This window comes from Ranitomeya variabilis, chromosome 2, assembly GCF_051348905.1.
Source record: "Ranitomeya variabilis isolate aRanVar5 chromosome 2, aRanVar5.hap1, whole genome shotgun sequence".
In the NCBI taxonomy this organism is placed as follows: Eukaryota; Metazoa; Chordata; class Amphibia; order Anura; family Dendrobatidae; genus Ranitomeya; species Ranitomeya variabilis.
Genome location: NC_135233.1, coordinates 246,009,440 through 246,131,335, shown reverse-complemented (window position 1 = coordinate 246,131,335; position 121,896 = coordinate 246,009,440). Strand labels below are relative to the sequence as shown.

The window sequence follows — 121,896 nt, the reverse complement described above, 5'->3', positions numbered from 1 at the left end:
TAGACCAGCTCCCACCGATACGGTGAGACCCCTGTATTTTCTACCCTCACTTATAGGTTATTATGTCATTGTTCCATCGGATGAAATAAACCCTTCTCTTCTAGTTAATGTGTAACTGCGACTCCCACGAGCAGGATTTCACACAGTGATAAAGCGGGCGCCGTGGCCGGACCTCACGTAACAAGACATTCTTTGAATAGAGACGCAGTTTATGGTTTAGTTTACACAGGTGACCAAACATGATTGTATGACACAGCAGAATCGGAGACCAATTTATGTAAAGGAGTAAAAACAAATGCTGAGCCGTGTGCCAAGGGGCAAAGCTCAGAAACTAAAGGAGCCCCAGGTGCTGGGTACCAACAAGCCCCTCTGACTTGGTGAAGACGTTTAGTCCCAGAGCAAACTGAACTTTTATCCCAGGTAAAGGAAAGTCTCTTTACTTTGCATATGACTGCTGAGCCTCGGAGAAAGGGGGTGTCAAGATGATATTAAAATATGCCCTCCAAGAGGTTGGACGAGAGGCCTACTACTTCTGCTTCCATCACTATGACGTTCAACACTCAAGGTAGGTAACATGGCCCAACATGAAGCAGTACCCAGGTAGAGGTGGATGTGAGTGGTCATTTAACTAAGTTGGGGGCTCCTAGTTTGATTTTGCTATGTGGCTCTACATCCCAGAGGAGAAGAATTTAGGTATTTAAGTATGAATACTAGAGATCCTCAGAATAAAAGTGTGACTCCCCTGGCTACTGAAAGAGTTGGCCAATCTCCTGGGCAATACCAAAGCTTCCTCAAAACCAATGCTTTTGGACGATTCCTTGAGTGAATACTCCATCGTGGCGTCCAATATGGGCTTTCGAAGGACGAGAATGTTGGATATAGGGACTGGGCATGGAGTGGCCTCTACAAAGAGGTTGACTTTGAACCTATAGGTATTTTTCCAGGAACCTAAACACCCTTAAATCATTCCATAATAGGACAAAGTACAGCGGGGCCATGCCAAGGAAATTATATTTCTAATGGGTTCCTTATGAGATGACTTTATACGATAGGTCCTAAAATTCAAGTGGGTAAGAACAGTGATACTTCCCAAGTCAATGCCACAGATTAGTTAGAAAATAGGTGCAAAAGCCCTGCCTGGTCGGCATTGCCCATCTCGTTTCTATGCGGAGGTTTGGTTATAGGACGGGTGTTTTTCTGCAGCAGGATTATGTAGGCAGCAGGATAATATTTTTGTGCACTCACCGGTTCCTCTCATTTCCTTGTCTCCACATCAGTTGCCAGTACAAAGAGGCTCAGCATGAAACTAAATCTTAATTAACCTAATAGCATACTGGCCATTAGCAACACTTGATACGTACCTGGCAAAGTGTTGTGTTGCGTCTGGTTTGTGACATGAAAGTAATATAGATGTGTGGGATAAGCGTATTACGGGCGCCAAGTTGGCTTCTCTTACCAAAGTTCCATTTTATTCTGTCAGCAGCTTCCAGCGTTTCCATGAATCATTTTGACTATTCATCTGTACCCGCCGCTGGCATATACAGTACACAGCACACTGTTGGTATACAATGTTGCCACTTTTTTTTTTAATTGCAAGCTACTGTTTCCTGTAAGAGGAATACGCAGGATGTGAATCACTGGTAGATTACTTGTATCAGTGACTCAGGGAAGTGGGTGAACTTTTAATATTGCGTATGTGTGTCTAAGGTAGCTCATAGTATGGCTCCTGCAGAGGGCACAACTACTGGGTATGGGTGCTGAAATGTTGCTGTTTGGCAGCAATGCCTATATAAAGAGGCTGCCAAAACCAAGGGCATGAGCTCCACGCATCCACCAAGCAGGAATGGGTAGGGCAAAATAAAGACGAGAACCATAACCGATTGGCATTTGCTGTTGATAACACGTAGCATGGAAATGTGGATATTCTCCAGATTGGCCTTAGAGATGCAATGAGGAGGCGTGCTTGATTGATGTCACTAACCTGTCTATGCCTCCTTCCCCTATGTGTACCGCCATTGCTGTAGTCCACACTGGTTTACTCAAGTTGCCCATCGAGCTCCTGTAACTTAATCACCATAGGCCTTTTTTAAGCCAACTCAGACAGTTGTGTGTGCCTGAGTATTCAGTCAGCTTTATGTTTAGTTACCATTTGACATTGCCTCACCATTCAGTCCTCTTGGCTGGCAATTATCTCTTCAGAAAGCTCATGTTTTGTTTCTCTACCATCTGCATTTACGCCCTGGCTCAGACCTGCTGATTAGTCCTTCATCTGCAGTAAGCATAAAGGACTCTTCACTGGACCTGTTCACACTTCAAAGGCTGCTGCAACATTGTGTGTTGTCAATGCAAGCAAGTATTCAGTGTACCTTTTCATCTCTGCTGCCTTTGTCCCTGTCCAGAAGCATCTTCCCACTGATAGAAAACAACTCTGCCTTTAATCATTTGTTTTAAGCTTTGGACAGACTATACATCTATAGCCACTGTCTGTCTACACTCCTGACTCCATGTCTTTATGGTGTTTCTTGCCCTGCTTGTCTGCCTGCCATCCTGCGTAACCTGCTGTCCTGGTCCTTGCTGAACCATGTGCAATCATTAAAGTCCTGCTCACATTCTCATCGCCTTCAGTCTATGCTGGTCACCCTGACCATCAGAGAATCCATCCCGCTCAATGGCAAGCTGAAGAACCAACACTCAATTGAAAAGGTTCCAGGAAGATTTTGTTGGTGACGCCAACTTTAAGGTATGGAAGTGCTCTTATAATTTAGCAAGTGAGTCCATTAGAAGAAGTCTCAGGGAAAGTGTTGATTGCCCATGCAACCAAGAGCAAATGGTTAGCCAACCACACGTGGAAGAAATGGGTATTTTTATCTAGAGGTTGGCATTTCATAACGACACCAGAGATGGCACTTCACTTGGAAGCTAAGATGCAGAGATCCGTGTTACTATAAGATGTTTAGAGGTTCTTGCTTTTGTTTCTTGGCATCTTGATCGTGGTCAATATTGATCGCATTATCTACCAGTGAGACATGTCCTGTTCCATTTCCACAGAGCAAAATGATGAACGATCAAATACCCAGTGCTGGATCTTCAGTGTCCCTTCAATGATTTAAATGCTTCCTGTTGTACTCTTTAAAAGGGGTTTTACGCTTTTGAATAAAATGTTTTTATGAAAGGTCTTTTGAAGATCATATAATTATGGGATATGTTAATCCTAGAAACTCCAGTAATCAGAGCTGGCACCAGACATTGTTTCTGTGCAGTGTCACCATTGGCAAAATAAAGCATTACACAGTGGCCGCTAAAATAATGAATTGACTGTCTGTGTAATACATGGGCATGTCAAGTCCTCCAGTGCAAGAATCATAGAATGTTAGAGTTGGAAGGGACTTCCAGGGTCATTATGTCCAACCCCCTACACAAAGCAGGATTCACTAAACCATCTCTGACAGATGTCTGTCCAGCCTCTGTTTGAAGACTTCCATTGAAGGAGAACTCACCACCTCTCGTGGCAGCCTGTTCCACTCATTGAGCACCCTCACTATCAAAAAGTTGTTTCTAATATCTAATCTGTATCTTCTCCCTTTCAGTTTCATTACATTGTTTCTCGTGTTTCCATGTGCAAATGAGAATAATAATGATCCCTCTACTGTGACGTCCCTTCAGATATTTGTAGACAGCTATTAAGTCTCCTCTCAGCCTTGTTTTTAGCAACTAAACATTGCCAGATCCTTTAACCGTTCCTCGTAGGACACACTTTGCAGTCCGCTCACCATCCTGGTAGCTCTTCCCTGAACTTTTTCCAGTTTTTCAATGTCTTTTTTAAAATGTGTCCAAAACTGAATACTGTATTCCAGATGATTCCTGACCAAGGAGGATTAGAGGGGGATAATTACTTCACATGATTTAGACTCTATGCTTCTCTTAATACATCCTAGAACTGTGTTTTCCCTCTTTGCTGCTGCATTACATTGTTGACTCATGTGCAGTCTGTGATCTATTAGTATACCCAAGTCTTTTTCACATGTGCTGTTGCTTAGTTCTATTCCTGCCATTCTAGAGATGTAATTTTTTCCCCAGATGTACTATCTAGCATTTCTCCCTGTTAAATACCATGGTTCAAGCTTATCTAGAGCCTTCTGAATCTTTCTTTGTCTTCTCTAGTGTTAGCTATCTGTCCTAGCTTAGTGTACCGTCACACATTGAAATTTCCATCGCTACGACGTTACGATTTGTGACGTTCTAGCGATATCGTTACGATATCGCTGTGTCTGACACGCTACTGCGATCAGACACCCTGCTGAGAATCGTACGTCGTAGCAGATCGTTTGGAACTTTCTTTCGTCGCTTGATCACCCGCTGACATCGCTGGATCGTTGTGTGTGACAGCGATCCAGCGATGTCTTTGCTTGTAACCAGGGTAAACATCGGGTAACTAAGCGCAGGGCCGCGCTTAGTAACCCGATGTTTACCCTGGTTACAAGCGTAAACGTAAAAAAACAAACCGTACATACTCACCCGTCGGTGTCCTTCAGGTCCCTTGCCGTCTGCTTCCTGCTCTGAGTGCCGGCCGGAAAGTGAGAGCAGATCACAGCGGTGCTGCGCTCTGCTCTCACTGTACGGCTGCACTCAGAGCAGGAAGCAGACGGCAAGGGACCTGAAGGACACCGACGGGTGAGTATGTACTGTTTGTTTTTTTACGTTTACGCTGGTAACCAGGGTAAACATCGGGTTACTAAGGCTACGTTCACACTAGCGTTGTGCGCCGTTGCGTTGGCGACGCAACGCACAACGCACGCAAAAACGCTGCGTTTTGAGACGCATGCGTCGGTTTTTGCCGAAAATCGGACGCAAGAAAAATGCAACTTGTTGCGTTTTCTTGGTCCGACGCTTGCGGCAAAAAAGACGCATGTGTTGCACAACGCAACAAAAAAAACGCATGCGTCCCCCATGTTAAGTATAGGGGGCGCATGACGCATGCGTCGCCGCTGCGTCGCCGACGCAAACCCGACGCACATTAGCTTAACGCTAATGTGAACGTAGCCTAAGCGCGGCCCTGCGCTTAGTTACCCGATGTTTACCCTGGTTACCCGGGGACTTCGGCATCACTCCAGCGCCGTGATTGCAACGTGTGACCGCAGTCTACGACGCTGGAGCGATGATTATACGACGCTGCGACGTCACGAATCGTGCCGTCGCAGCGATGAAAATTTCAATGTGTGACGGTACCCTTAATACTAAGTGGCTATAAAGATACCCTTTGCAGCCACTAAACATCTCCAATGTGAGTAGGTGGCCATCTGCTGCCTGTTTCTGTCCCTGGGTAGTGCCAACCAAAATCAGGTCTGTTCCTCTTTTATTTTTTATTATTTTCCTTTTCCACTTACTGGCTCTACCTTCCATGGATCATATGATTCTAGAATGTCCAGTGATCAGAGCCTGGCAGAAAGTGTTCAGTTTCCTTGCAGTGCCACTAGTGGCAAAACAAATAATTGCTCAGAATCTACTAAAAATCAATGGGCAGTCTATATAACTCATGGACATGTGTCCTCCAGAGCGAGAGATACTCTTTTTGTAGCCACTAAACCCCTCTAATGAGAGAAAGTGGCACTTTGGCAACTCTGAGCCATGTGTGTTGCCAACCCTAATCAGACCTGTTGCTGTAGATTTTTTTCCCTTTTTAGTCTGTTCCCAGCTCATCCAGCTACTGACAATTTGATTTTATAACTTCAGCGATCAGTGGATCTTGGCAGCAAGTGTTCATTTTCCCTGCAGTGCCTCTTCTGGCGAAACCAAGAATTACAAAGTGTCCACTAAAAATCAATGGGTGTTTTATGCAATGCATGGACATGTTAGGTCCTCCAGTGAAGAGATACTCTTTGTAGTCGCTGAGAACAGAGGGGCCTCTGCTGTCTACCCTCAGAGACCACCATACCTAATCTGACCTGTTTCTACAGATTTTTTCCCCTCCAGTTCCCGACTCTTTCTGCCACGGACAGTTCTCTCCTATTAATGTATCACTAATGATAAATACATCTGGTGCCAGCGGCGTGCCATCACCCGTTCTCCTAATGTCATTACATTTATGCAGTGCTTTAAATATGGACATTGTATAATTTATCTGCTCTGCTCCTGAATTTGTCTTTTCTTAGCAAAACGCTCTATTTCTGGGCCTGGCAGGGTGAGCCGAAGCGATAATTCAGAAGGGAAGCATGTAGTTTCCACATTTCTCCCCTCCTTTTCTCTCTTAATCTGTTGCTTTCTTTGACTTTCCATAAAACGCGTGGAGTTTCTTCCTTCGCATTACTAAAACCATTCCGGGCCTCATTTACTCCAGACTCAATAAAAGCCAGGACTGAATGCAAAATGCCAACGTATACAACTATGGCGAATATTCCCGGGGTCTGATTTATCCTAAATGGTTTGTTATAATAATCAGACTTTGCCGCCGTAGCGACGCGTTTCTTGCCGACTCAGTATTTTCTTGCAAACGACGCTAAAGCTTTTCACTATTTCAACATGATTACTTATAAACGGCATTTCCAAAATTAGTGCTTTGTTGTACGTGTAGGGGTTGGGGTGGGGGGATTACGAGCCGTGGAGTGGAGTGGGAAGATAAATGGCTTATTTAGGGAGGTAGAGCTATTGCGCTATAATGCGGCGGGTGAAAACAACCTCTTTTAATAGCTGTATTATGTTTCATTATAATGTAAAGCTATTAGGATTTTTACACATTTATTTCCCTGCATAGATTTGTTAGCCGAGCCCCGGACGAGCGCTCGGCTTCTATAGGAGCCCTGGTGGCTTTTATACGAGGTCTTTTTTTTTCATTTTTGCCATCGGGAAAACGGATGGAGCGCAGACCCGATGGGTTTTTAAGCAAGGGAAGGTAAATCATGTAACGTTTGCAGCTTTCAGAGCCGCGCGGCCTGTCAACATCAATTGTGGACTTCCTGGCATTTGCATTCTGCAGTCTTTTGTTTGCCTTCTTGCACATAGAAGTAATTGAATCAGCAGAAAACTCCAAATGTCCTCCGTGTTCCTTTTCACTGGCTGTCTGAACAGGAGTTGTTATCTCTTGCAGACCTGCACATTACTGAGGCTTGTTACTCAGATCGGAGGGAGCTTTTAACTGTTTGGCTGCGTCTGACGGGCACACACTGCTTTTCACACTGCCCAAAGTTGCCAGTCTGTCCTACTGTTTCAGACCAGTCTGGAGCGCCATTCTTAGAATTTTTACACTGTGATGTTTTTCTGTTGTTCCTCCTGGCAATACATCCATTTCCCTTATTGCAGGGGTGCATGTCTGAAACTGTCCAAAGAGTGTTCCCTCCCGAGGAATTTGTTAATTTAGTAAAGTTGAGCCAAAAAATATTTGCGCCACCCCAGGCCCAACCTTCTGTGACAGCCAGACTAGTCTTCACATCTGCAGCCCAGCATCCTTGGCAGCTATGATCAGGACGTCCGATGATGGCAGCACAAATGTTTTTGCTAAACTTTAAAGGGAACCTGTCACCCCAAAATCGAAGGTGAGCTAAGCCCACCGGCATCAGGGGCTTATCTACAGCATTCTGGAATGCTGTAGATAAGCCCCCCGATGTATCCTGAAAGATGAGAAAAAGAGGTTAGATTATACTCACCCAGGGGCGGTCCCGGTCCGGTTGTAGTCTGATGGATGTCGCGGTCCGGTCCCGGGCTTCCCATCTTCTTAAGATGACATCCTCTTCTTGTCTTCACGCTGCGGCGCAGGCGTACTTTGTCTGTCCTGTTGAGGGCAGAGCAAAGTACTGCAGTGCGCAGGCGCCGGGAAAGATCAGAGAGGCCCAGCGCCTGTGCACTGCAGTGCTTTGCTCTGCCCTCAACAGGACAGACAAAGTACGCCTGCGCCGCAGCGTGAAGACCAGAAGAGGACGTCATTGTAAGAAGATGGGAGGCCCCGGACCGGACCGCGACGTCCATCGGACCACAACCGGACCGGGACCGGCCTTGGGTGAGTATAATCTAACCTCTTTTTCTCATCTTTGAGGATACATCAGGGGCTTATCTACAGCATTACAGAATGCTGTAGATAAGCCCCTGATGCTGGTGGCCTTAGCTTACCTTCGATTTTGGGGGTGACAGGTTCCCTTTAATAGCCATCAAACAGGCAGGGATTGCCTGACCAACACAGGCTATGCCCACATGTTTTGTGGCTATGAAGCATATGTGAAACGTGCGGGGGTGGGGACCTGAAGATGTCACTCGAGCGGCCTCGATACTCTATGCATACCCGAGCACCCTCAGCAAACTCAGAATTTTCGGGGGACTCCCTAAACAGCCTCTGAGAAAGCAGGACTCCTGACTTGTCATGATGCCAAGATGAAGCCTCCATGGGCAGGGGATGAAGCATTAAAGCATGAAGTTATGCAAAAAAAAAAAAAAAAAACACACATCCTATCTCCCAGAAGGCAACTTCAAAAAAGTGATCAATGGGCCCAGAAAACTTGGGAGATGGTGCCCACCCCTGATTGTCCTGTCCTTAGACGAACAAAATGGCATCTGGGTCTGTGATTGATAGGACAATTGCAGCTAAAATCCTTCGAGCGCTATACACAGCCACCTGGCACAACACTGTGGAGGTCATTGGCATAACAGCCCTCCACGTGGGCGGTGAAGGGGTGCAAAATAATACCAGCATACAGGGGCAAAATAAAACTGCCCTAAAATGTCCAAATAAATATCCAGCTAGTGAATACAGCCAGATGCCCCAGATACAAGGGGGGGATATCGTCTAAGTCAGCGGGGCTACAACACAACAGCGCCCCTAGTGGTGACACCGCCATTTAGCTGGAAATCAATCCCTTTAATGCAATTTGGTTTAGGTGTATAGAGAGTCACCTGACTTCTGTTGTGTACTAAATAAACAAGAAAAAGGTCCTTGGTATTTATACGCAATGTATAACATTGTATACCGCGGTCTGCCCTCTGGTCAGGACTAGCTGCGCCTTGTATGGGACTAAAGGTACCGTCACACTAGGCGATATCGCCAGCGATCCGTGACGTTGCAGCGTCCTGCATAGCGATATCGCTATGTTTGGCACGCAGCAGCGATCTGGATCCTGCTGGGATATCGCTGGTTGCAGGGAGAGTGGACGAACTTTCTTTCGTCGCAACTCTCCCGCTGACACCGCTGGATCGCCGTGTGTGACGCCGATCCAGCGATGTCTTCACTGGTATCCATGGTAAACATCGGGTTACTAAGCGCAGGGCCGCGCTTAGTAACCCGATATTTACCATGGATACCATGGTAAAAGTAAAAAAAAAAAACACTACATACTCACCGTCTGTTGTCCGTCATGTCCCCTGGAGCTTGCCGTACTGACTGTCTCAGCGCCGTCCGGCCGTAAAGCAGAGCCCAGCGGTGAACCTGCAGTAACAGCGGTTCACCGCTGGGCACCGCTGTTACGGCCGGCCGGCGCTGAGACACAGTCAGTGCGGCAAGCGCCGAGGGACATGAAGGACGACAGAAGGTGCGTATGTAGTGTTTTTTTTTTTTTTTACATGGGGACTTCGGCATCGCTGAAGACAGTTTCAGCGATGCCGAAGTCGCTTGGTCGCTGGAGAGAGCTGTCTGTGTGACAGCTCCCCAGCGACCACACAGCAACTTACCAGCGATCACGTCGCTGGTCGCGATCGCTGGTAAGTTGCTTAGTGTAACGGCACCTTAAGGGTACTGTCTCACAGTGGCACTTTGGTCGCTACAACGGCACGATCCTTGACGTTCCAGTGATATAGTTACGATATCGCTGTGTCTGACACGCTACTGCGATCAGGGACCCCGCTGAGAATCGTACGTCGTAGCAGATCGTTTGAAACTTTATTTCGTCAAGTGTCCCGCTGTGGCGGCATGATCGCAGCGTGTAACAAAGGTGTGCACGATATTCCCAATGTCCCGTATGACTTCTACATCGCAACTACGTCATGAAATTATCGCTCCAGCGCCGTGCATTGCAAAGTGTGACCGCTGTCTACGACGCTGGAGCGATAATCAAGCGACGCTGCAACCTCACGGATCGTGCCGTCGGAGCGATCAAAGTGCCACTGTGTGACAGTACCCTAAGTCAGGTAGTAACAGTGTTTTTACATTCACTCCACATACTATAAACATGTGAAATCCTCCATTGTTATGGGAGCCATAAATTGCTTACAAATCTTTATGAGATCCATAAAAGGTTTAATTACTGGGAAAGCCTGGCATCCCCTGCTGGTTGTAAGTGGAATTACAGCAGCAATATCTATATGTCTCGTCTCCCTCTTAAAAGAAAAAAGGGGATTTATCTTGTTTTTCACACTGAGAGCATTATCGTCTCCCTGTGTAAGACCGGGTTCACATTTGCGTATCTGTGCGCAACCTTAGATCCGCATAGATCCACATGCGTCATGTGTACATATCTTTAACATGGTGTACGCAGGGACATGCGTTTGCATGCGGATGCGTACACATGTGTCTTTCGTGGTGTCCGGCAAACGCAACATGTTGCATTTTTTGAGGCGTCAAGTATGCGCAGCCATGCCCATGCGGATGATTGCGGATTGAGTGCGTCAAAAAAACGCATTACTGTCTATGGGAATTCATTGGTACCCAAGGATATGCGTGCGCATGCGTTCGATGCACTTGCGTACTTCGGACTGTGCATGTCCAGGACCTGCTTTGAGACACTACATCCTGGAAATTTCGAATGCATGCACATAACGCAAACGCAGGCAAAAATGCATTCAAACGCATGCACACGCAGCTTTTTTTTGCTGTCATGCGTAAGCTGATGCAGATAAAAAACGCTGCGTAAACATGCGTTTGCTCATGCAGATAATACGCTGCGAACATATATGCAAATGTGAACTTGTACAAAATGGGTGGGATGTTGTCATGAGACAATCCTTTTTTTTTTTTACGTATGTCTCACATACAGTGGGTACAGAGAGTATTCAGACCCCTTTAAATTTTTCACTTTTTGTTTCATTGCAGCCATCTGGTAAATTCAAAAAAGTTCATTTTTTTCTCATTAATGTACACTCTGCACCCCATCTTGACTGAAAAAAAACAACACAAATATAGAAAGTTTTGCAAATTTAATTAAAAAAACCAACAACCCTGAATTATCACATGGTCATAAATATTCAGACCCCTTGCTCAGACACCCATATTTAAGGCACATTCTGTCCATTTCCTTGTGATCCTCCTTGTGATGGTTCTACTCCTTCATTGGAGTCCAGCTGTGTTTAATTAAACTGATAGGACCTGATTTGGAAAGGCACACACCTGTCTATATAAGACCTCACAGCTCACAGTGCATGTCAGACCAAATGAGAATCATGAGGTCAAAGGAACTGGCCAAGGAGCTCAGAGACCGAATTGTGGCAAGGCACAGATCTGGCCAAGGTTACAAAAGAATTTCTGCAGTACTCGAGGTTCCTAAGAGCAGAGTGGCCTCCATAATCCTTAAATGGAACAAGTTTGGGACCACCAGACGTCTTCCTAGACCAGGTCGTCCAGCCAAACTGAGCAATCGTGGGAGAAGAGCCTTAGTGAGAGAGGTAAAGTTTACTAAAAAGGTTCAGATTGACCCTTACCTTGAAGATTGTGTGCCAGGTTTGCAATTCCCAGCCAGGTCCCTTCTTCTGCAGAGTCCAGGTAGCTTCAAAATTCAGAACTGCAGTGTTTGTGTAGTATACAATAGGTAGAAATTATATTTTATATTGGACAGGTAATGTTTGATTATGAGCCTTAAAGGGAACTTGTCACCCCCCCAGGCGTTTTTAACTAAAAGAGCCAACTTGTGCAGCACTAATACTGCATTCTGCCAAGGTGGCTCTTTTAGTTCGGATCCCTGCCACTGCTGAAATAATCGCTTTTATAATTTGTCCCACCTGGGGGCATGTCTTTTCCCCCGGACAGAAACGCCTCCCAGCCGTCACTTAGGGCCTCAGACGCAACAGCGACCACTTTGAGGAAGTCAACACGCAGCAGTCGCCCGTGTGTTCCCCGGCGCCTGTGCTTTAAGTTTTTTTTCGGGCATGCGTAGTTTGCGCTGCCCTTTGAACTTACAGCGCAGGCGCCGGGGCCGCAGCAGAAGACACGGGCAACTGCTGCGTGTTGACTTCCTCAAAGTCGTCGCTGTTGCGGCTGCGGCTCCGATCGCAGAAGGTCGTCTGCCAAGCAAGGGATGCACCGCGGTGGTCACTGACAAGGCAGTAAATCCGGGAGCCCCCGTGTGAGACGTTAAAGAAGGCAGAGGAAACAGAGCCCGGCGCGCAGAGGCCCTGAGTGATGGCTGGGAGGTGTTTCTGTCCAGGGGAAAAGACCTGCCCCCAGGTCTATTTCAAGGTATCAGGGACAAATTATAAAAGTGATTATTTCAGCAGTGGCAGGGGCCTTGGCAGAATGCAGCATTAGTGCTGCACAAGGTGGCTCTTTTAGTTAAAAACGCTTGGGGGGGTGACAGGTTCCGTTTAAAGGAATCTGATCAGAGAAAGCTTTGGCCCGCAGCCCCCAATACCCCTCTTAGCTGCTCAACACTGTTCCTCCAAAACCAGCTTCTCCACCATGACAGACGATCAGCTTCTCCACTATGACAGACGATCAGCTCTCCATCCTCCTGTCGAGATCACATCTCACCAATTGCACGCTTGACCTGCTCCCGTCCCACCTCATCCCTAACCTCGCCACAGTCTTCATCCCAACCCTAACACACCTCTTCAACCTCTCACTCACAACTGGTGTCTTCCCCTCCTCCTTCAAGCATGCCTTGATCACACCCATCCTCAAAAAGCCCTCCCTCAACCCATCCTTTGTGTCTAGCTATCACCCAATATCTCTTCTCCCTTATGCCTGGATCCAGGATTCTGACACTGTCTCCCCTGCTGCCATTTCCCATGGTGGCCTACAATTCTCCCATTCCCCAAGACCCACAAACAGACCTGGTGGTGGAATCGGCATACTCCTTTCCGTACAATGCACCTTCAAGGTCATCCCCCCAGCTCCATCACTTTCATTCCCTTATTTTGAGGTCCACACCATCAGGCTCTTCCGTGCCCTCTCCATCAGAGTAGCGGTCATATACCGGCCCCCAGGCTCACCCACCCACTTCCTGGACCATTTCTCTGCTTGGCTGCCGCATTTCATGTCCTCAGAACTCCCAACCCTTATCCTGGGAGACTTCAACATCCCCATAAACAGCCCCACTTCTACATCTGCATCCCAGCTTCTATCACTAACCAGTTCACTCAGGCTCTCACAGCTCTCAACCTCTGAGACACACAAGGACGGTAACACCCTTGACCTGGTCTTTGTCTGGCTGTGTTCAATCTCCTACCTAAATAACTCACCGCTTCTCCTCTCTGACTACAACATTCTCTCCTTCACGCTCACAAATCCTCGCCCACCCCAGCACACTCCTACCTACCATTCAGTCAGAAATCTACAAGCCATTAACCCTCATACACTTTCAGACTCCTTACACTCATCACTATCCCCAATCTCCTCTTTTTCCTGTGCTGATCTGGTGGTACATCACTACAATGACACACCCTGGACCAAGTAGCTCCCCTCACCCTCAGAACCTCCAAACACAGAGTAAAACAGCCCTGGCTCACTCTCCACATTTGATCCCATCACAGAAGAAGAAGTCTCCAGGCTACTCTCTTCTTCTCGTCCGACTACATGCACTACCGACCCCATTCCCTCTCATCTCCTCCAGTCTCTCCAGTCATCACTACTCACCTAACTACAATCTTTAATCTCTCACTCTCCTCAGGCATTTTCCCGTCCTCCTTCAAACACTATCATTACTCCGTTACTAAAGAAACCCGCCCTTGACCCATCCTGCACAAATAACTACAGCCCGGTCTCCAACCTCCCCTTCATCTCTAAACTCTTGGAGTGCCTAGTCTACTCCCGCCTTACCCGTTACCTCTCCATTCACTCCCTCCTAGACCCTTCACAGTCCGGCTTCCGTCCCCTACACTCGACAGAAACTGCACTCATCAAAGTGACCAACGACCTTCTGACAGCAAAATGTAACTGTGACCACACTCTGCTCATTCTTCTCGATCTTTCTGCAGCTTTCGACACTGTTTACCACCCTCTCCTACTCTCTAGGCTCCAGTCACTAGGCATTAAGGACACTGCTCTCTCCTGGTTCTCCTATTTTTTTGACCGCTCCTTCAGTGTTCTGTTCTCTGGCTCCACTTCGTCTCCTCTTCCTCTCACTGTTGGGGTACCTCAGGGCTCACTCCTTGGCCCCCTTCTCTTCTCTCTACACGGCCCCAATTGGACAGACCATTTGCAGATTTGGCTTTCAGTACCATCATTATGCCGACGACACACAACTATACATGTCATCCCCTGACCTTACTCCCGCTGTACTACAGAACACCAGTGACTGTCTGTCAGCAGTCTCCGACATCATGTCCGCTCTCTATCTGAAACTCAACCTCTCCAAAACTGAACTTCTTCTGCTCCCACCATCTACTAACCTCCCTAAACCTGATGTTTCCCTCTCCTTAGGTGGCACCATAATAACATCTTGGCAGCAGGCGCGCTGTCTGGGTGTTACGTTTGACTCCGATCTCTCCTTCACATCCCATATACAATCTCTTGCCCGCTCTTGCCGCTTACACCTAAAGAACATCTCTAGAATCCGCCCTTTTCTCACTATGGAAACAACAAAAACCCTCACTGTTGCCCTGATCCACTCCCGGCTGGACTACTGCAACGCTCTATTAATTGGCCTCCCCCTTACTCGACTTTCCCCTCTCCAGTCTATCCTTAATGCAGCAGCCAGGGTTGTCTATCTAGCTAATTGTAACTCGGATGCATCCGCTCTTCGCCAGTCGTTACACTGGCTGCCCATTCATTATAGGATACAATTCAAAGTACTTGTTCTCACCCACAAAGCTCTTCACAGTGCAGCACCCCCTTACATCTCCTCCCTCATTTCTGTCTATCGGCCTAACCGACCTATGTGCTCTGCAAATGACTTTCGACTAACCTCTGCAGTAATCCGTACCTCCCACTCCCGACTCCAAGACTTCTCCCGTGCTGCGCCAATCCTCTGGAATGCTCTACCCCAAGATATTAGGACCACTCACAATTTGCCTAGTTTTAGGCGCTCCCTTAAAACACATTTGTTCAGAGTGGCCTATCACGTTCCCTAATCAAAGTCATTTTATGTTTGTGTGTAGCCCATTCACTACGTCCATCTATCCCCCACTCCCTGAAATGGCTGGACCATCATTGTAAATACATCATTGTAAATACACACCTGTACTTTGTATCTCCCCCACCTCATTGTAGATTGTAAGCTCTCATGAGCAGGGTCGTCTTATTGTGCTTTAATTATTGTATTGTTAAACGTTGTTACTTATGACTGTTGTGTTTGAAACTGTTAAGCTGTAAAGCGCTGCGGAATATGTTGGCGCTATATAAATAAAGATTATTATTATTTATTATTATTATGCCTCAAAACTACTGAAACAGCATGTCCATCTTTAACTGTCCTCCCACCTCCCCTCCTGCTCCATCTTTGATCGATAACAATCTAGCTTCTGACTCCATCACTCAACTGAAACTGTCCTAACTAAAGTCACCAATGACCTACTAACCGCCAAGAGCAAGCGACACTACTCTCCTCCTTCTCCTGGACCTGTCCTTTGGCTTTGACACTGTGGACCACTCCCTCCTGCTACAGATTCTCTCATCTCTTGGCATTACAGACTTGGCCCTATTCTGGATCTTGACATATCTAACAGACCGTACATTCAGTGTCTCCCTCTCCCACACCACCTCCTCACCTCGCCCCTTGTCTATCGGCGTTCCACAAGGTTCAGTTCTAGGACCCCTACTCTTCTCCATCTACACCTTCAGCCTGGGACAGCTCATAGAGTCCCACGGTTTGCAGTATCATCTCTACGCCGATGACACGCAGATCTACCTATCCGGACCTGACCTCACCTCCTTACTCGCCAAAATCCCACGCGGTCTGTCTGCTATCTCAGCTTTCTTTTCTGCTCGCGTTCTAAAACTGAACATGGAAAAAACAGAATTCATCATCTTTCCCCCATCTCACTCTACCCCTCCACCAGACCTGTCCATCAATGTCAATGGCTGCTCACTTTCCCCAGTCCCACACGCCCGGTGCCTCGGGGTGATCCTCAACTCTGCCCTCTCCTTCAAGTCACATATCCAAGCCCTTGCTTCCTCCTGCCATCTCAAACTCAAAAGTATTTCCCGGATCTGCCCATTCCGTGGCTACGAAACCACAAAAACACTAGTGCACGACCTTATCATCTCCTGCCTTGACTACTGCAACCTCTTACGCTCTGGCCTCCCCTCTAGCACTCTGGCACCACTCCAATCCATCCTACACTCTGCTGCCCGACTAATCTACCTGTCTCCCTGGTGTTCCCCAGCCTCTCCCCTTTGCCAAGCCCTTCACTGGCTTCCTATCGTCCAGAGACTCTAGTTCAAATCCCTTATTATGACATACAAAGCCTTCCACAAGATCTCCTTCTCTACTCCCCTCTTATCTCTTCTTCCCACAACCGCATCCAAGACTTCTCCCGTGCTTCCCCCATACTCTGGAACCCTCTACGCCAGCACATCAGACTCTTGCCCACCATGCAAACCTTCAAAAAGAACCTGAAGACTCACCTCTTCCGACAAGCCTACAGCCGGCAGTGATCCTCAACCTACTGAACCGCCGCACAACCAGCTCTACCCTCTCCTAGTGCGTCCTCACCCATCCCCTGTAGACTGTGAGCCCTCATGGGCAGTGTCTTCTCCTTCTGTACCTGTTGGTGCATTGTTATTGCTCATGTTTATTGTATTTGTCTATATTTGCCCACTTTTCACATGTAAAGCGCCATGGAATAAATGGCGCTATAAAAAAGTATAATAATAATAATAACCCCAAGATCACTGTCGCTGAGATCCAGATATGCAGTAGGGAGATGGGAGAAAGTTCCACAAAGACAACTATCACTGCAGCCCTCCACCAGTCGGGCCTTTATGGCAGAGTGGCCCAATGGAAGCCTCTCCTCAGTACAAGACATATGAAAGCCCGCATACAGTTTTCTAAAAAAACACATGAAGGACTCCCAGACTATGAGAGATAAGATTCTCTGGTCTGATAAGATGAAGATAGACCTTTTTGGTGATAATTCTAAGCGGTATATGTGGAGAAAACCAGGCACTGCTTATCACCTGGCCAATACAATCCCAACAGTGAAACATGGTGGTGGCGCATCATGCTATGGGGGTGTTTTTCAGCTGCAGGGACAGGATGACTGGTTGTCACTGAAGAAAACATGAATGTGGCCAAGTACAGAGATGTCCTGGATGAAAACCTCTTCCAGAGTGCTCTGGATCTCAGTCTTGGCCGAAGGTTCAACATTCAACAAGACAATGACCCTAAGCACACAGCTAAAAAAAGCAAAGGAGTGGCCTTAGAACACCTCTGTGACCATTCTTGACTGGCCTAGCCAGAGCCCTGACCTGAACCCAATTGAGCATCTCTGGAGAGACTTGAAAATGGCTGTCCACCAACGTTCACCATCCAACCTGACAGAACTGGAGAAGATCTGCAAGGAAAAATGGAAGAGGATCCCCAAATCCAGGTGTGAAAAACTTGTTGCATCATTCCCAAGAAGACTCATGGCTGTACTAGCTCAAAAGGTGCTTATACTCAATACTGAGCAAAGGGTCTGAATACGTATGACCATGTGATATTTCAGTTTTCTTTTTTAATAAATTTGCAAAAATTACTACATTTGTCATTATCAGTCATTTTACAGGAGGAGGTGGTAAGCTGTGACATCACCTATTGTGAATGGTGGATCCTGTGTAATCTACTGTATATAGAGGATTTATCAGTCATTCTACAGGAGGAGGTGAGCTGTGACATCACCTATTGTAAATGGTGAATGCGGTGTTATCTATATATAGATGTTATCTGACATTGTCCTGTATTCTTGTCTGTGAAAATGATATAGCTGCAGAGATGTGATCTCTATAGAGCAGGAATTGTCAGCCCATTATAAGGCTCAGAGGGAAAACTGCAAGTTTTCAGGATTTCTTTTTATTATAGAAATACGTAAATGTAAAAAAAAACACAAAAAAATAAAAATAAAACCTCACTGTAAATAATAGGTTCTTTTCGGATTAAGCATTTTCAAAGGATTTGTAATATATTCTACTGCTCTGTACTTTCTAAACTGCATAAAACCCCTTTGTGTATATTTGCACAAACCCCTCATCTCTGTAGTCCCATTAACACTACAGTCCTGTTTGGGTGGTCGGCTTCTGCTTTCTGCACAAAGCTAACAATTTTTGGCCAGTTCCTCCACATGGGGAGAGCTATCAAAGGTAGTTCCGACAATGAGGAAAAAATCCTATCTATCTATCTATCTATCTATCTATTTACAGTATAAATAGATTTTCCTCAATATATATAGTCTCCACGGTCCCTGAGATGAAGGGACCTCTCCTCCCCCAGAAGACAGGAACAGATAGATTATTAGGTTGCATCAAAAAGAGGTTTCATTTCCACCCAGCCATCCCAGGAGATTTGGGTAATTGAGTAAAATCTTGAGCCCGGAGATTGGGAGATGGAAACGTGACATTTTGAAGATGTTTGTGTGAGAACAAAGGCTTCTCAAATCCGAATAAGAAAGTAGATTTCACATGAGCTCCTCATTATAGCCATGAGAAGATTTACAATGGGAAAGGGCCTGTGATGAATCGGAGACAACCGAAGTCCGCCAACTCTCCAGATATTCTGATCTGATGAAGAAGGGTCAAAATGTTAAAGCAACAGGTTAGCACCCGCTCAGGGTTGATCTCATCCTGCTTTATTGATGCTTTAACTTTTCCAAGTGATCTCATGCACTACTTAGGCTCTGTTTGGTGCAATTCTATCTTCTGTCCCAAATGGCAATGACCCCTGAGAAGCATGGCCATGTGTACAACTTGCACAGCCCAGGTGCTATGCCTGAATGCGCCCCATTAAAACCCTCACAACTCATTGTCATGAGCCGCATAAAAAAATATATACCAGGAGTGACTTAACAGTATACAAAAATATATACCATCTGTGAATTAGTTGCAAAAAGAAATATATACTACCAGTGAAAATGAACTATATACAGAAATATATAAGTAGTGAATAAATCCCATAAAATATATATACCAATAGCGAATAAACTGCATAAAAATATATACCAGCATTGAATAAACCACAAAAAGAAATATTTGCCAGCCATGAGTAAACCGCAAAAAGAAATTTATACCAGCAGTGAATAAACTGCAAAAATAAATATATGACAGCAGTGAATAAACTGTAAAAATAAATATATGACAACAGTGACAATAAACTATATACAGACATATATACAAGCAAAGAATAAACCGAAAAAATAAATATAAACCAGCAGTGCAAATAAACTATATACAGAAATGTATATCAGAAGTTAATAAACCACATAAAATATATATATCAGCAGTGAATAAACTGTATGCAGAAATATATGCCAGCAGTGAATAAACTGCAGAAAGGAATACAGTATATACCAGCAGTGAATAAGCTGCAAAAAGAAATATATACCACCAGTGAATTAACTTGACAAATTCTCACCTGAAGAGCTTAAACCTTATTTGTGTACGATAAGTTTAATCAGGTACTAGGTTGCCTTATTTTTCTGAGCAAAGAATGACTGGGAGTTACTTGCCTTTGTGGGCACAATATGACCCTGTCTTTAACTTTGGCTCCATGTGACATATTTAGGGCACTGTTTGTGCCATCCTTAGCAAACATACACCCAATGTGGTCATAATACGGCACTATGGGGGCATAGTATGGCACTGTATGTCACTATGTGGGCATCTCTAAAGATCATACTTGCCAACTCCAAGTGAGGAGTTCTCCCAGATACTTGAAAAGAGTTATAAAATCGTCTGGGCACCACAATCACCTGGAAATGAGGGTGTCTAGAAGGTTTATGTTGGGGTGCTCTGGTGTCAGATGGGTTAGCAGTTTCGAATCATATATTCAAGGGGGAGGCTGAATGGGACATGACCTGTTAAAGGGGCATTGTTAGTGGGTATATTTTTCCAAGGGTGGGTGAGGAGGCTCCTAGAAAGTTAGCAGTGAAAGTTGACACGTCGGATGAACGTATGGCGCTGAGTGGGTGTTGTATGACATCTGGCACTGGCAAAAGGCGCTCTAAAGTCCTAACGGGCCCATGCAGGGATTGTTTCTGTGTTGTCTCACTGTATACCTGATACTGAAGAGATTTTGGCTTCCTATGTGTCCTTATTCCCCTGAGACTATGGTATTAGGACTTTGTGCTAATTTCTGTGCTCCCGTCCATCTTTTTCTATGTACATCCGGTGTTATAGTAAATCACAGTCTGTATTAGCTGTCAGTGTAAATGACGCCGGCGTGGAGGTTTGGCTCGAGATGGGGGACTGGTGATTTACACCCGCGGGGAGCAGATATTACATTTTTGCAAGCAAAAATAATCCATGTTTCTACTGCTAAAACCTAAATTAGAACCTTGTCGCTTTCCTCGTATGGAGTAAACCTGACGGATTACACAAATGTAAATCCCATTGCCCACATATTAGAAGTGATTGTGCTGTTTTAGTGGCAGTATTAAGTCATGTTCAGCGCGGAGACGTCTTATATTGCCGTCAGAATGTTCTTCTGGTTACAAGTGAGTAAAATCTTGTTTTCCAGGATATTTATGTGCAGCACAGAAGCTGAAAGAAGCTAGAAACTGCTGACCTAAAGCCGAAGCAGTGCATATCAGGGGGAATATCACATCCAGGATTAAATGAGCCCCTAATTAGGGTGAGGGTTTTCCCACAAAGTTCTTATATTTCTTATGTTTGGTTATTCTTTTCAACTATTTCTTGGTTTTGTGGCCCAATTCCATATCTCTGGGGAGGGGAATTCTCCAAAGAAACGTGCAACTCCACAGCAAAGGGGAAAGTCCCAGCTAGTCCTAGGCCCCATCCTTTCAAGGCCCCATAGCATTCTGTCCTATCATGTGTATGCCCATGCTTCCAACACTCATAAATGGTAATTGATATAATGGTACCATGTATACTGGGCTTACCATACCATATAAGCTTATTGAAAATTGCATTGTATTATTAGAGCACCATACAGTAGCATTATTTTAACACTTTATGGTGTTTTATTTCAGCACTGTATGGTGGTATTGTGTGAGCACTGTACGGTGGTATTATCTCGGCACTGTACGGTGGTAGTGTGTGAGCACTGTACGGTGATATTGTCTCGGCACTGTATGGTGGTATTGTGTGAGCACTGCATTGTGGTATTGTGTGAGCACTGTACTGTGATATTGTGTCAGCACTGTATGGTGGTATTGTGTCAGCACTGTACGGTGGTATTGTCTCGGCACTGTATGGTGGTATTGTGTGAGCACTGCATTGTGGTATTGTGTGAGCACTGTACTGTGATATTGTGTCAGCACTGTATGGTGGTATTGTGTCAGCACTGTACGGTGGTATTGTCTCGGCACTGTATGGTGGTATTGTGTGAGCACTGCATTGTGGTATTGTGTGAGCACTGTACTGTGATATTGTGTCAGCACTGTACGGTGGTATTGTCTCGGCACTGTATGGTGGTATTGTGTGAGCACTGCATTGTGGTATTGTGTGAGCACTGTATGGTGGTATTGTGTCAGCACTGTACGGTAGTATTGTGCTTGCACTGTACTATGGAATCGTAGATAGTGCGGTACGGGGCGGTAATTGCGGACGAAGCGCTCATCTCCTTTTATGTCCCGAAGCGCTGCATAAAAGTGAGTCCTGGGCGGGTGTGTGGACTTGTGCTGTGAGAGTCTGTGCAGCATGTGCAGGCTGCCTGTAGCCGGAGATGTGAGCCAGCCTGGACCATAGTTTCCACAGTTCAATAAAGGAGACTGTCGTTCAAAAATAAAGTCTTTATTGGACGATAATTTGGCAAAGGCTGTATACAAGGGATAGTGAGTGCAACGAGTGGAAGCGGAGGCACAGATGTTGAAGTGCACATTCGTTTATTGTTATTTTTGTGGAACCACGGACCAGGGGGCGTGACTGTGCGAGCCCTAGACACCTGTAGTAAGACCCCTCGAACAGGATCAGATTGGGATATCCAGGAGACGTAGGTGCTACCTCCAGTTAGACCCTAGACACGTGGAAGCTGTCCCAGCGGACAGGTGACCAGGCAGGGATAACAAGTAGCGTTGTACTTGACAGGCGGGAGGCGGCTGCATGGGACAGAGCTGGCACAAGCAGTACTGGCATTGTCCTGGGTAACGAAGTGGTGGACGACAGAGCAGGATGGCACTTGTGCAGGCAGCACTGGAATCGTCCCGGGTACAGAGTAGAGAGGCGCTGGTAGTCTAAAAGACAAACGGTATTATCTGAGTACTGGCAGAGCACAGCAGAACACTGACAAAACAGAACACTGAACCGGAAACTAGCAACAGGAAACACTTGTTGCTCCGGCGCCTCCTCTACGGCAGAGGGACCAGAAATAGTACACACCACAACACCATTGGTCTGGAGCATTTGAAAAATGCGCGCTGTCTCTTTAAGAGACCTGGAGCACGCGCGACCTCAGCGTCACACCAGGATATCTGCTGACCACATGCCAGGAAGCAGGAGAGGGACCAGGGACTGAGGCAGAACAGCGGAGAACAGCCTGGGAGCGGGGACCCCGATGGGGACCCCGCGGAGGTACAGGTACAGGTGTTACAGTGGGCACAAAGTCTTATGGTAATTTTGTCTATGGCAGGGGTGGGGAATCCCTTTTCTGCCAAGGGCCTTTTTGATATTTATAGCATCCTTTGGAAGCCATGTAAATTGCACTCTAACTCTGCCCACAAATTATGTCATGACGTTGGCACTGGTGTCAGGACGTAAACTTTCATTGCATGCGCCTTAGTGCTCAGTAGTGAACACTGCATGCGTGTGCTCATAGAACAAGAAGAAATTAATGAGCCAGTGCTTGTCAAAATACAACTGCCGGGCCCAAGTACTGCCATCCCTGGAAATCTGGCCAGGGGCCGGATAGAAGGTCATTGAGGTCAGTAAATGGCCCGCTGGGTTGAGGTCCCCACCCCTGGTCTACAGCATAAAGCATTTTCTCGGACACGGTTTCATTCCTCTGTAGTCTACTACAGGGCCAGTGAAGTACACTGCTGCATCCTACGTCGTCACATCCCAGCCTGAACGCCACAGTCCTGATCACCAAGTCTTTCTACTCGCTCAGCGGTTCCGCATCCTATTTCTTCCAATACTGGCCCTCTGGATCTACCATTCGGGATCCCCACTAGTCCCACAAACTCAGTCCTTTTTGGACCCATTACCTTCAGCGTTGTAAGCTTAGGAGTTTGCGACTGTGTCCTTTACACAGACCCTTCTCCAGAAGGCTACTATGACTAGTCAGTCACTTTTTCTCAGGATATCACTATCCCTGGCCTTCAGTCTCCTCTTCTTATGGATCACCCCTTTGGTAGCACTCCAAACTCATACTCCCTAATTACAGGAAACAGGCAACTGACCTAACACTAAGCCTCTCCCACTATGGGCTAGCCCAACACTAACTATTTCTTACCCCAACATCATTACCTAATCTACAGTCAACTATCTATCCCTATACGATTTATCTTATCCAAAAAAAAAAAAAACCTTTGTAGAAAAAATCCAGCTCACCGTAGTAGAATCCAATGGCTGTGCACGGAAAGAAGTTCGAGCAGCAAATGAGCAGTATCAAAGAAGGAAAGGTATCCAGCAACAGATCCACCGGTGAAAAATTATTTAAAAACAAAAATCTTTAATGTTAAACATGGTTAAAATTATGGTATAAAACCATTGACTTAGAAAAAAAGGCAAGTAACCTGGGAAAGTCATTTCCTTACTCCATCCTTATTTATGCTCCCCCATCCATGTATATGCACCCCATCCTATTATATGCTCCCCAAATCCATGTATATGACCCCCATCCATGTATGTGTTTTCCCTTTATGGTGATATGGGGAACGATATAGAAGAATGTTTTAACACTTAATGGTGATATTTGAGCACTCTTTAGTGATAATATTTGTACACTAAACGGTAATATTATTTTATCACTAAGGTGGTATTATTCGAGCATACTATTGGTATTATTTAGGCACCATATATGATGTTATTATCTGAGCATAACCTGAACAAAACATTTCTCAAGCTTGCTACTATTTAGGACACGGAGATAGATCACCCTATTACTGTTCTTCATTATTGGTAAAAACGGGCTCAAGAGTCGTGCCGAGGAAGAAACCCTGACCCCCTACAATCCTGCGATTAATATTGGGGTACTTAAACACCAAGAAGGTGGTTTGGTTAGATTTTTGGAGTGCTATCAATCCATTTTAGTAATAACTTGTATTTCTTAGCGGTTTCATTTAATTTGGTTTCCCAAAAGTAAAGCTGATCTCACTCTCACTCTCGTATAATCTTGTTTGACATCTCCTTCCCTGGCACATTCCCTGGTATCACTTTCCACCCAGCGGGTTAATAAGGATTCATCATTTACTTGGCTCTTCTCTTATTTTTCCTCCCTCTGCTCCTCAATCTCCTATGGTGTTTGCTTCCATTCTTTTAATCCATTAGGGCAGCCTGGCTGTAGACATGAACAGGAAGTATGGAGAAATCCCCAATCACCCCGGGAATTGGCCGCAATTCTTCAATGTTCATGTTTGAGCCAGAATAAATTCCATATAAGTCGCTTTCACGTTATGACAGATTTCCACACGTCCTGCAGATCATATCAATGTTCAGGTCATCAGGGGAGGTCCACCCCCTAGAACAATTTACAGTGTACTATACCCCTTGTCCACCTAATAATACAGGGTCTCTGGCTGGGAGATTTTCAGATGTTAGAAGATCCTATGAACCCTTAGTTTTAACAATTATGGGGGTACATCTCACGGACCTCTACCAGTGAAAACTTCTGATGTGACTTTTCCACCTTTACTATACCCTGCACTTTCTAGCTATCACCGATGAGGCATGGTTTACTAGCAGCGGTAGTTGGATTTGCCAAATGGTGCACCTGTAGATGGTGGCTCTGGTCATGACAAATCATTCATGCTGTTAGCAACGTAAACCAAATATGGTGTGGACCATAATAGGGTCATTAATGGCATGATGGTTCCAGGTGATCATTGAGTAGTGCAGTTGAATAAAAAGCTTCTCAGGAACCCTTTCCAACAGCCACATCATAGTCCATGGCCATCAGACCAGAGTCCTGCTATCCTATCAGCTGTCATCCTTGGACCTTCGTCTGATTAATAGACCCGGTGCGACATTGTGCGTGCATTCTGGACCAATGATGTTGTGCCGGGTTTACTAATCAGAAGAGAAGACAGGGGTTGCCAGCCAATAGAAAGAGGTTCATAAGGCTCTGGTTTGATTACTGTGGACTACTGACATTGGAACTGAAGCCAAGGTCTTGCAAATCTTTAGTTGTGACGAGCTTCCTCCAAGAAACAAATAGGATGACTCCACCATGGACATTGCCTGTCTATACAGAGTCTACTTCATGCATCAGCGAAGACAAGTTATATAGGACTATATACATAACTTCTACCCATCTGTATGGTGAGGCCTGCATTGTCTTCCGCTGATAATCCCATTGTCCTACATGGTTGGGGGGGCCCTCATGGTTCCACATTAGATTGTTTATAGCAATCCCACCGGTATAAGCACACGGTCCCATGTAAGAGGACCTAGAGCGCAGGTCATTAACTCTCGGACTCCTCCGAGGATCTTCCTTGTGCATAAGAGATACTGACTTCCCATGATATCCTCAAAATGACATCACCAACAATCTGATGCCCCCGTTAGGAGGAGCTTATGAGAGGATTGCATACTTATTCACTACGGATCTCAATGTATTTGATGTCTTCAGTTAACTCTTGAACTCCCCCTAGTGGTGGCTAATGGCAATCAGTATTTTATCATAAGCTCTGGATTTTTAGCTACGTATCAGAAAAAAAGAGCTCCAATTCCTTTAAAGATGTAAAAAAAAAATAATAATTGGCACAGAATGTCAGACATATTTGACTTCAAAATGAAACTGGCCGACATTCACAATTAAATGCAGTAGACTCTCTCCCTTGTAGTATAGGAGCTTGTTTGGTACATTGGCATCCAGTAGGTCCCATGCTGCGGTGAATGCTGCCACCCATAGAAATAACCATCTTTCCAGAACCCTCCCGGGGCCACATAGCAACATACAACCAGACATTTTGATGTGTGCCATTTCCCTGCACGCAGAGCCCAGCTCAGTACAAGATTTATAGGACTGCGGCGTAAATCAGACGTAGGCTCCATTGATTATTCCTGAGGCAAATACACTTCATGAATCTTTTTATTTATTTCCACATATTGCGAGAACCTATTTGCTGCAGGAGCCAGAAGTGAAGAACAATGTAATATATTATTAAGCATATTTATGCATTTCTGCAACTTCAGATACGTGTGCACCTGATACAAAGATACAGCCAAGCTCCTGGGCCCCTGTGACAATGCTACTGGGGTCCCCCACCTCGCCTGTAATAGATACTCATAGGATGGGGGTACCATGTGCAGATATATGGGATCAGGAGATGCATAACTAGGCAAAATTGCCATTTAGGTCTCTAAAAAAAAGGGGGGGGGGGTGCCCTCTCCTATGGAGGAATGGATTTCTATTAAATTTTCCCCAAAACAGCAACAAAGCTTTTTTCTTAGCAATATCACAAAAGATGATTTGGCGAATTGTGGGTTGTCTGGTTGAGCAAACCCATTAGGGAATTCGGAGATAATGACAGGGGGTCCTCCAAGCCGGACCCTCATCTATCAGCCAGTACATAAAGGACATCTCTCCCCTCCTGGATCCGATATGTCTGTGCATTATACAGTCGGTTGTTTGAATTAAAGGGTTATTTTCCATCTTCCATCTTGTTGAATAGAGCTCCTAAAAACAAGCATTTTTGCAATTTGCTGCTTCTTAAAATTTGCAGTAATTTTTGAGATGTTAACACTTTTCTTTTGTTTACAGCTCGTTGCCTCGGAGAACGACCACCACTACTGTCTGGCTTCTAAGCATTGCGCTGAAGCTGGCCAGGGTTAGGAGGTAACAGAGCGCTTCAGCGATCCTTGCTAGCTTAAAACAGTGATTACAAGATCAATAGAAAAGAGCTTGTAAGCATTGCGTATGTTCTAGTGTCTAGCAGCAGTGGTCGGTTTCCAAAGCAACGAGCTGTAAACAAAAGAAAAGTGATAATATCTCAAGAACGGCTGCAAATTTTAATAAGCAATAAATTGCAAAATTGTTTGTATTTACAAGCACTATCCAACAATACCCGTTTATAAGTGTGGGAAGAACCCTTAAAATGGAAATTGTGTAATGCCTTAGGTCACCTGTCAGGGCACTATAGGGAAATTGAAAACTTGCGGCTGAATTCACCTTACATATTACAGCTGATTGCTGCAGATCTTAGTAATGAGACACGAAATATCCGCATATACTTTGATGATACTTTGAAAAAAGTAGTCAAGCCTACCGTTAAAAAAAAAATTCCTAAGTAAAAAATATCTACAGCTTGCTCACACACAGCATTTTTTTGTGTCGCTTTTTACAGAAGCAGCAAAATAAGTTAGATTTCTAAAATCTTATTCACTTTTTTCCCTTGCATTTTTTAAATTACAATATGTGAATTATTTTAGCGTTTTTGTGATATTTTTGTTAAACATTCAATTGAATTTATGAAAAAGGCATTAAAGAACACAGTGATTATCCTGTCTATATTCAATGGGGTTTTTAGTTTGTTTCTATTTTGTGCAGAAAAAAATAGCTGCAGAAAAGTTCTGTGTGAACATACCCTTAAGATTATGCTCCGGTGAATGAAAAAAAAATTAAAAAAAAATATATAAATAAATACAATTTAAATACTATTTTCCCTTCCACGAGAATTAGAATATGTTTTAGACAACATCCTGACAAGTGTGTTTAGTTCTGTAATTAACCAGTGTGTTTTGAAAGCCACCAATAAGACAGAATTAACTCACGGCTTCATACATAATTCATTCCTGATCCAAGACTACTAAAAGCAGAAAATACAATTTATTTTTTTCCTGTGTTTTTTCTCAACATCCCGCATCTAACTTTTTCCACTGGAGAAGATAGAAGCAAATGTCACAATAATAAAGACAGATGAGCATTTCCCAGCATTTAGTATGTGGGGAGTACAGTACTGCTGTCACAAAAGAAATTGTGCAAATTGTATGCAGGTAGGAAAGCATTGAAAGAAACTTCTCACCGGCGCATAGTTGGAAATCTCCAAAGAAAAAGTGGATAAAAGGCAATGCGTAAAGCAAAAAAATATAAAAATGAGGTCTAACCTGTTGGATCACGTTACATTTAATTTATATTAAAAAAAAAAAAAAATTGTAGAAACTTTTTTTAACCTCTTAATTTTTTATTACAAAATATATACCATATATATTTTACTTTTCTAAAACATTTTCAACCTTTTTCTTATTTCAGATATCATTTTTTTTTCACTTTTAGCAAACCTTTTCTACCTTTTTATTTATTTTTTTCATTACAGATATCATTACTTTATTTTTTTCACTTTTAGATAACCTTTTCTAGCCTTTTATTTTTTATTACAAAATATGTTTTTATTTAGTTTTTACTTTTTATAAAACATTTTCAACCCTTTTTATTACAAATATTATTTTCACATTTTGTTTTCACTTTTAGAAAACATTTTCAACCTTTTTTATATAAAAAATATATTTATTTTACCTTTTACAACACATTTTCAACTTTTTTTATTTTTTTATTACAAAAAAAATTTATTTTTCATATTGTGGGGGTTTTATAAGATATTTTCAACACTTATTTTATATTGCACAGATATTCATTTTTATGTTTTTTACTTTTATAAAACTGCTTCAACCTTTTTATATGTTATAAAACTATTATTATTTTTATATTTATTTTTTACCTTTTACAAAACTTTTTTATTACAAAAATATATATTTTTTTTATTTAGAAAAACAATCACATTCAAATCGGTGAGTTTTTTCAAATGATGCAAAAAATACAGTTTTGTATATAAATAATATTTTTCAATTGCTGCAAAAAATGAAAAACTGATTTAATAATAAAAAACAAACAAACAATAAACGTCAGTTCTTACGCAACCAATTCCTTTTGCGTACTTTGTGTTGTTTTATGCCGATATTTACACTATATTTTGCATTCTAGTCTGAGGGCTTTGTTTTTTTTTCTATAATGATTTGAATATTTCGTCTTCAGAATTCCAGTCTTGAATTATAAATTTCTATTTCTATTGATCTTAGTTTTGTAAGTTTGCCATTTTATTTTTGTGTTCTAAGTAAAAACAATTTGCTATTAAAATGCTGTGTAATCGCTGATCACCCCGAATCCGAGAAAATAAAACAAGAAAAAATTCTATGGAAGGGATAAAAATTAAATTTCATTTTGGTTAGTTGTCATGAAGAAGAAAAAGTCTGGGGAAAAGAACGAACCACCTAAGTGGAGATATTACAGAGCAACACGTTTTCCGGAGAACTTGATAAGCCATCAGAAGGTAAGGTTTTTATATTTTTGATAGGTATAAAAGAATTTTATGGAGTTATATGACACTTAAAGTATAAATTCAAGGAGAACCTAAAAAATCCCCAAAAAAGATGATGCTCTCAAAAGGTTGTTTCATTATATAAGACCCTGTTCATATGCTGTATTAAGACTCCAGATCCCGCTTAAGTACCAGTAATCTGCTCCAACAGACCTGGTGTATCCATGTATAAGGCGGCCAGGGTGGTAGTCGTGACGAGGTGCTGTAGTGTTCCCACACCCTGGCGCCCCACAAATAAATCATAGTGTCTCTTCTGCTGTATGTGTAATGTGCGCAACAGAACACTCACATTAATCACCGGGGTCCCTTCTGCTCCTATCATCCTATCTTCAGCTCCATGGGCATCACAAACATCACCGGAGACAATGTCCATTCTTAGCAAGTTAACTTTACTTAACAGTAAGGTTTTCAGTACAGATGGGGCACAGTGTATATAGAGTGACATTTCTGAGGCTTTCCCTGCCTTCCCGGTAACCTCTGTTCTTCCTGGCAATCCCTGCCTCACTTCTAGCAATCCCTGCATCGCTTCTGGCAATCCCTGCCTCGCTTTTGGCAATCCCTGCCCAGCTGGACAATCTCTGTCCCGACCATGCCTTTAGGTCCACCAGCTTACTCCCATTCCCCTTGTCAGGCTTCAAAGGAAGAGATGAAAGATTCGCCGTCTCAGCTTCACCTTGTCCCGGCCGTAGGCCCCGATTCCTCTCAGTAATGGTTACCATTTAACCAGGTGTCCGGCTGCACGTCCGGCAGCTTGGGGCCCCTTCCTGTCGAAGCAACCTTATCCCCATGGCTATCAGACTGTCCTTAATCACTGCTGCATCACCTTGCCCAGGGCATGGCTGTCTGCTCTGCTTTCTAACCAAGAAGTCACGTCCCTATATTCCACTGCTCTGTACTGCACTACTCTGTGACTCCTCCCAGTCTGGAAAACCCTTATACTAGCTACAGTGGGTACGGAAAGTATTCAGATACCATTTAAATTTTTCACGCTTTGTTTCATTGCAGCCATTTGGTAAATTAAAAAAAGGTTTTTTTTCTCATTAATGTACACTCTGCACCCCATCTTGACTGAAAAAAACCCCAGAAAGGTAGAGATTTTTGCAAGTTTGTTAAAAAAGAAAAACTGAAATATCGCATGGTCATAAGTATTCAGACCCTTTGCTCAGACACTCATATTTAACTCACATGCTGTCCATTTCCTTGTGATCCTCCTTGAGATGGTTCTACTCCTTCATTGGAGTCCAGCTGTGTTTAATTAAACTGATAGGACCTGATTTGGAAAGGCACACACCTGTCTATATAAGACCTCACAGCTCACAGTGCATTTCAGACCAAATGAGAATCATGAGGTCAAAGGAACTGGCCAAGGAGCTCAGAGACAGAATTGTGGCAAGGCACAGATCTGGCCAAGGTTATACCAGAACTTCTGCAGTACTCAAGGTTCTTAAGAGCGGAGTGGCCTCCATAATCCTTAAATGGAAGAAGTTTTGGACCAACAGAAGTCTTCCTAGACCTGGCCGTCCAGCCAAACTGAGCAGTCATGGGAGAAGAGCCATGGTGACAGAGGTAAAGAAGAACCCCAAGATCACTGTGGCTGAGCTCCAGAGATGCAGTAGGGAGATGGGAGAAAGTTCCACAAAGTCAATTTTTACTGCAGCCCTCCACCAGTCGGGCCTTTATGGCAGAGTGACCCAATGGAAGCCTTTCCTCAGTGCAAGACATATGATAGCCTGCATAGAGTTCGCTAAAAAAACACATGAAGGACTCCCAGACTATGAGAAATAAGATTCTCTGGTCTGATGAGACGAAGACCTTTTTGGTCATAATTCTAAGCGGCATGTGTGGAGAAAACCAGGCCAATAAAATCCCAACAGTGAAACATGGTGGTGGCGGCAGCATCATGCCATGGGGTTCTTTTTCAGCTGCAGGGACAGGACGACTGGTTGCGATTGAATGAAACATGAATGCGGCCAAGTACAGAGATATCCTGGATGAAAACCTCTTCCAGAGTGCTCTGGACCTCAGACTTGGCCGAAGGTTCACTTTCCAACAAGACAATGACCCTAAGCACACAGCTAAAATAACAAAGGAGTGGCTTCAGAACAACTATGACCATTCTTGACTGGCCCAGCCAGAGCCCTGACCTGAACCCAATTGAGCATATCTGGAGAGACCTGAAAATGCTGTCTACCTGACGGAATTGTAGAGGATCTGCAAGGAAGAATGGCAGAGGATCCTCAAATCCAGGTGTGAAAAACTTGTTGCATCATTCTCAAGAAGACTCATGGCTGTACTAGCTCAAAAGGTGCTTCAATTCAATACTGAGCAAAGGGTCTGAATACTTATCACCATGTGATATTTCAGTTTTTAATTCTTAATAAATTTGGAAAAATTACTACATTTCTGTTTTTTTTTCAGTCAAGATGGGGTGCAGAGTGTACATTAATGAGAAGAAAATGAGCTTTTTTGAATTTAGCAAATGGATGCAATGAAACAGAGTGAAAAATTTAAAGGGGTCTGAATACTTTACGTACCCACTGTATATCTACTCTAAGACTCTTCTTCCCTATCACTAGTGTGCCCCACTAATATAGTACCCCTATTGTCCTATGCTAACCCTAATCTTACACACAACACATATCAAATTCATTCACATTGCAGTATGTAGATACATTAACACTTATAAACTCTCTGGAACCGCATGCTTAAATGTGAACAATGTCCAAAGAGAGGGAAGCATATGACGGCCTCCGTCACCTCCTTGCACATGCATTCCACAGATGGCTATTCATTCGAATGTAAGCTCAGTTAATACATGACCACTTTGGAAGGTCTGGCAGGCTCCCTGATCAAAATGGAGGCCTGCTGAAATCCAGGAGGAGTTGGCAAATTTCTTGGGGTCATTGAACCTCCCAAAAGTCAATGATTTATGAAAGTTTCTTGTGCATTGCACCTTGATGGTCTGTCTGATAATTGAGATCCAGTATCCAACATACATTTATGAAAAATTGTGCACATACAACAGATATGGCCTGAAAAGGGGACATGGCTCTAGGGAAACACAAACAACATCCTTCTAGAAGGCATCCTTGAGTTGGCAAGCATGGCCAGTGATAACAATACACCATGTTCCAAATTATTATGCAAAGATATTTTTCTCGGATTTTCCTAAATGGTCGGTGCAAATGACAGTCTAATAAAAGTCATCACCCATTAGAGTATACATCGAATTTTATTGAAGAAACCTCCCAATGATAACAGTACAATCTCCAAAATGAATAAAAACTCAAATGCACAGTTCCAAATTATTAGGCACAGTAGAATTTCTAAACATTTGATATGTTTTAAATAACTGAAAATGCTCATTTGTGGAATTTGCAGCATTAGGAGGTCACATTGACTGAACAAAAAAGCTATTTAACTCCAAAACATCCTAACAGGCCAAGTTACATGTTAACATAGGAACCTTCTTTGATATCACCTTCACAATTCTTGCATCCATTGAACTTGTGAGTTTTTTTAGCGTTTCTGCTTGTATTTCTTTGCATGAAGTCAGAATAGCCTCCCAGAGCTGCTGTTTTGATATGAACTGCCTCCCACCCTCATAGATCTTTTGCTTGATGATACTCCATGGGTTCTCTATAGGGATGAGGTCAGGGGAAGATGGTGGCTACACCATGAGTTTATCTCCTTTTATGCCCATAGCAACCAATGACTCAGAGGTATTCTTTGCAGCATGAGATGGTGCATTGTCATGCATGAAGATAATTTTGCTCCTGAAGGCTTGTTTCTGCTTTTTATACCATGGAAGAAAGTTGTCAGAAACGCTATATACTTTGCAGAGGTCATTTTCACACCTTCCGGAACCTTAACGGGCCCTACCAGCTGTTTTCCCATGATTCCGGCACAAAACATGACTCCTCCACCTACTTGATGACTTTGCGGCCATGTTGGGACATGGTGGCCATCCACCAACCATCCACTACTCCATCCATCTGGACCAACCAGGGTTGCTCGACACTCATCAGTAAACAAGACTGTTTGAAAATTAGTCTTCAAGTATGTCTGGGCCCACTGCAACCGTTTCTTCTTGTGAACACTGTTTAGGGGAGGCTGAATAGTAGGTTTATGCACCACAGCAAGCCTTTGAAGGATCCTACACCTTGAGGTTTGGGGGACTCCAGAGGCGCCAGCAGCTTCAAATATCTGTTTGCTGGTTTGTAATGGCTTTTTAGCAGCTTCTCTCTTAATCCGATGAACTTGCCTGGCAGAAACTTTCCTCATTATGCCTTTATCAGCACGAACACGTTTGTGCTCGGAATCAGCCACAAATCTCTTAACAGTACGATGATCATGCTTAAGTTTTCTGGAAATATCTAATGTTTTCATCCCTTTACCAAGGCATTGCACTATTGGATGCTTTTCGGCAGCAGAGAGATCCTTTTTCTTTCCTATGTTACTTGAAAACTGTGGCCTGCTTAATAATGTGGAACATGATTTTTAAGTAGTTTTCCTTTAATTAGAATCACCTGGAAAACTAATTCTCACATGTTTTTAAGATTGATTTCAGTGAACCATTGAGCCCTGAGACACAATACCATCTTGGGTTTATTTGAAAAACAAAACAATTAAATCTTTATGACGCTTAAATCTAATTTGCTTAATAATTTGGAACACGGTGTAAGTTCCCAAACATCTAATCTCTAGGGTTCTGATTCCATGTCCATCATTTCACATCATATAAATTAAAAGAGAATAGGTCTCAAAGGTCCTATGGGGTTCGACTATTCAACACTTTTACACTTCTCCTTGACAGTTCTTAAAGTGGATCTGTCTACATCTTATCTGAGAGCAGCAATGGATAGAGAAGAGGACACTGAATATAGGAATATATAGTTTGCTAATATTTTATTTAATATTTTCATGTAAAGAGCTACTTAACGGCTGCCAGAATTCAAACAGGAAGCCTGTGAGTCCTTCTTGTCCCTCCCCTTGTGTAAATAGAACAGCTGTTAATCACTGTCTGTGGGCGGGGAAAGTAGGACTCTCAGGCTTTCTCTTTGAGACCTGACAGTAATTTTTACAGGAAAATTCTCACTTAAATAATAGAAAAGTACATATCCCCAAGCTCAGCATCTCCTCCTCTGTCCTATGCTGTTCACAGATTGGAGACCTGACAGATCTGCTTTAACCCTTAACTTCGTGCTACAGCCTTAATGTTGTCACTATTTCTGAATTCTTGAGTTTCCAGACTTAAATATTTGCCTATTAAAACTGTTTTGGATTTGAAATGCAAGAGAATTTTGGGACCGTGGAGTAATAATTTGCCTTTTTTCCTCAGTTAGTGGCATCTAGAGTGACTGCAGTGGAAGAGCCAATAAAGATAGCAGGAAAGGTAAAAGTTCTTTCTAGTCTATGTACTTTGTATCTACCATGCTCCATTAATTCTGTAATTAGGCATTAGGCCTTGCGTTCCAATAATGTAATTAGCAAAGTCATTTACTAAATGAATAGAAAGCAGTGACAAAGGACGATTGGAGCTCTCGGAATAGGAATCAGAGGCAACAGGGTGAACCATTCATTTGCATAGTACTATTAGCGTCGGACTGGCTTCTAGAGTAGTCCTCTCCTCACCATAAGTTTCAGCAACCACATCCCAGACTTGTGGTAGAAGGTTTTTTTGTGGAGGAGAAAGCTGTAAAAAGCCAATGGACTGACCTGGAGAGGAATGGAGAATAGCTGACTGTCTAAGCAACTCAAGACACTTACGCACCAAATTCTGCAAGAAAATCCAGAAAACCTAAACCACAACCTTGAAAAACTAACTGTTTACTTATATAGAGAGGGAACTACAAATTTATTATTGTGCCATCAAAAAAATACTCTATAGAAGAACAATAAAAAAGCCATATAAAGTTCAGTAGAAGTACATATGTGGTGCTCTAAGGGTGTCAATAATTGCATATTGTTTGAAAAATAAGTACCTAGAGGTCTCCTTTTTTGCTAATGTTCGAGAACCCCAAAGTTTTTATTTGTGCTTTTTTCTAGGTGTGTCAAGTGTCTCTTTCATCTATTGTTCTAGGTTTCTTAAGCATCTCCTTCTGCAATTAGTTTAGGTGTCCCAAGTGTCTCTTCATGTTATAATAGTTGTAGGATTTTCAAGTCTCTCCTTTTGCTGTTATTCTAGGTCTCCATGTGTCTCGTCTTGCTATTGTTCTCAGTTTCCAAGTGTCTCTTCTTGCTATTGTTCTCGGTTTCCAAGTGTCTCTTCTTGCTATTGTTCTCGGTTTCCAAGTGTCTCTTCTTGCTATTGTTCTCGGTTTCCAAGTGTCTCTTCTTGCTATTGTTCTGGGTTTACAAGTGTCTCCTTTTGCTATTGTTCTAAATTCCAATGTCTGTTTCAGCTATTGTTCTAGGTGTCTCTTCTTGCTATTGTTTTAGTGTCCCTTTATACCTCTATAACTCTCAAGTGTCTCTTTATACCAATGTTTTATAGCTCTCAAGTGTCATTGTTCTGAACTCTCGGCATATCTGATTTTATGATCATTTTAGATCTCTCAATTGTCGATGAACCATTGTTCTAGACTCCAAAATGTTAGGACCTACTAATGACACAGACCCTCTTGGCATTAGTTGACCAATTGCACTAACATCCTTTGCTGTTTTCCAATTGTTGTCATTGTTAGACTCCCAAGCGTTATCATCCCTCTCTGGTATAGATTTCTTCACGTTCAGTACACCATGGCTCTGTGCCCCTAGGTTGTCATATATTTTGAGGAACATGTTTATGTTGACTTGTCCTGATCCTTGTCTCTCAGTGTACCATAGATAATGGTGTATGTATATGGAGGATCCTATCGAAATTTCTAGTAGATGGTAATACAATAAACCTTGCAGATAGTTGTATGTTGGCTTTATCTCAAATAAGGTATAAGAGGATATTATTATTATTATTAGTATTATTTATTTATATAGCACCATTAATTCCATGGTGCTGTACATGAGAAAGGGGTTACATACAGAGTTATAGATATCATTTACAGTAAACAGGTTTACAGTGACACACTGGTACAGAGGGGAGAGAGGACCCTGTCCTTGCGGACTTACATTCTATGGGATAGTGGGGAAGAGACAGAAGGTAGGGGTGGATATCTCTTGTGTCCAGCTTAAATATTAGGATGTGATTTAATCCAGCTTTTCTCCAACCATAATTCTTAATTCCCGAGAAGAATGAGAAGAGCTCTCAACAATCTTTCTCTGTTGAGCCATAGTAATGGCCAAAAAGTGATAACCCTGGGTGAATGAAAGGTTAAAACAGAAAATCACACATTAAGGCAAGATTCTCATGTCTGACGTTCTTGGCCTGATTGTGATGCCCACACCAGCCATGGTGCTCTTGACCCAAACTCGACAGCTTATATATGCCTGTTGAGTTTGGGTCATGAGACCTATGGCTGATCTATACATAAGGATTTATACTCGGATAGTGTATGTTGGACATGTGAAACTGACCATCCCCACCATTTAATAGTGAAAACTATACTCTGTTCTATAAGAGAAACTGAAAGGTTGTCACATCCCCTCCCCCGCTTATTATATGTGACGCCAAATAACTACTACATTTTTATTAGAGTTAAAGGTTTGGTAAGAACCCTTGGGAACAGTATTAGTAGGTGCTCCATCCACTTGAAATTCTGTCTGACTGCAGCCACCACAAGGGGGAGCTCAACACATTACTGAATACAGCTTTGTTATATTCAAAGTCTGCTCCCCCTAGTGATGGTTGATCATCAAAATCTGTATGAAAGAGGATGTGACTCTCTGTAACAGAACAACCAAGCTTGGAACCCTATAAATAAATATTATTAAATGAAAGAGCCATACAAAGAAAATCATATTTACAGTTAGTTACCCTTTAAATAATTCCCAGCTGGTGTTAATGGAAGTCGTCCATGTTTGTGTAAGTGAATGCCTGGGCTTGGCCGAGCAGAACTTGAGGGCCCCCGTCCGTCCCTCCTCTTCTTAAGACATAGGAGAGATCTATCAATAGGACTTTAATTGTAACTGGAATATAAATGCGAAATAACCTCCAGTAAAAGGTAAGAAATCGTCCGTTGTGAAGTTTATTTATTTATTTCGTTGGGGAGAGCTGGCACTAAAATCTTCTTTTTTGCAGATTTATGAGTAGATGTAACATGCAGAAAGGCATTAACATAACGGCACATCAGCATTTTCCCCTCGCTGAAATGCTACTACATGCAAATTAAAATGGAGCATTAGAAGAGGCTGAAGAAATTTTATGATCATTAAAGTTTGTGACAGGCGCACACTAAATCCTGCTACATCTGCGGCTCAGAAGAAGGTGTACCTGTAACTCTTAGATACAGGGGGTCTGCAGTGCATTGTGGGTCTGTAACACGATGGCTAACCAGGAGTTTTCTATTTAAAGAGGGCATGTCACTAAGTTAAGTTACCTGTTTTTACTTTTATTTTATTCCCCTGAGTATACCATATTTTTTTTATATCTGCCATATGTTTCCAGAGATATGGGCTATTTTATTGAGTGCTAATTTTTATGGTCTTTACAAGGGGGGGTTGGCTCACAGGGTAATAAGCTCAGCTTAAAGACACGCCCCCGAGGATCCTATGAGCCACACCCACTTGCTAAAGACCATAAACTTCCAACTTTTTAAATGCCAGTGTCACAAGACACAGCATCTAAAGAGTTATTTTGCTGCCATTGAAGCTAGCTCCGATCGCAGCAGATAGACGCGGGTGCCGGCTATAGATTGGTTGTCACCCAGCTAGTTACTCTTCCTGGTACTTGCACCCATGATTGAAACCCCATTTTCTGTTCTGTAGGGTCTCGTCTCGATTCCTCTATAGAGAGCAGTCATTTTGAACCACAAGTACAACCTGAATGTGACTTTGCTTCACTGGGATACCTATTATTCTGTGACAGGAAAATGACTGTCTGAGCACAAGAGCGGGACGCCAGGGCCGATTATCATATCTGACAGTATGGCAGCTCATCCCATGCCTCGCGGCAGCCGGATCTCAGCCGTGAATACTATACACGTCAGGCTTTCTTCCATGATACCACCTGGCTATGTATCAAGGAATATCAGATGAGTGGGGGAGGGGGTCTGTGCACCTAGGCCTGACGACTCTGCACTAAGGGGTCGCCATTGTCTGTGCCGAGTTTACCTTCGCCTGGTTCTCTATATCATTAGTATTCCCATCTTGGACATATAATATACATAAGATAGATCTATTGCAGCTCGGTTCCTTTAGAATGAATAGACTAAGCTGCAATACCAGACACAGCCCTTAGGTAAGAGTGGCGCAATTTTAACATTGCCATTTTGGTGACAGCTCCCCAATTCTTTGATTTCTTCATCTTTCTTTGTCAACTTGTTCTGTGTCATTATCAGCAGGCGGTGACAACCAATGTCAATGTCCCAAAAGGGTTGTAGCATAAATCTGGTTTTCATTAAAGGGGCTGAAGTAAATGGAGCTGTAATACCACACACAACCTGTTGACAGGCGTAGCGCCAGACTTTGAAGTAAGCAGACACTTTTTTTTACTCTTGGTGCATTCTTTTGCCCTCAGTTTGACTGGGGGTTTTGCCTGTTATAGAACATATCTGGGAAATCTCTATTAAATCCCCAAAACTGCACCGTGGCCTATAAAGACTGCATCCAGATACAGGGACGATGTATGAAGCCTGGTGTTAGGGGGGAAATGGAGCTGTTGCCAATGGCAACCAATAAGACTCCAGCTCTGATTTTCCTGAGGGGCCCTTTGGCTAATGAAAGAAGTGACCTGTTTGGTTGCTATGGACAACTACGCCATTTTTTTTCTATTGCACAAGGTGACCAGGTTCTCACACAACTTAAAGGGGTCAGGTAATAACTTATACTGTATATTCGGGTGTGCGTACATAGAGTGGGGTCAGAAGTGGCAGTGGTTGCCGGCTGTGTAATACAGCCACCTCCTGCCTTTGACAGCAACCAGAATTGGCTACAGTCACTGCCGTTTAACCATTTAGATACCGCAGTCCGAGATCAGAAATGGTTACTATGTGAGTGAGTGCCCCTTCGCCTCTTACAAGATCGCAGTTTAATGAAGGGCTGCCATCGCAGCCTACCGAAGGCTTCCGCTGCCGCCATCTTTGTACACCCATGAAGAAAATGGGAAAAAAATTCCAAGCGCAGGAAATTGTAAAAAAAAGTGCAATTCCATAATGTTTTCTTTTTAATTTTATTTACCATGTTCATTAAATGCTAAAACGGACCTGCCGTTATGATTCCTCATGTAATTACAAGTTCATAGATACCAAACATGTCTAGGTTTTTAGTTGTTTTTTTTTTTTTATTTAAGTGATGAAAAAAAAGGTAGTTGAAAGGTTAAAAAAAATATAAATTTGGTCTTGCCGTAATTATTCTGTCTTGTAAAATCGTGTTACTAGGTCTTTTTTACTGCACAATGAATGTCGTTAAAATGAGACCCCAAAAACAGTGGCGGATTTGCATTATTTTTTTTCACCATATCTTCTCACTTGGAATGTTTTTTTTTTTTCATTTTCAGCACAACGCGTCCTGCAAAATACAAGTCATCCTACAGTTATGTAGATAAAAACAAGGTTATGGAGCTTGGAAGAAGAAAAATGAAAGTGACAAAAATGAGGGATGGCTGTGTCAGTAAGAAGTTAAAATAAACTCCACTAAACTGCAATGTGTAAACAGGACAATAGACCCGACATGCCTGCTCCTGTATACTCCTATATACGCCCTGTGAACAGCCATTAGCAAATTACACCAGAGCCAGGAGCAGGAAATGTTCCCTCCTGTCTGCAAGGTTTGTAGTTAGGAGTGAATTCCTGCAGGGGGCGCCAGAGTTCCCATCTACATGTGGCTCATGTGCTATCATGGAGAGGTCTCCCACCCCAATCTGGAGAGGTGAGTAGTCATTTTCCTTTTTAGTCTCTGCTAAGATTACTACTACCTAGTACTTAAAGGGGAACTGAAGGACCGGACCGGCTCCAGCGTTATGTGGGCCCTTGGGTGACAAAGTGCCAGTGGCCCCTCTTTACTTGTAATTTTTCCTCCTCATTGCCTTCATATATTAGTTTATTTACGCTCTGCAGAGTTGTATTTGTTTGCATTTCGGAGTCCATACGACTTTCTGATCTCTTTTTATTACATCTTTGGGACTTCGAAGTTCTGAAAACACAGCGATTCTGCCATTTTTTATTTTTTTTTGGCGCTCACCGTATGAGATAAATAGTCTGGTGTTTTATTAGTTTGATCAATTATGCACAAGTGGTGGTAACAAGTATGTTTTTTATATATATATTTTATTTACCATACGTTCTGGGAAAGTGTTTAAGTTTCTATATACGTTATTGTTATAGAGATTGCTTGATTGTCTGTCCAGTGCACTGCAATACGGAGGATGTTCAATGCTGAAACCTTGATGGAGTGGCCACACCGGGCATTTTTTTCGCGGTGTGCCGGATGGTGACCCATCCCTGCTGATGGGGATAGTTATTAGGGGGCAGAGATAGCAGTTGCACCACAGCCCTGGAGCCGGAGGAGCCCATAAGTCCCTCTACTACCCAGCATTATACAGGGTGGTCCAAAAGTAGGTGGACAGTATGTGTAATAGGGTTATGAAGGGGGAGATTTATCAAACATGGTGCAAAGTGAAACTGACTCAGTTGCCCTTCGCGACCAATCAGATTCCACTTTTCATTCTTCACAGACTCTTTGGAAAATGAAAGGTGGAATCTGATTGGTTGCTAAGGGCGACTGAGTCAGTTTCACAGATCCAGTTTTCACAGATAAATCTCCCCCAAATCTGTTTTCTTTTCAGATAACCCACAATGGCAAATAATTTAAATACAGATCAAGGAATATGGATTTTAAAAGAGTATTGGAAATCTCAAAATGCTGAAACACAGGGGCGTAACTACCGCGGTCGCAGCGGTCGCCATTGCGACCGGGCCCCGCAGGTCAGGGGCCCCGGGTTGGCAGGTCAGGGGCCCCGGGTTGGCAGGTCAGTCGCAGGGCCGGACTGGCCATCGGGCACTTCTGGCAAATGCCAGAAGAGCCGGTGCCAGTAGTGGGCCGCTGCACTGTTCCCCCCGCCCCCCCCAGTGCCGCCGCCGCCGCAGCCGCATTTAACTATACCGGCGTCTATGACACCGGTATAGTTCAATGCAATGATGGAGGAGAGAGCGTCTGCTGACGCCCCCTCTCCCATCATTCCCCGCTCTGCCTCTGACAGTACACTGCGGGTGCGCGATGACGTCATATCATCGCGCACCTGCTGTGTCCTGGGCAGACTTCAGCCGCCAGGAGCAGCGCGGGCAAAAGGAAAGGTGAGGAGAGTTTTTTTTTTTTTTTCTTTTTAACTGGACTGTGGGGCCATTATCGGGGGGGAGATGAGATGTGCGGGCTCTGCTGTATATATCCCTGTGCGGGCTCCGCTGTATATACCCCTGTGCCAGCTGTGCTGTATATACCCCTGTGCAGGCTCTGCTGTATATATCCCTGTGCGGGCTGTGCTGTATATATCCCTGTGCGGGCTGTGCTGTATATATCCCTGTGCGGGCTGTGCTGTATATATCCCTGTGCGGGCTGTGCTGTATATATCCCTGTGCGGGCTGTGCTGTATATATCCCTGTGCGGGCTGTGCTGGATATACCACTGTGCGGGCTGTGCTGGATATACCACTGTGCGGGCTGTGCTGGATATACCACTGTGCGGGCTATGCTGGATATACCACTGTGCGGGCTGTGCTGGATATACCACTGTGCGGGCTGTGCTGGATATACCACTGTGCGGGCTGTGCTGGATATACCACTGTGCGGGCTGTGCTGGATATACCACTGTGCGGGCTGTCCTGGATATACCACTGTGCGGGCTGTGCTTGATATACCACTGTGAGGGCTCTGCTTGATATACCACTGTGAGGGCTCTGCTGTATATACCACTGTGAGGGCTCTGCTGGATATACCACTGTGCGGGCTGTGCTGGATATACCACTGTGCGGGCTGTGCTGGATATACCACTGTGCGGGCTGTGCTGGATATACCACTGTGCGGGCTGTCCTGGATATACCACTGTGCGGGCTGTGCTTGATATACCACTGTGAGGGCTCTGCTTGATATACCACTGTGCGGGCTCTGCTGTATATACCACTGTGAGGGCTCTGCTGGATATACCACTGTGCGGGCTGTGCTGGATATACCACTGTGCGGGCTGTGCTGGATATACCACTGTGCGGGCTGTGCTGTATATACCACTGTGCTGGATATACCACTGTGCGGGCTGTGGGGTGGGGGGCCCCATTTGGAAGTTCGCACCGGGGCCCATAACTTTGTAGTTACGCCACTGCTGAAACAGTTAGAGCAAATTGGTTGAAACATTTGGTACTCAAGCCCCAAAGAAACCATTTATCGCATTCGTGACAAATTCGATGCCACTGGCTCAATCCTTAATGCTCCAAAAACTGGTCGACCCAAAACAGCCTGGACAGAAAATAATAAACAACTTGTTGCTGAAACATTTGTTCAGAGTCCAAAAAAGTCCACCAGAAGAGTCTCTTAAGAATTGGGAATTTCACAAGCTTCCATCATGCGAATCCTGAAATCTATTGGGTGGAAAGCTTATAGTCCACGTCTAATTTATGGTTTATTGGAGGACGATCCAGACAGGCGGCTGCAATTTAGTGAGATTATGCTTAACGAAATTGAAGAAAATCCAGTAATTTTAGAGAACATTATGTGGAGTGATTATCTGGCCATATTAACAGGCATAATTGTATTTACTGGTATAATGAGAACATGCATTTAACATTAGAGCAACAACTAAATGAGCCTGGTGGCAATGTTTTGGGTGGTATTTCAAGTTTTGGTGTTTTTGGCCCTTTTTTTTTTATGGAACAGTCCCAGGAGATAAGTATCTAAAAATTCTAATTAATCAAGTTGTTCCCCAGTTACAGCAACAGCCTAATTCAAATGACCTTTATTTCCAACAAGATGGGGCCCCTCCACATTATTCAAGAGTAGTCCGCGAGTATCTTGATGAAACATTTCGAAGATTATCTTTATTGGCCGGCACATTCACTAGACTTGACCCCAATGGATTTTTTCTTTTGGGGAATACTCAAAGACAAAGTTTATAGTCGAAAACCAAAAAGTGTCAGTGATTTCAAACATTACATAAGAGATGCGTTTCAAGAAATTAATACCCAAAGAGAATTGGGCAAAAATGTTTGTCGAAGCATAAGAGGCAGACTTCAAAGCTGTGTAAATTGTGCACCTGCGTTGATAAAATTTAAGGGCTTTCGTATTATTGTTCAGAATAAAACTTAATTGTCAACGTTATGCTTGTGTTAGTAAATATAATTTTATATATAAATCAAAATAAATGTTTTGGTCCAAATAACTAAAGCAATTGTTAGCTTACGAGCAGGGCCCTCATTCCTCCTGGTATCTATTTTGAACTGTGATTTCTGTTATGCTGTAATGTCTATTGTCTGTACAAGTCCCCGCTATAATTTGTAAAGCGCTGCGGAATATGTTGGCGCTATATAAATAAAATTATTATTATTATTTTCTGTCCACCTACTTTTGGACCACCCTGTATTTTGGTGTGTGATAGATGGGAGGACAAGACCCTCAAATAGGTCTGCAGTTTGGCACAGTGATGTCTTTTGATGTGTTGCTAAAAGGGGTTGTCCAGGACTTTCACATGACCTATTCGTAGGATAGGTCATCAATGTGTTGTCAGTGGGGGTACGACACCCGGGGCCCCGTTGATCAATTGTTCACGGTGCTGGCCGGAAGTGTTCAGTTACAGAGTGCAGAGCACAACTCCATCAACTGTATAGTGGCCACAAGCGGGTACCGCACATGCGCCTCCGGGTGCTGCACCTGCGTCTTCGGGTACTGCACCTGCGTCTTCAGGTACTGCACCTGCGTCTTCAGGTACTGCACCTGCGTCTTTGGGTACTGCACCTGCGTCTTTGGGTACTGCACCTGCGTCTTTGGGTACTGCACCTGCGTCTTTGGGTACTGCACATGCGCCTCTGGGTGCCCTATAGGGGGTGGATGTGCAATACCCGTCCGCAGCCACCGGGACCAGGAAAAGCGGATTGGCAGAGGTGCCGGGTGTTGCAGCCCCACTGGTCAGATATTGATGACCTATCAATGGCAGACAACTTCTTTAAGTTCTCCCTTAAAGAGGTGTTCCAGTTTCAGAAAAAAAACTCGTCCCCAGCTGCATTTCTTTTTTTTTTTTAATTGACCTTCTAAGTGATAACCATGCAGATATGAAGATAATAATGAAGTTGTTACTGACTTAAAAATGATTATATGCTGTGTGTCACCACTCGCAGGTTGGTACCACGTACTATCACACTGGGCACTAGGGCTCAGGAAGAGAGTAGAAACTCTCCTGGTCAGCACCAAGCACTGCAATTATATCTGTGAACCAGGAAGCCCAGGATGAACAAAATCGGATTCAGCCTGCAGCGCTAAATGAAATTATGCATCTAATAAAAAAACTATTTTACACGTTTCTTCCTCCTTTAATAGCAAGTCATGTCTATCATCAAGCAGCTCTGTAAAGTATGTGCCCCCCCAAGGAATAGCACCTCACTGTGTGTTCCCATCTCCGTAAAGTGATAATCCCATTATCTGACTGCAGACATGGCGTCTGCACAATAAACACCTCCCCGAATGTAAATGTAACCGGTGATGAAGAAATAACCCAGCGCCACCACGCACAAATGTCAGCCCGGGACAGACATTATCTGTGGGCATTGCCCGGCTGTCAGTGCCCACTGGGACCCGGTGACTCCAGGACACAGCGTGCTGACTGAGCAATGAAGCCCCGGCTCTGCTCGTTCTTTATGTTACCGGCATATTAATATGAATCGTGGTGGAAATGTATGTATGCATGCAAATGAATTCACACATTTATGTATGTATGGAAATGTATTAATCATCATTTCTGTATTTCTAGAGCAGGTGTCAAGCGCCACGAGAGAGACGTCACCTTACTTCCCCATCACACAGGATTCCAGGTGGGCTTGTGATAAATATTCCCATCTGAGAAAAGCTGCAGGTGGACTACAAGTACCAGAACCCTGCCCTTTAGACCTTTTTAAATGGATTGTAACTATATAGGTCATATCCCCTTTATAGAGGCTGGGATCGGAGGTGTAACTATAGGGGTGCAGGTAACGTTGGCCCCTATGAGAAGACCGATACTTGTTTTTTGCTCCCCTTCTTCCCAGAGCCATAACTTTTTCATTTTTCCGGTCAATATGGCCATGTGAGGGCTTGATATTTGTGGGATAAGTTGTACTTTTTAACAAAACTATTGGTTTTACATATCGTGTACTGGAAAATGGGAAAAACATTCAAAGTACGGTAAAATTACAAAAAAAAGTGCAATTTCACAGGGAGTTTTTTTTTGCCATGATCACTAAATGCTAAAACTGACCTGCCATTATGATTTTCCAGGTCATTACGAGTTCATAGACACCAAACATGTCTAGGTTCTCTTTTATTTAAGTGGTGAAAAAAAAATTCAAACTTTGGTTAAAAGAAAAAAAAAATGGCGCCATTATCCGAGACCCATAGCGTCTATATTTTTCGTGATCTCGGGTTCGGTGAGGGCTTATTTTTTGCGCGCTGAGCTGATGTTTTTATTGCTGCCATTTTAATGTAGATACAATCTTTTGATCGCCCGTTATTGCATTTTATTGCAATGTAGCGGTGACCCCCCCAAAAAAACGCCATTTAGCGATCAGGTTCATTATTTTTTTTATATTTATAGATTGGGCAGTTCTGAACCCGTTGATACTAAATATACACGTTTGATTTTTTTGTTTTATTTTGAATGGGGCAAAAGGGGGGTGATTTGAACTTTTATATTTTTTAAGTATTTTAAAAAACATTTTTTTTTACCTTTTGGCATGCTTCAATAGTCTCCATGGGAGACTGGAAAGCTGGCTTAATCTGATTGGCTCTGCTACATACAGGCGATCTGATCATCACCTGTATGTAGCAGAGCCGATCAGATTAAGGCTCATAGCAATTCAGCTATGACAGCCATAGAGGTCTGCTGAAGACCTCTGGTTGTCATGCCAACTCATTGGTGACCCGCAATCACTTGACCGGGTCACCGATGGGCGGGATTTCCGGCGCGCTTCCCTTAAGCACGATTTAAATGCTGCTGTCAGATATTGACGGCGGCATTTAACGGGTTAACAGACGCGGGTGGTTCGAAATTCCACCCGCGGATGTCAGAAGTAAATGTCAGCTGTGCAAAACAGCTGACATGTGCTGGGAAGATGTGGGCCCAGCCCCGGAGCCAACATCAAAGGGAGGGAGTCCAACGTAGGCATACTATTACGCCCAACACCGGAACGGAGTTAAAGACTTGTAACACTTGGATGCCCTGTTGGAGATTTTGCAATTGGCCCTGGAGCCTCATGTTGCGGCACTGGCTGGGGTGCTTTATTTGTAGACCCTACAAGCTTGATAGGGCTTTATGAGGAAATTGGATCTATTGTAGAATGGCTTCTCGATGAGTTTGGCCGGCAGTCTAACATGCTTAGGGACTCACAATATTTCCCTCACAGATGATGTCAGGGAAGATAAGGATCTGTCATGTCTAATTTCAGACCCCCGAACCTTTTGTTATCTAAGCTTTAAGCCACCACCAGAGGAGTCTTGACAGCGTGACTGCTCCTGAGTCTGAGAGAGTTGGGTGAGATCTCTGTTGGCTGAACCATCGTTTGGCTAACCAATAGTCCAATATTTACCATGACTGTCCCTCCAAATTCAGCTCTCCTGGAATGTAAAAGGGTGGGGTTTACTTAAATTCTGGCCCAAAGTGGGTTTTTAGTGACCCTGGGTGATCTTGGGGATGTTACCGGGTGCGTTTAGGAATGGGACTCAAACGTCCAACAGTAGCGTTGATGTGTATGTACTCGTAGAGGGATGTTTATGGGGCAGGGATGTAAGAGAGTGGGTATGGAAGGCACGGGGGGCTTCTAACAAACCAGTGTGCCTTGGCTGGTGTATACAGAAAAATGGCAGCGAGCCCTCTTGGTTAAAGGAATCCTTAGCCATAGGTACGCAGCAGGGCTTTGGCTTTGGTGGACTTATCATCCCGATATGGGCCCTAACGATACCTTGTGAGGGTCAGTGGATTATATTAGTGTCCACACAGCTGAGCTTCCCTTCACATTCAGCTTGGCGAGGGTTAACAGGCGATCTCTCCTTTTTTGTGAATATTTTCATCCTAACATAGGTACATTCAGAGCCGAGCCGCGAAGTACGGGGCTCAATTAGAACACATTCACTTCTGACTGCCTATTTATAACAGCCGAGTGAGACTTTTTCCACAGTTAATTAACACGGTGTTCTTGAGTGAAATATCATCGCAAGCCAAGGAATAACACTTTTGATGTGTAAATTCCAGGAGAGGGGACGGTCTAAAGTGACCTGAATACATTTTATTAGCCTATAATAAGGCAAGTTGTGGCGCTTCACAGAGATATTTGCATTTTTTTTTCTCAGAATAAAAAAAAAAAATGTTTGCTTAAGTTTGAGAATGAAATTAGATCTGGGCGCAAGGGAAAGGAGAAGAATTGCCCCGAAAAAAAGTATTTCTATATGAGATGGATTAATCCAAACGCTGATGTGATCTCATTCGGCAGTAAAAAAAAGAAAAGCATAAATTACGCGGCTGGGGATGTTCAGGGGACATGTGATTCGCAGAGAAGAATACAATGCTATCTCCATCCTAGGCTTTGATTAGACATTTGTCCATGCCAACAATAACACTATCACAAAGGGATATGAAAGGAGGGGAAAATTAGAAGCTGACGTTCTGTCGCTTTGTCTAGGGATACAGCAGAATATAGTGGTATACGTATATAGACAATGGGGGGGGGGTACGGGACGGATTTGGACAGCGATTGATGAACTGTCAAAAAAACATCAGGTCGTTGATCGGAGAAGAAGGTAAAGCTGGTCATATATGGTGAAAGGTCTCATCAACACCCGATTTTTAGATCATAATCCTCCAGCCCAGCAGGGCCCCTATTCATTTACATGAGCACGAGGAAATTTCTCATCATGTTCAGTGGTATAATGCAATGATCTGATTCCTAAGATAACCCAAAAGTCAAGAGACTGCACAATTCTCTCTTCCCACAACTTTGATTAGGGTTGATGTACTAGTATGACCCCAGTACCTAGTGGCCACTAGCAATATAAAGTCAGGGGTCACTTATAAGGCTTCAAAGGGACTGTGAGGCATCCTCTTTAAATAGTAAGGATATATTAATACTTGTTGGACAAAGTGATATTTCCCCCCTCAGGAATGGCGAAAGTCTCCAGCAACAGTTCAAGTGAATTTCACTCACTCAGGCAACGCGCTTGATGACTACCAAATATCTTCAAGAGTCAAGTGACTTTGAACATACATAGAAAGTTGGCTTATAGCAGCAAGCTGAAAATGACAATACTTAGATTGTATTTGAGACAAATTGCTGGCAAACACCTCAGCAGCTCTTCCTTCATACAGCTTTGTATTCTTACCAATGCAGCGTAGGACCCCACAGTGCTGGTCACACCCCTCTTCTCACGATCATCTTTCTTGGCAGGGGTACTCTTCAGTAGCTCTTATATGGGAAAAGTACACATTTGCTTCTGGAGCGCCCCCACGTGTAGGGCAATGGGGTACTCTGTACCGGGTCTATCTCTCTCGGTTCTGGGGATGTCACGGTGGCCCGACCCGTTCCGTGGCCCTTCTGAGGGGCGTCCAATTAAAGGTGAAGTTTGTACGGTGTTCGTGACGCCACCTGTAGTATTCGGTCAGGGTGACCGACTCTGCTTAGGGGTCCGCTGGGGTGATGTTATAGCAGCCAGATGGTATACCTTCCCACAGGTGAAGTGTTTCCCCAGGGCTTCCCAGAGGTGTAGATGGTGATGGTGTAGGGCGCGGTAAATAACGAGGACACAAGGTTGCAGTCTCTTTACCTTTTACTGAAGACTTCAGCGTCCACAGTCCAGAGCACCGATCACAGGGCTGGCTGAGTTAGGCCGGTCCGAAGGCACATCCAGAGCTCCCTTGTCCAGGTGGAAATCAGTAGCCTTCCTACTAGCGCCTGTGTGTTGTAGTACCTCCCTGCTGAGCACCACGGGATAGTCCTCACAACTTTCGTGGATGTTTCTGATGTTCTCTCTCTCTCTGTCCCCCAGATGGTATGGCTAGGATGACCCGTATGACGGGGTAGGCCTGGAGCTTATTTATAGGGACCCTAGAGACGCCCCTCTCCCACAATTTGCCTCCGTGTCTTCATAGGTATTAAGGTTGGGCAACCAACTTGGAATTAATAATAATAATAATAATAATAATTTTATTTATATAGCGCCAACATATTCCGCAGCGCTTTACAACTTATAGAGGGGACTTATACAGACAACAGACATTACAGCATAACAGAAATCACAGTTCAAAACAGATACCAGGAGGAATGAGGGCCCTGCTGCTCGCAAGCTTACAATCTATGAGGAAAAGGGGAGACACAAGAGGTGGATGGTAACAATTGCTTTAGTTATTTGGACCAGCCATAGTGTAAGGCTCGGGTGTTCATGTAAAGCTGCATGAACCAGTTAACTGCCTAAGTATGTAACAGTACAGACACAGAGGCTATTAACTGCATAAAGTGTATGAGAACATGATGGAGGAACGTGATTATGTTGTTGTTTTTTATTAATAGGCCACACAGGGATAATTAGGTTAATGCGTTGAGGCGGTAGGCCAATCTGAACAAATGAGTTTTTAGTGCACGCTTAAAACTGTGGGGATTGGGGATTAATTGTATTAACCTAGGTAGTGCATTCCAAAGAATCGGCGCCGCACGTGTAAAGTCTTGGAGACGGGAGTGGGAGGTTCTGATTATTGAGGATGCTAACCTGAGGTCATTAGCAGAGCGGAGGGCACGGGTAGGTTGGTAGACTGAGACCAGAGAGGAGATGTAGGGTGGTGCTGAGCCATGGAGTGCTTTGTGGATGAGGGTAGTAGTTTTGTACTGGATTCTGGATTGGATGGGTAGCCAGTGTAATGACTGGCACAAGGTAGAGGCATCGGTGTAACGGTTGGCGAGGAATATGATCCTGGCAGCAGCATTCAGAACAGATTGGAGCGGGGAGAGTCTGGTAAAAGGTAGGCCAATTAGTAGAGAGTTACAATAGTCCAGACGAGAATGAATAAGTGAGACAGTAAGAGTTTTTGCAGAGTCGAAAGTAAGAAAAGGGCGAATTCTGGAAATGTTTTTGAGATGCAGATAAGAAGAGCGAACCAGTGATCGGATGTGGGGGGTGAATGAAAGCTCGGAATCAAGGATGACTCCAAGGCAGCGGGCATGTTGCTTTGGAGTAATGGTGGAACCGCACACAGAGATGGAATTGACTGTCCTGCCGGTCTCTGAAGTAATGCGTAGAGCCTATTACTCCCTCGGTGTTCTGGCCACCGGCTACGCACCTCAGAAGGAGGCTGCCGATCTTGGGGCAGAACTCCTCCTGGTATTATCTCCTTGTGCTGTGTCCTCGTTTCTCACTCTCTACAATACAATTCGCTTCGTGTCCTTTCTTAGGATGCTGCCGCAATGGGTGCAGGCGCAGCTCCGTAACGTTCTATCTCGTGCTTGGCCTCTGTCAGGATCCCACCCCTGACAGGGACCCTCTGTCTGCAGCTCAGATGTTCCTCCTTCTCCCCCGTCTACCTGACAGGTTCTCTCTGGGTCGAACCCAGGTAGCTTCTCCCTAGCTTCCTATCCAACCCACCAGTTTTACCCGTGTGTGAGGAGTGGCCTAGTAGATAGAACCTTTGCTCCCTCTGGTGGTCTGGAGTGTGAAGTGTAGTGTGTGACTGTGATACCTGGTCAGGTGAACTCCTTTAGTACCATCAGACGTAATATCACTCCCCCTGGTGGAAGAGCGACATTACTGCAACGACCAGGACTCTGGGGCGCTGCACTTCCATTCAATCACTAACCGCAACACTATTCCTCACGCACAGCTCACTTTCTGGCTGTCTTTGAGGTAGTAATTCACACTCAGGCTTCAGACACCTCTTGTTTTCCAAACTTCAGAAATAAGCCTCTATGCTCACCTCTGCTGTTTCTAGCCTTTGCTGTTTTGGCAACTAATTTTGCAAACCATTCGCTACTCCACATTCCTGCTAGTATATGCCACGAAAGTGGGCATGATATGCACAAGGTTTTTGGAATAATTCTTGCACAATCGTCAGAACAACGTAAACTATTGATCTATATATGACCAACTTTTGGAGAGCCGGCTTAGTTTTCTTAGTCCTGGTGGGCAAGTGGCCCGATGGTGTACAATCTTTGTATCCCATTGGATACAATCAGCAAGCAACTGGATCACTGAAATTGTAGGGGCGCAAAAGCACCTCTTCTAATATAAGAGGGAGCCCTGAATCAGAGTTTGGAGCCAAGGTGCTTCATGGTAGTAAACGCTGTACCAGGATACTCTTCTCTTATCTGAAACAGCACCACTCCTGCACATTGGACTATGTTTCATATTGTGATAATGCTACCTAGCCTCATTCACTTAAATGAAGCTGAGCTGCAGTACCAAAAATAGCCTTAGGACAAAAGAGGCGCTGTTTTGAGGAAAAAAATCCCCCCCCCCCAAACAGTCACCAGGTCAAAAGTGGCCAGTATTTGCTCTAATTTTATTCCATCTGCTCCCCTGAGTGATACATTTTTTTTTTTTTCATCCAAATCCACTTTACAGATCCAGACCCACAGATTACGATGGGAGCAGCTGACCATTTAACTTCTGGTGGATAGTTGAGCAAATTTTTTAAAATTTGGTTCCGATTACAATCTGCGGCAAATATTGTTTTTGCAATATTTGCCCAACATCATTGGAGTCAATGGGAGTAGAAATTATCGAATATGTTTGCAGCCGACCATCAGAGGATTCTGGCAGCGGCTTATCCCCCCCTATCCACATAGGTGCACACTCTCAGGGGCGCATACAGTGAGGCGTCTGCAGCAATCTACATTATGTATACAGGCAGAGACGGGGCCTTGGTTTCTTGAGCAGGCAATTAATTCAGCAGACACATCAGCGGTACTGTCAATAATCTCTGACCCAGGGAAGGAGATGCCGTCTGCTGAAGGTTTATCCGGGATCATAATATCTTGTGCAAACTCAGCCACTTTTATAGAGATTCACAAGTGAGCACGATTCCTACACATGGAAACAAGGAGCTGCGGATATCTCGAGTCAACAAATTATCTTCCTGATCCTCCGGCAATGAGTTTATTTAGAATGCTCCTGTAATCCATATAAGCGGAGGGTTATTTCTGCGATTCTTCCGATACCAGGGAAGGGGTATACACAATATGGACTTGGAAAGCAGCTGATTACTGGAGAAGGGCTGAGCAATGACAGGGGACATAAATATAGGGTGTCCCTACCCGAGACATCTTTATTCATGGGTGGCATCATCGTCCATGTATAAATATGATAGCAAGATGGATTTAGGTGATGAGGTTTTCAGGGTCACAAAATACAAGACCATGATTAATTCTTTGTGGTAAGACGTCATATACCTTGGTCGGGGAGAGAAAGTACCTAACCCTGCCCATGCTCCTTAAGTAGTGTTGGGCTGAATGTTCGCTTGGCTGACAAATCTCTCCCGACACCCCCATACACATGGATACTTGACTCAACTGAGCGTTCCTCTATTTTCAATGGTCGAGAGAAGAGTTGAGCAAAAAAAAGATTTGCAGGACCAGTCCAGCTTCTATCAGTTGTGGTGATACGCTACCTGAGTGTGTTGGGGGACACTCGCTTGGCATAGGATTCAAGCACTCAGGCACGGTACCTCACACAAATCTGGTCAAATCTGGTTTATTAAACTTCATATACCACATGACATACAGTCTATTTCATTATGTCCATGAACTTATCACGACCACCAGTCTGTTCATGTAGCAGATAAACTTCTCTGCCATATATTACAATCCCCTTGTCCGGGGTTACCTTTCAGGAGTTCCACTCCTCATGCTTCACGTCAATCCCAGGTCCTCAACACAGTCCGACCAGGTCTACGGTCTCTAGGTGCTTCCAGGACGACTCCACTCCCAGGAGCCTCTAACACTGACCGTCCAGGTCTACGGTCTCTAGGTGCTTCCAGGACTACTCCACTCCCAGGAGCCTCCAACACTGACCATCCAGGACCTGCAGCACACAGGCCACTCTGCAGTGTCCAGCCAGGACACATGGAAGTGTGTCCACCCTGACAGACTTCCAAAAACACTCACACCATGTGCTACACACACACCTCCTTTACATAGGTGTAACCACACCCAGGTACCTGTCACATGGCCAGTCATGTGAGCGTGACATCACCACAGGTCCTTAAACACAAAACCATCTTAGGTGTTCAGACACGCCTCTTTGGGTGGGTTTGTAGGTGACTGGACCCACTCATCTCTCCAATCACCTGGAAGCCTTCCCAATGTAAACAAATCCCTCAGCAGTAGATCTGCTTGAGCAAAACATACCCAGGCTTCCATCACAGGGCCACCCACCTCTGCGATACATATCGGCCATTCACAACACTGCCAGTCACTGTTTCATCACAACTATGCCTCCAAGTGCATCTTGAAGTGCACACACAGCGCCCCCTGGCTGTAACATTGGTCACTGCGCCACACAGTATTGACATTCATTACGGACCTGCAAAACTTTTTTGCTCAACTCCACTCTCGTCTCGACCATTGGAAAAAGAGGAACGCTCAGTTGAGTTTCAAGTTTGAGTTAAAGCGTTATCCTTAGGAGGAAACCCCTTTAAGAAAAAGACTGTTGATCTTGTATCTATTAGAGGTCATGGAAGTGTAGAAGCATAGGTATTAGGAGGACACCATGATCACCATTAAAAGTTTTTCTTTTTTTCCCCCATGGTGTCCCTAGATGTGGCCATTGGTGGAGAGCTTGGTGGCTCTTTGGCTTGAATCCTATGGGATAGTTGAGCCTTTCTAAAGCAAGGCAGGTGACCTGTGTCCTTACACAATTGGTAGTTGTGGAGGATTGACCACTTTAGTACATATTTATGCAGCACTGGGCAGATAAGTATGAATATGTTTCTGCTGTTTGCTGATGGACTCCAGGCATAGATGGATAAAAAAAAAATGTTCCTTTGGGGTCTGTAAGGACACCGGTGTCCTCAAATATATTTTTCAGTCACCAACAGTCAAGTTCTGCAATTCCTGTGTATATACAAGGACTTCATTGCACAAGTAACGATTCCTGGCATGTTCCTTTTGTTATGTGTTTAACCATGGAGATTTCAAAGTAAAAACTATTAGCAGAAACTAGGGGTAAACATCCACAAATCCAGCTCATGTCAGCGGCTCCTGCCAACATCTGAGCAAACTTCTAGTGGAAACTCATGAATATGGCCTGGTATAATCCAGTTCTACTCTTTTCAGATCCTACGTGTGAGGCTCAAGATAGGAAATCAGGGAGACCATGTAGAAAGCATTTACAGTAGGGTGGCAACTGAGATGTTGGGTTCTTCATGGTAGGAACTGTGAAGATTTCATATTGCAAATTAGGAGCCCCTGGATTTTCAATGGCAGGTTCTAGGTAGGTGAGTGATACAGGAAGGAAAAAAATTGAATTAGTGTAATACAATGTGCCATCTAAACACTTGCTGCAGTTGAGTGGTCCAAGCTTGGAGACCATTTGCGGTTTGCATGCTCAAACTGTGTGAGTCGAAATAAAGGTTGCTCATCTATTGTTTGAATGTGGCACCTTCTCGGTTGACATGTAGGGATGAGTAGAAGGTTCAGACAGTGCTTTCTATCAATGTACAAGTAGGCAATGGGGGTTTCTTGCCGGCATAAAAATGAACATGTCTCTTGTGACTTATAATGGTATGGCTTTGTAAGGGGTTGCAGTATGCCTTAAATACCTCCTGATTGTGCATATCTTAGGCTGTATATAATGTTATGTTCCTAATGCTATATAGTTATGTAGGGAAAGTGGAGTACTCAGTTCAGCCACTAGAGGGGGGCATGTTAGAATACTATAGAGTTAGGAACCAGTTAAATTAGGAGGGCCCTGCTGTGGGTAAGAAAGGGAATTTCCTTTTTTTGAGTGAGCTACAGGAGAAGGCTACAGCAGAAGTGCAAAATACAGATACCACTGATGCATATCAAAATAGAACCTAAAACAGGGATATACCCTAGGGATGGACATGAGTTACAGGGAAAAACTCCACTATACAATATATCCTACAACTAACCGGAGTAGAAACAACCCATCAACATATTGTACTAAAATAGGTAACAAATTTTATTATAAATACAACAATACAAATGAATACACAATATAAAGACAAGATACACGCAGAGCTAATGTACGTGGGACATGAAACACTGAAAATTACACCATGGGTAGATACATCTGACAAGGGCCTGTCAACTCTGAACACACGTCAGAAAAAACTAATATACCATATAAAGTGCATAGTGCCAAATTAGGTAGTGCATGTGTTCAATGTAACTGCTCAACTAGCCCAAATGGGCTAAGGAGAACCATCCACCCATGCCTGTCTTACCCATAGATAGGTGCCAGTGTCAGTCCAGCAGCCCCGACGCACGTTTCACGTTGGCTTCCTCGGGCTGCAGAAGTGCAGCAGAATAAGTGAGCAGGTCGCTCCAAGATGTGGCAGCTTTCTACATGGGCAGATGCCCTCATGTCTCGGGCAAAACGGACAAGGGAACTCCTGAACGTAGTGAAGCTGAACAGGGAGGATGCTGCAGTACCAGTCGAGATGATACGACTCAGGTACCAACTGAAGGACATAAAGAAGAGCACAGGGAAAGCGAAGGATGTGAACTGTTCAGAACTCTGTGTTGATGCTGTTACTGCTGTGGACGTGCTGCAATTGAAAACAAGTAAAGTTCTACATTTAAAGTTGGAATTGGACTCTGTCTCTTTATGTGCCAGATCAAAGGAAGGAGCATCTCTGTTTCTAAGGGAGGCCTCGGAGAACCAGGCAAGTGAGACAGTGGGACTATATATATGTGATGCGGGTGGCCAGGGCACGCTAAGGCAGACACCTATGCAGGCCATGACTACGGCCCTGGCTGACCCTCACACTTTGCATAGTCGACAGGGTGCCACAGCCTTGCAAAGCGGGGATGCCGTGAAGAAAGAAGATGCTGATATTTTAAAAGTGACTAATGTATGGGACGTGACTGAAATTCTGGATGTGACTGATCCTTTATTTGTGACCAAGATGGCGGTCTTAAAGATGGTGGAGAATGGCGCCAAAGAGGAGAATGATGACAGTGATTTAAGCCTTCGTGGGCGTGCCGACCTAGAGATGGCTCAAAAATCTGTCAGGCAACATCCCCCCCGTCCGCCCATGGTGGGTGTGCCAGAGAAGGAAAATGCATCGCACTCTACCACCGAATGCTGTGAAATGGGTGGAGCAGCTGGCATTGACCCTACCTTGGAATGTGGGGGGCACGAGAAAACCCCATATGTAGCTGCGCACGTCATCACGTGCCAGAGGAGGTTGGCTATCTGGAAGAATGTGAGCCAGAAGAAGAAGTTGCCCCGGAAGAGCCTGTTACTGAGGAAGAAGAGACCCAACCCGGGTGGCTAATGGGAGTCGCTGACAAATTTTGGACTGACAGATTCCCCGTACTTACCGAGGAGAGGAGTTGGCGGCTGCTGGAGTTGGAACATCATCATCGGGAACTGGAAAGGACCGATGAGCTGGAAGGAGAGTCTTCCCCGGAGGAGGCCATGCCAGAAATGGAGGAGCCTGCACTGGAGTGCGCAGCTGTCATGGCGGAGGGATATGGCTGTCACGAGCAGTCGTGGCCGGGAGGCTGGAGCGGCAAGAGCAGGACGACGGGCAGATGGTGGTGAGTGAACCTCGGTCTCAAGTCCTGGAATGTCGGTCAGTGTTCAGCAAACGCCCTGCCCCTCGGCCCGTCACATTATCACCTGGAGTTATATGCGGGCCCAGAACAGGGGCCATCGGCTCCCTGTTCCCCGGTCAATGAAGAACCAGGTCCTGCCCCTCTCCTGTCATTGCAGCAGGATATGACACCTGCAGCTGCAGGTTCATCTACTGGAGTACAGGCACAGAGCTGTTGTGAATTCTGTTGTGGGTTCTGCCCTTGGGCTCCCTCCGGTGGTTATAAGTGGTAGTTCTGCTGTTTGTCCTTCACAGCAGTCATCAGGTGCTTCTACTTTGGACGGGTCTATTTAGTCTGGCTTGACCCTTTAGTGAGTGCCAGTTGTCGATTGTTTTTCTGGAGGATTCACATCTCTGCTTGGTTTCTCCTGCTGGATTGTCTGGGACTTGTGCGCGGTCCAAACCTTGCTGCTCCCGCGCCAGTGGGTTGCTTTTGCCTTTGCCGGTCCCTGAGAGGCCTTGGACGCATATTTCTATGGATTTTATTTCGGATCTTCCGGTTTCCCAGAGGATGTCGGTTATCTGGGTGGTCTGTGACCGGTTTTCTAAGATGGTTCATTTGGTACCTTTGCCTAAATTGCCTTCCTCTTCTGAGTTGGTTCCCTTGTTTTTTCAGCATGTGGTTCGTTTGCATGGCATTCCGGAGAATATTGTGTCCGATAGAGGTTCCCAGTTTGTTTCTAGGTTTTGGCGGTCCTTTTGTGCTAAGCTGGGCATTGATTTGTCTTTTTCTTCCGCATTTCATCCTCAGACAAACGGCCAAACCGAGCGAACTAACCAGACTTTGGAAACTTATTTGAGATGCTTTGTGTCTGCCGATCAGGATGATTGGGTGGCTTTTTTGCCATTGGCCGAGTTTGCCCTTAATAATCGGGCTAGTTCTGCTACCTTGGTTTCACCCTTCTTTTGTAATTCTGGGTTTCATCCTCGTTTTTCTTCAGGGCAGGTTGAGTCTTCTGATTGTCCTGGGGTGGACTCTGTGGTTGACAGGTTGCAGCAGATTTGGGCTCATGTTGTGGACAATTTGGTGTTGTCTCAGGAGGAGGCTCAGCGTTTTGCCAACCGTCGTCGGCGTGTGGGTTCCCGGCTTCGGGTTGGGGATTTGGTCTGGTTGTCTTCTCGTCATATTCCTATGAAGGTTTCTTCCCCGAAGTTCAAGCCTCGGTTTATTGGTCCTTATAGGATTTCTGAGATTATCAATCCAGTGTCTTTTCGTTTGGCCCTTCCAGCCTCTTTTTCCATCCATAATGTTTTTCATAGATCTTTGTTGCGGAAATATGTGGTGCCCGTGGTTCCCTCTGTTGATCCTCCTGCCCCGGTGTTGATTGATGGGGAGTTGGAGTATGTTGTGGAGAAGATCTTGGATTCTCGTTTTTCAAGACGGAGGCTTCAGTATCTTGTCAAGTGGAAGGGTTATGGCCAGGAGGATAATTCTTGGGTTGTTGCCTCCGATGTTCATGCTGACGATTTGGTTCGTGCTTTCCATTTGGCTCGTCCGGATCGGCCTGGGGGCTCTAGTGAGGGTTCGGTGACCCCTCCTCAAGGGGGGGGGGGGTACTGTTGTGAATTCTGTTGTGGGTTCTGCTCTTGGGCTCCCTCCGGTGGTTATAAGTGGTAGTGCTGCTGTTTGTCCTTCACAGCAAGCATCAGGTGCTTCCACTTTGGACGGGGCTATTTAGTCTGGCTTCACCCTTTAGTGAGTGCTAGTTGTCCATTGTTTTCTAGGGATCCACATCTCGGCTTGGTTTCTCCTGCTGGATTGTCCAAATCATCAAAGATAAGTCCTGGCTTTGTTTTTGCAGTCCACATGCGGTGGACTTTATAGTTCAGTGAATTGCTATGTTTTTTCTTGTCCAGCTTTGTCTGTGTAAGGATTTATTCAGCCAAGCTGGAAGCTCTGGAGTCGCAGAGTTACCCTCTATGCCTTTAGTTAGGTGTGGAGATTTTTGTATTCTCTGTGGTGGATTTTTGTAGTATTTTAATACTGACCGCACAGTACTCTGTCCTGTCTTTTCTTTCTAGGTAGCGTGGCCTCCTTTGCTAAATTCTGTTTTCAGTCTGCGTTTGTAATTTCCCTCTCCTCTCACAGTCAATATTTGTGGGGGGCTGTCTTTCCTTTGGGGATTTTCTCTGAGGCAAGATAGTTTTCCTGTTTCTTTCTTTAGGGGTAATTAGTCCTCCGGCTGTGACGAGGTGTCTAGGGAGTGACAGGAACATCCCACGGCTACTTCTAGTTGCAGTGTTCAGTTCAGGGTCTGCGGTCAGTATAGAGGCCACCTACTCCAGAGCTTTTCCATGCTGCTCCTAGGCCACCAGATCATAACACAGAGCTCAATGTGGAGTGGAGCGGCACGGGACATGTGCCGCTGACAAGTGGATGCTGTTTAAAAAGATATTACTCCTTTGCAAAAGTAGTGCTTTTTGCAGCGGACCAATTAGAAAAATGTGACTGTTCTGCGTACCTGTGGGCAAAGGAGCCCTGGAGCACCCCCAAATTTGGGTGCAGTGTGGTCGATACAGGCCATGGTTGAGCGTTATTTTTCCCCTATTGTACTGTTTATTTCTCCTCTGCTTGATAGCAGGACTTTGCCCTTGCAGAGTTACGGACGCTTGGACAGGGGGACGGACTCTGTGCGATTGCGGCAACAGACTGTGTTCCAGGACCAGGCAGTGCATCGACAGTGAAAAGGGGGACCGTACTCTGCACAAAGGGAGGGTCATGTAAAACAATGAAGTGTGTGAATGGACAGCTTATGTGCTCAGGTCCTGTGGATGGATGGGACCGGGGCCTATTGTACAGCAGGTGTTACCTGGGGGACTATGAACCAGGCTCCTATTACATGAGAAAAGACTCTTATGCGGTGTTTTGCATTTTACGAGCTGTGCTCACATTGAGATAACAATTTATTTATCTTATCTGTCTCCCTGTGAGGAGTATCACTTTGTGAATATTAAACTTTTATGTATGGCATGGTCAGGGACGACCACTATTAAGGAAAGGGGGAATGTAATGGATTGCAGGATGCCTTTAATACGTCCTGATTGTGTATGTTTTGGGCTGTATATAATGTTATGTTCCTAATGCTGCTTAATGTACTGCTGTATATAGTTATGTAGGGAAAGTGCAATACTCAGTTCAACTAGAGGGGGGGCATGTTAGAATATTATAGAGTTAGGAACTAGTTAAATTAGGAGGGGCTGCTGTGGGTAAGAAAGGAAATTTCGTGTTTTCAAGTGAGTCGAGCCAGGGAGCCCAGGCCAGTCAGGAGGGCCAGGGTACCCAGGCAGAACAGTGGGCCACGTAATGTTAAGAAGCTAAGAGCCCAGCCGTCCAGGGTCTGCAGTGGTCAGAAGCTACAGGAGAAGGCTACAGCAGAATTGCAGCAGAAAAAGTGAGCAGGTCGCTCCAAGATGTGGCAGCTTTCTACATAGGCGGATGCCCTCATGTCTCATGCGAAACGGACAAGGGAACTCCTGAACATACTGAAGCTGAACAGGGAGGATGCTGCAGTACCGGTCAAGACGATACGACTCGGGTACCAACTGAAGCACATAGGGAAGAGCACAGGGAAAGCGAAGGATGTGAACTGTTCAGAACTCTGTGTTGATGCTGTTACTGCTGTGGACGTGCTGCGATTGAAAACAAGTAAAGTTCTACATTTAAAGTTGGAATTGGACTCTCTTTATGTGCCAGATCAAAGGAAGGAGCGTCTCTGTTTCTAAGGGAGGCCTCGGAGAACCAGGCAAGTGAGACAGTGGGTCTATATATATGTGATGTGGGTGGCCAGGGCATGCTAAAGCAGACAGCTATGCGGGCCATGACTACGGCCCTGGCTGACGCTCACACTTGGCATAGTCGGCAGGATGCCACAGCATTGCAAAGCGGGGATGCCATGAAGAAAGAAGATGCTGATATTTTAAAAGTGACTAATGTATGGGATGTGACTGAAATTCTGGATGTGACTGATCCTTTATTTGTGACCAAGATGGCGGTCTTAAAAATGGTGGCGAATGGCACCAAAGAGGAGTATGATGACCGTGATCTAAGCCTTCGTGGGCGTGCCGACCTAGAGATGGCTCGAAAATCTGTCAGGCAACATCCCCCCGTCCGCCCATGGTGGGTACGCCAGAGAAGGAAAATGCCTTGCACTCTACGAGTAAAGTTCTACATTTAAAGTTGAAATTGGACTCTGTCTCTTTATGTGCAGATCAAAGGAAGGAGCATCTTTGTGTCTAAGGGAGGCCTCGGAGAACCAGGCAAGTGAGAGAGTGGGACTGTATATATGTGATGCGGGTGGCCAGGGCGCACTAAAGCAGACACCTATGCGGGCCATGACTACGGCCCTGGCTGATGCTCACAGCTTAACGATCTCCTATGATCACATTGTAAGGAGACAGGGTGCCTAGATCTGGCTCCAATTTCAGCAATTAAAGGCTGGTGCTATCTGTATATTACAGTCAGCACTGTTATGGTTCTCAATGGCAAGAGAACATAGCCCAGCAAACATACGAACTAGCTCTTGGAAGGATGGAAACTAAACTGACCATGAACTAAACCTGCCGCACAACTAACAGTAGCCGGGTAGCGTAGCCTGCGTTTTATCCCTAGACGCCCAGCGCCGGCCGGAGGACTAACTAATCCTGGCAGAGGAAAATATAGTCCTGGCTCACCTCTAGAGAAATTTCCCCGAAAGGCAGACAGAGGCCCCCACAAATATTGGCGGTGATTTTAGATGAAATGACAAACGTAGTATGAAAATAGGTTTAGCAAAATTGAGGTCCGCTTACTAGATAGCAGGAAGACAGAAAGGGCACTTTCATGGTCAGCTGAAAACCCTATCAAAATACCATCCTGAAATTACTTTAAGACTCTAGTATTAACTCATAACATCAGAGTGGCAATTTCAGATCACAAGAGCTTTCCAGACACAGAAACGAAACTACAGCTGTGAACTGGAACAAAATGCAAAAACAAACAAGGACTAAGTCCAACTTAGCTGGGAGTTGTCTAGCAGCAGGAACATGCACAGAAAGGCTTCTGATTACAATGTTGACCGGCATGGAAGTGACAGAGGAGCAAGGCTAAATAGCGACTCCCACATCCTGATGGAAACAGGTGAACAGAGAGGATGATGCACACCAGTTCAATTCCACCAGTGGCCACCGGGGGAGCCCAAAATCCAATTTCACAACACAGCACCTGATGATTTTGGTGCGAGCTCAACTCCTAAGCACGCTACATGCACCCACATCCAACATGCACTGTACATAATGGCAGATATCAGAAAGGGGTTAAACTTTACCAACTTAAACCAGACAACCCCCCAAAAGGGTTGTCCAGGACTTGGCTATTTACAGGTTGTAGTGGTTGTTCTAGACACTGCTGCTCAACTAAGCTGAAGTTTCCGAAAACTGCTACTGCACACTATATGGAGCTGTGCTGTTCTGGCTCCATACACTGTGTCTTTCTGGTTGGCTTGGGACCTAGTAACAGGTGATAGGCTATGTTCTCAATATCAGATCAGTGGAGTCTGACACCTAAGAATAGGTAATCTATATGTCCATCTTTAAAACCCCTTTAAAGAGGACCTGTCACCCTGTCACGTGGCTAGTTTTTGCTCCTACTTTATTCCCACTGTTCCTGGGTATTCAGTTGTTTGTTTGTTTTTTTTAATCTGCGATACGGTTGCAGAGATATTTGCCTTTTAGCTATTGCTAACTTGTATGGTATTTACCAAAGAGGTGTTGCTCACGGGATCCTCTGGGGTGTGTCTTATGAGCACCTCACCCTTGTTAAAAACCATAAAACGTAGTAATATATAAGAAGGCACATATATTGGGAACCATATTGCAGATTAAAAAAAAAGAAAATGAATACTCAGGGGAACCAAGGGAGTAAAATAGTATAATTTGACCACTTTTGATCTGGTGACAGGTCCACTTTAGCCTCCGATCGCAGCTGTTAGCTAATGCTGTCTTCTGACAGCGTGGGAACCGCGGCTCTCTGACCGGCGGGGATGGTTTCACCGCTGATAAGTAGCGGTGTTTGCTGCGTTGTCATGCACATGTCAGAGTGGCATGCTCCCCATTCAAGTGATTGAGGTTCGGGTCCGCTTCTCAGTGTCTCTGCTGGAGGACAGGCTGTATGGACGCATCATGCAACCATGCAGCCTGCCATCTAGCGGTAGTAGAGCGGACTCTGAGGTCTCATCCTGCTGCCCTAGACTTTTCTGCAGCCAATACGCTGCAAAGAAGGTCAACCTGTGTATTTGTAGCATTTTTTTTACCATCCATTCAAGTCAATGGGTGAAAAACGCTGAAAGAAGTGACATGCTGTATGTCAAAAAACTCTGCAAAGCACAAAATCCTGATGACAAAAAAAACAGTGTGTGCATGAGATTTCTGAAATCTCATAGGATTTGCTGGTACTGTAAAAAGCAGCAGAAAATTTGCATTAAACGCAGCAAAAACGCCCAGTGTGAACATACCCTAATAAGAAGAAAGTTTCAAAATGGTAAGTTGTGCTATTCAAAAAAACAAAAAAAAAGTCCCTTAAAAAAATGCAACTTCCTACACCTCTCTCCCTATCCGATCTTCATTAGGGATCTACATTGGGTAAGCTGGCATCACATATCTCACCCACAAAAAAATACCTAATGTGATCGGATGCAAGCTCCTTACAAAGAGTCATTTGAAAGTGCAGGATATTAGCCGAGTCTGATCTTATGAGGGAGATGATGCAGTTTATGTTTAAGCTTACACTACACATTAGCACGTATGGGAGCAATAGAAAGCGGCAATATTAAATTTAATGGACTTGGTAATTTGCAGGCTGCCTCTCTTGGTATTCTCCGGGTACCCCCAGGTAGAGGGAAGAATAACAATCGGGATACATAAACAATTTCCAGACCAGCAGGGATTTCATGTACTAAGAAGACTTATTAAGGCTCTAGGATTGATGGATTATGTATGGCGCATTCAGCAACATTTATAGATTAACAGACAATAGTTAGAGCGCCGGCGCCCTGGTAAGAATTTATTAAAATGGAAGGATTTTGCAGGTGCATTATTCTGCCTGACTAAAGCAGCCTCCTGATGGGTCACCATATCATATCTTGCGTACGTTACCTGCTACATGATGACAGTCCTTGGTAATTATAAAGGATTATCATACATCAGACATCACTTAATGAAAAGATGGGTGGCTATGTGTTCAATTGGCTGATGGCAATCTCTCCCAACTCCCCCAAGCACATTAACACTTATCTTGATCGTTTCTTCATGTGTTTTCAATGGGGAGAGGGGAGAAAGACGCTGCCAGATATTGTTGGATGTCTTTTTATCTCCCCGAAGAACAAAAGGATCAGGCTTTTACTTGCATGAGCCCAACCTTCTCTACCCCATCATCATCTGTCGGGATTACCCTATACATATCCATCTTTCGGCTTTTTCCTCTTTTTTTTTTTCTTCACTTTGCTCTGCATCACTCCATTGCAGAGATATTCACATTTGTTATTTCTGGAGCTCATTATGTGAAATCTCTGCTTTCCAGTCCAACTGGGTATTTCTTTAGAGTTTTCGCAGGGGGCGTGCGCGTTCACCAGTCCCTCTAAGACACTGCCAATCATAGCTCGGTAGGTGGTCTACCAGTATCAAGCACTGCAGAGCTGTGATTGGCAGCTTCTGGGAGGAAGGTGTGAATGTGCACGCCCTCAGAGGAAACTCTGGGCTACAAGTAGAGATTTCACATACTGCTCTCCAGAGGACTCACTCCATTACCGCACCCTCTTGTAAACCTGATGTCCTGATGGATGTATGAACATACCACAGTTGTAAACCAATAAAGGTCACGAATGCACAGCAAAAAGGGTGAGTGCCACATACTTTTCTTGTCTTAAAGATTTTCCAGCCACATGCTAGAAATGCAGAGCACCATATACCCAGAGACTTCGTGAAAGCTGCAAATCGGTGATAATCTGAGTCCTAGTCCTAAAGAGTTTGCACTCCTCTTGTGCCGCCCATTTCATTTCTTCTGATTTTTTGGAAGTATTCTTTATTATGTCTAAATCTAGTTCCTGACATATCTTCTGCTATATTTGTGGAGGGAGCAATAACGTGAACCCTACCGAATGCTAGAAGGCTGGCCTGGGACTATTATTCTGCCCAATTTATAAGCCCTAGTATAGAGTAAAGGTACCTTCACACGAAGCGACGCTGCAGCGATAGCGAGTCAGCGACAACGATGCCGATCGCTGCAGCGTCGCTGTTTGGTCGCTGGAGAGCTGTCACACAGACCGCTCTCCAGCGACCAACGATGCCGAGGTCCCCGGGTAACCAGGGTAAACATCGGGTTGCTAAGCGCAGGGCCGCGCTTAGTAACCCGATGTTTACCCTGGTTACCAGCGTAAAAGTAAAAAAAACAAACAGTACATACTCACCTGCGCGTCCCCCAGCGTCTGCTTCCTGACACTGACTGAGCTCCGGCCCTAACAGCACAGCGGTGACGTCACCGCTGTGCTTTCACTTTCACTTTAGGGCCGGCGCTCAGTAAGTGTCAGGAAGCAGACGCTGGGGGACGCGCAGGTGAGTATGTACTGTTTGTTTTTTTTACTTTTACGCTGGTAACCAGGGTAAACATCGGGTTACTAAGTGCGGCCCTGCGCTTGGTAACCCGATGTTTACCCTGGTTACCAGTGTAAAACATCGCTGGTATCGTTGCTTTTGCTTTCAAACACAACGTTACACGGCGATCGGACGACCAAATAAAGTTCTGGACTTTATTCAGCGACCAGCGACATCACAGCAGGATCCTGATCGCTGCTGCGTGTCAAACTAAACGATATCGCTAGCGAGGACGCTGCAACGTCACGGATCGCTAGCGATATCGTTACAAAGTCGTTTCGTGTGAAGGTACCTTAAGGGTGTTTGAAGTAGCTTTGTAATCTATTTTGGAGAGCTGATTAATGGGCTGAATGTATTTAAAATGCATTTATCATTCCAGGTGGCTTTTTAAAATAAGCTGTGTGTACATTGTGACTAACAATATTTCTGGCCATTATATGACTTGTATCCTGCATTTTTCACCAGATTCCCCCGCAGGCTCTATCTCTGATTATCAGTTGTCTCTGAGCTGGTGAGTACAGACTAGCTGCTATGATGTCTCCCATTCACAGCATACACAGACATGAGGGATTCTTGCTATCCTGTATCTATGTATGGGTTCTGATTATATATTCATGTACTGATGGTGGTTCTAGTGCTGTATTCCTGTACTGATTGCTGATGGTTTTGGTGTTGTATGCATGTACTGAACCTGTATTAATGTACAGATGGTGGTTTACAGGATGTGTGTTCCTGTAGAAATTTTGTTTTTGATTCTGTATTCATGTACTGATAACGGTTCTTGTGATGTATTCATGTACTGATGGTGGTTTTGATGCTGTATTCATGTGCTTATGGTGGTTCTGGTGACGAATGCCTTGGGTTGTTGATGTGCTACTTTATACATTTCTTCTATAAATCATTAAAAGTTGGCATGTATGCAAAAGTGCCATGTATGCTGCACAATTTGCACCCTAGATCCATCTACCTCTTTCCCTACAAAACTTAATTTTGAGAAACCACACAAATCCTAAGTTTCAACTGCGGCACTTCTGCTTTACGGGATTCTGACCGGAAATTTTACATTTAGGAAATTAAAAAATATATATGAAAAGTAACTGACAGGCAGGATGGTACTGCTGTGTATGCAGCAGTGAAGTGACGGAGCTTCTCCCCGAGTGTCTACATTATTGATAGCTGTGAATGATTTCATATTTAATCGTAAGACTATTAATTACACTGCGGAGGAACCGCACATTCCCGACTTGTCTCGCCAGCTCAATTATTTAGTGATGTACCATATTTTAACAGAATGCTAGCGACGACATTAACACAACCATTCTCCCATTAAATGCCATTTGTCATAGGGGAGAAATAAAAAAAAAATGACAAAAGAAAAATGTGATTTATTTTGCAGATATAAAGTTAAATGTTGAAGATCTAGGACCGCATGACGTTCGCCTGGCCAAATAAGGTAGTGTAAAAAAATTCTGCAGTTTCTTTAACCAATTGGTTTAACTAAGTACATGAAGGAATCAAAATTAATTGATGTAAAGGTCATGTGGGGTCTGCGGGGGTGGGGCCTGTGCTGTCAGGAACCAACTCCAAGGAACACAAGTAATAACATAAGCTTAGAGTTCGTTACCAATACAATAATTTTAAATATAAATATATATATATATATATATATATATATATATATATATATATATATATATATATATATATATATATATATATATATATTTTTTTTTATTCATTTTTCCTTTTAGCAGCCATTTTAAGGTGTTCAATGGTGAACATATAGGAACTGTTAGTTATCAAGTTTCATCACATACAGAAAATTTCGATTTGAAACAATTATTCAATACAATACTATTGCCTTAATACAGGCACCACAGGGCAGCACATAGTGCCCAGAACTTTGTGGTACAGAACCACATGAACTCATACATATACAGTACAGACCAAAAGTTTGGACACACCTTCTCATTTAAAGATTTTTCTGTATTTTCATGACTATGAAAATTGTAAATTCACACTGAAGGCATCAAAACTATGAATTAACACATGTGGAATTATATAATTAATAAAAAAGTTTGAAACAACTGAAATTATGTCTTATATTCTAGGTTCTTCAAAGTAGCCACCTTTTGCTTTGATGACTGCTTTGCACACTCTTGGCATTCTCTTGATGAGCTTCAAGAGGTAGTTACCAGAAATGGTCTTCCAACAATCCTGAAGGAGTTCCCAGAGATGCTTAGCACTTGTTGGCCCTTTTGCCTTCACTCTGCGGTCCAGCTCACCCCAAACCATCTCGATTGGGTTCAGGTCTGGTGACTGTGGAGGTCAGGTCATCTGGCGTAGCACCCCATCACTCTCCTTCTTGGTCAAATAGCCCTTACACAGCCTGGAGGTGTGTTTGGGGTCATTGTCCTGTTGAAAAATAAATGATTGTCCAACTAAACGCAAACCGGATGGAATAGCATGCCGCTGCAAGATGCTGTGGTAGCCATGCTGGTTCAGTATGCCTTCAATTTTGAATAAATCCCCAACAGTGTCACCAGCAAAGCACCCCCACACCATCACACCTCCTCCTCCTCCATGCTTCATGGTGGGAACCAGGCATGTAGAGTCCATCCGTTCACCTTTTATGCGTCGCACAAAGACACGGTGGTTGGAACCAAATATCTCAAATTTGGACTCATCAGACCAAAGCATAGATTTCCACTGGTCTAATGTCCATTCCCTGTGTTCTTTAGCCCAAACAAGTCTCTTCTGCTTGTTGCCTGTCCTTAGCAGTGGTTTCCTAGCAGCTATTTTACCATGAAGGCCTGCTGCACAAAGTCTCCTCTTAACAGTTGTTGTAGAGATGTGTCTACTGCTAGAACTCTGTGTGGCATTGACCTGGTCTCTAATCTGAGCTGCTGTTAACCTGCTATTTCTGAGGCTTTTGACTCGGATAAACTTATCCTCAGAAGCAGAGGTGACTCTTGGTCTTCCTTTCCTGGGGCGGTCCTCATGTGAGCAAATTTCTTTGTATCACTTGATGGTTTTTGCCACTGCACTTGGGGACACTTTCAAAGTTTTCCCAATTTTTTCGGATTGACTGACCTTCGTTTCTTAAAGTAATGATGGCCACTCGTTTTTCTTTACTTAGCTGCTTTTTTCTTGCCATAATACAAATTCTAACAGTCTATTCAGTAGGACTATCAGCTGTGTATCCACCAGACTTCTGCACAGCACAACTGATGGTCCCAACACCATTTATAAGGCAAGAAATCCCACTTATTAAACCTGACAGGGCACACCTGTGAAGTGAAAACCATTCCCGGTGACTACCTCTTGAAGCTCATCAACAGAATGTCAAGAGTGTGCAAAGCAGTCATCAAAGCAAAAGGTGGCTACTTTGAAGAACCTAGAATATAAGACATATTTTCAGTTGTTTCACACTTTTTGTTAAGTATATAATTCCACATGTGTTAATTCATACTTTTTATGCCTTGAGTCTGAATGTACAATTTTCATAGTCATGAAAATACAGAAAAATCTTTAAATGAGAAGGTGTGTCCAAACTTTTGGTCTGTACTGTAGTTCTGCCATGTACAGTGGGATGATCTCCATGGTGTATTCACCTTAGTTTGGGATATGTATCCTATACTCTAAGTTGAACAAGTGGGCACATCCAATGGTGTTGCATGCCACATGACTACTAGGGGGTCAGTGAGCTGAGGGCCCCCATACAAAATGACGCTGCCTGCTGACTGCCCACTTTTCCCGACATCTGGCATATATGTATTTTTTGCAACCGGCTCATGCACTAACCCCCCTCCAAAACCGCTTGGTGCCAGTCCTTTGCACAGCAGACACCTGGTGGTAACTGCTGCAATTTAGCAAAGTCTGATAACACCAGTTTAAGCCCTTAGACGCTGTGAACAGCAGCCATGGCATAGAAGTGGTTCGACTCGAAGGGGTGGCCTCTTTAACCCACATTGGTCCCCAGCAAAGTGATCCCTAGAATCCGATAGGCTGTTTAATGGCAAACGGGTGCCCTGGGGCTCTCAAGTTCAGACCTTTGCTATGGGTACCCTGGATTTCTGTGTACGCTCTAGGCACAGGTTCACCTACTAATCAGCCTGTCTGGATGAAAGGTATGAGTGATGATCCTTTAGATAGGAGAATTTGTCTTATTCATAGGAGCTAGGTTTACAAGGTGGTGATGTCTGAACCATCTTGGCACTGCTAAATGGCTGGGTAGTTTTGGGATTTGGCATATTGTAGAAAACCATTTTATCAAGCTACTGCGTGCAAATGTTCAGTCACCAATTCATTACTTGGCCCAAATATGGTTAGCACCTCTGAAAACTAGTGGTGTGGCTGTTTGAAGATGCACAGTAAGGAGGCACTTGAAGAAAAATGGGCTGCATGGTCGAGTCACCGGAAGAAAGCCATTACTGCGCAAATGCTACAAAGTATCTCTCCTACCATACGTAAAACAGCACAGAGACAAGCGTCAAAACTTCTGGAACAAAGTAAATTGGAGTGATGAGACCAAAATTGAACTTTTTGGCCACAACCATAAACATTACATTTGGAGAGAGGTCAGCAAGGCCTATGATGAAAGGAACACCATTCCTACTGTAAAGCATGGAGGTGGATCGCTGATGTTTTGGGGATGTGTGAGCTACAAAGGCACAGGAAACTTGGTCAAAGTTGAAGGAAAGATGAATGCAGCATGTTATCAGCAAATACTGGAGGCAAATTTGAAATCATCAGCCCGGAAGCTGCGCAGAGGACGTACTTGGACGTTCCAACATGACAACTATCCAAAACACAAGGCCAAGTCAACATGTCATTGACAACAGCAGAACAAAGTGAAGGTTCTGGAGTGGCCATCTCAGTCTCCTGACCTCAATATCATTGAGCCACTCTGGGGAGATCTCAAGTGCACAGTTCATGCTAAACAGCCCAGGAATTTACAGGAACTGGAGGCCAAGAAGAGTGGGCAGCTTTACCATCTGAGAACATAAAGGACCTCATATACAACTACCACAAAAGACTTCAAGCTGATTGGTGTTAGAGGGGGCAATACACGGTATTAAGAAATGGGGTATGTAAACTTTTCATCAGGGTCATTTGGATGTTTTGGGTTGTCATTATGATTTTAAAAAAAGAAAACAGTCTTTGACCATAAATGGCTTCACCCAACCACTAACCATAAGTTGAGAAAGTCTTGGTGTTATCATTCATATTCTCTGAAAAAAGGCCAAGGAAGCAAAATTTCTGCCAGGGTATGTAAACTTCTGAGCATAACTGTATACTGCAGAGTCTCAATGGATCCTATTTGATGTATACAGCAGGGTCTCAGTGTATCCTATGTGATGTATCCAGCAGTTTCATTGTATCCTATGTGTTGTATACGGCATCTATGTGATGTATACAGCAGAGTCTCAGTGAAACCACTGTGATGTACTGTATATAGCAGTGTCAGTGTATCTTATGTGATGTATACAGCAGAATTTCAGTAGACCCTCTGTGTTGTACACAGCAGGGTCTCAGTGTATCCTTTGTGCGCTGTATACAGTGGATCCTATGTGATGTATATAGCTGAATTTTTGTATCCTATGTGATGTATCCAGCAGAATATCAGTGATATATGCAGCAGTTTTCGTGTATCCAATTGTCATGATCTCTGCAGGCAGAGATCATAGCAAGCCTATAGAGGGACAAGCTCTCGGAAGATGGAACTATACTGACCATGAACTAAGCCTGCCGCGCAACTAGAAATAGCCAGGTAGCATTTCCTATTTATCGCTAGATGCCCAGCTCTGGCCTAAGACCTAAATAGCTAGCAGAGGGAAATATAAGACCTGGCTCACCTCTAGAGAAATATTCCAAAGAAGACAGTAGCCCCCCACATATAATGACGGTGAGTTCAGATGAAACAACAAACGCAGCAGGAAAATAGTCTTAGCAAATTTGAGGTCCGCTTACTAGATAGCAGAAGACAGATAGTATACTTTCATGGTCAGCAGAAAAACACTAACAAAACACCATCCAGAGATTACCTTAAACTCTGGCATTAACTCATAACGCCAGAGTAGCAATCCCTGATCAACGAGAGCTTTCCAGACACAGTAACAAAACTTCAGCTGTGAACTGGAACAAATAGGCAAAACAAAACATGGACAAAAGTCCAACTTATCTAGTAGTTGTCTAGAAGCAGGAACAAGCACTGAGAGGCATCAGATAACATTGTTGACCGGCAAGAAACCACCAGAGAAATGAGCTTAAATAGCGACACCCACTACTGATGGAATCAGGTGAAACAGGAAAGAGGATGACAAGTCCAATTCCACAAGCGGCCACCGGGGGAGCCCAGAATCCAAATTCACAACAGTACCCCCCCCTCAAGGAGGGGGCACCGAACCCTCACCAGATCCACCAGGGCGACCAGGATGAGCCCTATGGAAGGCACGAACAAGATCAGAAGCATGAACATCAGATGCATTGACCCAAGAATTATCCTCCTGGCCGTAACCCTTCCAGTTGACCAGATACTGGAGTTTCCGTCTGGAAACACGAGAGTCCAAAATTTTCTCCACAACGTACTCCAACTCACCCTCAACCAACACCGGAGCAGGAGGCTCAACTGAAGGTACAACAGGTACCTCATACCTGCGCAATAACGACCGATGAAAAACGTTATGAATGGAAAAGGACGCAGGGAGGTCCAAACGGAAAGAAACAGGATTAAGAATCTCCAATATTCTATAAGGGCCGATGAACCGAGGTTTAAACTTAGGAGAAGAGACCCTCATAGGGACAAAACGAGAAGACAACCACACTAAATCTCCAACACAAAGCCGAGAACCAACACGACGATGACGGTTGGCAAAACGCTGAGTCTTCTCCTGGGACAACTTCAAATTGTCCATAACCTGCCCCCAGATGTGATGCAATCTCTCCACCACCGCATCCACTCCAGGACAATCCGAGGATTCCACCTGACCGGAGGAAAATCGAGGGTGAAACCCCGAATTACAGAAAAACGGGGACACCAAGGTGGAAGAACTGGCCCGATTATTGAGGGCGAACTCTGCCAATGGCAAAAAAGCAACCCAATCATCCTGGTCAGCAGAGACAAAACACCTCAGATATGTCTCAAGGGTCTGATTAGTCCGCTCGGTCTGGCCATTAGTCTGAGGGTGAAAAGCAGATGAAAAAGACAAATCTATGCCCATCCTAGCACAGAATGCCCGCCAAAATCTAGACACAAATTGGGTACCTCTGTCAGAAACAATATTCTCAGGAATACCGTGCAATCGGACAACATTCTGAAAAAACAGAGGAACCAACTCAGAAGAAGAAGGCAACTTGGGCAGAGGAACCAAATGGACCATTTTAGAGAAACGGTCACAGACCACCCAGATGACAGACATCTTCTGGGAAACAGGCAGATCTGAAATAAAATCCATCGAGATGTGTGTCCAAGGCCTCTTAGGAATAGGCAAGGGCAACAGCAGTCCGCTAGCCCGAGAACTACAAGACTTGGCCCGAGCACAAACGTCACATGACTGCACAAAGACTCGCACATCTCGTGACAGAGAAGGCCACCAGAAGGATCTTGCCACCAAATCCCTGGTACCAAAAATTCCGGGATGACCTGCCAATGCAGAAGAATGTACCTCAGAGATGACTCTGCTGGTCCAATCATCCGGAACAAACAGTCTATCAGGCGGACAACGATCCGGTCTATCCGCCTGAAACTCTTGCAAGGACCGCCGCAGATCAGGAGAAACGGCCGACAAAATTACTCCCTCCCTAAGGATACCTGTGGGTTCAGAATTACCAGGAGAGTCCGGGTCAAAACTCCTAGAAAGGGCATCTGCCTTAACATTCTTAGAACCCGGTAGGTATGACACCACAAAATTAAAGCGAGAAAAAAATAAAGACCAGCGCGCCTGTCTAGGATTCAGGCGTCTGGCAGTCTCAAGATAAATCAAATTTTTGTGGTCAGTCAATACCACCACCTGATGTCTAGCCCCCTCGAGCCAATGGCGCCACTCCTCAAACGCCCACTTCATGGCCAAAAGCTCCCGATTCCCAACATCATAATTCCGCTCTGCGGGCGAAAATTTGCGAGAAAAGAAGGCACAAGGCCTAATGACGGAGCAGTCGGAACCTTTCTGCGACAACACTGCCCCAGCTCCGATCTCCGAAGCGTCAACCTCAACCTGAAAAGGCAGATTCACATCAGGCTGACGCAACACAGGGGCAGAGGCAAAACGGCGCTTAAGCTCCTGAAAGGCCTCTACAGCATGAGGGGACCAATTAGCAACATCAGCGCCTTGTCTGGTCAAATCAGTCAGTGGTTTAACGACATCCGAAAAACCAGCAATAAATCGGCGGTAAAAGTTGGCAAAGCCCAAAAATCTCTGAAGACCCTTAAGAGAGGAGGGCTGAGTCCAGTCACAAATAGCTTGCACCTTGACGGGATCCATCTCAATGGAAGAGGGAGAAAAAATATACCCCAAAAAGGAAATTTTCTGGACCCCAAAAACGCACTTAGACCCCTTCACACATAAAGAATTAGACCGCAGAACCTGAAAAACTCTCCTGACCTGCTGGACATGAGAGTCCCAGTCATCAGAAAAAATCAGAATATCATCCAGATATATTATCATAAATTTATCCAGAAAATCGCGGAAAATATCATGCATAAAAGACTGGAAAACTGAAGGGGCATTAGAAAGACCAAAAGGCATGACCAAATACTCAAAGTGGCCCTCGGGCGTATTAAATGCGGTCTTCCACTCATCCCCCTGCCTGATCCGCACCAAATTATACGCCCCACGAAGATCAATTTTAGAGAACCACTTAGCACCCTCTATACGAGCAAACAAATCAGTAAGCAATGGCAATGGGTATTGATACTTAACAGTGATCTTATTCAGAAGCCGATAATCAATACATGGTCTCAAAGAGCCGTCTTTTTTTGAGACAAAGAAAAACCCAGCTCCCAAGGGAGAAGAAGATGGACGAATATGTCCCTTTTCCAAGGACTCCTTTATATATTCCCGCATAGCAGCATGTTCCGGCACAGACAAATTAAACAAACGACCCTTTGGATATTTACAACCCGGTATCAAATCTATGGCACAATCGCACTCACGGTGCGGAGGTAACGACCCAAGCTTGGGTTCGTCAAAGACGTCTTGATAATCAGAGAGGAACTCAGGGATTTCAGAGGGAATGGACGACGAAATAGAAACCAAAGGTACGTCCCCATGAATACCCTTACATCCCCAGCTCAACACAGACATTGCTCTCCAGTCCAAGACTGGGTTGTGAGACTGCAACCATGGCAATCCCAGTACCAAATCGTCATGTAAATTATACAGCACCAGGAAACGAATAATCTCCTGGTGATCCGGATTGATACGCATGGTTACTTGTGTCCAGTATTGTGGTTTATTATTAGCCAATGGGGTGGAGTCAATCCCCTTCAGAGGAATAAGAGTCTCCAAAGGCTCTAAATCAAAACCACAACGATTGGCAAAGGACCAATCCATAAGACTCAGAGCGGCGCCAGAGTCAACATAGGCGTCCGTGGCAATGGATGACAAAGAGCAAATCAGGGTTACAGACAAAATAAACTTAGACTGAATGGTGCCAATGGAAACAGACTTATCAAGCTTCTTTGTACGCCTAGAGCATGCCGATATAACATGAGTAGAATCCCCACAATAGAAACACAATCCATTCTTCCGTCTAAAATTCTGTCGCTCGCTCCTGGACAGAATTCTATCACACTGCATACTTTCTGGCGTCTTTTCCATAGACACCGCCAGATGGTGCACCGGTTTGCGCTCCCGCAGACGCCTATCAATCTGAATAGCCATTGTCATGGACTCATTCAGACCTGCAGGCAAAGGGAACCCCACCATAACATCCTTAACGGCATCAGAGAGACCTTCTCTGAAAGTTGCCGCCAAGGCGCACTCATTCCACTGAGTAAGCACAGACCATTTACGGAATTTTTGGCAGAAAACTTCAGCTTCGTCTTGCCCCTGAGATAGTGCCATCAAAGTTTTTTCTGCCTGAAGTTCCAAATGAGGTTCCTCATAAAGCAAGCCCAAGGCCAGAAAAAACGCATCCACATCGCGTAACGCAGGATCCCCTGCTGGCAATGAGAAGGCCCAATCTTGAGGGTCACCCCTGAGCAAGGAAATCACAATCCTAACCTGCTGAGCAGGGTCTCCAGCTGAACGAGACTTCAGGGACAAATAAAGCTTACAATTATTTCGGAAATTCTGGAAGCTAGCTCTATTCCCTGTGAAGAACTCCGGCAAAGGAATTCTCGGCTCAGATACCGGAGCATGTACCACAAAATCTTGTAAATTTTGTACTTTCGTGATGAGATTATTCAAACCCGCAGTTACACTCTGGAGATCCATTATTGTCAGGTGCACACAGAGCATACAGAGATTAGGAGGAGAGAGAGAAAAAAGACTGCAGCAAGGCAGACTGGAGGAAAAAAAAAAAAAAAAAAAAAAAAATTCCAGCAGACTTCTTATAACTCTCCTTTCTCAACCTGGGTCTTTAACACTTTATTGGCCGGTCAAACTGTCATGATCTCTGCAGGCAGAGATCATAGCAAGCCTATAGAGGGACAAGCTCTCGGAAGATGGAACTATACTGACCATGAACTAAGCCTGCCGCGCAACTAGAAATAGCCAGGTAGCATTTCCTATTTATCGCTAGATGCCCAGCTCTGGCCTAAGACCTAAATAGCTAGCAGAGGGAAATATAAGACCTGGCTCACCTCTAGAGAAATATTCCAAAGAAGACAGTAGCCCCCCACATATAATGACGGTGAGTTCAGATGAAACAACAAACGCAGCAGGAAAATAGTCTTAGCAAATTTGAGGTCCGCTTACTAGATAGCAGAAGACAGATAGTATACTTTCATGGTCAGCAGAAAAACACTAACAAAACACCATCCAGAGATTACCTTAAACTCTGGCATTAACTCATAACGCCAGAGTAGCAATCCCTGATCAACGAGAGCTTTCCAGACACAGTAACAAAACTTCAGCTGTGAACTGGAACAAATAGGCAAAACAAAACATGGACAAAAGTCCAACTTATCTAGTAGTTGTCTAGAAGCAGGAACAAGCACTGAGAGGCATCAGATAACATTGTTGACCGGCAAGAAACCACCAGAGAAATGAGCTTAAATAGCGACACCCACTACTGATGGAATCAGGTGAAACAGGAAAGAGGATGACAAGTCCAATTCCACAAGCGGCCACCGGGGGAGCCCAGAATCCAAATTCACAACATCCAATGTGATGTACACAGCAGGGTCTTAATGTATCCTATGTGATGTATATAGCAGTCTCAGTGCATCCCATGTGATGTATACAGCAGAGTATCAGTGCATCATATGGGATATATACTGCAGTCTCCGTGGATCCTGTGTGATGTATACAGCAGATTCTCAGTGTATTCTATGTGATTATACAGCAGGGTCTTAGTGGATATACAGCAGTCTTAATGTGTCCTATGTGATATATACTGTAGAGTCTCAGTGGATCCTGTGTGATGCATGCAGCAGAGTCTCAGTGGATGATATGTGATATATGCTGCAGAGTCTCAGTGGATTATGTGTGTATATAGCTGCATATTTGTATCCTATGTGATGTATTCAGCTGAGTCCTGGATCCTATGTGATGTATACAGCAGGCAGGTTCTCAGTGGTCCTATTTGATATATACAGCAGAGTCTATATGTTCTCTAGTTGATGTATACAGCAGAGTCTCAGTGTATCCTATGTGATGTATGTAGCAGTCTTAATGTATCCTATGTGATAAATACAGCAGAGTTTCAGTGTATGCTATGTGATGTATACAGCAAAGTCTCAGTGGATCTTATGTGATATATACTGCAAAGTCTCAGTGGATCCTGTGTGATGTATACAGCAGAGTCTCAGTGCATCCTATGTGATTTATACAGCAGAGTATTAGTGATGTGATGTATACAGCAGTCTTAGTGTATCCTGTATGATGTACATGGCATGTTCTCAGTGTATCCTATGTGATGTATACAGAACATCGCCATAGCATGATGCTGCCACCACCATGTTTCACTGTTGGGATTGTATTGTGCTTGTGATGAGCAGTACCTGGTTTTCTCCACACATACCTCTTAGAATTATCACCAAAAAGGTCTATCTTCATCTCAAACCACCAGAGAATCTTATTTCTCATAGTCTGAGTCCTTCATGTGTTTTTTTTTTAGCAAACTCTATGTGGGCTTTCATATGTCTTGCACTGAGGAGAGGCTTCCATCGGGCCACTCTGCCATAAAGGCCCGACTGGTGGAGGGCTGGAGTGATAGTTGACTTTGCAGAACTTTCTCCCATCTCCCTACTGCATCTGTGGAGCTCAGCCACAGTGATCTTGGGGTTCTTCTTTACCTCTCTCACCAAGGCTCTTCTCCCACGATTGCTCACTTTGGCTGGATGGCCAGGTCTAGGAAGACTTCTAGTGGTCCCAAATTTATTCCATTTAAGGATTATGGATGCCACTGTGCTCTTAGGAACCTTGAGTACTGCAGAAATTCTTTTGCAACTTTGGTCAGATCTGTGCCTTGCCACAATTCTGTCTCTGGGCTCCTTGGCCAGTTCCTTTGACCTCATGATTCTCATTTGGTCTGACATGCACCGTGAGCTCTGAGGTCTTATATAGACAGGTGTGTGCCTTTCCAAATCAAGTCCTATCAGTTTAATTAAACACAGCTGGACTCCAATGAAGGAGTAGAACCATCTCAAGGAAGATCACAAGGAAATGGACAGCATGTGACTTAAATATGAGTGTCTGAGCAAAGGGTCTGAATACTTATGACCATGTGATATTTCAGTTTTTATTTTAATAAATTTGGAAAAATTTCTACAGCTCTTTTTTTTCTTCAATCAATATATGGGGTGCAAAGAGTACATTAATGAGAAAAAAATGAACTTTTTTGAATTTACAAAATAGCTGCAGTGAAACAGAGTGAAAAATGTAAAGAGGTCTGAATACTTTCCGAACCCATTGTATACAGCACAGCCTCAGTGTATCCTATGTGATGCACACAGCAGGGTTTCAGTGAGTCCTATGTATTGTATGCAGCAGAGTCTCAGTGGATCCTATGTGATGTATACAGCAGAGTATCAGTGATGTGATGTATACAGCAGTCTTAGTGTATCCTGAATGATGTACAGCACATGGCATGTTCTCAGTGTATCCTATGTGTCCTATGTGATGTATACAGAAGTCTCAGTGGATCCTATATGATATTTACAGTGGAGTCTCAGTGGGTTCTATGTTATGTATAAAGCAGTTTGTGTATACCATGTGTGTACAGCAGAGTCTCAGTTTATCCTATGAGATGTACACAGCAGGGTCTGTGTATTCTCTGTGCTGTATACAGCAGAGTTTCAGTGGAACCTGTATGATGTATACAACAAATAAAATATAACAGCCCTATTTCCCAACCAGACAACACAAAATATAGATATAGAATCAAAAAAATTGTATTAGAAATAAAGTAAAATAAAGGAAAATATGACTGCAAAAGAAATTGAATGGCAAACCATCCTGAATACTAAGAAAAACAACAAAACCCAAATATTGGATATCAAAGGAATATAAAAAATAGTATAAAAAATACTAAAAATTATACAATTAAAAATGCCTTCATTATATATTATTTGGCAAACAGTAGTACTAATACAATGTGCCTGTACTCGGAAAGCAAATACAACAATAATTTAAAAATACATATGTATTATCATTCAACTAAAAAAAATATATATACAGTATATATAGCAGCAAGGCGGACTAAAAAAGGTGTATAAAAAATTAAGTATAAAATCATACAAAAAATTCCATAGCTATCAGAAAAAAAATGAACTATGGTGAGCCAATAATCTATCCAACAATATATGTATTGATATAATATATGTATGTGCAATGAACACCAACAAATGTTTGCTAAATGTGCTAAAAAAGTGCATTGTGCAAAAAATGTATATAGGATAAATAGAAAAAGGAACAAGGTATGATGACAATATAGTCAAAGAATGTGCAAAAAAGGCAAAGTGTGGGTGATATAACATATGTACATATATCTCCAATGCAAACATTCAGTGCGCACAGCAAAGTTATATATAGGAATGAAGGATGGTATATACCTTTAAAGCCTGCCTCTCCAAGTACAGCGCACCCCGACGCGCGTTTCGAATAAATCCTTCCTCAGGGGGAAAGGCTGGAATTGGGCAGGTTAATCTTTGCGAACGACGTATGAATCAAGCCGCATGCAAGGCTATCCTGGAAAAACAGTTGTTTCCTTCTGCTCAGGCAATGTTCCCCAACTCTGAGGACTGTTTTTGCCAGCAGGACAATGCGCTATGCCACACAGCTAGGTCTCAAGGTGTGGATGAAGGACCACCACATCAAATCCCTGTCATGGGCAGCCCAATCTCCAGACCTGAACCTCATTTGAAACCTCTGAAATGTAATGAAGAGGATGATGGATAGTCACAAGCCATCAAACAAAGAAGAACTGTATACATTTTTCTGCCAGGAGTGGCATAAGGTCAGCCAAAAGCAGTGTGAAAGACTGGTGGAAAACATGCCAAATCATGGTTATTCCACAAACTATTGATTTCTGAAATCTGAGTTAAAACATTAGTATTGTTGTGTCTAAATGATTATGAACTTGTTTTTTTTTTTTTTTTGCATTATTTGAGGTCTGCAAGCAATGCATTTTTTTGCTATTTTGACCATTTCTCTTTTTCAGAAAATAAATACAAAATTTATTGCTTGGAAATTTGGAGACATGTTGTCGGTAGTTTATAGAATAAAAGAACAATATACATTTTACTCAAAAATATACAAATAATGAGAAAAATTAGACAAACTGAACATTTTGAAGTGGTCTCTTAATTTTTGCCAGAGCTGTATACAGTTAGGTCCATATATATTTGGACAGAGACAACATTTTTCTAATTTTGGTTATACACATTACCACAATGAATTTTAACCAAAACAATTCAGATGCAGTTGAAGTTCAGACTTTCAGCTTTCATTTGAGGGTATCCACATTAAAATTGGATGAAGGGTTAAGGAGTTTCAGCTACTTAACATGTGCCACCCTGTTTTTAAAGGGACCAAAAGTAATTGGACAGATTCAATAATTTTAAATGAAATGTTCATTTTTAATACTTCGTTGAAAACCCTTTGTTGGCAATGACTGCCTGAAGTCTTGAACTCATGGACATCACCAGACGCTGTGTTTCCTCCTTTTTGCTGCTCTGCCAGGCCTTCACTGCGGTGGTTTTCAGTTGCTGTTTGTTTGTGGGCCTTTCTGTCTGAAGTTTAGTCTTTAACAAGTGAAATGCATGCTCAATTGGGTTGAGATCAGGTAACTGACTTGGCCATTCAAGAATATTCCACTTCTTTGCTTTGGCTTTATGTTTTGGGTCATTGTCCATCTGTAGTATGAAACGACGACCAATCAGTTTGGCTGCATTTGGCTGGATCTGAGCACACAGTATGGCTCTGAATACCTCAGAATTCATTCGGCTGCTTCTGTCCTGTGTCACATCATCAATAAACACTAGTGACCCAGTGCCACTGGCAGCCATGCATGCCCAAGCCATCACACTGCCTCCACCATGTTTTACAGATGATGTGGTATGCTTTGGATCATGAGCTGTACCACGCCTTCGCCATACTTTTCTCTTGCCATCATTCTGGTAGAGGTTGATCTTTGTTTCATCTGTCCAAAGAATGTTATTCCAGAACTGTGCTGGCTTTTTTAGATGTTTTTTTAGCAAAGTCCAGTCTAGCCTTTTTATTCTTGATGCTTATGAGTGGCTTGCACCGTGCAGTGAACCCTCTGTATTTACTTTCATGCAGTCTTCTCTTTATGGTAGATTTGGATATTGATGCGCCTACCTCCTGGAGAGTGTTGGTCACTTGGCCGGCTGTTGTGAAGGGGTTTCTCTTCACCATGGAGATTATTCTGCGATCATCCACCACTGTTGTCTTCCGTGGGCGCCCAGGTCTTTTTGCATTGTTGAGTTCACCAGTGCTTTCTTTCTTTCTCAGGATGTACCAAACTGTAGATTTTGCCACTCCTAATATTGTAGCAATTTCTCGGATGGGTTTTTTCTGTTTTCGCAGCTTAAGGATGGTTTGCTTCACCTGCATGGAGAGCTCCTTTGACCGCATGTTTACTTCACAGCAAAACCTTCCAAATGCAAGCACCACACCTCAAATCAGCTCCAGGCCTTTTATCTGCTTAATTAAGAATGACATAACGAAGGGATTGCCCACACCTGTCCATGAAATAGCCTTGGAGTCAATTGTCCAATTACTTTTGGTCCCTTTAAAAACAGGGTGGCACATGTTAAGTAGCTGAAACTCCTTAACCCTTCATCCAATTTTAATGTGGATACCCTCAAATGAAAGCTGAAAGTCTGAACTTCAACTGCATCTGAATTGTTTTGTTTAAAATTCATTGTGGTAATGTCCATAACCAAAATTAGAAAAATGTTGTCTCTGTCCAAATATATATGGACCTAACTGTATATAGTTGATATATATTTTTTAATAACCTGATGAAGACTCCGGGATGTTGGAGTCAAAACGCGTTGTTTTATCCTGTAACACCAAAATAAATGATTATATTTTATATCCACGAGAATCTTGTGACGGAATCGCCAACAACTATCTGGGTGTTCCTTTGTCTATTGATTGCTTTCACCATGGTTGTCTGAAGCCTTCCATGAGCCTAGCTGGTTGAGATGCAGTCCGCCTCTTCGAGATTCCTGTGGGATCCTGTTTATGCCTCATTTCCCCTGTTTCTGGTGAGTGCAACTATTATAGCGTGCAATTTAGAAACAGTTTTTACTACACTTAGATCGTGCGCGGTGCCTGTCTCCTTTTTTCTCCCTATCGTTTAGGGTCAGTTGGATGTAGTGTATCCTATGTGATATTTACAGCAGAATTTCAGTGGGTCCCTTGTAATGTATACAGCAGGCTCTCAGTGTATCCTATATGATGTATACAGCAGAGTGTCAGTGGATCCTATGTGATGTATATAGCAGTTTCAGTGTATCCTATGTGATGTATACAGCAGTATTTCAGTGGATCATAAAATATGTATACAGCAGTCTTAATGTATCCTATGTGATGCATACAGCAGAATCTGTGCATCCAATGTGATGTATATAGCAGGGTCTCCGTGCATCCTATATGATGTATACAGCAGGAACTCGGTGGGTTCTGTATAATTTATACAACAGTCTCTGTGTACCCCATTTGATGTATACAGTAGGGTCTCAGTGGGTGCTATGTGATGTATACAGCAGTCTCACTGGTTCCTATGTGATGTATATAACAGTCTCAGTGGATCCTATGTGACGTATACAGCAGTCTTAGTGTATCCTATGTGATGTTCACAGCAGGGTCTCATTCGGTGCTATGTGATACATACAGCACAATCTCAGTGTATCTCATGTGATATAAACAGCAGGATTTCAGTGGATCCTTTGTATTGTATACAGCAGGCTCTCAGTGTATCCTATGTAATGTATACAGCAGCATTTCAGTAGATCCTGTAATATGTATACAGCAGTCTTAATGTATCCTATGTGATGCATGCAGCAGAATCTGTGTATCCAATGTGATTTATGCAGCATGGTCTCAGTGGATCCTATCCTGTGATATAAACAGCAGTGTCTCAGTGGATCCTATGTGAAATGAGTTTTGAGCCATCAAACAGTTCGACAAAAACATGGACAGTGTATAATGGCTAAAAAAGAAGCACAAAAAAGAAGCACATTAAGGTAATGGAGTAGCCGAGCTCAAAGTTGTCAAGCGACAGCCTCAAAATGTTAATGATTTAGAGATGATCTGCAAAGAGGAGTGGACCAAAATTCCTGCTGATGTGTGCAAACCTCATCAACTACAAAAAAAAGTCTGACTACTGTGCTTGCCAACAAGGGTTTTGCCACCAAGCATTAAGTCTTGTTTGCCAGAGGGATCAAATACTTATTTCTCACTGCAAAATGCAAAACATTTTCTGGATTTTCTGGATTTTATTTTTGATATTCTGTCTCTCAATGTTAAAATTAACCTACTCTTAAATAATAGACCATTCATGTCTTTGTCAGTGGGCAAATTTACAAAATAAGCAAGGGATCAAATACTTATTTCCCACACTGTATATAGAGGTATGCAGCAGAGTTTGTGTACCCTATGTGATGTATATGGCAGAAGTTTGGAAGAACACGGCACTCCAAGACTGTGGTGCTGTTGGTGCCCAAGTCAGGTTTCCAACCCGTTAATATAAATTGTAACAAACTTGGCACTCGGTACTTGCAAAACAGAAGTTCCTTTTATTATGCATCCAAAAAAATGTTATGAAGGTTTTCGGTCCAACACAGGACCTTCATCAGATCAACAGAGCAGACAAAGTACGCCTGCGCCGGAGCCGCGGCGTAAAGACCCGAAGAGGACGTCATGGAACGAAGATGGGAGGCGCCGGAGCGGACCGGAGACACCCATCCGACCGGACCGCAGCGGGACCGCCCCTGGGTGAGTATAATCTAACGTCTTTTTCTCCTCTTTCATGTAACATCGGCGGCTTATCTACAGCATTACAGAATGCTGTAGATAAGCCCGTGATGCCGGTGAGCTTACCTCACTAGCCATTTTGGGGGTGACAGGTTCCCTTTAAGCTTGATAGGTCTACTAAGTAGTAGAGGAGTCCGGCTGAAGCCTCATCTCCTTGTATTACCTGAGTGCCGCGGTCCGTGAAGCAGCGATGAGCAGAGCTATGGGAATGCTGTCATACACCGGTACTTTCGGGTTTAAATCCCGGCCCGCGTCATCGCGATCACATGGTCGCGTGTGTCCTGGGCACGCATGCGCGGTGGTATTTACTAGCGTGTGAATGGGGGAATAGGGCGATAATGGTGTCCCTGATTGTACCAAGGTCCTTGCTGACCTATACAATGTGCAAGGGGTAAAACCTAGCTCAGGGGCTGGGCAGCAAAGTGCACAGCATATACAGCTGTATAAGGCTACTTTCACACTAGCGTTTTTTTCAATACGTCGCAATGCGTCGTTTTGGCAAAAAAACGCATCCTGCAAAAGTGCTTGCAGGATCCGTTTTTTTCCCATTGACTAACCTTATCGACGCATTTGCGACGCACTGACACACGTCGCAACCGTCGTGCGACGGTTGCGCCGTGTTGTGGCGGACCGTCGGCTGCAAAAAACGTTACATGTAACGTTTTTTGCGGCCGACGGACCGCCATTTCCGACCGCGCATGCGCGGCCGGAACTCCGCCCCCACCTCCCCGCACCTCACAATGGGGCAGCGGATGCGCTGGAAAAATGCATCCGCTGCCCCCGTTGTGCGGCGTATACAACGCTAGCGTCGGTAACCTCGGCCCGACGCACTGCGACGGGCCGAGCCCGACGCTAGTGTAAAAGTAGCCTAAGACGGGATTAAAAGGAGAATAACCACATTATTAGCATTGGTGCGTCTGTCAAATCCAAGCAAGAGAGCATATATACTGTACCATAAGTGATGTCAGCAGTGCCCAGTGAACAATAAAGTGAGGAGCTTATCGATTCTATAAAAATAGAAAAAAGAGAAGTGAGGCATACAGAATAAATCATCTATACAAGTAATTTATACAAATAATCAACTGGTATGTTATATCATAGTACTAACAGGCATAATCACAGAAAAGCGGATACGTCATATTTTCTATTGAGCCCTTTTGGCTCAAGGGTCTGCAAGGTGAATATCCAATACGCTTCCCGTTTTTTGAGGATTTTTATCCTATTTTGGCCTCTCCTGGTGGGATCTATTTGCTCAAGAACCTGGAACCTGAGCTGGGATATATTATGATTTTGTTCGTGAAAATGATGGGGTAAGGGGAGGAGTAATTTCTTGCAACAAATGGTCAATTTGTGTTGTGATACCCTGTCCCTGACTGGCTGGGTGGTTTTCCCCACATAGGCTAGGCCACATGGGCACTTAATTAAGTAGATTACATATGAGGATTCACATGTATAGTATTCCCTAATTGGGATCCCTTGTCCTGTGTGGGGGTGGAAAACCTTGGGGCCCTTCTGCACATTATTGCATTGCAGGCAGTTGAGGCCAGGAAAGGTACCCTGCCTCTGTGTCTGTAAAAAAGTTTGTTTAGGTAGAACTGTTTTTGAGCCCACATCTACCTTAACCAATCTGTCCCGGAAAATACTGGCCCGTCGGAAACAGGGGAGAAAGGGTAATTTGAATTCAGGGATATCAGGATAGCTCTTAGTTAATAGATTCCAGTGACGTCAGATAATGGACTGTATTAGATTGGAGAAAGGGTGGAAGGTACTAACAAAGGGGATGCATTCACCATTGTCGTTTTTCCTGGTGGGTGCAATGTGCTGTTTAGCCTTGGAAAGTATCCCAGGCGGGTATTCCCTATGAGAGAATTTGTCCCCCATCTCCGCCAGTCTTTGTTCCTTGACCTTCTCATCAGAAACTATCCTTTTGACCCATTGGAACTGCGATATGAGAATGGCTTTCTTTATGGAGGAGGGGTGACAGCTGCTGTAATGCAGTAAGCTGTTCCTGTCAGTAGGTTTAGTGAATAGGTCAGTGGAAAGTCCGCCGTTGTCCTCTATGTGAATTACTGTGTCCAGGAAGTTGATATGATCTGGACTGTGTTGTAGCGAGAACTTCAGCTCAGGCCAAACGCTGTTGATGTGTCTGTCAAATTGTAGAAGTGTCTCCATAGGGACTCCCCAGACGCAAAATATGTCGTCTATATATCTACGCCAAAACTTAGAGTGGAGTTGAAAGAGAGGGTGGGTGTATACAAAGTCCTCCTCAAATGCCGCCATATAGGCAATATAGCATAAGGTGGCGCTACATTTGAGCCCATAGCGGTGCCCTGTTGTTGGATGTAGAAGGTGTCCTCAAACATGAAGTTATTTTCTTTGAGGACCAGATCTAATAGAGCCGTACAAAAATGTCTTATTTTTATGTTGGTGCTTGCTTCACTGAGGAGTCTGTCTGTAGCTCGCATCCCTTTCTCGTGTGTAATGGATGTATACAGACTATTAACATCCCATGTGACGAGTAATGTAGACGGAGGGAGAGGACCCAAGGATTTGATAAGTCTTAGGAGTTCATTTGTATCGAAAAGAAATGATTTACCGTTTATACTCGAGTATAAGGCGAGAATTTCAGCCCATTTTTTTAGACTGAAATTGCCCCTCTCGGCTTATACTCAAGTCATTCCCAGTGGTCGGCAGGGGAGGGGAGCAGCGGCTGTCTAATCATACTCACTTGCTCCTGGCGCAGTCACTGCACGTCCCTGGTTCTCCAGGCGCTGACAGCTTCTTCCTGTATTGAGCGGTCACATGGCACCGCTCATTACAGTAATGAATCCTGGTTCTCCAGGTGCTGACAGCTTCTTCATGTATTGATCGGTCACATGGCACCGCTGATTACAGTAATGAATATGGACCCGACTCCACTCCCATAGGGGTGGAGCCGCATATTCATGATTACTGCGCCCGGAGAACCAGGGACATGCAGGAACCGCTCCAGGAGCAGGTGAGTATGGCAGGGGCAGTGCGCGTAGTGAGTATGACGGGGGCAGTTCCACCGTCGACGCTGCTCCGTCTTCCGCGTCCTCTACGTGGGCTGTGTTATATACTACGTGGGCTGTGCTATATACTACGTTGGCTGTGCTATATACTACGTGGGCTGTGTTATATACTGCGTGGGCTGTGTTATATACTATGTGGGCTGTGCTATATACTACGTGGGCTGTGCGATATACTACGTGGGCTGTGCTATATACTACATGGGCTGTCCTATATACTACATAGGTTGTGTTATATACTACATAGGCTGTGTTATATACTACGTGGGCTGTGTTATATACTACGTGGCTGTGCTATATACTACGTGGCTGTGCTATATACTATGTGGCTGTGCTATATACTACGTGTCTGTGCTATATACTACGTGGCTGTGCTATATACTATGTGGGCTGTGTTATATACTACATGGGCTGTGTTATATACTACGTGGGCTGTGCTATATACTATGTGGGCTGTGCTATATACTATTTGGGCTGTGCTATATACTATTTGGGCTGTGTTATATACTACGTGGGCTGTGCTATATACTACGTGGCTGTGTTATATACTACGTGGGCTGTGTTATGTACTATGTGGGCTGTGCTATATACTATTTGGGCTGTGTTATATACTACGTGGGCTGTGCTATATACTACGTGGCTGTGCTATATACTATGTGGCTGTGCTATATACTACGTGTCTGTGCTATATACTACGTGGCTGTGCTATATACTATGTGGGCTGTGTTATATACTACATGGGCTGTGTTATATACTACGTGGGCTGTTATATACTACGCGGGCTGTGCTATATACTACGTGGGCTGTGCTATGTACTACGTGGGCTGTGTTATATACTATGTGGGCTGTGCTATATACTATGTGGGCAGTGCTATATACTACGTGTGCTGTTATATACTGCATGGGCTGTTATATACTATGTGGGCAGTGCTATATACGACGTGGGCTGTGCTATATACTACGTGGCTGTGTTATATACTACATGGGCTGTGTTATGTACTATGTGGGCTGTGCTATATACTATTTGGGCTGTGTTATATACTACGTGGGCTGTATTATATACTACGTGGGCTGTGCTATATACTATGTGGCTGTGCAATATACTACGTGGCTGTGCTATATACTGCGTGGGCTGTGCTATATACTATGTGGGCTGTGTTATGTACTACGTGGGCTGTGCTATATACTATGTGGGCTGTGTTATGTACTATGTGGGCTGTGCTATATACTATGTGGGCTGTGCTATATTCTGCGTGGGCTGTGCTATATACTACATAGGCTGTTATATAATACATGGGCTGTTATATATAGTACATGGGCTGTGCTATATACTATGTGGCTTGTTGTGAATTCTGTTGTGGGTTCTGCTTTTAGGCTCCCTCCGGTGGTTATAAGTGGTAGTGCTGCTGTTTGTCCTTCACAACAGTCATCAGCTGCTTCCACTTTGGACGGGGCTATTTAGTCTGGCTCCTTCCTTTAGTGAGTGCCAGTTGTCCATTGTTTTCTAGGGATCCACATCTCTGCTTGATGATTTGGACAATCCAGAAGGAGAAACCAAAGATAAGTCCTGGCTCTGTTTTTGCAGTCCACATGCGGTGGACTTAATAGTTCTGTGAATTGCTATGTTTTTTCTTGTGCAGCTTTGTCTGTGTTAAGATTTACTCAGCCAAGTTGGAAGCTCTGGAGTCAGAGTTACCCTCCATGCCTTTAGTTAGGTGTGGAGATTTTTGTATTCTCTGTGGTGGATTTTGTAGTATTTTTTATACTGACCGCACAGTACTCTTTCCTGTCTTTTCTTTCTAGGTAGCGTGGCCTCCTTTGCTAAATTCTGTTTTCAGTCTGCGTTTGTAATTTCCCTCTCCTCTCACAGTCAATATTTGTGGGGGGCTGCCTTTCCTTTGGGAATTTTCTCTGAGGCAAGATAGTATTCCTGTTTCTTTCTTTAGGTGTAATTAGTCCTCCGGCCGTGACGAGGTGTCTAGGGAGTGACAGGAACATCCCACGGCTACTTCTAGTTGATGTGTTAAGTTCAGGGTCTGCGGTCAGTATAGAGGCCACCTACTCCAGAGCTCGTCCATGCTGCTCCTAGGCCACCAGTTCATAACAGTACAACTGGCCAACAATGAGTTAACCACATCTCAAAAGAAGGGAAAGAAAGTGCTGAGCCATTTTTTTTTTCTGTACTCTGTTGTGTTTTTTTTTCCCTCTTCACTTCTGGGTGGCTCAGGAGTTAGGCGTTGACATGGATGTTCAGGGACTTGCTTCTCGGGTGGATCAACTTGCTGCTAGAGTACAGGGTATTTCTGATTATATCGTGCAGACTCCTGTTTTAGAGCCTAGAATTCCTACCCCCGATCTGTTCTTCGGGGACAGGTCCAAATTTTTGAGCTTTAAAAATAACTGTAAACTGTTTTTTGCTCTTAAGCCCCGTTCCTCTGGTGATCCCATCCAGCAGGTAAAAATTGTCATTTCTCTGTTGCGTGGCGACCCGCAGGATTGGGCATTTTCCCTGGAATCTGGGAATCCGGCCTTGCTTAATGTAGACACCTTTTTTCAGGCGCTTGGGTTATTGTATGATGAACCTAACTCTGTAGAGCATGCTGAGAAAACACTTTTGACCCTGTGTCAGGGTCAAGAAGCGGCAGAGTCATATTGCCAGAAATTCAGAAAATGGTCTGTGCTTACTAAATGGAATGAGGATGCTTTGGTGGCAATTTTCAGAAAGGGTCTTTCTGAATCTGTTAAAGATGTTATGGTGGGGTTCCCCACGCCTGCAGGTCTGAGTGATTCTATGTCTCTGGCCATTCAAATTGATCGGCGCTTGCGTGAGCGCAGAGTTGTGCACACTATGGCGTTGTCTTCCGAGCGGAGTCCTGAGCCTATGCAGTGTGATAGGATTGTGTCTAGAGCGGAACGCCAAGGATTCAGATGTCAGAATAGGTTGTGCTTTTACTGCGACGATTCTGCTCATGTTATTTCTGATTGCCCTAAGCGTGCCAAGAGAATCGCTAATTCCGTTACTATCAGTACTGTACAACCTAAATTTCTGTTATCTGTGACCCTGATCTGCTCATTATCGTCATTCTCTGTCATGGCATTTGTGGATTCAGGCGCCGCTTTAAATTTAATGGACTTAGAATTTGCCAGACGTTGTGGTTTTTCCTTACAGCCTTTGCGGAGTCCTATCCCTTTGAGGGGTATTGATGCTACACCATTGGCTAAAAATAAACCTCAGTTTTGGACACAGTCAACCATGTGCATGGCGCCAGCCCATCAGGAAGATTGTCGCTTCCTGGTGTTACATAATTTGCATGATGCTGTTGTGCTGGGGTTTCCATGGTTACAGGTACATAATCCGGTGTTGGATTGGAAATCTATGTCTGTGACTAGTTGGGGTTGTCAGGTGGTTCACGATGACGTTCCTCTGATGTCAATTTCCTCCTCCCCCTCTTCTGAAATTCCTGAGTTTCTGTCAGATTTCCAGGATGTTTTCGATGAGCCCAAGTCCAGTTCCCTTCCACCGCATAGGGACTGTGATTGTGCTATTGATTTGATTCCAGGCTGTAAGTTTCCTAAGGGCCGACTTTTCAACCTGTCTGTGCCTGAACATGCCGCCATGCGGAGCTATGTAAGGGAGTCTTTGGAGAAGGGGCATATTCGGCCATCTTCTTCTCCATTAGGAGCAGGTTTTTTTTGTTGCCAAGAAGGATGGCTCCTTGAGACCCTGTATTGATTATCGCCTCTTGAATAAGATCACGGTCAAATTCCAATACCCTTTGCCTTTGCTTTCTGATTTGTTTGCCAGAATTAAGGGGGCTAGTTGGTTTACTAAGATTGACCTTCGAGGGGCATATAATCTGGTGCGTATTAAGCAGGGTGACGAATGGAAAACTGCGTTTAATACGCCCGAGGGCCATTTTGAGTATCTTGTGATGCTATTCGGACTCTCTAATGCCCCATCTGTGTTTCAGTCCTTCATGCATGATATTTTTCGGAATTATCTTGATAAATTCATGATTGTATATTTGGATGATATTTTGATTTTTTCAGATGATTGGGAGTTTCATGTGAAACAAGTTAGGATGGTATTTCAGGTCCTTCGTGACAATGCCTTGTTTGTGAAGGGGTCTAAGTGCCTCTTTGGAGTACAGAAGGTTTCTTTTTTGGGCTTCATTTTTTCTCCATCATCTATAGAAATGGATCCGGCTAAGGTTCAGGCCATTCATGATTAGATCCAGCCCACATCCGTGAAGAGCCTTCAGAAATTTTTGGGCTTTGCTAATTTTTATCGCCGTTTCATTGCCAACTTCTCCAGTGTGGTTAAACCCCTGACCGATTTGACGAGGAAGGGCGCTGATGTAGCTAATTGGTCCTCTGAGGCCGTTTCTGCCTTTCAGGAGCTTAAGCGCCGATTTACTTCTGCCCCTGTGTTGCGTCAGCCGGATGTTTCTCTTCCTTTTCAGGTTGAGGTTGACGCTTCTGAGATTGGGGCAGGGGCCGTTTTGTCTCAGAGGAATTCTGATAGTTCCTTGATGAAACCGTGTGCCTTCTTTTCTCGAAAGTTTTCGCCTGCGGAACGCAATTATGATGTCGGCACTCGTGAGTTGTTGGCTATGAAGTGGGCATTTGAGGAGTGGCGACATTGGCTTGAGGGGGCTAAGCACCGTATTGTGGTCTTGACCGATCATAAGAATCTGATTTACCTCGAGTCTGCCAAACGGCTGAATCCTAGACAGGCCCGATGGTCCCCGTTTTTCTCCCGTTTTGATTTTGTTATCTCGTATCTTCCAGGTTCTAAGAATGTTAAGGCTGATGCCCTCTCTAGGAGTTTCTTGCCTGATTCCCCTGGGATTCTTGAGCCGGTTGGTATTCTTAAGGAGGGGGTGATTCTTTCTGCCATCTCCCCTGATTTGCGACGGGCTCTTCAGGAGTTTCAGGCTGATAAACCTGATCGCTGTCCAGCGGGGAAACTGTTTGTTCCTGACAGATGGACTAGTAAAGTGATTTCTGAGGTTCACTGTTCTGTGTTGGCTGGCCATCCTGGGATTTTTGGTACCAGAGATTTGGTTAGTAGGTCCTTTTGGTGGCCTTCTTTGTCACGGGATGTGCGTTCTTTTGTGCAGTCCTGTGGGACTTGTGCGCGGGCCAAACCTTGCTGCTCCCGCGCCAGTGGGTTGCTTTTGCCTTTGCCGGTCCCTGAGAGGCCTTGGACGCATATTTCTATGGATTTTATTTCGGATCTTTCTGTTTCCCAGAGGATGTCGGTTATCTGGGTGGTCTGTGACCGGTTTTCTAAGATGGTTCATTTGGTACCTTTGCCTAAGTTGCCTTCCTCTTCTGAGTTGGTTCCGTTGTTCTTTCAGCATGTGGTTCGTTTGCATGGCATTCCGGAGAATATTGTGTCCGATAGAGGTTCCCAGTTTGTTTCTAGGTTTTGGCGGTCCTTTTGTGCTAAGCTGGGCATTGATTTGTCTTTTTCTTCCGCATTTCATCCTCAGACAAACGGCCAAACCGAGAGAACTAACCAGACTTTGGAAACTTACTTGAGATGCTTTGTGTCTGCCGATCAGGATGATTGGGTGGCTTTCTTGCCATTGGCCGAGTTTGCCCTTAATAATCGGGCTAGTAATGCTACCTTGGTGTCACCATTCTTTTGTAATTCTGGGTTTCATCCTTGTTTTTCTTCAGGGCAGGTTGAGTCTTCTGATTGTCCTGGGGTGGACTCTGTGGTTGACAGGTTGCAGCAGATTTGGGCTCATGTTGTGGACAATTTGGTGTTGTCTCAGGAGGAGGTCAGCGTTTTGCCAACCGTCGTCGGCGTGTGGGTTCCCGGCTTCGGGTTGGGGATTTTGTCTGGTTGTCTTCTCGTCATGTTCCTATGAAGGTTTCTTCCCCGAAGTTCAAGCCTCGGTTTATTGGTCCTTATAGGATTTCTGAGATTATCAATCCAGTGTCTTTTCGTCTGGCCCTTCCAGCCTCTTTTTCCATCCATAATGTTTTTCCTAGATCTTTGTTGCGGAAATATGTGGTGCCCGTGGTTCCCTCTGTTGATCCTCCTGCCCCGGTGTTGATTGATGGGGAGTTGGAGTATGTTGTGGAGAAAATCTTGGATTCTCGTTTTTCTAGACGGAGGCTTCAGTATCTTGTCAAGTGGAAGGGTTATGGCCAGGAGGATAATTCTTGAGTTGTTGCCTCCGATGTTCATGCTGACGATTTAGTTCGTGCCTTCCATTTGGCTCGTCCGGATCGGCCTGGGGGCTCTGGTGAGGGTTCGGTGACCCCTCCTCAAGGGGGGGGGGGTACTGTAGTGAATTCTGTTGTGGGTTCTGCTCTTAGGCTCCCTCCGGTGGTTATAAGTGGTAGTGCTGCTGTTTGTCCTTCACAACAGTCATCAGCTGCTTCCACTTTGGACGGGGCTATTTAGTCTGGCTTCACCCTTTAGTGAGTGCTAGTTGTCCATTGTTTTCTAGGGATCCACATCTCTGCTTGGTTTCTCCTTCTGGATTGTCCAAATCATCAAAGATAAGTCCTGGCTCTGTTTTTGCAGTCCACATGCGGTGGACTTAATAGTTCTGTGAATTGCTATGTTTTTTCTTGTCCAGCTTTGTCTGTGTTAAGATTTACTCAGCCAAGTTGGAAGCTCTGGAGTCACAGAGTTACCCTCCATGCCTTTAGTTAGGTGTGGAGATTTTTGTATTCTCTGTGGTGGATTTTGTAGTATTTTTTATACTGACCGCACAGTACTCTTTCCTGTCTTTTCTTTCTAGGTAGCGTGGCCTCCTTTGCTAAATTCTGTTTTCAGTCTGTGTTTGTAATTTCCCTCTCCTCTCACAGTCAATATTTGTGGGGGGCTGCCTTTTCTTTGGGAATTTTCTCTGAGGCAAGATAGTATTCCTGTTTCTTTCTTTAGGTGTAATTAGTCCTCCGGCCGTGACGAGGTGTCTAGGGAGTGACAGGAACATCCCACGGCTACTTCTAGTTGATGTGTTAAGTTCAGGGTCTGCGGTCAGTATAGAGGCCACCTACTCCAGAGCTCGTCCATGCTGCTCCTAGGCCACTAGTTCATAACAGTGGCTGTGCAATATACTACGTGGCTGTGCTATATACTATATGGCTGTGCTATATACTATTTGGGCTGTGTTATGTACTACGTGGGCTGTTATACTACATGGGCTGTGCAATATACTACGTGGCTGTGCAATATACTACGTGGCTGTGCTATATACTATGTGGGCTGTTATATACTACGTGGTTGTGCTATATACTACGTGGCTGTGCTATATACTACGTGGCTGTGTTATATACTATGTGGCTGTGCTATATACTATGTGGCTGTGTTATATGCTACGTTGGCTGTGCAATATACTACGTGGCTGTGTTATATACTATGTGGCTGTGCTATTTGCTATGTGGGCTGTGTTATATGCTACGTGGCTGTGTTATATACTATGTGGCTCTGTTACATACTACGTGGCTGTGCTATATCCTATGTGCTATATACTATGTGGACTGTGTTATATGCTACGTGGGCTGTGCAATATACTACGTGGCTGTGTTACATGGTACATGGCTGTTTTATATGCTACGTGGCTGTGCTATATGCTACGTGGGCTGTGTTGGTACAGTATGTGTTAAAGGGGGGGCCCACTGAGACTCTTTTGCCCGGGGCCCTCAAAAACTTGGAGCCGGCCCTGGCTTCACTGATTGGTCGCACCCGGCCGGGCGCGACCAATCAGCAACAGGCGCAGTCCGGCCGCAAATTGGCGCGGGATTTGAACCACGCTTCGCTGATTGGTTGCGCCTGACCGGCCGAATCCTGTGTATTCATTGCATTATTCTTAAATCTTCATAAATAAACTACATACATATTCTAGAATACCCGATGCGTTAGAATCGGGCCACCATCTAGTGGGGCCATAATCAGCATTTGTGGAGCATTATACAAGGCAAATGTGTCTATGGAGCATCTTATAGGGGCATAATCAGCATTTGTGGAGCATTATACGGGGCAAATGTGTCTATGGAGCATCTTATGGGGCCATAATCAGCATTTGTGCAGTATTATATGGGGCAAATATCTCTATGGATCATCTTATGGGTCCATAATCAGCATTTGTGGAGCGTTATACGGAGCAAATGTGTCTATGGAGCATCTTATGGGGGCCATAATCAGCATTTGTGCAGCATTATACGGGGCAAATGTGTCTATGGAGCATCTTATGGGGTCATAATCAACATTTGTGCAGCATTATATGGGGCATACTGTATTTTAACATGGAGCATCTTATGGGGCCCATCATGAACTGTATGGAGCATTATATGGGGCTCCTGATTCAATATGGATATTCAAAAACACTTAACCTACTGATGTCTCAATTACTTTTATTGGTATCTATTTTTATTTTTGACATTTACCGGTAGCTGATGCATTTTCCACCCTAGAATTATATTCAAGTCATTAAGTTTTCCCAGTTTTTTGTGGCAAAATTAGGGGTCTCGGCTTATACTCGAGTATATACGGTAGTTTGTTTGACCTGTGGTGTCAGTATCTTTTCCAATGTTATGGCTAGGGGTCCTAAGATAGAATCAGTGAGAGCTACTATAGGGCGTCTAGATTTCCTCTAGATTTTTTGAGGAAATGTTAATTACCAGTGGGAGCGGCGTACTTGAGATCTGGTTGATATTTGGCTGCTGAAGTCTCCGGCGGCATTGGGCCCCCTGCCTCGTCTTCCTCTTGACCGGCCCCGATTGTTCCCTAAAAAAATATTGGAAGTGGAATTGCTTGAAGTGCCGGGTCTGCTGTCGGCTGACCCAGAGGAGCTTTGGGAGGTTCGCCGCCTTATGGAACGCTGAGAATCTCGCCACTGGTATACACGGTTTTGTAGGTAATCCTCCGTGTCTCAAGAACTTGGATCCCTTCTTTTTTTCTAAATCCAAACTGTGTGTACGTAGAGCTTCCTGTTTTTTTTGTTTTGAGTACTTGGAATTCCTCTTGGGACATGGTTGATGTTAACTGACTTTCGATTGCACATATTTTGGAGTTCACGGTGTCCAGGTTCTTTTGCAAAAAGGACAAGGTTAGGGTCATAAGATCTGCAGAGCATTTATTAAGAATATGTTCGAACTTGGTACTTGGTTCCTTGTCATCCCTAAAAAAGGTAGGTTGTAGGGGGACCCATAGGCCTCGTGGAATACGTTGTACCCGAAGGTATTCAGCTAGTGTAATAATGTGTAATTCAAGATTGACTGCTCTTTTAGTTTCTCGTTCAAGATCCCTGTTTTTTAATTTCTTGCGTAGGGATCTGGAGAATGTCGCTTGATGCAGTCACTTTAGATAGAATTTCGGTGGTCTCAGTCGCATTATAGAAAAATGTTTCACTTGACATCGTCTAAGGTGCTCGTGTAAGGAAAAATTCAATCGTTTAGAAGATCACAGCACTCCAAGACTGTGGTGCTGTTGGTGCCCAAGTCAGGTTTCCAACCCGTTAATATAAAATGTAACAAACTTGGCACTCGGTACTTGCAAAACAGAAGTTCCTTTTATTATGCATCCAAAAAAATGTTATGAAGGTTTTCGGTCCGACACAGGACCTTCATCAGATCAATTCTTAACATGAACTGTAATGTACATGAGAATAAAGAAAATCAGAAAAAAAGACAATATCACATGATGCAAAAAAGATAATTAATTATACAATGCCACATAGCATAGGTGATAATATGTCCATGAAAATTAAGAAAGAACTTGAGTGGTGAACCGGTGATAGCCGAAATTTTTCTCTCAAAGGTGCTCAGTGGGCCAGAAGAGGTATCATCCGTGCTGTTGAAATGGATAAGGGAAATGGAAGCCGTGTTACATCCACAAGGGTGTACACAAGTTGGTGTACTATAGTGAAACAAAAAGAGGAGTGAAGGATACTTTATCTGTCCAACGGGACAAAGATACACGGGCGCTTGATAGAATTGTTGAAGATCTGTAGACTAAGCTAACGTGACTATGAAGTGCATACCTGGAATAAAAGAGTCCGAACAATGTTATGGTGCAGGTAAAACAACGTCTATAGTGCTAACAAAGAGAGAGGTTGATGAGAGCATGATGATTAATGCTCATATGGTAATATTGTTGGATGTTGTGACCGTACATGGAACAGCAACCTGTAGCGGGACTCGGACCCATTAATATAGATTTAAAGGGAATGGTGTGGTAGTAATATGTCTACAGAGATCTAATATACCTGGATGTGGAAGAACGACCTTATACGCAGAGGTGCATCGGAGCAATGAGCCTGCTATTATGGATATACGCTAGGGGAAAAGACAAATGTTCGGACTCTTTTATTCCAGGTATGCACTTCATAGTCACGATAGCCTATTCTACAGATCTTCAACAACAATTCTATCAAGCGCCCGTGTATCTTTGTCCCGTTGGACAGATAAAATATCGGGGGGGCGTGGCCTGAGCATGATGTGAGCAGTCGTCTGAGGCAGGAGCTCCCGCTCAGTATAAGCTATATGCAGGATTGCAGCCTGTAAAATTGGTGGCCAGGTACCTGAAATTATTGGGGAATTCGTGACCAGTGTGGTGCCTGCGGATCTGAGTGCCTGCGGGGCAATGACCGGCAGAAGGAGCTCCAGGAAGGCGGCTGGGGAGCAGAAGAGAAAGACCCAAGATGGCACTGGCCAGGAGGAAAGGCTGTCAGAGGAGCCTGTGATTGTGGGGGAGGATCCTAGGAGAGCAGATGCAGCAGCCAGGCTGCAGCGCTTCGCCCGACAGACAGAGGAGATCCGGAGCCCAGCTGTGACAGGCAAGGTGAAAGATAAGCCTGTGGGTCACGGAGATATGGAGGAGCTGGGGGAGGAGGAGGGAGAGGACAGCGATGGTGGTAGCCGTTCTGTGCAGGAGAAGGAGGAGGAGAGCAGGGGAATCATGAAAGGCTCTGTGCTATGCATCGAGGGAATGCAGATTCCTGAGGAGCCCACTCTGAAGGATGTGTTTAAGGTGGTTTTATACAGTCACAATACTATCACCAACATGGCTGCACAGATGGGGGTCATGCAGGCAGACATGTCCAAAATGCAACATTCCTTGCACGTGACTAAGGAAAGGATGGGAGAGGCGAAAAAACGCATTAGCGATGCCGAGGACTGTATTGCTAAGGCGGATAAGGCTACAAAACGCATGAGTGCTGCGATTTCTGCCATACAAGCGAAAACGGACGACCTTGAAAATAGGTCCAGGTGCAATAATGTGCGGCTGATTGGGGTGCCTGAAAAGACGGAAGGCGCGGCACCAACAGAGTTCTTTGAAAAATGGCTATTAAACCATATTGGAGCCGACAAGTTATCTCGGATGTATGCTATTGAAAGAGCACACCGCGTCCCTATGTATCCCCTCCCCCCTGGGCGCCCTCCTAGATAAGTGCTAGTCAAGGTCTTGCACTACCGTGACAGAGACGCCATTATCAGACATGCCAGAGAGAACCCGGATTTGCAGATAAATGGCTCCAGGATTTCCATATTTCCGGACTTCTCCATAGAGGTGCAGAAGCAGAGAGCCAAATTTGTCCATATCAAGAAGAGGCTGAGGGAGATCGGCGTCACTTACTCGATGCTGTACCCGGCCAAACTAAGAGTGGTCGCTGAAGGGAAAGTGCACTTCTTCACGGAGGATAAAGAGGCACTCGGATGGCTGGACAGCAACGAGCAACATTTGCGTCAAGTGAAATTAAAGGACTCAGTGAGATGATAGAACGGTTCTTTCTTATTCTTGTTTCTCTTTTACTGCCTTTTTTTTTTTTTTTTTTTGGAGGGATCTATTGGCTCCTTCCCCCCCCCCCCTGGGTTTTTTGTGTTCTTATGAGGTGGGGATGGGCCCTTGTTGGACCTCGAGTTGAAATTTAAATAGGCTGCAATCCACAAGTCATTTGAGAGTCCCAATAGTTTGGGACAAGCGGCGGGACTGTTGGACGGGGTTAACAGACTGTTCCAGATAAAGTGCGCTCTCCCCTCCATGTTAGGAGGGGATGGAAGGATGGGATGGGGATTTGTTGGGGATGTTTCTCTGTTGTGTGGGGGGAGGGGGGTGGGGTTGGGGAAATATTTGTATAATGTACATCACCATGGTTACTGTGGTTGTGGCTTTGGCCGCAAATGGATGAAAGAATGTGGAATAATATGTACTGAGGAGGGAAAATGGCGGGAAGAATGAGAATTGTGAGTTGGAATGTCAGGGGTTTGGCGTCTGGTGTGAAGCGGCAAGCTGTGTTCAAATTTTTGAATGATGCCAAGCCGTCAGTGATCTGTCTGCAGGAGACTCATATGGTGAAGGAGAGAACGCATTTTCTGGCTAAGAGATGGGTTCAGGTGGGGTACCATGCCACATATTCCAGGGGGGTCAGCATCCTCATCTGTGCCGGGGTACCTTTTGTGTATCACAAAGTGGTTATAGATCAGTCGGGTAGATTCGTATGTTTGCTTTGTAAATTGTACGGATATCTGATGTGGCTGGTTTCAATTTATATTCCACCACCATATTGTGGAAAGGTTATCCACGGAGTTCTGGGAATATTGGAGGAGACAACGGGGATACCATTTTTGATAATAGGGGACTTTAACAACATTCCGGACGCACACTGGGATAGGGGGAGACGAGAGCCATTTAAGTCAGGTGGTAATTGCACACCATTTGGTGCCGTCCTGAGGGAAACTGCTCTGCATGATTTATGGAGGATTTCTCATCCTGGGGTGTATAAGTATTCCTGTTTTTCGTCCTCTTTCGCTTCTTTGTCAAGAATAGATCTGGCCTTGGGCAATTCACAGATGTTGGGCCTTGTAGGAGAGGTAACGTATATGGCTAGAACAATATCTGATCATTCCCCCATGAGTGTGATACTTGAGGGTGTGGGATCCTTGCCTGCTAAGGGGTGCATGTGGAGGCTGAATCTGTTCTGGCTACACCTTATTGATTTAGATGGACACATAGGGGGGGAAATTAAGGAATATTTTAAAATTAATGCTGGGTCGGCTTCGGTATTGACGGTATGGGAGGCCATGAAGGCCTATTTCAGAGGGCTCTGTATTAAGGGGATTGTAAAGTAACTTGGCACACACGTGATCAAGATGCTTGTGAAATTTAATAAAGAGAGTACATACAGACGTTTCGGTCAAAGACCTTCTTCAATGTACTAAACAAAATGATAACAAGGTGGATACAATAAATAAAGTATATACAATAAATAGATGGCGATCAGATACAAAGAAAAAATAAATAAATAATAGTAATAACTGCTTTAGTAATGGCATACGTATGCTAATATATTATATAGTGCAGTTTGGTGAAGAAATCTACTATACATCATGCACTAGCCGTGTATATAGAGTTTTCATAAAGTGGCACACCAACTAAGGATCTAGCGTAATGGAAGAAAAGGGGACCTACCCTCTCTCAGAGAGTCTTATCTGGTGAGCAGACAGATGGGGTGAAAATGACCTGCAAATATGTGTATAATATTGCATTATTTAGAATCCCCTAAAGTCTTGTAACTTATACTAGGGACGAAGTGGGAGAGAACATACCCCTTTGTGCGTCAGGAGGTGGTAATCACCGTCGCTGCGGTCACAGACCAGAGTCCGGTGCTGTGGGGTAAAAGTTACATGCCTGTGAGTGCCTCCGATTCACAGACAGGAAGAATGGTCCGTGAAAGGACAAGTGCCCCGCTTACCTAACGTGTCACGATCTTAGACGCGGCATCCACCGCTTGTCTCCGATGTGGTGATGTGCGCTGGTGGTCACCATTTAATAGTCGCGCTTGAGGACGCGCTAACCGGAAGTGCTAGGGCGGAAGTGACCTAGCAGGGTGGGTATGGCTCTATTGCGTTCCATCAGTGTTGTTGTAGGAGGGGCCGTGCGTTCCACTGCGATCATGCGTGGTGGGGAGGTGCCCTGCAGTTCTAAGTTACGTGAGCTCCTATTCCAGATAGATGAGACAAGGATCTCATTGTGAGGAGGTGACCGGTGGCCATTCATGGTGATAAGTGACATTGAAGTAGCAGGAGTGACATCCGTTCCGGATAACATTTAATATAATCGATTCTGTGAAAAGAGATATAGGTGTTAGAATATGTTATCAGCAATACATATGCAATATGCAATATGCAATAAATATATTTTCTGTAATAAAGGTGACGCTATAATGACAAGGATGGCACTTATAAAGGTTACATTGAATTAAAAGGTGCTTCACAGTCTTGGGTGAATCAACTCATCCACATTTTTAAGAGAGAAAGGCTTGGATATCATAGTCTCTGTTCAGGCCCTTTGGGGTTAAAGTCTGAAGTTCGTGTATCCAAAAGGCCTCTCTCTTTTTCAGGAGGCCTATCCTATCACCCCCTCTACGTGGTGATGGAACCTGTTCAATCACCTGAAATCTTAGCTGGGCGATTGTGTGGCCCTGTGTGACAAAGTGATGAGGGATGGGTAGTAGGGTATTCTTACATCTTATCGTGGATTTGTGTTTGGAAATCCTCTGTTTGATAGGTTGAGTTGTTTCGCCAACATAGTATAAGCCGCAGGGGCACTTGATTATGTAGATCACATATGATGAGTTGCACGTGAAAAAGCCTTTAATCGGATATTCTTTGCCATTGTGTGGGTGGTACAGGGTTGTGCCTCTTTGTATATTATTACATTGCATGCATTGCAGGCATGGGAATGTGCCTGTCCTTGGATTGGAGAGGAAGCGTTGTCTTGGTATTGATTGCGTGCTCCCTATGTCTGCTCTCACTAGTTTGTCACGTATGTTTCGTGGTCTACGGAAGCAAGGGAGGAAAGGTTCGGAAAATTCCTTGACCCCTGGGTGTGCTGTGCCCAAAATATGCCAATAGCGTCTAATGGACTTGTGAAGTAGGTACGCTAGGGGGTGGTAGTTATGAATGAAAGGGATGCGGTAATTGGTATCTTTCCTTTTTTTAAATGAAGTATTTGTCGTGGTCACATCAAGGGTGTATGTAGGATAACCCCTCTCTAGAAATTTTGTCCGCATTTCTTCTAGTCGTGTAGATTGTAAGTCTTTATCAGTGACTATTCTACGGACCCTTTGGAGCTGGGATTTTGGAATGGAATCTTTCATTCTCTTGGGGTGAAAGCTGTCATAATGTAACAGGCTGTTACGATCCGTTGGTTTGATATATAAATCTGTTGAGAGTTCACCTTTATTATTTTTTAGAATTGTGGTATCCAGAAAATTAACTTTTGTCTGATCATATGTGATGGTAAAGTCCAGGCCAGGCCATGAGGTCTTGAGGAATTCAAAGAAGGATTCTAATGTGATTAGAGGGCCATTCCAAATACAGAATATATCATCAATGTACCTTTTCCACACGATAGCATGTGTGCGGAAAAGGTCATTGGCGTAGATGGTACTGTTTTCGTAGTCTGCCATGTACGAATTTGCGTACGGAGGCGCTACGTTACTTCCCATCGCGGTGCCTCTCCTTTGTAAATAAAATTTGTCCTCAAATAAGAAATAATTTCTAGTGAGTATTAGGGACAATAGCTCACAACAGAGATTGATCTGATCAGTGTCTAAATTAGAGGTCACAAGTAACCTTCTCATTGATTTGATACCATCCTCATGTGGTATGGACGTATACAAGTCCTTTACGTCAAATGTGACCAGATAGGCCTCTGGTGGGATGATCTTTAGTTCATCTATAAGTTTGAGGAAGGCTCCCGTGTCTAATAGGAAGGAGGGAGTTTGTTTAATCATTGGTGTGAGAATTCTTTCTAAATATTTCGATATGGGCGAGAGAATGGAATCCGTTGAGGCCACTATGGGTCTACCGGGTGGGTTGGTTAGACTTTTATGGATTTTTGGTAGTATATAAAAAACAGGCGTGATGGGATTTTGTTTCGTGAGGTATTCGCATGTTTTTTGGTCTAAGATTTTTAATTCTTTGTATTTAGTGAGCGTTTGTTGTATATCCTCCCTAATTCTGTTAATTGGGTCCCTCTCCAAGGGTGTGTAGATGGAACTATCGTTAAGTTGGCGGTAGACTTCTTGTTTGTATGTGGACTTATCTAGTACGACTATGGCACCCCCCTTGTCTGCTGGTTTCACTATTATGTCCTTATCTGACTGTAAGGAATTGAGTGCTTGGTAATCCAAGGCAGTGAGGTTAGATGGGGAGTGTAATCTACCCCTATCAAAGTCATTCCTCAATTTGTGAAATGAATTATCCACAAATGAGATAAATGCTTCGAGTGCTGGGGAACCTGTTGGAGGTCTGTAATTGCTTTTACTCCTCAGGCCCAAACTCCTTGAAGTAAGGAGTCGATCATCTGTGTCACTGGGGATTGGATCATTAATGTTGGAGTCAGCGAAGTGTAGTTTTAGTCTAAGTGATCTGTAGAATCTCTGTAGATCCATATCTAAGTTGAAAGTATTTAGCTTATAGCTTGGACAAAAGGATAGTCCTTTTTGTAGTACTTGATGTTCTGCAATGCTTAGTGATTTGGATGAAATATTGATTACCAGGGGGTTCGTATGTCATGATCTCTGCAGGCAGAGATCATAGCAAGCCTATAGAGGGACAAGCTCTCGGAAGATGGAACTATACTGACCATGAACTAAGCCTGCCGCGCAACTAGAAATAGCCAGGTAGCATTTCCTATTTATCGCTAGATGCCCAGCTCTGGCCTAAGACCTAAATAGCTAGCAGAGGGAACTATAAGACCTGGCTCACCTCTAGAGAAATATTCCAAAGAAGACAGTAGCCCCCCACATATAATGACGGTGAGTTCAGATGAAGCAACAAACGCAGCAGGAAAATAGTCTTAGCAAATTTGAGGTCCGCTTACTAGATAGCAGAAGACAGATAGTATACTTTCATGGTCAGCAGAAAAACACTAACAAAACACCATCCAGAGATTACCTTAAACTCTGGCATTAACTCATAACGCCAGAGTAGCAATCCCTGATCAACGAGAGCTTTCCAGACACAGTAACAAAACTTCAGCTGTGAACTGGAACAAATAGGCAAAACGAAACATGGACAAAAGTCCAACTTATCTAGTAGTTGTCAGAAGCAGGAACAAGCACTGAGAGGCATCAGATAACATTGTTGACCGGCAAGAAACCACCAGAGAAATGAGCTTAAATAGCGACACCCACTACTGATGGAACCAGGTGAAACAGGAAAGAGGATGACAAGTCCAATTCCACAAGCGGCCACCGGGGGAGCCCAGAATCCAAATTCACAACAGTACCCCCCCCTCAAGGAGGGGGCACCGAACCCTCACCAGATCCACCAGGGCGACCAGGATGAGCCCTATGGAAGGCACGAACAAGATCAGAAGCATGAACATCAGATGCATTGACCCAAGAATTATCCTCCTGGCCGTAACCCTTCCAGTTGACCAGATACTGGAGTCTCCGTCTGGAAACACGAGAGTCCAAAATTTTCTCCACAACGTACTCCAACTCACCCTCAACCAACACCGGAGCAGGAGGCTCAACTGAAGGTACAACAGGTACCTCATACCTGCGCAATAACGACCGATGAAAAACGTTATGAATGGAAAAGGACGCAGGGAGGTCCAAACGGAAAGAAACAGGATTAAGAATCTCCAATATTCTATAAGGGCCGATGAACCGAGGTTTAAACTTAGGAGAAGAGACCCTCATAGGAACAAAACGAGAAGACAACCACACCAAATCTCCAACACAAAGCCGAGAACCAACACGACGATGACGGTTGGCAAAACGCTGAGTCTTCTCCTGGGACAACTTCAAATTGTCCATAACCTGCCCCCAGATGTGATGCAATCTCTCCACCACCGCATCCACTCCAGGACAATCCGAGGATTCCACCTGACCGGAGGAAAATCGAGGGTGAAACCCCGAATTACAGAAAAACGGGGACACCAAGGTGGAAGAGCTGGCCCGATTATTGAGGGCGAACTCTGCCAATGGCAAAAAAGCAACCCAATCATCCCGGTCAGCAGAGACAAAACACCTCAGATATGTCTCCAGGGTCTGATTAGTCCGCTCGGTCTGGCCATTAGTCTGAGGGTGAAAAGCAGATGAAAAAGACAAATCTATGCCCATCCTAGCACAGAATGCCCGCCAAAATCTAGACACAAATTGGGTACCTCTGTCAGAAACAATATTCTCAGGAATACCGTGCAATCGGACAACATTCTGAAAAAACAGAGGAACCAACTCAGAAGAAGAAGGCAACTTGGGCAGAGGAACCAAATGGACCATTTTAGAGAAACGGTCACAGACCACCCAGATGACAGACATCTTCTGGGAAACAGGCAGATCTGAAATAAAATCCATCGAGATGTGTGTCCAAGGCCTCTTAGGAATAGGCAAGGGCAACAGCAGTCCGCTAGCCCGAGAACTACAAGACTTGGCCCGAGCACAAATGTCACATGACTGCACAAAGACTCGCACATCTCGTGACAGGGAAGGCCACCAGAAGGATCTTGCCACCAAATCCCTGGTACCAAAAATTCCGGGATGACCTGCCAATGCAGAAGAATGTACCTCAGAGATGACTCTACTGGTCCAATCATCCGGAACAAACAGTCTATCAGGCGGACAACGATCCGGTCTATCCGCCTGAAACTCTTGCAAGGACCGCCGCAGATCAGGAGAAACGGCCGACAAAATTACTCCCTCCCTAAGGATACCTGTGGGTTCAGCATTACCAGGAGAGTCCGGGTCAAAACTCCTAGAAAGGGCATCTGCCTTAACATTCTTAGAACCCGGTAGGTATGACACCACAAAATTAAAGCGAGAAAAAAATAAAGACCAGCGCGCCTGTCTAGGATTCAGGCGCCTGGCAGTCTCAAGATAAATCAAATTTTTGTGGTCAGTCAATACCACCACCTGATGCTTAGCCCCCTCTAGCCAATGGCGCCACTCCTCAAACGCCCACTTCATGGCCAAAAGCTCCCTATTCCCAACATCATAATTCCGCTCTGCGGGCGAAAATTTGCGAGAAAAGAAGGCACAAGGCCTAATGATGGAGCAGTCGGAACCTTTCTGCGACAACACTGCCCCAGCTCCGATCTCCGAAGCGTCAACCTCAACCTGAAAAGGCAGATTCACATCAGGCTGACGTAACACAGGGGCAGAGGCAAAACGGTGCTTAAGCTCCTGAAAGGCCTCTACAGCATGAGGGGACCAATTAGCAACATCAGCGCCATGTCTGGTCAAATCAGTCAGTGGTTTAACGACATCCGAAAAACCAGCAATAAATCGGCGGTAAAAGTTGGCAAAGCCCAAAAATCTCTGAAGACCCTTAAGAGAGGAGGGCTGAGTCCAGTCACAAATAGCTTGCACCTTGACGGGATCCATCTCAATGGAAGAGGGAGAAAAAATATACCCCAAAAAGGAAATTTTCTGGACCCCAAAAACGCACTTAGACCCCTTCACACATAAAGAATTAGACCGCAGAACCTGAAAAACTCTCCTGACCTGCTGGACATGAGAGTCCCAGTCATCAGAAAAAATCAGAATATCATCCAGATATATTATCATAAATTTATCCAAAAAATCGCGGAAAATATCATGCATAAAAGACTGGAAAACTGAAGGGGCATTAGAAAGACCAAAAGGCATGACCAAATACTCAAAGTGGCCCTCGGGCGTATTAAATGCGGTCTTCCACTCATCCCCCTGCCTGATCCGCACCAAATTATACGCCCCACGAAGATCAATTTTAGAGAACCACTTAGCACCCTCTATACGAGCAAACAAATCAGTAAGCAATGGCAATGGGTATTGGTACTTAACAGTGATCTTATTCAGAAGCCGATAATCAATACATGGTCTCAAAGAGCCGTCCTTTTTTGAGACAAAGAAAAACCCAGCTCCCAAGGGAGAAGAAGATGGACGAATATGTCCCTTTTCCAAAGACTCCTTTATATATTCCCGCATAGCAGCATGTTCCGGCACAGACAGATTAAACAAACGACCCTTTGGATATTTGCAACCCGGTATCAAATCTATGGCACAATCGCACTCACGGTGCGGAGGTAACGACCCAAGCTTGGGTTCGTCAAAGACGTCTTGATAATCAGAGAGGAACTCAGGGACTTCAGAGGGAATGGACGACGAAATAGAAACCAAAGGTAAGTCCCCATGAATACCCTTACATCCCCAGCTCAACACAGACATTGCTCTCCAGTCCAAGACTGGATTGTGAGACTGCAACCATGGCAATCCCAGTACCAAATCGTCATGTAAATTATACAGCACCAGGAAACGAATAATCTCCTGGTGATCCGGATTGATACGCATGGTTACTTGTGTCCAGTATTGTGGTTTATTATTAGCCAATGGGGTGGAGTCAATCCCCTTCAGAGGAATAAGAGTCTCCAAAGGCTCTAAATCAAAACCACAACGATTGGCAAAGGACCAATCCATAAGACTCAGAGCGGCGCCAGAGTCAACATAGGCGTCCGTGGCAATGGATGACAAAGAGCAAATCAGGGTTACAGACAAAATAAACTTAGACTGAATGGTGCCAATGGAAACAGACTTATCAAGCTTCTTTGTACGCCTAGAGCATGCTGATATAACATGAGTAGAATCCCCACAATAGAAGCACAATCCATTCTTCCGTCTAAAATTCTGTCGCTCGCTCCTGGACAGAATTCTATCACACTGCATACTTTCTGGCGTCTTTTCCATAGACACCGCCAGATGGTGCACCGGTTTGCGCTCCCGCAGACGCCTATCAATCTGAATAGCCATTGTCATGGACTCATTCAGACCTGCAGGCACAGGGAACCCCACCATAACATCCTTAACGGCATCAGAGAGACCTTCTCTGAAAGTTGCCGCCAAGGCGCACTCATTCCACTGAGTAAGCACAGACCATTTACGGAATTTTTGGCAGTAAACCTCAGCTTCGTCTTGCCCCTGAGATAGTGCCATCAAAGTTTTTTCTGCCTGAAGTTCCAAATGAGGTTCCTCATAAAGCAAGCCCAAGGCCAGAAAAAACGCATCCACATCGCGCAACGCAGGATCCCCTGCTGGCAATGAGAAGGCCCAATCTTGAGGGTCACCCCTGAGCAAGGAAATCACAATCCTAACCTGCTGAGCAGGGTCTCCAGCTGAACGAGACTTCAGGGACAAATAAAGCTTACAATTATTTCGGAAATTCTGGAAGCTAGCTCTATTCCCTGTGAAGAACTCCGGCAAAGGAATTCTCGGCTCAGATACCGGAGCATGTACCACAAAATCTTGTAAATTTTGTACTTTCGTGATGAGATTATTCAAACCCGCAGTTACACTCTGGAGATCCATTGTTGTCAGGTGCACACAGAGCCATACAGAGATTAGGAGGAGAGAGAGAAAAAAGACTGCAGCAAGGCAGACTGGAGGGAAAAAAAAAAAAAAAAATTTCCAGCAGACTTCTTATAACTCTCCTTTCTCAACCTGGGTCTTTAACACTTTAGGGGCCGGTCAAACTGTCATGATCTCTGCAGGCAGAGATCATAGCAAGCCTATAGAGGGACAAGCTCTCGGAAGATGGAACTATACTGACCATGAACTAAGCCTGCCGCGCAACTAGAAATAGCCAGGTAGCATTTCCTATTTATCGCTAGATGCCCAGCTCTGGCCTAAGACCTAAATAGCTAGCAGAGGGAACTATAAGACCTGGCTCACCTCTAGAGAAATATTCCAAAGAAGACAGTAGCCCCCCACATATAATGACGGTGAGTTCAGATGAAGCAACAAACGCAGCAGGAAAATAGTCTTAGCAAATTTGAGGTCCGCTTACTAGATAGCAGAAGACAGATAGTATACTTTCATGGTCAGCAGAAAAACACTAACAAAACACCATCCAGAGATTACCTTAAACTCTGGCATTAACTCATAACGCCAGAGTAGCAATCCCTGATCAACGAGAGCTTTCCAGACACAGTAACAAAACTTCAGCTGTGAACTGGAACAAATAGGCAAAACGAAACATGGACAAAAGTCCAACTTATCTAGTAGTTGTCAGAAGCAGGAACAAGCACTGAGAGGCATCAGATAACATTGTTGACCGGCAAGAAACCACCAGAGAAATGAGCTTAAATAGCGACACCCACTACTGATGGAACCAGGTGAAACAGGAAAGAGGATGACAAGTCCAATTCCACAAGCGGCCACCGGGGGAGCCCAGAATCCAAATTCACAACATTCGTACCTGTGAGCGGGTTATGCGCGTGAAGTCCATGTCTCTTTGACCGTTTCTTCCCTCTGCGGGTCTTCTTCTTGTTTGTCTCCTCCCTCGTCCTAAAAAACGACCTGCTGTTGGTCTTTCGCGTCGCTCCTGGTCCGAGCCGGACGTCGAGATGTCTGTCGTAGATCTGTAGTTGGAGTGTGAGGAGAAGGTCCCGGAGTTCGAGTTGTCTCGCCATTTGTAGATTCTGTTCTGTTCGTAATCCTCAGCGTCCCTGATGAATTTTGTCCTTTTCCTTGCTTCTGTGTCCCGTCGATGTTGCTCGATAGTAGTCTTAATACGAGTTTTGAGGTCATGATGTATAGTAGATTTCTTCACCAAACTGCACTATATAATATATTAGCATACGTATGCCATTACTAAAGCAGTTATTACTATTATTTATTTATTTTTTCTTTGTATCTGATCGCCATCTATTTATTGTATATACTTTATTTATTGTATCCACCTTGTTATCATTTTGTTTAGTACATTGAAGAAGGTCTTTGACCGAAACGTCTGTATGTACTCTCTTTATTAAATTTCACAAGCATCTTGATCACGTGTGTGCCAAGTTACTTTACAATACTATAAGGTTTGGGCACCTACTTGAGCACCACCTCCAATAGTAGTGCCTACGGTTACCTCCCATATATCTTAAACCCTTACGTAAGAGCACACTATTTTTTCGGGCATGACATCACTCACGTTTTCCTATAACGCTGAAGAAACGACTAACATTATTGCACAATCCACAACATCCACGGAATTCCTTAGAGTTCCTCCGAAAGAAACAAGGGGGCGAGACCTAGAGAGGGAACTCAGACGGAGTACAAACTTTGAGTTGCACTGTGCAACTCTTACGGAGTACCTCAAAGTTCAGAGGATCCCCAGGGGACTTAGGGTCCCCCTCCGTCCTACCCTCTTTAGTGATTCCCCAGATTTTTGTTCACGTTTTGAAAGAATTCTAAACAAATGTTCTTTTGATCTTATGACGCTGACGCTGGAACACCTACACCAAGGGATCGCCGAGAGCAAGGCACGCATCACCAACATAGAGCAACAACTGGCAACATCTTCTACCCCAGAAGAACTACAGGACCTCAAAACTCGTATTAAGACTACTATCGAGCAACATCGACGGGACACAGAAGCAAGGAAAAGGACAAAATTCATCAGGGACGCTGAGGATTACGAACAGAACAGAATCTACAAATGGCGAGACAACTCGAACTCCGGGACCTTCTCCTCACGCTCCAACTACAGATCTACGACAGACATCTCGACGTCCGGCTCGGACCAGGAGCGACGCGAAAGACCAACAGCAGGTCGTTTTTTAGGACGAGGGAGGAGACAAACAAGAAGAAGAGGACCCGCAGAGGGAAGAAACGGTCAAAGAGACATGGACTTCACGCGCATAACCCGCTCACAGGTACGAACCCCCTGGTAATCAATATTTCATCCAAATCACTAAGCATTGCAGAACATCAAGTACTACAAAAAGGACTATCCTTTTGTCCAAGCTATAAGCTAAATACTTTCAACTTAGATATGGATCTACAGAGATTCTACAGATCACTTAGACTAAAACTACACTTCGCTGACTCCAACATTAATGATCCAATCCCCAGTGACACAGATGATCGACTCCTTACTTCAAGGAGTTTGGGCCTGAGGAGTAAAAGCAATTACAGACCTCCAACAGGTTCCCCAGCACTCGAAGCATTTATCTCATTTGTGGATAATTCATTTCACAAATTGAGGAATGACTTTGATAGGGGTAGATTACACTCTCCATCTAACCTCACTGCCTTGGATTACCAAGCACTCAATTCCTTACAGTCAGATAAGGACATAATAGTGAAACCAGCAGACAAGGGGGGTGCCATAGTCGTACTAGATAAGTCCACATACAAACAAGAAGTCTACCGCCAACTTAACGATAGTTCCATCTACACACCCTTGGAGAGGGACCCAATTAACAGAATTAGGGAGGATATACAACAAACGCTCACTAAATACAAAGAATTAAAAATCTTAGACCAAAAAACATGCGAATACCTCACGAAACAAAATCCCATCACGCCTGTTTTTTATATACTACCAAAAATCCATAAAAGTCTAACCAACCCACCCGGTAGACCCATAGTGGCCTCAACGGATTCCATTCTCTCGCCCATATCGAAATATTTAGAAAGAATTCTCACACCAATGATTAAACAAACTCCCTCCTTCCTATTAGACACGGGAGCCTTCCTCAAACTTATAGATGAACTAAAGATCATCCCACCAGAGGCCTATCTGGTCACATTTGACGTAAAGGACTTGTATACGTCCATACCACATGAGGATGGTATCAAATCAATGAGAAGGTTACTTGTGACCTCTAATTTAGACACTGATCAGATCAATCTCTGTTGTGAGCTATTGTCCCTAATACTCACTAGAAATTATTTCTTATTTGAGGACAAATTTTATTTACAAAGGAGAGGCACCGCGATGGGAAGTAACGTAGCGCCTCCGTACGCAAATTCGTACATGGCAGACTACGAAAACAGTACCATCTACGCCAATGACCTTTTCCGCACACATGCTATCGTGTGGAAAAGGTACATTGATGATATATTCTGTATTTGGAATGGCCCTCTAATCACATTAGAATCCTTCTTTGAATTCCTCAAGACCTCATGGCCTGGCCTGGACTTTACCATCACATATGATCAGACAAAAGTTAATTTTCTGGATACCACAATTCTAAAAAATAATAAAGGTGAACTCTCAACAGATTTATATATCAAACCAACGGATCGTAACAGCCTGTTACATTATGACAGCTTTCACCCCAAGAGAATGAAAGATTCCATTCCAAAATCCCAGCTCCAAAGGGTCCGTAGAATAGTCACTGATAAAGACTTACAATCTACACGACTAGAAGAAATGCGGACAAAATTTCTAGAGAGGGGTTATCCTACATACACCCTTGATGTGACCACGACAAATACTTCATTTAAAAAAAGGAAAGATACCAATTACCGCATCCCTTTCATTCATAACTACCACCCCCTAGCGTACCTACTTCACAAGTCCATTAGACGCTATTGGCATATTTTGGGCACAGCACACCCAGGGGTCAAGGAATTTTCCGAACCTTTCCTCCCTTGCTTCCGTAGACCACGAAACATACGTGACAAACTAGTGAGAGCAGACATAGGGAGCACGCAATCAATACCAAGACAACGCTTCCTCTCCAATCCAAGGACAGGCACATTCCCATGCCTGCAATGCATGCAATGTAATAATATACAAAGAGGCACAACCCTGTACCACCCACACAATGGCAAAGAATATCCGATTAAAGGCTTTTTCACGTGCAACTCATCATATGTGATCTACATAATCAAGTGCCCCTGCGGCTTATACTATGTTGGCGAAACAACTCAACCTATCAAACAGAGGATTTCCAAACACAAATCCACGATAAGATGTAAGAATACCCTACTACCCATCCCTCATCACTTTGTCACACAGGGCCACACAATCGCCCAGCTAAGATTTCAGGTGATTGAACAGGTTCCATCACCACGTAGAGGGGGTGATAGGATAGGCCTCCTGAAAAAGAGAGAGGCCTTTTGGATACACGAACTTCAGACTTTAACCCCAAAGGGCCTGAACAGAGACTATGATATCCAAGCCTTTCTCTCTTAAAAATGTGGATGAGTTGATTCACCCAAGACTGTGAAGCACCTTTTAATTCAATGTAACCTTTATAAGTGCCATCCTTGTCATTATAGCGTCACCTTTATTACAGAAAATATATTTATTGCATATTGCATATTGCATATGTATTGCTGATAACATATTCTAACACCTATATCTCTTTTCACAGAATCGATTATATTAAATGTTATCCGGAACGGATGTCACTCCTGCTACTTCAATGTCACTTATCACCATGAATGGCCACCGGTCACCTCCTCACAATGAGATCCTTGTCTCATCTATCTGGAATAGGAGCTCACGTAACTTAGAACTGCAGGGCACCTCCCCACCACGCATGATCGCAGTGGAACGCACGGCCCCTCCTACAACAACACTGATGGAACGCAATAGAGCCATACCCACCCTGCTAGGTCACTTCCGCCCTAGCACTTCCGGTTAGCGCGTCCTCAAGCGCGACTATTAAATGGTGACCACCAGCGCACATCACCACATCGGAGACAAGCGGTGGATGCCGCGTCTAAGATCGTGACACGTTAGGTAAGCGGGGCACTTGTCCTTTCACGGACCATTCTTCCTGTCTGTGAATCGGAGGCACTCACAGGCATGTAACTTTTACCCCACAGCACCGGACTCTGGTCTGTGACCGCAGCGACGGTGATTACCACCTCCTGACGCACAAAGGGGTATGTTCTCTCCCACTTCGTCCCTAGTATAAGTTACAAGACTTTAGGGGATTCTAAATAATGCAATATTATACACATATTTGCAGGTCATTTTCACCCCATCTGTCTGCTCACCAGATAAGACTCTCTGAGAGAGGGTAGGTCCCCTTTTCTTCCATTACGCTAGATCCTTAGTTGGTGTGCCACTTTATGAAAACTCTATATACACGGCTAGTGCATGATGTATAGTAGATTTCTTCACCAAACTGCACTATATAATATATTAGCATACGTATGCCATTACTAAAGCAGTTATTACTATTATTTATTTATTTTTTCTTTGTATCTGATCGCCATCTATTTATTGTATATACTTTATTTATTGTATCCACCTTGTTATCATTTTGTTTAGTACATTGAAGAAGGTCTTTGACCGAAACGTCTGTATGTACTCTCTTTATTAAATTTCACAAGCATCTTGATCACGTGTGTGCCAAGTTACTTTACAATACTATAAGGTTTGGGCACCTACTTGAGCACCACCTCCAATAGTAGTGCCTACGGTTACCTCCCACACCTGTATTAAGGGGATATCCCGAATCAAGGCAGAAACAGGCAGGAAGGATCAGATGTTGATAAAAGAGTTGGAGGAGGCTGAGGAGGCATTAATTAATGATCAATCCCCAGAGGCACAGGGAAGGTTAAAGGTGGCGCAGAATAGAGTATGTCAGATGGCAATGAAAACAGCGGAGCGTAGAAGAATGTTTAAAACTGCCAAATACTTTGAAGAGGGGGACAGGGCGGGCCATCTCCTTTCCAGAATAGTGACGGCGCAGAGAGATTCCACACATATAGTCGCTTTGAAGGGAAGGAATGGGAAGGAGCACACTGGTTGCAAAGCAATTTTGGAGGTGATGACGGAGTATTACTCGGATCTTTATAAATCACGGGTACAGCCAACGATGGAGGAGGTGGATGGTTTCTTGACAGGGGTACAGCTTCCCAGACTCTCAGTGTCCGATCGGGGACTTCTCAAGGAGCCGTTTAACTTGGAGGAGCTTGACGCCGCATTAGTCTCTATGCCCAATGATAAAGCCCCGGGGGTAGATGGGATCCCAGGGGAGGTGTATAAAAAATATAAAGAGATACTGCATCCTGCCTTATTGGAGGTGTATGCTGCTGGTCTGGTGGAGGGGGAGCTGCCGAGGTCCATGCGGGAGGCAATAATTGTTGTACTGCCAAAAAAGGGTAAGGATCCGAGGGATCCAGCTTCTTATCGCCCAATCTCGTTATTAACGATAGATATCAAAATCTTGGCCAAGATGTTGGCTAACCGTCTTAACAAGGTGATAACAACACTAATACATCGGGACCAGTCCGGATTTATGCCCAATAGTTCTACAGCGTGTAATCTTCGACGACTGTTTCTCAATATGCAGGTAAAGGCGGATAATATGGGTCGGAGGGTTGTGGTGTCTTTAGACGCCGCTAAGGCGTTTGATAGTGTGGAGTGGCGGTATTTGTGGGTGGTCATGAAGGCTATGGGTTTTGGTGAGAGGTTCATACGTTGGGTGCAGCTGATGTATGCGTCTCCAAGAGCCGGGATACGGTGAATGAAGTCTTGTCGGGGGATTTCCCTTTGTATAGGGGAACGTGGCAGGGGTGCCCCTTGTCTCCTCTGCTGTTTGCAATTGCTGTTGAGCCCTTGGCGGCGGCAATACGGAGAGACAGGGACGTAAAGGGGTTTCGGTATGGAAACTATGAAGAAAAAATAGCCCTGTATGCTGACGACGTGTTATTGTTCTTGGAAGATGCACAGGAGTCTCTGGGGGCCGCTATGAACAGTATTTCTAAATTTGGGGCTCTTTCCGGATTATCTATTAATTGGGAGAAGTCTGCGTTGTTGCCCATGGACGTGGCGGCTTCTCTGACACTAGACCCTGGGGTTCCCTTAAGGGTGGTACATGAGTGTAAATATCTGGGCATCGTGGTTTCGGACAAAATAGAGGACTATGTGCGGCTCAACCTGACTCCTTTGCTTGGGAAGTTCCAGCAGAAGATTGGGGCCTGGAAGAAGCTATTTCTGTCGGTCGCAGGCAGAGCCAATTTGATCAAAATGATACTTATGCCTCAGCTCCTCTACATATTGCATAATGCTCCAGTGTGGCTGCCTCAGAGTAAATTTTATAGGATCAATACTCTATTTAGGGATTTAATTTGGAAGGGTGGACGGGCACGCATCAAATTGGAACATCTGCAAAGGGCAAAGGATGAGGGTGGTCTGGCGGTCCCCAATCCATGGATTTACTATATAGCATCTCAATGCCAGCACATGGTAGGTTGGGGAGAGCCAGAACAAAGCTCTTCAGCGGGGATAATCATTGAACGCGCGGTAGGGAAGGGCCCATTGTTGGCCAGTCTTGAAGCAGGTAGATTCAGAATTAACCCCAAAAAATTCCCAACAATAGCTATGATGGGGAAAGTAGGGCAGAAAATTAAGCAATGGAGGGGAGTAACGGAATTTACGAGATATACGCCAATTTGGTTTGAACCTAAGTTGGCAGAGCTCATGAGATTGCGGGGGTTCGGTCAGTGGAGGCGCATTGGCATTTGGTTTGTGTCTCAGTTGCTTGATAGAGATGGTATTAAAACATTCGAGACACTTAGGACTGAGTTTCCTTTAACCCAGAAATCATTTTTTCAGTACCTGCAGTTGAGACATGCCCTAAACTGTCAAAATGAGGTGTCGTGCGTGAATCTGCAGTCAGATAGCTTGTTGAATCTTATTGGGCCTCGGAGGAGTACGAGGGGGTTCATTACCTTGATGTACAGGGGCCTGATGGATACCTTTTTATTGAAGCATCCGTTAAGGATTAAGGAGAAATGGGTGGCGGATGTGGAGTCCCAGTGGGAGTCCATACTTCAATATATCCCCAGGGCTTCCCTTAACCCCTTCACCCCCAAGGGTGGTTTGCACGTTATGGACCGGGCCAATTTTTACAATTCTGACCACTGTCCCTTTATGAGGTTATAACTCTGGAACGCTTCAACGGATCCTGGTGATTCTGACATTGTTTTCTCGTGACATATTGTACTTCATGATAGTGGTAAAATTTCTTTGATATTACCTGCATTTATTTGTGAAAAAAATGGAAATTTGGAGAAAATTTTGAAAATTTCGCAATTTTCCAAATTTTGAATTTTTATGCAATTAAATCACAGTGATATGTCACACAAAATACTTAATAAGTAACATTTCCCACATGTCTACTTTACATCAGCATCATTTTGGAACCATAATTTTTTTTTGTTAGGGAGTTATAAGGGTTAAAAGTTGACCAGCAATTTCTCATTTTTACAACACCATTTTTTTTTAGGGACCACATCTCAATTGAAGTCATTTTGAGGGGTCTATATGATAGAAAATACCCAAGTGTGACACCATTCTAAAAACTGCACCCCTCAAGGTGCTCAAAACCACATTCAAAAAGTTTATTAACCCTTCAGGTGTTTCACAGGAATTTTTGGAATATTTAAATAAAAATGAACATTTAACTTTTTTTCACACAAAATTTAATTCAGCTCCAATTTGTTTTATTTTACCAAGGGTAACAGGAGAAAATGGGCCCCAAAAGATGTTATACAATTTGTCCTGAGTACGCCGATACCCCATATGTGGGGGTAAACCACTGTTTGGGCGCATGACAGAGCTCGGAAGGGAAGGAGCGCCATTTGACTTTTCAATGCAAAATTGACTGGAATTGAGATGGGACGCCATGTTGCGTTTGGAGAGCCACTGATGTGCCTAAACATTGAAACCCCCCACAAGTGACACCATTTTGGAAAGTAGACCCCCTAAGGAACTTATCTAGATGTGTGGGGAGCACTTTGACCCACCAAGTGCTTCACAGGAGTTTATAATGCAGGACCGTAAAAATAAAAAATCATATTTTTTCACAAAAATGATCTTTTCGCCCCCAATTTTTTATTTTCCCAAGGGTAAGAGAAGAAATTGGACCACAAAAGTTGTTGTGCAATTTGTCCTGAGTACGCTGATACCCCATATGTGGGGGTAAACCACTGTTTGGGCGCATGGGAGAGCTCGGAAGCGAAGGAGCACCGTTTGACTTTTCACTGCAAAATTGACAGGAATTGAGATGGGACGCCATGTTGCGTTTGGAGAGCCACTGATGTGCCTAAACATTGAAACCCCCCCACAAGTGACACCATTTTGGAAAGTAGACCCCCTAAGGAACTTATCTAGAGGTGTGGTGAGCACTTTGACCCACCAAGTGCTTCACAGAAGTTTATAATGCAGAGCCGTAAAAATAAAACAAACATTTTTTCCCACAAAAATTATATTTTAGCCCCCAGTTTTGTATTTTCCCGAGGGTAACAGGAGAAATTGGACCCCAAAAGTTGTTGTCCAATTTGTCCTGAGTACGCTGATACCCCAGATGTGGGGGGGGGAACCACCATTTGGGCGCATGGGAGGGCTCGGAAGGGATGGAGTGCCATTTGGAATGCAGACTTAGATGGAATGGTCTGCAGGCGTCACATTGCGTTTGCAGAGCCCCTAATGTACCTAAACAGTAAAAAAAAAAACACAAGTGACACCATTTTGGAAAGTAGACCCCTAAGGAACTCATCTAGATGTGTTGTGAGAGATTTGAACCCCTAAGTGTTTCACTACAGTTTATAACGCAGAGCCGTGCAAATAAAAAATATTTTTTTTTTTCACAAAAATTATTTTTTAGCCCCCAGTTTTGTATTTTTCCAAGGGTAACAGGAGAAATTAGACCCTATATATTGTTGTCCAATTTGTCCTGAGTACGCTGAAACCTGACATCTGGGGAGGAACCACCGTTTGAGCGCATGGCAGAGCTCGGAAGGGAAGGAGCATCATTTGCAATGCAGACTTAGATGGATTGGTCTGCAGGCATCACATTGCGTTTGCAGAGCCCCTAATGTACCTAAACAGTAGAAACCCCCCACAAGTGACCCAATATGGAAACTAGACCCCCCAAGGAACTTATCTAGTTGTGTTGTGAGAAATTTGAACCCCCAAGTGTTTCACTACAGTTTATAACGCAGAGCCGTGAAAATAAAAAAAATAATAAATTTCCCCCCAAAATTATTTTTTAGCCCCCAGTTTTGTATTTTCCCAATGGTAACAGGAGAAATTGGACCCCAAAAGTTGTTGTCCAATTTGTCTTGAGTACGCTGATACCCCATATGTGGGGGGGAACCACCGTTTGGGCGCATGGGAGGGCTCGGAAGGGAAGGAGCGCCATTTGGAATGCAGACTTAGATGGAATGGTCTGCAGGCATAACATTGCGTTTGCAGAGCCCCTAATGTACCTAAACAGTAGAAACCCCCCACAAGTGACACCATTTTGGAAAGTAGACCCCCTAAGGAACTCATCTAGATGTGTTGTGAGAGCTTTGAACCCCCTAGTGTTTCACTACAGTTTATAACGCAGAGCCATGCAAATAAAAAAAATTTTTTTTTCCACAAAAATTATTTTTTAGCCCCAGTTTTGTATTTTCCCAAGGGTAACAGGAGAAATTGGACCCCAAAAGTTGTTCTCCAATGTGTTCCGAGTACGCTGATACCCCATATGTTGGGGTAAACCCCTGTTTGGGCGCACGGGAGAGCTTGGAAGGGAAGGAGCACTGTTTTACTTTTTCAACGCAGAATTGGCTGGAATTGAAATGGGACGCCATGTCACGTTTGGAGAGCCCCTGATGTGCCTAAACAGTGGAAACCCCCCAATTATAACTGAAACCCTAATCCACACACACCCCTAACCCTAATCCCAACGGTAACCCTAACCACACCTCTAACCCAGACACACCCCTAACCCTAATCCCAACCCTATTCCCAACCGTAAATGTAATCCAAACCCTAACTTTAGCCCCAACCCTAACCCTAACTTTAGCCCCAACCCTAAATGTAGCCCTAACCCTAGCCCTAACCCTAGCCCTAACCCTAAACCTAGCCCTAACCCTAATGGGAAAATGGAAATAAATACATTTTTTAAATTTTTTAAATTTTTCCCTAACTAAGGCTACGTTCACATTAGCGTTCTGCGCCGCAGCGTCGGGCGCCGCAGCGTCGCCGCATGCGTCATGCGCCTCTATATTTAACATGGGGGCGCATGGACATGCGTTGCACTTGCGTTTTGCGACGCATGCGTCACTGCGGCGCACGCGTCATGGCGCAGAGGACGCAGCAAGTTGCATTTTTTGTGCGTACAAAATCAAGCAAAAAAAGGACGCATGCGTCGCAAAACGCAGCGTTGTGCATGCGTTGTGCATGCGGTGTTCCTGCGTTGTGCGTTGCGTCGCCGACGCTGCGGCGCACAACGCAAATGTGAACGTAGCCTAAGTGGGTGATGAAGGGGGGTTTGATTTACTTTTATAGCGGGTTATTTAGCGGATTTTTATGATTGGCAGCCGTCACACACTGAAAGACGCTTTTTATTGCAAAAAATATTTTTTGCGTTACCACATTTTGAGAGCTATAATTTTTCCATATTTGAGTCCACAGAGTCATGTGAGGTCTTGTTTTTTGCGGGACGAGTTGACGTTTTTATTGGTAACATGTTCGGGCACGGGAGATTTTTTGATCGCTTTTTATTCCGATTTTTGTGAGGCAGAATGACCAAAAACCAGCTATTCATTAATTTCTTTTAGGGGAGGCGTTTATACCGTTCCGCGTTTGGTAAAATTGATAAAGCAGTTTTATTCTTCGGGTCAGTACGATTACAGCGATATCTCATTTACATCATTTTTTTATGTTTTGGCGCTTTTATACGATAAAAGCTATTTTATAGATAAAATAATTATTTTGGCATCGCTTTATTCTGAGGACTATAACTTTTTTATTTTTTCGTTGATGATGGTGTATGGTGCCTCGTTTTTTGCGGGACAAGATGACGTTTTCAGCGGTACCATGGATATTTATATCCGTCTTTTTGATCGCGTGTTATTCCACTTTTTGATTGGCGGTATGAGAATAAAGCGTTGTTTTTTGCCTCGTTTTTTTTTTTTTTTTTTTACGGTGTTCACTGAAGGGGTTAACTAGTTATGTAGTTTTATAGGTGGGGTCGT

The 121,896-nt window shown here is 44.3% G+C and overlaps 1 long non-coding RNA gene across 1 annotated transcript; it reads left to right on the top strand.

The window, feature by feature from the left end:
* The first annotated feature begins 331 nt into the window (after positions 1-331).
* LOC143809302 (uncharacterized) lies at positions 332-67,896 on the top strand. The gene is made up of 4 exons (XR_013222204.1): positions 332-565; positions 29,597-29,697; positions 35,087-35,140; positions 67,844-67,896. It is a non-coding gene; the product is annotated as an uncharacterized LOC143809302 (long non-coding RNA).
* The last annotated feature ends 54,000 nt before the right edge of the window (positions 67,897-121,896 follow it).